We start from the raw sequence: 144,179 nt of genomic DNA on the forward strand, positions 1-144,179 counted from the left end.
TAATCCATCTCTACACTTGCCGGTGCTCTGATACCCAGAGTATTTTGTTGGCAAGTTGTGGAACAGGAGTTATTGCTGAGAAGAGAGGGTCATGCTGATAATTTGGAGATTGCAGAGGGCATGGGAGCAACTGGCTCTCCAAGTCACAGCACCTGTCAGAGTGGTCCTTTAGAAGATCTGTTCACTAGTTCTTGGCCTCTTTCCACCCTATCATCCAGAAGTAAATAAAAGAACAGAAGCTAATTCAAATGGTGCAGCCATAAAGCATAGCAGCTCACCTGATTCTGGCCATTCTTTACTGAGTTGCCTTGTGAAAGCAATCCACGGCACCCCATCCTGCAGAGGTTGTCAAATAGTGGACTCCTGAGGTAGAACTTTAAAAATAAGTATATTTTAAATATTTAATTATGAAAATGTTCAAATATACACAAAGTAGAGAAAATAGTGCAATTAAACCTCATGTATCCATCACCCAGCTTAACAGTTATCAACATGGCCAGTCTGCTCATCTGTTCCCCTACCCACTCTGGAATTATTTTGAACAAAACCCAGACAACACGTCATTTCATCTGAAAATATTTTAGTATGTACCTCCAAAATATAGAGAATCTTAAAACAAAACAAAACAAAACAAAACAAAAACACAATACCATCGTCACCCCCCCAAAAAAAGAGAGCAATTCCTTAATGTCAGACATATTACACAAAGTTCAGATTTCCCCAATTGTCTGAACAAATTTTTCTTTTCATTTTGTTTAGATCAGGATCCAAAAAAGGCCCATCTCTTCCTCTCTCTTCTCTGCAATTTATCATTCAAGGAACCAGGTCATTCGTCCTGTAGAATTTTCCATGTTCTGGATTTCTCTGATCACATCCCTGTGGTTTTGTTCAACATGTTCCTCTGTAACTGCATTTATTTATTAACTACCAATTTATTTCCCGTAAATTACTAGTTAGATCTAGAGACGTGATCAGACTCAAGTTCAATTCTGTGGCAAAAATACTTCCTAGGTGGTGCTGTGTCCTTCCATCAGAGGTGCTGAATATCTGGCTTCTTTTTTCTGTGATGTTAGCAAACTGGAAGAGCATTGCTTAGACCTAATCGTTAATTGATGCTTAATAAATTTTAAAGAACAATTGTGGCTGCATTGGCTGCCTCTGAGTGATACATTCAGAGAAGCACTTCCTGGAAAGTGTGTTTTGTGCTTGTTTGTTGTTTTCCTTCCAGGAAGGCAGCTGCACTCTAGGGAGTCAGCCCAGCCCTGGGCACTGGGTCTCTTCCGTCTCTCCGTGGGTGCAGTGGCTGCACTTGCCCACTAGAGGACACTGTGGCTCCAGTACTTCACAGGGTTCCCAGCCAGGCTTGCTACCCTGGTGCCTCTCAGAATGCAAGACTTTGGAGTATATTTATTACGTGCCAACTGTGTGCTTCCTGGGTCAATGGGAGAGATAAAAGAGGTCAAACCCAAGGTCCTCTGACATTGTTTCTTGGGATTGTTTCTTTGTCTTTTCTAGGGTAAAAAAAAAAGTGGGCTACTTCTGCATCTGCTCACTTTAGCTCACCACAGGGTGGCCGCCTCCTGCTGTAAACTGCAAATGTGGTTACTTAGTTGGATTTTTTTTTAACTGCAATATATGGACTTTTAGAAATGTGAATGTATCTAAAGAATCCAGAGTTTATTCATATCTGAAACAGTTTATCCATTTATTTAACATTTATTGAGTACTCAGGAGAGAGGGAGGGGAACTGACGGTCATTGAGACGCCATGCCAGGCACTTCCCGAGTCTGTAAGTAACACTACATCCTAAAATGATGTATAACATTAAACTCATTTACTATCCAAGGAACCGAGCCTCACTGAGGTTAACTAACTTGCTGCCAGATTCAAATGTAGGCCTGTGTGAATAACTTTGTCCGTTTTCCACTAAAACCCTCAATGCCATGCTAACAGGCGTGGTACTGGGAGGTAGAGAAAGTGAGACTATGACAAAGGCGGAGCCCCTGTCCTAAAGGAGCTCATGATAGAACAGAGAAGTTACAGCAGGAGACGAATGATTCCAGGTCTCCTAAGAAGTGGGCACCCTCACAACTTGTGGCCATCCACAGTGTGCCCTCCTGCTGCTGTAATGCTCCCTCTGCAAACGGGAAGCCGCAGCCACTATTAACAGGACATGGCTTGCAGTGCTGCTTTTGTGTTGACTGCCCTCTTGCCTTCACCCTGTCTCTTCGGCGACCAAGGCTTCAAAGGGACATAAGGGTGATGCAGATTATGACCATCAATCCACTTGGAATAGATAGCAAAGCCAAGGCAGACATAGTTCCTGCTGCTCAAAATCCGCCGGTTTAATGGCAGACATTTGTCATCAGGACAATAGCAATGAGTTCTTGTAAATTCTGTGCTGATGTAGCAAATAATTTAAAATGCCCTCCTAGTTATTTGTATTTTCAAACTCAGTGATCCATTCCTTTGCTTTGTCCCTACTGCCTCTTAATTCAGCTCTGGCAGCACAGCTGAATTCAGAGAATTGATAATCATAGCCCAAGCAGTGGAATTTACTAAATCAGGTCAGTTTACATGAAGGAGAGAGTACGACAGTTGGCTGATGGGAGAAGAGACTGGTTGGCTTAACTGGGAAAGAAGATAACAGGTGGCAAATGTCTAAAGCAGCAAAGCCAGGAGTGTTTGGAGAGAAGTGATCCTGAACACCACTTCAGCTTCAAGCGATCACAGCTTCAAGGTTCTAGGAAGAGAGAGCCAGGGTGGATGTGCTCCAAGCCACCACCCTCCTCCAGATGAGCCCCAGGATAAAGAATGAGCCATCAGCCTGCCCCTTTGCTCTCTGCTGAAAGGACCTCCCTGTGCAGACTCTCCCTCTGCATATACAGTTGTGCTCCTGGAACCATCTGGCAAGCGTGCCAGTTCCTTCAGCTTTTCCGGTATTTTCCTGACCTGCAGCCCCTTTTCCTTGGATATAAATTGCTGTAGCAAGCCAGGCCAGCAGAATGCTTGCCGTCGCTTCACAGGCTTTCCCTGAACCTGGCTAACCCCATGGCTGGCAGCCTAGGGGGCTGCTCACGGCTAATGGGCATCCTGGATGCATGCATTTCCCCCTCTCTGCTATTCTTGTATATTTTGGAGTGTGCAGAGCCAGGCATGGGAGCTGCAGACCAGCTGCAGCAACAGATAGAGGAGCCAGGGGAAAGGCGCATTTTGTTGTAGGACATCCTTCACGGAGAAGGGACAGGTTAACTCCATCTCTCTGCAGAGGACTTGCACAGCTCCCCAAGGAGCTGCAGCAGGCCGCCACAGCTGTAGGACAGATCACATGTTCCGGCCACACACGGGAGGGTGCTTGGCAAACTGAGACTGCACACGCCAGCCGCTGGGCCCCATTTTGCACAAACCACGTTCCTCCTCTGACCTGGCATGATGGCTAGAGAATTGTGGGTCATCTTGGGGTCATTTGAACCAGCCCCGATTCCAGACCCACTTCACTGATTCTGATTCAGAGAATAGATAAAGACAGGAGATGGAAGGGGAGAATTCTGTTTTGCAATTCACTCATCTCCTTGATAGCGTGCTTGGTGGTGGCTGAACCATCAATCATAATCCCCCCTTACCCCCACCCAGAGGGTAGTGGATCATTCTAAAGCAGTGGAAAGGGAGCAGTCAAAGCAAAGAATCCCAGAATGTCACCATCACCCTAACAACGGGGCGGGCAGTTTCTATGCAGATTCACACCTTCCTGCCTTAGTACATGCAGTTCCTTCTGTCTTCAACACATCAAGCCTCATCCACCTGGTGAACTCCTACTTGGTCTTTTAAGATTCAGCCAACATCACCCGCTTGGACTCCCTTTATAAAACTACATGTTTTGCATACATCTCTCTCTATTCAACACCAATCCCATCGTACCTGTGGCTCTTTTCTCACCTGACTTAGAGCTCATGGAGGGCAGGGACTAGGTCTCATTAATCTCTGCCTGGAGACTGGGTCCATAACGATGTTTATTGGCAGTGTTTCAGAAAGGAAAATCAGAGATCATGGAATTTAGAGACAGATTCTGCTTCGGAAATCTCCTAGTCCCACCCACTGGTTTCACAAGAGACAAAACTGAGGTTCTGAAAACGGTGCCTTCCCCAAGGTCACGTGGCTAAGTAGTGACAGAGCTTAGCTAGGAACCCAGAACTGCTGACCCCTGGCCCTGCTCTCAGGGAACTAAGGAATCACTCAGTGGTCTGCATTTCCCCTGCCCAGCCTGGGTGGAAGGGCTGATGAGTCATAAAGAGGCTTCTGGGCCAACTGCAGCAGGTGGGAGAAGGGTTAGGGGGACTCTATTGAATTTTAGAGCTGGGTCATCACAGACCATCTGGTCCCACCCCTGCATTTATAGACAAGAAAATGGAGGCCCACAAGGTTGAGGAGCTTTGCCCAAGGTCACACAGAGAGCTGCTGGTAGGGCTAGGATGAGCACACAGGCCTCCACATTCCTAGGGTTGTGTTCTTGCATGCTTGGGAGAATTGGAAGTTAACCTTCCACCCCAGAAAGACAGATGGCCAAGCCCTCCCCACCAGCTGCTATCCAAGGGGCAAGTCCCTGGAGTCCTTGACTCTTCTAGGCCTTTCTTTCCCTCTCCTGGTGGCACAGCACTTAAATAGGGTGCATTCTGCATAAATAATAAAGAATGCTTCCCTTCCAGGGAGGGAGGCCGCGTCTGGGCAGGCAGTGTGACAGATGGTATTTACCATGTGTGCTGAGAAGTTCTCACACAGCCTCACTTCAGCTGTGTGGCTGAGAGCTGGAGGGAATGGACCTGGGTGCCCACTGTCTCACTCTTCTGTCTGACGATCCCAGGCAACTACTGCTATAATTCCATCCAGGGCTGTTCCCCTAGTGCGAGTTGCCTCTTGCCACACTGAATAGGGAGCTCCAGGATGTTTTGCTCTTGCTGCTGCTTCCTCACCATCAGGGAGCCTGCCTCATCATTCTTTCAAGGCAGCCTCCCTTCAGTGGAGTAGGTGCTCATTGAATTGACATTCTTCCCCAAAGCAGACCAAGGAGGTCTCATGAGGCCAGAACACTAGGCAGACTTCCTGGGGATTCTGACCACTAGCAGGCCTTCCCTAGGCCTGGGAACATATAAGTGGGACAGGTTCATCCGTTTGGTAAATATTTCTTATGAAACCTCAATGTGCCAGGAATCATTCTAAGACTCGCACATACTAGAGTGAACAAACAAAACCAAGTCCTTGCCCTCATGGAGCATACGGTCCAGTGTAAAGGTTTGCCACAGGCCTTGTACCAAATTGTCCAAGGCCTGCCCTGACTCTCTCACCATTTCTTGCACTCTGCAGAGCTTGGTGAACACCACATGCCTGGCCTCATGCAGTGGTGAATGAAAGGAGAACATTCCCTTTCCTTCTGGGGACACTGATTGCACAACTAGCTTAAGAGATAAACAGATAAACAGACCAGTGGGAGCTTCTCACCCAAAGTCAGAGATGAGCCTCCCCCTATGCTAGCCTGCAGCTGGACCAGACCGTTTGGGAGCATGACTTTCCACCTGCCAACTTGCCACGAGAGAACTGTCACTGCAGGCAGTAGCCAGGGTCAAGGGCACTCACCACCATCGAGGCTTTTGTACTTCACATTTAAAATAGAAATTTGGTGAAAGGACTGGAGGATCAATCCTCCTCTGGACCCGGGGACTTTAGGGTCCCCATTTGTAAAATGGAGGTGATTGCAGTTGTACTTCTCTCATAGGCTGGCTTTTTGAAGGCAAAATAAAATAACAAATGTGGAAGTGCTTTGAAATAAGGGCAGCAGGCATACAAGCTTATTATTGTGCAGAAGAATCTTCTCTCTGTGATATAAAATTTGTCTCTTGTTGGGGATTGAAATTAATAACTATATAATTAGACTTTGTGTCATATTAAGAGACATGTCTCTGTTTTTCATTAAACAGATATTTATCCAGCTCCTATGGTGCATAATATTCTGTATTGTGATGGATAAAAAATTGAATAAGCCATGATCTCCTTCAAGGAACTTAAATTCTTGAAAAAGGAAGATAAGACTTATAGAATATAATGTAAGGCCAAAAACAAAACGTGATTTAGAGGCAAGAGTGGACTCCAATTGGTCTGGAGAGTTTAGGGGGCTTTGTGGGAGAGAGCATTCCATCAGAGAGATGTGCAAAATTGAACAGACTATCCACCGAGTGGACAGGACCTAACTATAGCATAACTGGAGGTCATACAGAACTGTTGGGGGCCCAAAAAGAATCTAAAAATGGGACCCTGGGGGCCAAAAAGCCCCATAAAGATGGTAGGGAAGGAAGATGTGACCCTGCAAAGCAGCTGATATTTTCCTGAATGTGTGTGTGACTAAACCCAGGGATTAGGGAAGTTTCCTCTCTGCTTTTCTGAGCTCAACTTTTGGTTGCCCACGCTTCTCTTTGAAAAGGGTTTGGTGTCTGTGAACCTAGACATCTTTTAGTAATGATTTAAGTTACTCAGAAAATTGGAGTCCCTGGAGTGAGAAAGGAAGAGGCCGAAGGAAAGAGGAAAAAAACTCCATTTAGCAGTCTTGTTCTGTTTGATCTTGCAGACAGCAGGTAATAATGGAAGAATGCTGGAGACGGGGATGCAGGGTGGTTGGATTCCAAGTAGCGTCCTCCTCCCAGAGCCCAGTCTGCTGTTCTGACTTGCAAACTTCAAACATGACTGGGGGATTCCTGAATGACAAAAGAATTCAGGGCCAGGGCTTGGATCTTGATCAAAAATAACTCATGTCTTCATCTCAGGCAGGCAAAGGGCAGCAGCTCGGGGGCTGGTTTGACAGTTTCTGAGAAGATGGGAGCCACAGGTGGGGAGACTGCAAGGGTGAGCTTAGGCTTGCTTTAGGGAGAGAAGGGGCCTTGAAGGGTGTGGGCTGGGGAAGGCATCAGAATGGGAAGCTGTGTTGATGAAAGAGAGGCCCAAGTGAGAGAGGTTCTGCAGAAAAAATCATCCCCTCTACCCCCCTTCCTGGCACCCCATTTGCTTTGAGTAGTAATTACAGCCCTTAATGTTTCCTCCCTGGCTTCTCATTAGCTCAAGGTGTCCACGAACTCCTCAGCTCCCCTCATCCCTTCCTTGCCCTCCCCAGCATCTCCTTGCTTTCCCTTTCCCTGAGTTCACTAATGGCAGCCCCATTGTTCTAGCCCCCCAGGTTCAGACATCAGATCTTTAAAAAAATATTCTCTCTTGGGGAGTGCTTCCTAGAGACTCAGTCCTCAAAGGGTTCTTCCTTCTCTCCTCCTCCTTATCCCACTGGGCTGTAATTAAAGGAGTGTCTAATTTTCTCCCAGGGGGCCAGGGCCTGGGTTTTATTCCCTTTTCTATTCTCAGCACCACGGCCAGGGTCTAGCAAATAATGGACGGTCGCAAGGCGTTAGTTGAATTGTACCACTGAGCTGCTGCCAAGTTAATCTCCCTAAAATGCTGCTCTGGGTAGAAGCTGTCTCCACTCCCCCGGTGCCCAATGGGTGAAGTCCAGCCTCTGCAGACTGGCACTCAAGGGCTTCTGCGACACAGGCCTCACCCACCTGGCCAAACTCACTTTGTGCTCAACCACTTAGTAGTTCCCCAACGTGGTCAATGGTTTTCCAATCTGTACCTTTGCTGGCGGGGTTCCCTCCACCCAGAAACCCTTCCACACTCTCTACCCCAAAGTGCCTCATTTTTCAGGGCTCATCTCAGCATGTTCCTCCCTCTCGGAACTGAGTTTGAACCCTTGAAGTTTGAACCACTCTACCCAGCCATTGCATTGACTTAAAGTGCCTTATTAGGAAAAATGGGTGTGAGAGCACTTATAAAATGAGGAGCAGAGTATAAATGTCAATCAGGCCTTGTTTGCTGTCATTTTCTGTCAGATCCTGGGCTCTCTGAGGGCAGGGCCCATCTACAGTACATCCCAAAGCAACTACGAGTGCTTGGACCCAATGAAAGTGAGGAAGCCCCAAGCCAGTTCCCTCCTCTACCCCCAATATTGTGCAGAATATACCAAAGTTCTAAGATGGCTTAGGTTGGAGTGGTAAAAAAAACTATCAGGTAGCCTGGCTAATCCTATCCCACGGAGGTTTCTGGGCCTCACCTTTCAGGCCCTCAGTCCCTCGGCACCATTTCCCACTGCCTGCTGGCGATATGGGTTGTACGTATTGCAGATTCACCTGCGGCTGAGAGGAGTGGACTGGCAAGGCAAGGCAACACAAGACAAAAGATCAGGGTGCAGGTTAGAGGTCCACAGAGGATGCTGGATGCCACAGCTTGTCCTAATAGTCTCTGGGGCCAGGTGGCCATTCTCTTTTCAGCAGGAGACAGAGAGGGAGAAGCAGCCTCTTGAAAGAGGATTTTGGATAGAGGTTGGGAATTCTTTCCTAGGAAACTTTTGAGAACACTGTCTGCCAAGGTGTGGTGAAATGTTTTCAGGGGCAGAAGGAAGAACAAAATGCCCTTCTGGATGCTTCTCAGATTCTCCCTCTCCCTTTTATTCTAACTGCTGTTGTCCTTGCTTCCTTGGACAGCACCTCCCATCTCCCTGTGCTCAGGCCAACTTCCTTCCTGTCCATCCTCCCCACTGCAGCCAGAGGGATCTTTTAAAGTATTACTCCCCTTCTTATAATCCTTCAATGGCTCCCATTGACCCTTAAAGTCCAAACTGCTTTCTCATGAAACTCACAACCCTTCACAACCTTCCTCTCCAGCCTGGGTGCTTTACATTGAGCATCTTGCTCCAACTTCCAGCCATGCCAAATTGTTCATAGTTCCCCTTTGTCCATGCTGTTCCCTCTGCCCAGAATGCCTCCCTTTCACCTTTCCCACTCTGCCTGGCTCAAGTCTTCAAGACTCAGCTCTGTTGGCATGTCTGTGTGTAGCCTTCCTGGACTCACAGATCCCCTCCTTTGTGCTTCTATGCCCCCTGGGCTTCCCTTGAACCCAGAACTTAGCCTTATGTTGAACAGGGCTGTCACCCCCAGTTGAACAATTTCATGAGGGCAGGATCTGGGTTCTGTCCATCTTTGCATTCCCAAAGCTCTATTACTGGCACTTAGTAGGTGCTCAATAAATATTTGCAGAATTGAATTGTGTGCTGAGATTCATTTTGCCTGAGGGGAAGACAGAATTGGATATGCTGAGAAATGTTTCCCCTGTGCTGGGGAAGAGGCAGAAACAAAGGGGCAGCTGGAATAAGGACGCTGCCCAGGACCCCTGAGCATCTAGGCGGAATGTTAACCTCTAAACCGTTCTCCCGCCAGTTCCCCTGGAGCCAGGCTTAAGTGTAAAAGAACCGGCACCCATGTGTGTCATGCAAATGACAGCAGGGGGGTGGGGAGACACAGCGACACTGACCCTAGGGCCCCTAACACCCTCTTGTCCTCTGAGCTTCTTTCTCTAAAGGGGTCAGCCTCTGTTCCGTCCCCTGAAGGCTGTTTTCAAAATCACACCCTATGTAGACAGTTTTATTTACAAGGAAATCTTGGCAGGATCTTGACTTGTTAGTAGAGTAGGGTTGGGGAAGTGGGGTGGTGAGAAACAAAAATAGTCGAAATGATCACACTTTCTGAAACTGAGATGAAAATTGGTGTCTATAGCAAACTCATCTAATTAGAACAGAGTTAATTTTCTTTTCCGTATTTAAGGGGAAGAGTTGTTGCCATGTGAGATGGTCACAGGTTGGATCCTGGGGCTGGGGTTATATGTTGGCTTTCTGAAGATGAGAGCATTAATGGCAACTTTCACTATTGGGAAAAGAGCCTTGGTTTCTGAGAGGGAGGGAGAGAGTGAGTGGGTGGCTGGTGGGAAGAGAAAGGAAAGACGAGTGGTAGGGGTCAGCCTTGACGTGGCTTGGGGACTGCCTGCAGAGATGGCACCAGGCATGAGCAGTGAGCCTTCTGGGGACAGCCGGGCCCCTGTCCCAGCCAGCCATTGGCATGGTTTAGACAAACAGCCTCTGCTTGGGGGAGATGGCCTGCCTCTCCTAGGGATTCTTTCCTACACGGAAAGGCACCAATTTTTTTTCTTCAAAAGAACCCCTACTCCTTTGCTTTAATTCATTCCTGCTTGCTTTGGTTTCTTTACTTCCCCTCTCCCAGCTGGGGCACTTGCCTAGGTTTACCTTTATCAACCTGGCTAAATGAGGCCAAGACACTCTTTTAGCCCTGGGAGGCAGGGCAAGATTAGGGTTTGGGGTTCTGTACCCCCCATCTGACTTCTCCCTTCCCTAAACTACTGGGTCTACCAGGACCTCCTCAAATCTGAGAACTCAGTAAATAGAGATGGGAGGGTAGGTGAGGGTATCCTATTCTCACCAAATCTGCCACCAATTCACTCCCAGTTCACCCCGACGTTGCTAAGTGAAAACCTTGCCCCTGCCTCTTTCTTACACCTGCCGCCTCCAAGGGGTCATTAACCCGGTAAGTCTCCGGAGGTGGGCACTTGCTCCCTCCAGCCCTGGGCGGACAGAGCGCCTGGGCCGGGGGTGGGTGGAGGCTACCGACGGTGATGGGGCGGAGGACAGCGGAGTCCCGGTCCCCGCCCCGGGCCGTGCAGCCACTTCGCCTCCTTCCCCGCTGCAGCCCTCCCCCCTCCCGGGCCCCGCAGCCCTGACCCACGCGGCCCGGGTGGTGGCGCCCGGTGCTGCGGGCGGGGGGCGGCGGTCCCAGCGAGCAGCCCCGCCCCCGCCCGCGCGCCGCTCGGGAGGAGTCCGAGGGGGAGGAGGAGACTCGGGCGCAGAGCGGGGGCCGCGGGAAGCGGGAAGGGAGCGCGGGGGAGCGGCGGGGCCGAGGCCGGCCCAAGGGCGCCCTCGCCTCCGATCGGGGCTCAGAGGCCGGCAGGGTCGGGAGCGCGGAGAAGTTTGGCGGCGGCTGGGCCGGGCGTCCCGGGGTAGCGAGGCGGCGGCGGCGCGGAGCCGGGGCCATGGGGGCGGGCGCGGGCGGCGCGGCAGGCGCGGAGGCGGCGCTGCGCGCCCCGAGTCCCCCGAGCGGCGTGGCCGCCGCGGCGCAAAGTTAGCGCGGCGCCCCGGGACGAGCCCCGCAGCCGCCGGCCGCCCCCGGAGCCCGCCTTGGCCATGGGCGAGCACCCCAGCCCGGGCCCGCAGTGGCCACTTGCGCCGAGGCGGAGCGCATCGAGGAGCTGGAACCCGAGGCTGAGGAGCCGCTGCCCGCCGCGCCGGAGGACGTGAGTGCCCCTCCCCCGCCCGGGCAAACTTTCTTGGGGGGGGTGCTTTAGGGGAAGAGCTGCCCCCGTCTCGCCCCGCCCCCCACGCGGGGCAACTTGGAGGTTTCAAGGTGACGCGGGAGCGCCGGGTATTGGCCGGGTTCCCCGGGGCGGGAGGGGGCGGAGGGATGGGTCTCCCCGAAATGCACGCGCGCGCCACCCCCGCTAGGGCTTCCCTGCGGGACGCAGCTCTGGGACCGGCAGCTCCAGGACTGGCAGCTCCCGCTGCTGCGCCAGGGACCGGTCGCCCGCCGGGGCCCCCTCCCCGCGGCTGGCGCAGTGCCCGGGACGCGGCGTTTTCCCGCAGAGGTGGCCGCGTCACAGCAGTGACTCCCTCTCCCCTCCCACTCGCGACCTGCGGGCTCTCGGAGCCCCGGGAAGGAGCGGGCGCCGCAGAGCCCCCCGCCCCCAGTAGCGCAGGCCGGTCTTTTCACCTGCATCTTGGCTGCAGGGTTAACTGCCGCCCCGGCACCTGCCTTGTCGCGACACTGATTGAAACTCAGACTGACCCCTGTCCCTGAACCCGGCCAAAGGAGGGAGAGAAGGGGGGTTGGGGCGGTTTTGCCCCCAGAGGGTGATCAGGAGTCTGAGACCACGTCGTCGGTGCCAGGGACGGTCCCCTGGGCGAGTAGTCAGGGGCTGCCCCACAGGGCTGCTCTGCCATCTGCCGCCTGGGTCTTCCCCTGATCCTGAGAGCCATCGACTCCCCCAGCACTGGGGAGTCCTGGGAACTGGAGTTTCTTAAGCGTCTCCCTCCCAGGGTTAACCTGCAAATACAGGTGGAAGCCAGAGTGGGAGAAGCCAGGCCCCCCACCCTACAAAATTGCAACCAGAAAGTCTGAATATGGAGGGAAGGGGGACTTAAGGTCTTCTGTCCCCATGCTATCCTATCATTTCCTTCTAGCCCTAACCCCAGGTAGAATCTAACATCCTTACCACTTAGACTCAGCCTTGAAAAAGTCTGGGTGCGTTTCTGGAACCTCCCCCAAACTGCAGGCAAAAATTAGTGTTTATGCAGGAGTGAGTTTTCCTGAGTAGCGGTTACTGCCCCCAGACCTGACGGAATTACACGGGACTTGCATTCCCAGGCCTGGGTGTGTAAATGTGGACATATAAACTGTGGGCAGCAGAAGTTATTATGGGCGCTTAGAGTTGGGTGCCTTGCTCGGCTCATCCCTCCATGTGTCTGTCCCAGAACTGGGGAATGCCCTCCCGCCCCCGCTGTGAGTTCCCTCCTTTGCTCAGTGCAGACTCATTTGGAAAGCTCTTCCCAGGTTTTCTGTGGTCTCTTGTGGCAGCTCCTTGAGTCTGATGATGTCTCCCTGGTAGCAGTTGGGAGGCTATGTCAGAAACATTAGAGGGTTACAGAGGCCTTGCTGTTAAGTGTATGTTTCTTTCTTTTTCTCCTCTTCCTCTTCTCCTGCATGGCCTCCCTCTCTGCCAGCACTGGAAGGTCCTGTTTGATCAGGTATGTGAGCAGTTAAATCCCGCCTTTCTTCCAGCCCTCTCCGCAACCAGTCTCCCTGCTTGCGTGGGCTTCCCTAGCTTTGCACTCCAGAGATGGTGACGTGGGATGGAGGTGTGGCTTACTGCATCTCCGGCTGAACTGAACAACTCTGCTCTCCACTGCTCCTCAGGTATTGGTAGGCAGTGGGCTCCCCTGAGACTGTTCCTCCTTCCCTCCACCTCCCAAGTCTACATGGTTAATACCATGCAGAAACTGGGTAATGTTTATTGAATGCCTGGGAAATTCTCCATATGTCAGGGGATTGCTGTAGGAAGGCTGGTGAATTGGGAGAAGGACTCCAAGAAAGGGGTTAACATCCCCTTTTCACCATTAAAGGTCCATGGCCACCACTGAGACCAAATCTCTGCCATCCTTGGGTGACTCACAAGGCGTGCACTTTTGAAGTCTGTTCCATTTCTTTGTTTCTGCAGTGGGGATGGGGAAATGTCAGGGGCTTGCAGATGGAAAATAGCTTGTAGTTATTTGCAATGCCTAGAACCTGGGTGAAGGGAATGGAGTTGGGAGTGCCAAATCTTGGCTTTTGAATTTGGAGATGGACATTTGACCTTCAGCAAGGGAATGCTTTCTTCTTTGCTTGGTACTCCTGTTGGGTTCCTTTCCTTCTTCCAAGACTTCCCTGCCTGCTTCTTCCTGATTGGCCCACAGTGCAGAAGGAGAGGAGGCAAGAGATGTCACAGTTTGAGGGAACAGTGTGAGCTGTGGTCCTGGGTGAAAATGATTGTGCCATGAAGTTTGTGCAACTTTAAGAGATCAATCTGGTTGGGCCAGAGGGATTGTGATATGAAGGCTGGGTTAGAGAGGGATATAAAGCTGAAAAAGTAGCTTGGACCAAACTGTATCCTGTTGGAGGCAGGGGAAGCCTTTGGAAGCTTTTAGCAAGTTTGTTTTGTTATCCAGGTTATGCTTTGGAAAGAAGTGGGATAGTGGGGTAGAGGCAAGAGGGATTGCAGGGATGTGAGAAACCAGCAGCCAAGAGAGCCTGCTGCAGTGAATGGAGACAAGGGCCTTAACTTAGAAGGTGACAGTGAGTATGGAAAGGAAGAGGAACTTGGGGATGGGAGAATTGGAGGATCTTAATAGATGATATATATCCTTAAGATCCTGAACTTGGAAAGGAAACATGGGGAGGTTGGCAAAAGTGACAGCTTTGGTTTCAGACAAGGTCAGCTTGAAGAGCCAGCTAAATGCAGATGCTCAAGTGGACTTAGAAGACATGGAATTGCAGCTTGTTTGCCATGGCAGGCCTGGCGTGAGGAGTTGGGGGTGTTGTCCAGTTAACCACGAAGGCCTGTCTGGGGTCTGGGGAGCATCCACTGGCTTCTGTCCTGATGGAGTGGAGCCTCCTGCCTTGGCTCCTGAGGGCCGCCCACTCTCCCTCCAGTTTCTAAGAGTACAGCAGCTACTGGCCTGACACCTGAGGCAGGAGGGAGCAGGCACTGCTGCCACCACCACCACTATGCCAGGCTGCCAGCCCTTCACACCTCCTGCTGGATTTAGAATCAGAACCTAGAACAAAGTGTATCATTCTTTTTTTCTCTGTCTGTGGCTTTCTCATTTGACTAATTTCCTCTGCCAGTCCCTGTGTGTGTGTTTACATTTTTAAACGAACCATTTGGGTGAATGGAGGGAAACTTTTAGTAAAGAAAATTTGGAACTTGAAGGAGCTGAGAAAATGTGTAGCACCTAATATTGGCAGGTCGCCTATGAAATCCAGTTTCTCCACCTGGAGGGTGTTCTGGGTATCCCTGAGAACATCCCCCTTCTGCTGAGACTGCCCACGCAGAAGCCATTCTGGATGAACAAAATTAATTCTAGGGAGGAAACTACTAAGACTTACTCTGGGCAAGCAGTTTGTCTTACTGTAAGTTCTGCCTTGTGTCTATCTCTATCCCCTATTCCTCATGCAGTATTAGAAGCCTATTTCTACCTTCTCTCTTCCTATTTGGTGCTTGGTGTTAAGGACAACTGTTCACGACTTCTGGTCAGATGTCCAGCCCCTCTGTGTTCCTTTCCCTACATTGTTAGGCCACACCTGGATTATTCCCTGATAGGGTTAAATGAGCAGTATGTACGGAGCGTCACAAATGGACACGCAATCTCAGAAGGATTCCAAGTTGTTCAGAAAGCTGAAATGTTTTATCCTTTCTGTCTCTCACTCTGGGTCTTCTACGTGAAAGTAGGGTTTGGCAATTGGCGAACTTGGTGTGCTTTGGCTAGGGGTTGCAGGCAGCTTCCTCATTGTTTTAAACAGAAATGAACATCACTGATGAGCCAAACTGTGACAATGGGACTGGGATTCCCATGATACCTGTCAGAGCCCCTTCAAGCAAATGTGGCTGGGGAGTTCGCCTTGCAGAGGGCAGTGGGATGGGAGACTGGCCCGTGGGAGGCATGTCCTCCTCCCCTTCTAGGGAGGGTGAACCCTGGATGTGGAATCAGACAGCCCTGGGTTCAAGTCTTACTTACTTTTTGATTGAGGTCAAGTTACATTAGTTCTCTGAGCCTCAGTTTCCTCATCTGTAAAATGAGGATGATACTCTTTAACTCGAGGAGTGACTGTGGGAATTAAATGGAAGCAGAAACTCCCTCAGCAATGTCTAATACCCAGTGGATGCTCAGTAAATCAGAATTTCCTAGAAAGAAGCACAAGGGCTACTTCTGAGCTTCAGGCCCCTCTTCATGGCTCCTCCAAACCAATTCCTTCCTCATCTGGCCTCCTGGAGAGAGAACAACCTCTGAACCAAGAGGGTTTTTCTGCTTCCTTTCGCCAAGTGTCTCCCCTCCCCATATCCTGGCCTGACCCTGTAGCCCACCTCATTTGCAGTCCTGCTACAAGCTTGCTTAAAGGGTTTCTGAGAGCTGAATAGAGGTTAGCACTGAATGGATTAGAAGAGCCACAGAGAAAACACCTGCCCCGGAGACTGTAGCAGCTCTTGGAACACACGATTAACCAACAGATGATTCCCAGAGAGATGCAATGCCATGGGCTTGATTAGAGTCTCGCTAGGGCTCTGCACCCCCAGACCCCTATCATGTTGCCTCCAGGACCGTGGAGGCCACGGGACTTCCCTCCACCACAAAGCCAAGCTACACGGCCCTACTCCTGCCCATGACCCCATCAGTCATGCTAGATTTAACTGTTTTATCCCTGACCACTCACACACACACACAAAAAATGCATTTGACAGCCATTGAGCAGTAGGGCCAAAGGATTTGCGATTGTATGCTGCCTGTCTGCCTGGCACATAATAGGTACACAAGTGTTTGAGTGAACAAGTTGAACTACAGCCCTGTATCCATTGTCTTGGGTTAAAATAGCCTCTCCAGGAGCAGCCCCTGCTGTGAGACCATTTTGCCCGTCTTGGTCCCTCTGGCTCTGCGGCCAGCCTGAAGGTTGGTGAAGGCGTCTTGTCTGATCTGCTCATTTTGCAAGTAAGGAAACTGAGTCAGGGACCTTCTGCGGTCGCTTGGTGCGTTAGCGTGAAAGCCGGGCTTGAACCCGGTTCTTGTTCCTCTCTGACCCGTACTCCTGGACCAGGCGTTGCAGACTTCCATCTGCTAACCTGGTGCCCCGGAGGCACTAAGACAGGGGGTCCTTCAGTGGGGAGCTCTTCCCTGGGGCTCCCGCTAGCTGTGTGATAAGGGGCAAGCCAGGTGACCTCCCCAGGCCTCAGCTTTCTCACCCGTAAACTGCCTAGGACAATACCTTCCCCCCAGCGTGTTGCAGATCAATGAGATGGTGTGTGTGTAGTACTTGGCATGAGAAGCAGTGAGCTCCTGATAAATATTAATGTTGTTATTAGGTTCCTCGGATTTAAAGAAATAAACACTGTTTTTAAAATAAGCTCTGACATTTAAGAGCCCTAGGTCTTCAGTCAAAGTGTCCAGATCCCCAATCTGGGGTTCCTTCCACCACATCAGGCTGCCTTTCTTGGGGTAGAAGCTGGAAGGCATTTTCCTCTGAACTTTCCAGAGAGAAAAGAGAAAGTTTCTGGACAAAGGCTGCCTGGGAGAGTGTTGAGGGATTCCCACTTTGTCTGCCTGCATGGTAAGGGTGGGGAGCTGGGGAGGTAGGGTGGGCTGAAGGATGGGAATGAGGTATCTAGCTTTTGGGTGGACTGGGGCAGTCCTGTCCCTGCCTGGTGTTCCAATCTGGTAATTCCTGCTGCACCTTTGGCTGGTGGTTGATTGGGAGATGGGGACCAGGGTAGTGTCTTGTGTTATAGAAATGAGCCAATGTATAGCCAACGCACAACCAGGGGTAGCTCCCACTCTCCTTTCCCCAGGTTTTTTGGAGCTGGGTACAGGTTGGAGTTGGTAAACATTTCTTTGAGAGAGCAAACACTGAGGGTCTACTTTGTACACATATGTCTGTCATCTGGTTTTATTTTCTGTGAGGTGAGTGGTACTGTCCCCTCTTTGCAGAGGGGGATACTGAGGCCCTGGGGGGCAGGGCTGGCCCAAAGATACAGAGTGAGGACCTTCTGCAGAGGTGTATGTGTTTGTGTCCCAGGCTTCTGGATGCCTTCTGAAACAGGGCTTCCCCTGCCTCCAAATCCTTTAGGCCAGTGCTGTTGGCAGAAGGGCCATGGAAGGCAAAGGAGCAGTCGAGTGCCCCTTTGTCCTGCCAGCTCTGCTCCCATCAGAAGTCTGCATCCTGCTCTTCTCCCTCCTCTGGTTCTCTGGGCTCGCTCCCTTTCCCAGGGGCTTGGAGGGACCCTTTGGAGGCTTCCAGGAGACGCAGCAAGAAGAAAGGGGTTGGGGCCCAAGGTGGAGAGATGGGACAGGTGTAAGACCCTCTCCCTGCTCACCCCCACCCCCACTTCTGCTCCCCTGAGGCTCCTGGGAGATTCATGGCTGTGACTCGACTTGGCTTTGGTCCCCAGGCGGCTGTGACAGGCTGGGCCTGGATGAGTCAGCACAGCCATTGCCTCTGCTCCTGGGTGCCCCAGGGGCCTGCCTCTGAGTCACAGCCCCTCCCGCTCCCCAGAGTCTGAGGCTGTGGCAAAGGCAGGAGTCGTTCCTGGAATGGAGCTGTCTGTGCACCCTGGAGGCCTCCAAGGCCCTGGAGCAGGGGGAGAAGCAGGGTCTTCCAGGATGGGAAGGGGGAGGGCCTGATGGAAAGCAGTGGCCCCCCAGGCCTTGCTGCCCACCCAACCCCAGCTTCCTGCATTCCGAGGAAGGTCTGAGGCCTCTTTTATCCCCTCACTGCCCAGGTGTGGAGAGAGCTGGGTGCTTTTCTGGAAACGTGCGGATTGTCCAGCAGGTCAGCCTGGATGCCGGCCAGGGCACTGGGTGGGGCGGGGCAGCAGGGATGTGGGTTTCTCTGCCGAGGTAAGGGGGTTCTAGCTCCCTGATCAGCCGGCCAGTCCAGGGCCCTGGGATTCAGCTGACCTAAGGGGATAGGATGCTCGCAAGGCTGGCTCAGGGCCTTTGGGAGAAGTCTCCGTGAGAAGGATGAGCCGCCCCACCCCAGCCACCTGGAGGGGCAGTTGAAGGAATGGAAGAATCCACTTGGGTCTCCTGGACTCACTGCTGCTGCTCCAGCTGTCAGGGGCCTGGCCCAGCCAAATGCCAGGGGCTGGGGGTGCAGGGCCTGCCGCCTCCATCCGGGGTCCCTGGGACAGTCGGGTCAGAACCTAATTTTTAGGAACTGGTCTCTCTCCTTCCCAGGGAGGCCTGAAGTCTTTAAAACTTCACTCCCAGCTCCAGCTTGGAGCAGACTCCTGTTCTTCTCACCTGGAGCACCCCTGGGCAACTGTTACCTCTCTGTACCTCAGTTTCCTTTTCTGTTAAATGGGACTAATGATACTCCAGTGTTGCTGTGAGAATAAAAATAATAAAATATATGTGAAAGTTGGTGTTTTAAAGAGTCAGGGGGAAAGCAGTCAAGGGAAGGGTGTGAGCTGCCTTTCTTTCTGAGGTGAATTAGCATCCTCATTTGCAAGGATGAGGAACTGGCTGGGGCACTCCTACTCCCATAACCTAACCTCTTGACCTCAGCAGCTGCAGGCCTGGACCTAATTTATGGGGCTGTAAATATCCATGAATAGGCCAGAAGCCCCCAGTGGGCTTTGGCTGTTTGGGGGTGGGGGTGGGGCAGCTCTGCTGAGCCATAAACCTCTGGGCAGCCTCGTTAATTCTACTCTGCTCAGAAGCAGGGGGGATGGTGTGTCATGGTAACCCACCCACCCCCAGGCGGGGAGGGGCAGCTGCCTGCACCTCACCCCCTGCCCCAGCGCATGTACCCTGCACTCCTTTCTTAAGGCTCTTTCTGCTTGCTGGGAGGAGGAGCCAGTGAGAGGGGGTTGGGAGCCTTCCCCAGATCCCAGATCCATACCTTCTAGATCCGAGAGATCTCTGGGATGGCAGCTGGTTCATTTGCCCCAGGTGTAGGCTTTGGAGTCATTGAACGTTCCTCCACCCCCCCACCCCTCCACGGATGCCTCTCTAGATTAAGGATAGGGAGAGGGTCCTCGTGGGAGAGGAGACTCAGAAAAGAGAAATGAAGCCCTGGGAACAGGGACTGTCCTGGAAATGTAGCTTGTGCAAATCACACATACATAATAGATAGAAGGTAGATGTGTTTTCTTTTTCCTCTGTACTTTGTAACTGCTGGGTAAAGTCGGAAGCCTTGGCCTGGCCTGCTGGCCTGTGGCGGGGCTGGGGGAGGAAGAGATGCTGCTGTCCTGGGTGCTGAGCAGGCAAATCCCAGCTCTGGCGGGGTTTCTTCCCTGAAAGCTCAGACCGGCGGCCCCATTAGGCCAGTCACCGATTCCTCAGTCTCTCCTAGGTCCTGGAGGCCCCAGTCAACCCCTCCGGCTGGGGCCTGGATCCCACAAACTCCTAGCTTTGCTGGAGGACTCGGGCAAAGTGTCCGCTGCCGTGAGGGCCTGTGGCCACTCATGAGATGGAGGCGAGAAGCTGCTTTGGAGCCACTGACCAAGGCCCTGGATTTCCCAGAGGGAAAAAAGGGCTCTTCTGTGCACTTACGCATTTTCACCAAAGTGAAAAAAACACTGTGATCAAAGATCAAGTAAGATTCGGAAATGCTGGGCTGGGCTGAACAAAATCAGACAGGTTTCTCTACTGCAAGACTTTGTGGGGCCCCTAATATGGTTTAATTTATCATGAAACCATGAAGAGAAGGGTTTCTCAAAACTCTGGGACCCCAGAAACCTTATTTTATACACCATCTTGGGCCTGGTGTTCCACAAAATGTAAATGGGGAAACCCTGAGGTAGGAGCTGTATTTCATGCAACTGAACAGGCTGAAAAATGAGGAAGGGTAAGGCTGGAGCCAGCCAGCCCCAACAGAGGAACCCTGATCTGTTTCTGTCACTAACGCGCTCTCTGATTTTGAGCTGGCTTCTTTTGCTCTCTGCCTGTGTCTTTCCACATCCATAAAATGTGTGATGCCTGGCAAAGTTGATACTTAACAAATATCTGTTAAATGGAAGGCTGAGGGGATTGGATAGGGGTTTCTCCAACTCTTTTTGCTACAGTATCCTCATGATGGGAGAGTGCAGGCTCTGGGGCCCCTGGACTTGAATCCCACTGCACCAATGACCAGCTGTTCAAATTTGGGTGAATCAGCTCTCCATGCCTCAGTTTTCTCCCCTGTAAAATGGGGCTAATAGTAGTATTTATCTCAGGATTGTTGTCAGGTTTAAATAGGGAGACAATATACTTTATCATCTGAACTGAAACACTTTTGAGAGTGAAAGGGGCACTATTACTAGTAAATGTCAGACAATAGGTATAAACTAGGACTGTCCCAGGCAAATCAGGACAAATGGTGACTTCAGGTTTCGCGGAGTTGGTGCCTGAGACATAAACATTCTACATATATTAGTTTATATCGTGTTGCTATTCAAACCAATAGTATGCAGAAGACCAACATATAAAACAGTTCAGAGTGGAGCTGCCCTGGTTGAGGGGAGACAGTGGCTGCTCTGCGGCCCCTCCCCAACCCCACCCTGCAGTCCCTAGAAGAGCAGTGTGAAAACCACTGAGGTTGCTTTCAGCTCTCCTGTGCCCGACCTGTGCTTCTCTGACCCGCTGCCCCTCCAGCCCTTGCCACCAGGTCCCTCTGACGGCACAGACCTGAGCACTCCCAGGCCCCACGTTTTCTCTGTGTGGACTCAACCCCATCCTGATCCTGAATTTCCCACCAGCCTCTTGATGACCCAAGGATTCAGAATAGATCAGCAGCCCCTATGGGCTGTATGGGTGTGAATTCCCCTTTCGCCACCCCCCCATTGTGTATGGGTACAGACTCCCTCACTCCCTGAGAAGGGAGAGTTCCTACACTTGATTGATGGGGAAACTCAGGCAGCGTGGTTAAATGATCTGTCCAGAATGTCACAGCAACTGGGGGTGGGCGCTTCTTCTAGAACTCTCCTCCCGCCCCTTGCCCCAGAGAGGGGGCACAGGTGCCAACATTATGGAAAGAATTTGGTGGGTCATGTCTGCAGCCTAGGTTTTAAGTTCCATCCCAGGAAGGGGTTCAAGTGGAGGATGGGAGATACAGCAGAGTGTGAGGCCCTCGCTGGGGAGGACTGGTGGCCTAGAGGATTAGGAGGCCAGAGGGCTGGGTGCTGGTGGGATTAAAGTCCCCGTGGAGCCTCTCTCAGCTCTTTTCAAGGCTGAGGCAGGTGGGCAGGAGCTGTGGGAGGGAGGGAGCAGCTCCTACTTAGAGCCTCTCCCCTCCCTCTACCCCCAGCATCCTCCATGCGGGCTGAATCTGGACTTGACCACCCCTCCCTCTGCTGCTCCCTGACTTCTCCCCCTGCCCCCCATCATTCACAGACTACAGTCCTCAGACCACCCCGACCACCCTGGCCAGTCTGCCGCCCTTAGACCTGGATGGGACTTCGTCCCTGGAGCGCCCCATTGCCAGCATGGGCAAATCCAAGGCAGGAAGCGTGGTGACGGGGGGACTTCGGGACCCTCGTCACATATTAAGCAGGGCATGGCACTTAAAAGGCCTGTTTATCCAAAAGCTCCAAATGACGGTGTGATATGGTCTCATTCTTGTAGCAGACCATGAAGGAGGCCCAAAGGGCAGGGCAGGATGTGTGCCCAGAGGGGGTCAGCTCGGGCTCTGTGGGAGCTTCACCCCCTTGATTTGAGCAGAGAGTGAAGCTGGTCATGCAGCCCAGCCTGGGACCTGGGAGAGCTGCCCAAGGGGAAGTTAGACCAGCTTTACAGATGAGGCCGTCGGCTCCAAGGGCAGCCATTGACCCTAAATTATACCCTGAGTTAGTGAACGAGACAAGAATATCCTTTTGCCTTGTTTGGTGCTCCCCCTGAGGGAGGGCCGCAGCCTCCAGTAGAAGCTGGCTCAATTTCCTTCTGGGTTGGTGGATCTAGCCCTCTCCTGCCTTTTGCAGCCCTCTGGGTCAGGCTCTTTTTCTCTGTGTTCCTTTCTCCTTTTGTCTACCCTCTCCCTTTCTCTGCCTCCCCCAGCCCAGGCCCCAAGCCCAGGGTCAGCCTCTGCTCTTGCACTCACCTCACCTCTGGCCCTGCCCTTCCTGGGGTTGGGGTTGGTGGTTGGAGGGTCCTGTGTACATTTGTGGGGTGCAGGCAGCCAGTTCCATCCTTGCCCCTCCCTCACCCTCATTACTAGGGCACCAGTGACCCCTCATTGTCTGGCCTGTCTGGCACTAAAGGTAAAGTTTTGGCAGAGGAGGGAGACTCGGCCCGATTCCAGCTTGCTCTCCACAGTCTGGAGCCTTCAGTGTGCTTGGGGCAGGGTGGGCAGGATGTGGTGGGGGCTGGGGTTTCAGGGAACCACGGGGCAGCCCCTGCCACTAGGAAACAGCAGGGAGCCCTGGAGGGGGAGAGAGGAGGGGAGCAGGTGGTTCTTTGTCTGCAGCTGGAATGAGGGAGAGGGGCCATTGTCTGATCCCAGTCCCCACACTCCCACCATCCTCTCAAGCCTCCAAGGCAGCCCCTGGGAGGGGATTGGTGTCCCTGCTCCCAGCACAGGCAGGGCCACTCGGCTTCCTCCCCCCAAGCCGAGGCACTCTAGGCTGTGCGGCAGACCACCGCCTGTCCCACCACTGGGGGGCTTCCCAGGCCTCGGGGCTGCCTGGTCCCACGGTAGTGAGTCTCTGTGATGGAGGAGAGGTTGGCGGAGGGAGCCCGTGCCAGCCTGAGGGGAGCGGTGGCTGGAGAGACTCAGGGATGGGAGGGGTCCCAAGCACCAAGGAAGAAGACCCTCCCTGTCTGCTATTGCCACTTTAGGGTGGGACCAGGAAACCCCTGGAGCCCCTGCCTCTCCCTGGTCACTCACCGCTCCAGTCCCAGAATGTTGCCTCTGAGCAGCCGAGCAGCCCCTGGAGGCTGAAGGTCCGCAGCAGCCAGCGGTGGCTTAGAGGCGGGGCTGAGCTGCTGGGTGGGGAGCCCTGGCTCCGCGGCTGGCTGGGCAAGTTACTGAGCCTCTTTGTGTTCACTTTTCCAGGCCTCCATTTCCTCATCTGTAATAGGGGGACAATAACAGGACCTACTTCATAAGGTTGCCGTGGGGGTTCAAAGAAATTGTATGCACTAAGTGCTTAGAACAGTATCTGGCCCCAAGAAAACACTCAGCAAATATTAGGTGTTATTATTTTTGCGGATCTTTATGGAGCAGGGGAAGGTGAATTTCCTCAAATACTTGATAGTGTGAGCCAAATAGATGTCACCCCTAAAACCTGGTATTTGGGGTTGAGCATGGAAGGGGATGCAGATTTTAAAGCAGACCTCATCAGAGATGTCCTTTCTGGTTGTGTGCTGGGGAGAACTGGAATTGCCTGGGACTTGTGCCTCCTGGCTGTTTCTCTTGGATGGTGGAGATGCCACACACAGAATCAATTTTCCTAAAACAGTATTGTTGACCGGATCTCTAAAGGGGGGAAACGTGGGCTTGGTCTTCCGGACGCTCTGAGGGAAATTTCAGTAGCACTTGAAGCCTTCCCTTGACGTGTGCACAAGATTGTCCCTAATGTCTGGATTACTTTTGTTTTTAATTTTTTAAAATTTTATTGAGGTGAAGTTGACATAGCATAAAATCCCCTATTTTAAAGCCTCTAATTCCATAGCACGTCGAGCATCCTCAGTGTTGTGCAACCGCCACCTCTGTCTAGTTCCAAAACTTTCTCATCAGCCCAAAGGGAAACTGTACCTGTTAAGCAGTCACTCCCATTCCCTTCCTTCCCAAAGTCTGTTTGTCTTTTAAATTCTAAACAACCCACAGACGTGTCTCCAGGATTCATTGAAACCTGGTGTTTGAAAGAGAAAGCTCTTGGTGTCCCTGCTTGCAGTGCGTGCAGGCCGCTGGGCCTCCCCCAGGCTGAGAGGGTCACTGCTGTTTTCTTCCAGGGCATGTGTCAGGGGAGGGGCTCTGGGTGGGCTTGGTGAGGGGCTAGGAAGAGGGCCAGAGAGGACTGGTTTGCTCTTGGAGAGATGAATAAAATCTTGTTGTTCTTAACTGCTGAGACCTTCTGTAGGAAATCAGTACCTGTCTATCCACTATCTGTTCAGCATCCAACAAATCTTTCTTGAGGCTGATTATGCTAAGCACCAGGGATAAGACCTGAGACCAGCCTTCAAGGAATCCACAGAGGACAACTTGGGAACTGGGGACTCAGGGATGGAGGAGCAGAGGTTTGCTGAAAGTGCAGGGTTGCAGCAGGAACAGCATATCTGAAGGGAACCTTCCCCGAGAAAGTGACATCTGAGTGGTCCAGTGGTCCAGAGGATGAGTAGGAGTTTCCCAGGGAGGCAGGAAAGAAAGGGAGTTCCAGGCCCAGGGCCTTGTGTGTGCAAAGCTCCAGCGGATCAAAGAGCACAGTGTCTTCAGGGGGCCCTGTCCAGTCCCTTGTGCGTGGGTGTGAGCTGTGTGTGCAAGGCACAGGGTGGCAGAGGGGCCGGCAGCCAGACGCTGAGGGTCTTTCACAGTCGTGTTTCCTGCCCCCAGGGGCCGTCCAGCGTTCCCATGGGAGTCCCTCTGGCCCAGCCTCCTTCCACCTCACCTGTCACCTCTGGAAGACTTTCTGCTGAAACTTCCTCCTCCTCTTTCTGTCCTCTCCCCCTTTCCCAGGTCCCAGAAATTCCTCATCTTCCTCCACCCACCACCTTTTCATTCCTGCTTTTCCTGGGGTCCAGGACCAGGAAGAAGGGCTGAGGGGAGGGAATTTAATGCTCTGAAAACTCACTTTCCTGCTAGGATTTTCGGTGGTTGTCCAGGGAGGGCTCAGAGATATCCCAGAAACTGCCTGTGCCTCTGTTGGCCAAGGGCTGGGGACGGAGCCGGTGGCGGTGGTGGTAGAGATTGGGCATCTTCATCTGTGCCAGAGGAGGGTGGTGCCCCTGCTGACTCTTCTGCTGTCTGTGCTTCTCCCTCAGTGTGACCCCGGGAACACAGGCTACATCAGCACAGGCAAGTTCCGGAGCCTCCTAGAGAGCCACAGCTCCAAGCTGGACCCGCACAAAAAGGAGGTGCTCCTGGCTCTTGCCGACAGCCATGCAGATGGGCAGATCTGCTACCAGGATTTTGTCAACCTGGTGAGCACTCTGGGACCCTCACCACTGGGAGGGGCCTGTCTGGGTGTCCTAGTTTGCTAATGCTGCAGAATGCAAAACACCAGAGATGGATAGGCTTTTATAAAACGGGGGTTTATTTCACTACACAGTTGCAGTCTTAAGGCCACAAAGCATCCAAGGTAACACCTCAGCAATCGGGTACTTTCACCGGAGGATGGCCAATGGAGTCCGGAAAACCTCTGCTAGCTAGAAAGGCAGCTGGCATCTGCTCCAAAGCTCCGGCCTCAAAACGGCTTTCTCCCAGGACGTTCCTTTCTAGCAAGCTTGCTTCTCTTCAAAACATCACTCCCAGCTGCACTCCATTTCCTCTCTTTGAGTCAGCTCATTTATATAGCTCCACCGATCAAGGCCCACCCCGAATGGGTGGGGCCACGCCTCCATGGGAACATCTCATCAAAATTATCTCCCACAGCTGGGTGGGGCACACTCCAAGCAAATCTAACCAGCACCAAAACTTCTGCCCCACACAAGACCACAAAGATAATGGCATTTGGGGGACACAATACACTCAAACTGGCACACTGGGTTTGTAGCTTAATAAGAGATATCTGTTGGCCTGCAACATTGAAAAAGTCCAGGCTTCAGCAAGTGAAAGGATGCCACCAGTGAGCCGGTTTCTCTCTGTCTCGCAGTCTGCCTTCTGCAATGTCAGCATATCCTTAATGTAGCCCCTGGCAGTTCTAGACCCTCTCCCTTGTGGCAGCAAAATGGCTGCAGCTGTTCCAGCCCTCACACCCTGAGTCTTCTTGCCCATGAGGTCTGGGGTTTCCTCCATCCCATTGGCCTCAGGTGGTATGTGTTGATTGACTCAAACCAATCAGTGCTCACTGCTAGAGCTGAGAGTAGGGTCAATCCCACCAAACTGAAGGGCTGCGAGTAGGGAGGATATTGTTGGCAGGAGTATGGGATGGGGAGTAGATGCTGGGAGGGTTGGACCAGGTGTCCCTGGGAGTGATGGGGCACACGGCTGGAAGCCAGAGCTCATCAGACCTGCTGGCATGTCCTGGCTATCAGAGGGGCTAGAGATGGGAGGCCCATGAATCCTGCCCAGTGCTCTGGTGTCTTGGAGTGGAGACTTTCTCCTCACTGGGGGTTATTACTATGCTGTTACCGTGGCTTCTATGGTAGAATTGGAGTGGGATTCAGTGGAGTTAAGGAAGCAGCATTTTACCCACCACATAGTGGATGGGATATAAGTAGAAGTAACATGAATTAGCAAGATGTATACAAGGCCAGTGGTATTCACTTGGTTTCCCTATTGGCGAAATGGATACAGTTGTCTCTCCTCATATCACAAATGGAGGTGGGGGGTGAAATGACTCATGTGAAGTTCCCTAAGCTCCTAGGATTCAAGGCTTCAGTGATGGGGGAGCTGTACCACTCCTCCTGTATGGTGCCACATGAAATCTTTCATCTCTCTCAGGCTTTGGAGTTGTTACAGTATCCTCTTGGCTGAGGGGCTGCCTTTGCTCAGGGGTTGGCAAGTTGCAGGGAGCAGTTGTGGGGCTTTTAGGGACAGAGTATCTGATGCTGGGAGCAGACTCCTGAGGGTGCGGAGGTGAGCAAACCCGGGCCGATGGGTGGAGCTGAGCTTAGTGTGCAAGCTGAGGGCAACAGGGCTCTGTGGGATGGGCAAGCAGGTGGGCTCTTCGAGTTGGAGCCCAGCAGTGCCACCAAGGACTGGGCTGTGGGATGGAGCCTGCAGAGGCTCCTCAGCAGCCCCAGCTCCAGCATGTTTGCTAAAACTAGATGCCCTTGCTCAGTGTCAGGCAGAGGGAGGGCACAGATGGGCCAGTGAGATGCTTCTCTCCAGCCAGCTCAGTGGGGTTCTCCGTGTACACACCTGACAGCAGGTTACTTATTACTGATGGGTGCTCTGTTGACATTTCTCTCTTAAAGCTGTGAGATGGGGTAGTCAGCCACACTGGAGTTTGTGTGAGCAGGGCTGCCCTGGAGATGGGGACCAAGAAGGTGAGAAGCCCTGTGTACGGTAGAAAGCCCAGGGGCCCTGGTCCTGCTCTGTCTTTGCCATTTGCGGGTCAAGACCCTCTGAACCAAGGTTTTCCCCCTTATAAAATAAGGCCACGGAATACCCTCTTCAGAGTTGTTGTAAGGATTAAATAAGATGAAGTACTGAAAGTTGTTGTTGTCTCTTAGTGTTCTTCTACCAGGTAAACTCCTCTGCATCCTTTGTGTGCCCTTCCCTGCCCCAGTCCAGGGAGACAGATCGCCCTTATCCAGAGCTCCCAAGGTACTTTGCTCAAGGCCCCTCTTTTAGAGACCGCATTGCACTTCAGCTGAGTGGCCAAGGTTGTCATGTGTGGGTGTGCAGGTTGTATACTGTACAAGGGTTCCTGGCTGAGGAATGAGTTGGGGCTGAATCTGACCTGGACTTTGCTCACCCAGGCCTGGCATGGGTACAGCCCTGGAAGAAAAGGCGTAAAGGCTTTGCATGGGCTAGCGTGGACTCTGGAATCAGGCAGATCTGGATTTGAATTCTGACTCTGTGATTTACTTCCTGTGGGTCGTTGGGGGGGAAATTACTCACCCTCTCCAAACTTCATTCCTCACCTTTGTTATGTGGGGATAATACTATCTGCCAAATAAATAAGATGGTACCCCTTTTGCTGTTATTTACACATCTGTCTCCCCTTGTAAGCTCTGTGAGGCCCAGCACCGTGGTTATGATGTCGTTACTATTGTGCCCTGCCCTGTCCTAGGCACATCGAGGACACGGGGTGAAAGGTGAGTCTGTGTGCACGTACCTCTTCCTGTCTCCTGCTGAGCCAGTCCCAACCACGGGTCTTCGAGCTTGCCTTGATAATCCCTACCCAGCTCCCATGCAGCAGCCATCTGGTCAGCACGGTGGGGTGTCTGAGTGGGAAAGCTGTGTCTCCAGGATATCCCTCCATAAGAAGGGTCTAGAGTGTGGCTGTGGAGGGCAGGTAAGAGGTGAGGGAGGCCCCTGGAGTCTGGAAGTCAACGAGGCAGGCTGACTGCTGGGTGAGGTCACTGGAACTCTCCCGAGGAGGTATCTGGGCAGCCTCAGTCTCCACAGATGCCCTGATGATCCAGCCATCCCTGGGCTGGCCGTGGGTTTCATGTCTTGTGAAGGTGCCCAGCGGAGTGGTGACCTTCCGCAGGTGCTGGGGACCTCTCACCTGCAGTGCTGGGCACAGGCCTCCCTGCTCTGGTTCTCTCCACCCTGGGAGCCCCTAAAAAGCCTCTCATTTTTACTCAACTCCCAGAAAGGAGCAGGAGGTTCATAAGGGCCTGCTACAACTCTAGAACCTCTGGGAGATGCTTATTGGGGTGGGGAAGGCAGAGAGAAGGGAAGGGGATAGGAAGCTGTCTTTGAACTCTCACCCAGACACTTCCCAAGTCCCCTTATCTTCTCTTGGGAGGAGGAAGGAGAGTTAGCAGCTTTTATCCCATAAGATGGCCTAAATGTCTAGAAATATAGATAATATCAGTTGATCACATATGCAAGGTACAATAAACCATTTATCATGTACTTGCCTATCTTCCCAGACTTGATGGCCACCCTGTAGAAGCAGACAGCCTGGGCTTATACCCCATTAAAATCTAGGTGTCCCTCAGTCCAGGAATTAGACTCTCCACCATTGGCCGTGACTCTGGAGCTCCAGCCTCTGGGAGGGGCAGGGGATGAGCTGCTGTGGCTCAGTGTGGAGGGGGGAGGGGCCCAGACTCACTGACTGAATTTCCTGGCTCTGGAAAGAGGGGTGTGCATTCCCTCTGGGGGAGTTTCAAGGCTCAGACTAAGGCAGGGGTGAAGGAACCAGGGCTGAAGGCCTGCCAGAGCTCCAAGTGTGTTGGGTCATGGCACTGGTTTGTGGTACAAAGCAGGTGAGAATACTAAGACGTTAGGCTAGAAAAGAGGGTAGAGACTATTCTAGACCAACCTTTTAGAAGATGAGGAAACTGGGGCCCAGGGAGGTAACTTGCCCAAGGTCATCTGCCTGTGGCGGAAGCCCAGGACTGGAGCCCAGGTCTCCTGATTGAAGGCTTGTTTTCTTTTCTCTGCAGTCTTGTCCATCTAACCAAGGATCATGGCTAAGTCAGTGCTCCCTACCTCTTTCCAAGCTAGTGTGTCTCTAATTAGGAGGTCTCTAATTCCTACTCATCCTTAAGTTCTTACTCAGAGATCACCCCCTCCAGGAAGCCCTCCCTGATCACTGAGGGACGGGATTAGTTTCCCTCCTCCGTGCCCCCAGAGCAGCCTTCATTCTAAAGTGGGATTGCTGGTTACTTAACTGTCTTGAGAAGCACTGTGTCCCCTGTGTCTGGCAATGTGCCTGACCCTCAGTAAGTGGTGATGGATGGGTGGATGGAAAGAAAGTATGGCGACTAAGAACCAGGCTCCACAGCCTTACTGGATTAGAGCCTGAAGGGTTTAAAATTCTGTGCCTCAGTTTCCTCATTGGGCAGAATGAGGATATTCATAGCCTTTATTTAACAGGTAGACCGATTGTGTCAAACTAGCCAAAGCATGTGAAGTGCCCAGTGAATGCTCCTCCTTATGATCTATTATAGAAGAAAAAGAAAGGTGGGATTGGGCCTGGCCCAGACTGCTGCTGGCTGGCATCCTGGCTGGGACTCTCTCCCCCACCCTGTTTCCTGCACAGATGAGCAACAAGCGGTCCAACAGCTTCCGCCAGGCCATCCTGCAGGGGAACCGCAGGCTCTGCAGCAAGGCTCTGCTGGAGGAAAAGGGGCTGAACCTCTCGCAGCGACTGATCCGCCATGTGGCCTACGAGACCCTGCCCCGGGAGATTGATCGCAAGTGGTACTACGACAGCTACACCTGCTGCCCCCCACCCTGGTTCATGATCACAGTCACACTGCTGGAGGCAAGGACAGGGCAGGGGAAGGGGCACATGGGGAGAGGAGTGGAGAGGGTATCTGAGCTCGTGATGGGGCAGGGCAGGATTCTTTTCCACCGACAGGAGAAGGTTGAGGATCAAATAGCAGTGGCCATTCCAAGGCAGGCCTGCTACAGCGAGTACAAGTGTTGTCATGTTCCCTGGACCACAAAGAGGTATTCCAGAGATGATTATTACTTCATACAGTATTCACTGCAGCAAAATCTCCAGGTAACCACCCCACCCAAATAGCAGAAACCAAAACAGTGTAGTAAGTTCATTGATTTGCAGGATTTAGCCAGGCTAATGCAATAAAACCAATTTATTTTATTTCCTCCCTGGGTGGGTACCCGTGGACAAGTCACTCGCTCCCCTGGGAGTCCATTTTTCCACCTGTAAAACAGGAATAACAGACCTGCCCTCCCCACCCCTATTTAGAGTGCGAGAATAGCTGTCTGTGCTTTCTGAGCACCAAAGCATCCCGCAAACACCTGTGAGAGGAGGTGTTAAAATGGTTAATGAACAGGTAGTATGAGCTTACGTAGTTTAAAGAACATTCTCCCCTTAGGAAGTCATCTGTACCTATTGTTATATGAAAAGTCTGTTTCTGCAACCAAGCCCAAAGGTAGCCCCTTGTGAACTGGTGCCTGCATGTGATGAACTCGGAATGCTTTTGGCTGTTCCACCCAGGCATCTGTAGCCCCCGACCCCACCCCAGCTCCTGAATGGATGCTTGACTTTCCTTTGGCGGTTTACAATCTCCTGTTTCTCTTCTAGAACCACAGGCCTAATTACCGCTGCTGCATATGTTCTTGTAAAGTTCCTGTCTAATCACGGACGGTTAAGCTCCATGGCACCCTTCTTCTGCTTCTGTTTTTTTATTTATCAGAATATCTGATCTGCAGGCCAGAGCTCCTCTGTTTGTTGTTATGGCTTCATCCAAACACATGTCGAAGCTGCAGTTTTCTGAGATATTCTTGGATTCGTCTTAAAGGGCTTACTGTGTTGGTCTATTTATTAACTTCTATTTGAGGACCAATAATAATGAGATGCCTTGGAAGCTGTATTTGCTGCCAGGCCACCCGCGTGGTGTTGGGTGGACAAAACAGCTCCCCAGAGAGCCCAGGGGGGTAGGCTCCCAGGGAGCCTAAGCCTTTCCCAGGCTTAGCACCGGGAGGTTTTAGGCTGCCACTAATTATAGCTGAGCGTGTGCTGAGCATGGGGCTGGCTCTTTGTGTACTTTTTCACTTTTAAGCCTCAGGACAACTCTGGACGTATTGGTATCCCCATCTCCAGATGAGGAAACCGAGGGCCAGAGAATTCAAATAATCTGCCCCAAGTTATTCAGAGGAGGCAGACATGTCCAGGTGGTCCAGCACCAGCAGGCTTTCAAATTTCCAGAAATCTCAGTGATGTGAATTCAAATCACCCATTGAGAAGAAACAGAAAAATGCTCAAATAGTTGAAATAGCTATTTCACACTCCTGTACTAAAATCCAAAGCTTTTGTCTTGCATACAGTTCTAATAACCTGGTTCTCTGATCCATAACAGAAGATAAAAGGGACATGGGGGGAAGCTACTAGAAGGAGCCCACTACCAGCATGCAACAAGAAGTAACAGCTGACAGTAAGGGGAGGGAAAAAGAAACTTTAAAAGCAGACCTAAGTCTTTGGGGTCATTTCGGGGTAGTAGCAAAAACCCCAAATCCCTCGATTGCTGGAGAGGACTGCACTCTGATAGGCCAGATCAGTACCTGAGACATCTTTAGAATCAGGGCATATTATACAAATGCCCTGATTAAGAATACAAGGGGCATGCATGATACATTTGAGAAAAATGTAAAAAATAGTTAAAATAAACACTCTTAGGCCTTAAACAAATATCTTCAGTCATGTGCAAACCCTACTTATGTGAAAATGCCTCAGCCCCCAAGTGGGTGAGGGAGTTGTGACTGCAGTGAAGCTGTGGGGGGCTGCACCCCACATCAAAGAAGTGTGCTCAGAGACCATGTGACCATCATGTGAACATTTAATAAGCAACCAGAAGTGGGAGGAGGGGTGGTGAAAGCTAGTTGGGCACTGCCATGGGAGTGCCCCTCATTCCCTGGAAAGGAAAGATGATGGCAGCTTCTTATAGTAAGCATGAGGGGAAGTGCCTGGGCAGTGTCACACCTAGTAACAGACCCCCTCTGTTCTGTACTTTCATCCAGGTTGCCTTTTTCCTCTACAATGGGGTGTCACTGGATCAGTTTGTGCTGCAGGTAACCCATCCACGTTACCTGAAGAACTCACTGGTTTACCACCCACAGCTCCGAGCCCAGGCTTGGCGCTACCTGACGTACATCTTCATGCATGCAGGGTGAGTACCTTTTTTTTTTTCATATATTTATTAAGAGTTCCTATAGAAAAATAAGTGTCCAGATAACACAGATTGAAATACATTTTTAAAGTTTGTTCGTATCTACCTAGGCACAGGATTTGATGTGGCATCTTCAAACTCATTGACTACCAAAATATACAAATAAATTATTGAGAGTGTCTGGGAGAAGGGAAAATATAGGGAGGAAAATGCAAGCAGGATTAGCATACATATACACATAATGTGATTCTTGCTAGACATATGTTGCAAATTTGTCCTGAGCTTCCTAGTGGCTAAAGCAAAGGAGGAAATGTTGTCGGTTACTGAAATTTATTTTCCGTAAACTGTGTGAGTGCCCCTGTGAAATAAAGGACCAACTTGTTGAAATGACCTTCCTCCCGAGGTGGTCTCCACGTATGGTGAGGATCTTCTGGAGGAACTCAAGCAATGCTTACAGTTTCTGTTTGCAGAACTCTGTGGGCTCTTTGGGGGCTGGAACACAACCAGTTCTCACTGGTGTCGCCTACCTCATTTCCATGATAAGGACCCACCAGTTGACTGGGTGATCATCCAGGTCCAAGTTTCTAAAAAGCAGCCACCTTGGCTAGAGACTGTTTTTATGTGGTAGAGATGCTGGGCTGGGAAAGAAGAATCTCAGGATACCAGACCTCTCTGTTTGTCTTCTCCAGCATCTCAAGAGAAGTGAAGGAATTCCCTGTTAGCCTGGGAAAGACCCTGGGGGTGACTGACCCTCGGGTTGGAAATAGGAAACAGAACTCCAGTGGCTCCAGCATTCCCATTCCTCAGCAGAAAGGTTCAAGTGGCCAGGAGGGAGCCCTACTGTGAGGCTCCCTTCCTGCTGATACTCTAAAGTGGCCCAAGAGCCAGCCCCTGACTGACTGCTCCTGCTGGAGAAAGTGCTTTGGGATGAGGAGACATCTCAGTGGCTGCTGATGAATGTCTCCCATCTGGGCCCAAGGGGACAGTCAGTAGGTGTTGTTTTCTTTGCTTGGTGTGTACCAGGCTTTGATCTCACGGGGTTAGGGAGCAGGGTGGGAGAAGCATATCACACCCCAGTTTCCTCATGAGCCACGATGCTGGAGGCAGCAGGAGCTGGAGTCTTCCCTGCCCTCAGACCTTCCTTGATCTACAGGCTGGGGAAGGATGATGGCTGCAGCCTCTTTGCTCCATTGTCTGCCTCCTGAGCCGAAAGCTGGAGTGTGGACAGGGCACAGGGGCCCTCAGCTGAGGCCCACAGGGGTGGCCTTGGGCCTTTCTTGCACAGTTGCTCCTGTTGGGGCAGTGCCTGCCGGGGAAGACCTTGGGAGGATTCTCTAGGTCCATGGAGTTTGAGGGAGGGGGCTCTTGGCTGATGCAACAAAGACAGGAGCAGCAGTGGACAGGAGCCGGGGACAGCTGGCCAGCACCTAGGGAGGGCCTAGCAAGGTGACCCGTTACTCAGAGTCACTCTCCAGGCCTGGGAATCCAGAAGTCACTGTGAGAGGGAAGAGCTCAGGATTGGGAGGCAGGAGCCCTGGGTTCTCCTTTCCTGGCCTCCTCTACTCTCAGTTCTGAGGCTGTAAAACAAGCAGATGGGACCAGAAAACCTCTGAGGTCCCTCACAGAGTCTGTTGCTATCACCCAGCTCATTTCCAATGAATTTTTCTGACACTTCTAATATCCATGGACTCATTCAGCTCGCACAGTCAGAGGAGGGTGGAAGATTCCAGGCACGTAGTTTGGCACCCCCAGCAGAGCCTGCAAACCAAGAGCAGGACTGGGTACCCAACCAGCGCTTGGCCCCTTGCTACCTGCTCTGTTGCCCAACAACTTAAACCAGCCCAGGAAGCTGCCCACCATAAGTGTGGTTTAAATGAGACAATGGATGCTAAAGAGTTTTGTAAACTTGATATGTTTCTGTCTTTTCTCATAACATATGCACTTGGCTAGACAGCCCACATATTTAGCAAGAAGATCTGGCCACAGGTCTATAATAATATAAAAAGGAAGGCAGTCACAGGGTAAGAAAACTGGGGTCCCATATCCCAATCCTGAGAGTTTAGGGGGCAGAACATGTTGTTTTCACAGCAGGAAAAAGTTAAGATAACACTGAACTATTACATTACAGGAGATATCTTTAATGCACTTAAAGCATCTCTCTAAATAGCAGTTCTGTGGCCTGGTGAAAGGAGCAGGTCAGGCAGATCGGAGGCCCGGACGGCAGTGCCAGCCTAGCCACCAGCCAACCAGTGACCTGATGCCAGTCGTGCCCCTCTCTGAGCCTCAGCTTCTCATGTGTCAGCTCATGGCATTGCTGGGTCCTGACCGTGGCTGTTTCTGTTCGCTGTGCATTCCTGTCCCAGCTGGTGGGGAGGTGTGGAAGGAATGCTCTGTCCAGGATCTCCGTCTGTGTTGCAGTTGCCTGTATCTGGGTCTGTGCTCCTCTCCCCAGCAGACTGTGAGCTTCTCAAGGGCAGGGCTGGAGTTGTTTTGCCTGCTAGATCCTCAGCATGCTTGGCATACAGGGTCTGTTGAATGAGTGGATGACTGTGAATGAATGAACGTGGTCTCTCTGTCACAGGGTGGAACACCTGGGTCTCAACGTGGTGCTGCAGCTGCTGGTGGGGGTTCCCCTGGAGATGGTGCACGGAGCCACCCGCATCGGGCTTGTCTATGTGGCCGGCGTTGTGGCAGGTGGGCATGTGGGCCCCGTGTCTACAGGGACAAACCTCTGCAGGGTGGGCGGGGAGACCCCGAGAGGTTGGGAAGTCCCAAGCTTCCTGGGGACACAGTGGACACTTGTCATAAAGGCTCCTGCCATGAGGGTTGTCCTCGAGGTGATTTCTCCACCTTTCCAGGAGACTGGAAAGGGGGCTGAAGGGGGCTGCCACCTAGAAAGGGAGGTATGTAATAGCAAAGGGAGGAGAGCCTGGGACTTGAAACAGACTCACTGATTGGGGTTCAGGCTTCACACAGCCCCATTGTAGCCGTGTGGCCTGGGAGAGATTCATTAACCTCTCTTGGCCCCAAGTGAGGTCTGCCTGCAGGGTTGGCGCAAGCAGCCCATGTGAGTGACAGTGCTGAGTGAACCGCAGGTGGCGCAGTGTGAGCCCCCTGGAGGGGCAGCAAAGGATATGTGGAGCCAGGCATGCCTCTGGCTGGGCAGCACCTGTCCCCAAGTGGGCATCTAGCCTCCGCTCGAGCTGGCCACCATCCCGTTGGTTGACAGGGAGAGTCTGGGCCAAGAGGCAGTGAGCACTCACCCCCTCTGGAGGAGTCTGGGGCCTCTGGCTGATGTGGCACACATGTGACTCTGGCAGGGGGTCATGCCCTCACGGATGGTGGCCCCGGTGCCCTGTGTGACCCCCGGTGAGCCCCTTGCCTCCTCCTGCAGTGAGCAGATTTCTGCAGGGGAAGTCAGCACCAAGCTGACTTCTGAACACGGAACACGCGTGTGATGTTTCCAACTTTATTGCCGGCTTTTTTTTTTTTTTTTTTTTAACAAGGTTTGCCGCCTCAGCTCTTCAGCTTGACAGCTGTACCCAAGGGAGCTTTGTGTGTATGTTTAAGTAAGATCTTAATCCTTTTTGAGTGGCATTAAGGTTGTCATCAGCAGAGCAGGGCAGCACCAGCCTTGTAAATAATGGGCAGGCGGGGAGTCACTGAAGTGGCTTCAGCAATTGGAGAGGGGAGGGTCCTACCCCGCGAGCCTGGCCTGCTAGTTCCTGAACCCTTGGCCTGGGAGAGTCACCCGGCACTGCCTCTTGGGCTGCTTTGTGTGCTGAGCTCAAAACACTTGAGCCACCTTGGACAGCGCCTACGGAGCTGCTCTCAGCATCCAGCACCTCCCCTGCCCTTGAACCAAGGCCTAATGAGAATCTCTGTGTGCCAGACTTGCTCAACCATCCCCACACTCTCCCTAGTCCTGACATCTGGGGGATTTATAGCCACATTTTCCATACCTAGATACCCGGAGACCCAGATGTTAAATGGCGAGGAACAGGAAGATGCTTGTAACACTTGCAACTAGTATGCAATTAGACGGGCTTGCCAATAACCTGGAAGACAGAAATAAAATTCACAATGACTCAGGCCTCACCAAAGGAGGTGAAGCTCAGTGGGAAGATGGTGCAGGTAGTGCACTTCCCAGCCATACCTGTGCAGAGTGGGGGAAGGCCTGCACAGGCCCAAACGGAAGTGGGGCCCATAAACCAAGTGTGAGGGTGGGGGGGGGACACGCTGTAATGTGAGTGAGGGGCACTGTTCTGTCTGAATCACTGGTCCAGACCAGAGGGCACCCTGGACACAGCAGGTCATGTCATTGATCTCCAGGATTGAGTTGATTGATCCAGCCATGCCACCCACCCCTTCTCCCTCCTGAGAGAGGGAGGCCCGTTTACAGACAGGGAGATCCTGATTAGATGGCCAGTATTTGTCAAGCACCTACCATGTGCAGGCCGCATGTAATCCTCACAACCAGCCTACGAGGCAGATGCTATTACTCTTACCTGTTACGGGTACAGAACTTGTAAGTGGTGGCACCGGGATTCAAACCCAGGCTGTGCTCTGAACCACTACCCTGGTGTTCAGCGAACCAAGAGGTAGGAGACCTTTTCCTATGTGCAGATAATTTATTGTCGGAAGCTGATAGAGGTCTTAATAGATATCAGGCTGTGCCCAATTAAGGTGTTCCAAATATAAGGCCATCGTGTTATGTAAAAATGATAGCTCATCTCTGCTGAGCATATATGGTGCCCCAGGCATGTGGTAAGGGCTTGACGTACGTTGGCTCCTCTATCCATCACAACAGTGGGTGCTGTCACTCCCATTTTCCAGGATGTTCAGAGAGGTCCAGTGACTTGCTCCCTTTGCCCAGCCAAGAAGTGGTAAAACTAGGGCAGAAACCCTTCCCCTGTCTACTCCCAAGCCCTGTGCTTTTAATCAACGCTGAGGCCAATGTGTAATTCACTCATGGCTAACAATCGTATGGCTAACAATTTAAGTACTTTAAGAGCTGGTATCTTAAGTGCATCGCCAAGAACTTAGATTATAAATCTAGCACAGAGTTGGCCCCATGGAAGCAGTACATATTTTTAGAATAAATTAAAAGATACACAAATAAATAAGGTTACATTGCTTAAAGTTAGATGTTCTGCATATTTTTATATGGATTTTTTTTAATGGCCCAGGGAGATGTTGGAGAACACCTGCTTTAAAATTTTCCAGACTAAAATTATTGCAGTTATGCTACGGCAGAGTCACCAGTTTATCTGCTTGCTGGCATGGACCAAGTATTTTTAGGGGGGAATGGTGGTGGTGGGATTCATAGCCCCAAAGAGAATGCTCTCCTGCTCTGTTCTGTGCAGAGGAGTGTTCTGTCACTCTGGCTTGACCTTCTGACATTCTCTCCCCATCCTCTGCCTTCACTACCTCCATGGGTTCACCCTGGCCCTGTGGAACTATTTGTTAGGTTCCTAACGGCTTGTAAAGAAATCCTTTCTGGCTCACAGTTCTTGTCCTGGGATGGCCTCAGCTGGGTCTTTTTATTACTCTATATTTTTAAACATATATCCCTGTGTTTGTATTTGATCTCAGTTCCTCTAGTCAGGGACTAATCTGTGGTAATTTGAGGCAAGTCTTGGCCCACAAAAGGCAGGCAAATGGGTTCAGAATCACTTTCAAGATTCTAGAACCAGGATCTGAGCCCCGGAACGTGGATCTTAGGCCGAGACCTAATATCCTATCTGGAGGAACCCTTGAGGTGCCCTCCAGTGGGGGGCAAACTTTGCTCCCCACCCCCAGAATGGCTGCCCTGTGCTTTGCTCCATGAGTTAGGGGCTTCCTTTGAAAAGAGTTTTGCTGCTTAAAAGTTGGAAAGCCTAAGACCTCCTCCTTTTACAGATGAGAAGCTGAAGCCCAAAGAATTCAGGGGCTGTGCCCAAGGTCATGTCACTAGCTAGCCACGCCACCATTCAACACTCCTGCCACAATCCCAAAAGTGACCCTGGGCCTTGGGGTCGGGACTCTGAACCTCAGGGAGGGTGAGGGAAAGGTCAGCGAGTGCAGGCTTGACCTCTGGCAGGGGCCCTTCCCTGCCCCGGGCTGCCCGGCCACCGCTGCCTGGGCGCTGGGGGAAGACGAGGGAACGGTATCTGGGCTGCTTTGTAGGGAGCTGTGCCAAGGGAAAAGGCCAGCCCAGGAGGCTGCAGCTTCTTCTTTCCAAATGGTAATTAATGAGGAGCGGCTTGGGCAGCCGGCCCTCCGCTGTGCCGCCCTGCAAGTGCAGCGTTCCCAGCCAGGAGAGCGTGGGAACCCTTTGTCCTGCAGACCCTGGTGCGTGTTTGTTTGCCACCCTGGGATTTTTTTTTTTCTTTTTCCTGTTATATATGGCTGACCCCGTGGCTAGGCAGTAAAAAGAGAGAAAGTTATCTGACAATAGATCAATACCTAATTAAAGCCGGAGGGAAGGCATGAAAGGGGAGAAGAAAGATTTATAGTTGCTCTGGGAGGGGAGGGCTACAGAGGTCTCAGTTCATGACAGTTTTGTTTTTCTCTGAAAGATTACATTCTCCTCTGAGACAAGGGTTCTTGTGGGGTTCTCTTCTTGCAGGGTCTTAGTGAACCCTGAGAGAGGTGGTGGGAGAAGGCTCCTGACGGGGGATGGGGGGGCTCTCCAGGCCCAGGGTGGTCCCGTGCTGCCATTCCTGGGCTGGGCCCCATCTCCTCCCAGGTGGCAAATCCTCCACTCCTGCAGACCCTGCAGAATCTGGCCCTCTTCTGGTCCCTCTTCTCTCCCCGCAAGCAGTGGCTAATTGGCCCATGAGCCTGCGGGCGTTTTCCAGGGTGATTTCTGCACACTCACCCAGGCCAGCCACCTTGCTTCCCCTGAGCTCTGGGCTCTACCTCCAGGTTATTTTTAGTCTCCCGTGTCTTTCCCTGGCAGCCAAACCATTGATCACACTTAAATGAGACCAGAACAATAAATCCCCCATCTCCTCTTCATCCAGCTTCCCTCCCAGGGCAGAAGTTTGCCATCTCCCAGACCCGGAGTTGTCCTCCATTGCTTTCCCCCAGAGGGTGTGACATCATGTCTCTCTTTTCCCGGTGACTTTTCAAGGATATTTTTTCCCCTGCAGAAGCCCCCACTTGGAAGATCCTGTTGGCCTTTTGTGATTTAATTGGGCTGGAAGAAGGTTGGGGGGTGACACTCAGCAGGTCTCTAGGTGCTGTTGAGAAGAGAGATGGAAGAGGACTGAGGCTAACCTCTATGCCAATTTGGGGAACGGTTGCTTCAGCGGCCAGGACTTTGGGTTTTGTGCCAGGCATACCTGGACTCAAACCCTGGTTCGAGCACTTCCAACCAGGAGACTGGCTGTGCTCAGTGTCCTTATCTGCACAACGAGGTGACTAGTACCTGCCTTAAAGCCTTGTTTAATGATTAAAGGGGAGAACTTCAGTAAAATGCTTGGCCCAGTGTCTGACCCTTAAGTGGTAACCATCTCTACAATAACTACACTGCTATTTTCACAATGGCTCCAGAACCCCGAGATAGCACAGCGTCAGGCAGAGGTTGGGTGGAGAAGCAGGTGGTTTGGATCCTAGTCCTAGTTCTCCTTGGCCAAGTCATTTCCCTTTTGGCTTTGTTGAATCTTTATTTCTCAAATGTAAAATGAGAAGTTCAAATTGAATGGTTCCTTCAGCTCTGAATTAATCTTCCATGGGCTGTGAGATGGGATCAAGGGAGGAAGAGATGGAGCCTCTTGCTCTGGAGTCGTACTCCTGGGGCTGCAGAATCCGAGGGCCCCAGGCTGGGAGGGGGAGGCCCCCTCCGGCATTCGTGAGACCTCTCACTCTCTTTCTGTCCCAGGGTCCTTGGCAGTGTCTGTGGCTGACATGACTGCGCCTGTCGTGGGCTCCTCTGGCGGGGTGTATGCGCTCGTCTCTGCCCATCTGGCCAACATCGTGATGGTGAGCACCTCTGGGTCCCAGCACGCTTTCCTGGCGCTCCTTTCACCGTCCCTGGCCCGGGCGATAGTCCTCTGGAACTGGGTTTGGATCCTGGTCCACGCGCTCTCCAGCCCCCATCCATCAAGCGCCCGGCGGGCCTGGCCAGTGGCAAAGTTTGCAGACACCCCTCACCCTCAGTAGACCCGACTCAAATGGGTCCTTTCCACATACAATTCATAGTCCCTCCAATCACGGCACGTCCTATGAATTTCCCCATCTCCCTGTTCCCCCCTTTCCCATTCAGTGACTTAGAGAAGTGTTATAATTCTTGTCCATTGGCGTAGATTATTCGAAGTAAAGGGACTCTAGAGATTGTGTCATCAAAGGTCTCCAATAGAAAAGGAAGCTCTGAGACGTTAAGTGATTTGTCCAAAGTCGCGATCAAATTTGTGGCAAATCAGAACTACGGTCCACATCTCCTGACCACCATTCAAGCATTGTTCCCTTACACCAGCCTCTCCCAGGGGCAGGACCCTGCTGTTCCATTTCTCACGCGCATCTTGACCTTTTCCCAAAATTTGCTATGGAGCTGGGTAGTCTGGATCTGAATCCAGCTCCCTCACTTCCTAAAGGGTGACCTGGAGCAAATTACTTAACTCCTTTGTGCCTCAATTTCTACATCTGTGAAATGGGATGTCATGAGATGAGGGAGATAAATTGAAAAGTAATCACTCGATATGTGTTCACTTTATTCCCTACTCTTCAGAGAAGAGGCCACGCTGGGCTCAGAATAGAGACAGAGTCTTTGGTGTTCCTGAACTCTCCCATGGCTTTCTGCTTCTTTATTATTCTCACTCACCTGCCCTGTGCCTCAACACCTTCCCTTTTCTTTTCACCAAAGTCCTCTTCATACACAGAGAGAGAGCACGAGAGGGAAAGACAGACAGACACTGCTTGACTACACTCCATCCTTGCCTGAATTTTGGCATCTAAAGTGGATGCTTAGAGACACTATGGGTGTCAGGAAGCATGTGTGGACGAGAAAGCCTGAGAGTCTGTGTGTGTGTGTTTGTGCATGTTCACACACCTGCAGCTCAGTCGGCTGGAAACTCGGGAGCCCAGGGCTGCCTCGCGTGGGCCACTTTTAAATGGGTCACTCTGTATCAGTGCCACGGCTTTCCCCAGACACAGATTTTCTCCTGAATTCTGCCTCCTCCACTCTCCCCTCCCCCTGCCCCAATTCCTTTCAGTAGGTGAAGGAAATGCTAATGTCCCACCTCCCATTCCCCCCCAAGATGTGTGTGTGTGTGTGTGTGTGTGTGTGTGTGTGTGTGTGTGTGTGTGTGATGAACAAACAACTAAAAGAGAACACGGGAAAGAAGAAACAGACAGGAGTTCATAAAGATGTTCTGTTCCACCCCCTTCCCCACCTCCATGGGAAGCAGCCCTGATGCCCCGAAGTTCCCATGGTGAGGGCAGACCACCCCAAGGACCGTGAGGAGGGGAGTGAGGGCCATGGGGGGAGGTGTGAAAGCAGTTTTGCTCCAGTTTACTCTTCTTTCTGGCAAGGAGCCCACAGCCCATGGCTGCGGGGAGAGACAGCCCCATCTGAGAGCCCAATACCCTTCCAGAAGGAAAGGGCTTTCCCTAGCTAACTGGAAGATTTTCCATCCACGCAGCCGACCTACTGGTAGCCCTTCTCTACAAAGTTGTCTCGTGCTTATTTGGTGTGGAAAAATGGTCAGTTTCCTTTTGCCAAGAGACCTCCTTTATCTAGCACAGAGCTGAGCAATTCAGAGATGCATCGGGCTGAACCATATGAAATTGCTGTTTCCATGGGCCCAAAACAGCTAAACATTGGCAATTTCATATGGTTCAAATAGATATCTTGTTTTTTGTTCCAAAATGAAGATTTGGTCTGTGTTGTACATACACAGTAAAGCTCTTCATCAGATCAGAAGGCAGAAAAACCATGGGTTTGACAGTTGTGAAATCTGGATTTGAGTACTAGTGTCACCACTTAATAGTTAACACCAGTGAGTTCCTTAACTTACCAGGACCCAGCTCTCTCATCTGTAATCCCTTCTTCACAAGGTAGTTGTGAGGAAAACATGAAAACAATGGACTTGAAAATGCTTTCCATACGGCAAATCACCCTACGGCTGTGAGATCCCATCTGTCTGTATATATGTGAGTCTGTGTGTATATATGTCTCTGTGTATTTTTATGTATATGTAATTTTTTATCTTTATAAGTTCTATTTGTACAGATAACTGCCAGAAGATGTTCTTTGTGCTTCAGAAATATAATACAAAATTGTTTAAGACTTCTGTCCTAAGATCCATTTAAATAAGAGATTCTTTCTACCTTAAGTGAAAGTATGTCGTAATTTTTATAAAAACACTTTGAGTTTCAAAAAGCTTGCAGTTCACATCAAAGGAATTAAATTCAGAAAATATTTCAATGAAAGATCTAGATTATATGAAAGACCTACAATCGAGACTTTCTATTTTAAATACTAGAAGTATAAAGAGGAATGTAATTGAATAATTTATCAATTGCCTCTTCCTGTGGCCCCCAGGCAGACTTCCATTTTTAAATATACGAGATATTTACTTATATATCTGTGTATATACAATTATACTTTGCTCTGTTTGATAGTTGTTTTCCTTAAATTTTTGAGATCTGGGTTTTTGCAAATTGAACTATGTTATCAAAGCACTAAGAAAGACTGTTGTCTAAAAGACACAAAAGGTTCTGTGTTTAAAGGCTCACTTTATTAAGTGAAAAATCCTTTCGTAAGACAGAGAGACATTCCCTAATTTATCTGTGTTGTGCTTTCACGCTTCCTTTATTGGGTTTTCTTGGAGTTACTTAATAAGGGACTGTTTCTAACGGAGATGTAAAGCTGTATTGAAACAATCTCCCTACCTGGGTTGCTGTCTGTGGGCCCTTAACTGGTTGGATGAGCAAGATGCCGGGGACTGGTTAGCGACTTGTTTGCGATGGGTGAGTTACTGGCTGTGGGAGAGAGTGAAATTAAAGGTCCTGCTAGAGGTTTGTATCCCCCAGGGGCCCGAGGGCTTTTGAACATTTATAGCAGCAGCAGAGCTGGCTGTGTGTGAGATTTTATTCTTCTCTCCCGTTGTGGCACTGCACTCATTTTATTGGGGGAATAATGCGTCGGGAAAATGAAGCAGCTGGTGAGAAGGGGTGACTTTCTAGTTTAACCCCTCAGCTACTGGGAGATTGGTCATTTACTGATGTTCACTCAGCTTTGGGGGCAACCGGGTCAGACAGCGGAGGCTGGTGTAGAACGTGCCCCTCTCAGAAGAGTAGGTGGTGTGGCGGACAGAGCCCTGGACTGGAAACCCTTATCCCAGCTCGGCCATAACTCCCTGTGACCTTGGCCTAGCCCTCCTGAATCTTCAATGTTGTCTTCTCTAAAATGGGGGGAGGATTCAGAACCTCATTTGAATGGGGCACACACTCCAATGCTTTCAGGGGCCAAGCAGGTGTTGTAAAGGAATGAAGCTGGCCGCTGACACCGTGGCAAAACTAGAGCTCCCCTGCTCTTCCCAAGGTCATTCAGAATCAGAATGTTTAAAGCCGCTCTGTCGGGTAAACCAGCAGTCTTTGGTCTCTGGCCTGCCCATCCTCATGCAGCCTCAGGTCTAGGCACTAATGTCAGACATTTCGTGGTGCTTACCAGGTGCTGGGGTGTCCTTAGAGCTTTACACACCTTGACTCATTGAATCCTCACAACAACCTAAGTGAGACAGGTGCTACTGTTATCTCAACTTGGTAAATGAGGCAATAGAGAAAAAGGGATTCTGCTCCTAGAGCTGCTTGGGAGAGTAGGGAGCAGTGCCATCTCTAGGAAGGTGACCAGGAGACATGGAGAGCCGAACCGGCAGGGAGCCACCTGCCCATGGTACTGATGGTGCTTTCCTAAGCCGGGTCGCAGACAGGGCCCAGGGCAGGACAGCAAGAAGCCAGGGGCTGCAACTAAAGTAGAGAGCAGCCGATAACATTTTAAACTTTAAATCTTTTTTATCACTCATAACACAGTGAAAGAGATGCTGTCTTCACGTAAGATATTCAGAGGGTTTTGATGAAGAAAAGGGATTAAAAATGTCCTGTATATGTGAATATATTTCAATTAAAAAAAAGTTCTTTAAAAAAAATGTCCTGTATAACTTTTGAAGGAGGATTAAGATCCACGGCTGCTGCTGTGAGTTGAATTGTGCTCCCCCCAAAAAAGATAAGTTATATTGAAGGCCTGACCTCTAGCACCTGCAACTGTGACATTATTTAGAAATTGGGTTTTTCAGATGAGGTCATCCTGGATTAGGGTGGGCCCTTATCCAATATGACCGGTGTCCTTAGGAGAAGAAGGAAATTTGGACACAGACCCAGAGGGAAGACGGAGGCACAGATTGGCGTGATGCAGCCACAAGCCAAGGAATGTCTGGGGCTCCCAGAAACCGGAAGTGGCCAGCAAGGGTCTGAAGGGCCATTTTGTCGGCTTCTCGGCCACGGATGTTCCTCTCGACGATGAGGTGGTCCTATCAGATGACTCCCAAGGACCCTCCCGTGGGGAGCCCAGTGGCTACCCACCAGGGCTAACTGAGCTGGCTCTGATGAGGTTGTCAAATCCAGTGGAGGGCACCAGCCCCCGTTCTGCTCCCTGTCCCCTGGCGCGGCTCCTCTGTGGCAGACACCAGCAGGTGACGGTGTTGTCCTGCCATCTGCTTCTAAGCAAAGAACGTGTCAGTGCAGAGATTAGATCCCTCCCCCACCCCCAAAGAGGGGCCGTGTGGCACCCATCTCGCCTTTTGTGAAAGAAGGGGTTGCTGGTCAGTAGGAATAATGGGGCAGAGGGAGGAGGTAGGCAAGAAGCTGAATGCCTCGAGGATTTCTCCCTCTTTTTGGCAGCTTCCCTGCATCCTGCTTGCTCGACTGACACTTTCATAGACATTATTGTATGTGCTGGGGTTCAGGGCACCTGTAAAGTTTAATGTATGTTGCCCCCCTACCCCGACCTCAAAGAAGTGTGAGATGTGTCCCCCAGCTGGGCCTGGGCCAGGCCGGTGGGAGGCGATGGAAGTCCCCTGACTGTTCCCAGTTGCTCCCGAGGCTGAGGCGGCCCCCAGGCTCCTTTCTGCCCGTGCCCGCCTGTGTCAATGGAACGGCATTCTGAATGCCAGGCAGGAGTGCCCCTCAAAGGAACCCCCATGGCGAAGTCTTTTGTAAAGTGAAAAATTCTTTTGTAAGGGGAAGAATTGTACTTTGTTTATCTACTTTGGAGGGTCAGAGTTTTCAGAGGTTCTCAGGGGAGAAAGGGAGTTGTTTGGGGACCATCTGGAGTACCCCCTTTCCAGTGCCCAACTCTCCTCTAAAGTCTCCCCTCCAAGGGATGTAAAGCCCATCTTTGAACCCCTTGGTGATCAGAAACTCATAATTGCCCAAGATGGATCATTCCTTTTTTTGGAGAGCTCTGCTTATTTGAAAGGGAAACTTCTCCTGAGCTTTAAAAAACAAAAACAAAAACCCACACAAAACAAAACTCAATGTGTCCTTCTCTCATGTCATCTCACTTGAGGTTTGACAGCAATGACCCTGACATCTGAGTCTTCTCTACTCTGTATTAAACAATCCTGGTTTCCTCACTTGTTCCTCATGCAGGATTTTTAATTCTTTTAGCATCCCGATGGTTCTGCTTTGACTGCTTGGTTTGCTGTCTTGTATCCCTTTGTGACTGTAGCACCTAGCAATTCATGCAACTCCCTGAAGTTGTCTGTCCGTGCAGAGGAGAGAGGGACTGTCATGTCCCTAGACCTAGATTCTATTCCTCTATTAGTTCAGTGTGACAGCTTGAGTAGCAAACTTACCATTGGCTAAAATCTCCAAGTCATACTGACATGTTCTGTTCTAAACCACATCTCCTTCATTCAGGACTTAATAGAGTCGTTTCCTTTTTTTTGTTTGTTTAATGTCAGGTTTTCTTAAGTGAGATATGCCTGCGGTCGAGTGATCTGATCTGGAACTAATGGAACTCTCTCCTTTTTCCCTAGAACTGGTCAGGCATGAAGTGCCAGTTCAAGCTGCTGCGGATGGCTGTGGCCTTGATCTGTAGTAAGTACTGACAGGGTAAGCTGGGGAAAGGGAGCTCTGCAGCAGGCCCTGGGATACGAAGATGGCATAGTCACTGCCCTTAAAGGGCTGGTGGTCAAGAAAAAAAAAGTGAGACATATCAAATAAGTATGTGCGACAAAGTGAGGCTTTCAGAGAAGCCTATCTTGTTGTGCAGCTTCTTAACCTTTCTTAAACTTTTTATTGACATATAATATACAAACAGAAAGGTGCACCCAAATCAAGAAAAAGAGCTTCTTAATCTTCTGTGTCATGGAGTCAATTCTTTGAGATCCCCTGTTGGAAGCCTGAGTGAGACCTCTTCCCCAGAAAAATGTACATGTGCACACACACATACACAGACTTGCAATTTTTAGGAGGTTCACAAACTGAACTAATTGAGGAGTCCCTCCCTATGGACAGGGTATGGTGGGGATCCTATTCAGGAGAAAGCAGTTCTACCTGCAGAGCTCATTTTGAGTGTTAAAGACAAGTAGATGTTCACTGGATAAGATGCAGGAGGTGCTGTAAACAAAGACACAATGGGGAGGAGTCCTGACTGGCAAGTCATTTAGCAAAACTGACTTATGAGCTGGCAAGATAATAGATATTGGATCATGAAGGGCTTTAAATGCAAAACAAAAACAAAAACAAAAAAAACCTCACTGGGGGTGCTTTAAGCAAGGGAGTTGCTGATGGATTTGAGTTTTAGGAAATCACTCAGGTGGCAGTGTAGAGAATGGGTTGTATACTGGGAGAATTTGACCAGAGGCCACGAGGCTTGCTCTGAGGTGGAGAGAGATGAGTCTGAAGTCATGTGGGGTAGAGAGAGAGAAGAGGGAACGTGAAATCCCTCACAGAGTCCTCAGAGCTTGCCGGTGAAGAAGGTATTATTAGGCATAATTTACAGGTGGGGAATGCTAGGCTCAGAGAGTTACGTTCCTTGCCCAAGGTCACCCAGCTAAGAGATGATAGAACCAGAATTCAGAGCCAGCCTGGGCCATTTCTGAAGCCCCACCCTTTAGCCAAGCTGGGCAGTGAGAACCTGGACTTTCTCTGCTGGGTCATCCACCTACTAAAAAGATAAGAGGAAGATCCAGCTAGAATAAATTCCAGGCTCGAGTGGCCTGCCCTTTAATCCACTTCCACATCCCTCGCTCCTTACCCCTTGGCCCTCACCTAACAGTTTCTCCTTAGGAAATCGGGTCTGCCCCTGATAGGGCTTCTCTCTGGATCTCATTTTCCTCTGTGTAGTTGGGTGATCTCTAATCCCAGAGAGGGCCTTCAGGCCTTAAAACCCATGGTCTCTTTAAGCCAGAACTATAGGGGGCATTGGGGTGGGGTGAGAGGGAGGGGGAGAAAACCTTCCTGGGGTGGGGGGATGAGCATAGCTGCTCACAGAGTTTGTCTGCTTTTGAGGAAGGGAAGAGAAGCTTCAATTTTGCTATTAAAAAACAATCCAACTCTAAGCATCATGAACACGAAAATACTAAGTTTTGGAGTTTGGGACAAATGTCAGACCTCCTTAACTAAGCAGACGCAGATGATGCCCCATGACCTGGGCTGGGTCTGGGGTGGGAGGCGGTGACCATCCCTGGCTGTTCCTTTTCTGCCATCTATCGGCCGTCCCGGGAGTTGCAGGCCCCAGACAGCAAGGTTGAGCAACAATCCCAAGGGGAGTGAATCTGCCTGGAAGCTCCTGTGCCCTGGGGTGGGTTAGGGTAGAGAGAGGCACACTGGTTAATTAAATGATAAACGAACAGGTACAAAATCTCCTCAGTGGGTTTTCTTGCAAGCTGTCAAATTTGCCTTGGTTCCTTGTCTGTAAACCAGGAATAAGAATAGCTGCTCTTGGTGTTCTTTTGGTGCTGAATAATGAAATGGTACCATTTCCTACCACCTGTCCTTTCAAGACTGCATACCCAGATGGTTGGCAGATCCAAGAAGTTAATGCAAGAAGGATGGATTGGAGAGTGGGATGGTGGCATTTTAGAATCTGTCAGATAAAACCGAGTACTTTGTTGGGGGTACTATGTTTGGAGTTGGGATTATTTATCTGCATTTTTTCTTTACACTTCTCCCCCTGCATCCCTTCCTTCTGACCACAAAAAGCACTGGTTCTTAAGGTTTTCTAAGGGTTTTAAGAGAGTATATGGAAACACTTTATAAGCTGTAAAGTGCTAGGTACCTATTAATATTCCAACAGTGTAGCCCATGACATAGAGGCTTAAATGTATATAGATGGGGACACTGAGCTTCCAGGACTCACGGCATCACCACAGAGGTGTGAGAGCCTCTGGGCTTCTGCATGAGCTGTTCCCTCTGCCTGGAAGGCTCTTCTCATGGCGGGGTCCTTCTTGATATTCAGATCTCCGCCCAAATGTCACCTCTCAAATGTCAGGTCTTTCCTGACTCCCCAAACTAAAGATTTCCCCTCCCCTCCTCCAGCACTGATTCCACAGCACCTAATTTTTTTTTATTGTGGTAATACATATATAACATAAAAATTGCCATTTTAAGTGTACAGTTCATTGGCATTAATTACTTTTACCGTGTTGCACTACCATCACCACCATCCATTACAAAAACTTTTTCATGATCTCAAACAGAAACTCTGTACCCATTAAACAATATCTCCCCATCTTCCCCCACCTCATAATCACCGATCTACTCTCTGTCTCTGCAAATTTGCCTTTTCTAGATATTTCATGTAAGTGGAATCATATTTGTCCTTTTGTGTCTGGCTTGTTTCACTTCGCATGTTTTTAAGGTTCATCTACGTTGTCACACGTACCAGAACTTCATTCCTTTCTATGGCTGAATTACATCACCTATTTTTTTTTCCCTAGATGTATGTCTTACTAAAATTATCTTAAGTTTAAGATCATTTTTGCTGATTTATTGCTGACCCTATAAGCTCTGTGCAAACAGACATTTGTCTGTCTTCTTTACTGCTATATCTGCAACATGCAGATATTGAATGGATTAATGGATTCATGAATGGATGGATGGATAAGTAGATGGATGGATGGAGTGCAAGGCCCCACCCCCAGCCCCACCCAGTCGCCCTCCTGTGACTTCCCTCTGCTTCCTTCCCTTGCAGTGAGCATGGAGTTTGGACGGGCAGTCTGGCTCCGGTTCCACCCGTCAGCCTATCCCCCATGCCCTCACCCGAGCTTCATGGCACATCTGGGTGGCGTGGCCGTGGGCATCACCCTGGGCGTGGTGGTCCTGAGGAACTATGAGCAGAGGCTTCAGGACCAGTCACTGTGGTGGATTTTTGTGGCCATGTACACCGTCTTCGTGCTGTTTGCCATCTTCTGGAACATCTTTGCCTACACCCTGCTGGACTTGAAGCTGCCACCACCCCCCTAAGATGGGCTCAAGGACCACGATGGGGGAGGGGAGGGAGAAGCAACATCAAGAGGGAGCATCTGCATTCTTTTTTTTTTTTTTTCTCATCACCAGCTCATTTAGGCTGGGAGGAGGGGACAAGAGACACTGGCCTGCTGTAATTTTCATGTTTCAGTTTAGACAGTGGAGGCTCTTTTCTGAAAGGTACCTGCCAGAGGAGTTGAATGTGGCCACCGTCATTTTTCTGGACTGTTCTGAATGACATTGGGCCAGGGTGTGGGCCTAGGGTGGGGGGTGAGATTGGACCTATCCTTGGGCTGGGCTCATTCCATGTGTTCAGGGTTTTCCCCTCTCCCTGCCACAGATTGAGCAGTAGCCTTCTCTTCATCCTTCACCCTAAGAGAGTCTAAGAGGTATGAGGAAGGCCTGAAGGTTGTAGTAGCCAGGCAGGCCCCTGTGCAGCCTGGAGACACTTGCAGGCCAGGCAGCATTCCCTCTACAGCTGCTGGGTCTGGAGCTCTGAAGTGAGACGACGACCTGGTGATAGACATGTTGACTTTGGCCCAGGGAGCCCAGGGTGCCCTCCTGTGCCTATCAGTGGGCCCTGGGACATGGCCTCTACTGCCTGGGGTGGGCAGAGGGGGGAGGCGCCGTTAGCTCCAGGCCTCACCCTTGCCTTGGGAGTACCCATTGAGAGGGACCCAGGCAGGAGAATAAACTTCATCCCAGGCTTCACCCTAGGGAAGGTCCAGTACCAACCTCCTGCCCTTTCTCCCAGAATGCTGACATTTCACACAGTGCCCCAGCATCCTCCTGCCTTGTTTTTGGGGCCTTTCTTTCCCTTCCACTGCCCTGACGCTGCGTTGGTTTGGTTGTTTCCTATGGTTATGGAGACAGTTTTTTGATGTGTGTGTGTGTGTATGTGTGTGTGTGAGGTTTGGTGGGTGGAGATGTGTGTGATAGGGAAGACAATGGGAGGCAGGTTGCAGACTGTAGAGAAGGCCCCTGAGGGACCGTGGGTGTGTGTAGGGAAGTCTGTATGTGAGAGGAAAGAAGGTGCTGACGGATGGGAGGCTGGAGGGGGTATGGTGTGGGGTGGGGTGGTTGCTGAATAGCCTTGCTTTTAGCAAAGCTTGCCACCTTCTTTCCCTTCCTCTGTCCCTTCCAGAGTCTCCTTAGAGTCCCAGAGCAGGGGGAGAACTGTTTTCAGTGGTGGACAGAGACTTTAGGCCTTAGGTCTTCCTCACCTTTGCCAAGTATTGCTCTTGTTTCCCTCTGGAATGGCCTTCATATCTGGAAAGGTCTATTCTGTCTCCCTTAGAAAGGAAGGAGCTTTGAGGGTGGAAGAGAGGTGAGGCAGGAATATTGAGGGCACATCCCCCTTTGAATTCATTGCGGGGGGATAAGGGGTTGCAGTAAAAGAGATCCCAATTTAAGCAGAAAATTTTGCTTCTGGAGAAAGAGCTGTGGGATACTGGATGAGTGTTAGAAATGAGGGCATCTCATGGACTCAGATGCTTAGAGCTGGGAGGGAACTTGGAGATTATCAAGCCCTTCCCCACCCCTGTTTCATCAGTGGGAAAGAGAGGCTGAGGGAATAACCCTCTAGCAGGAGCTGGTGCAGGTCCTGAGATGAGGGTGTGAAGAGGGTGAATTTTGACAAATTATACCTTCTCTTTATATTGCTCTGGAGCTCCCAACCACTGACAGCCCAGAAGGACAAAGAACCCCAGCCTGGAGGATAGACACAGGGACTCGGTTCATACAGGAATGAGGACAGGGGTGTGGGAACTGCCCTTCACTGGCCTTCTGTGTACTGAGATCAAGTCAGCCAGGCCAGGCATTTGAGGGTCCCTGTCCTCAGTGATCACATATAAATAGGTCTCCCACCCAGAGACACACCCACTCATCCCCAGGGTACGCCAAGCCCTTTCCTGTCTTTGCCCAACACTAAATAGATTTCCCTGGTTGGCACATATGGCTCCTAAGGCCATGCTGTGCTTGTGCCCATGCAGTGCTGAGAACTCTCAGCCTGGGATGACGTGGGCCGAGATCTTTAGCTGAGCTGCATTAGCCCAGAGTATCTTGTCTGTGCTTTGCTGGCCATTCTCTGTGTCCCAGTGAGAGAAAGGCTTGGATGAAAGAGTCAGCCTCTTAGGAGAGGAGACTTGGAGGCCTCAGGCTGGGGGCTGAGAAGACCCAGGTAAGGATGGAGAAGGGGTCTAGGACTTTTCTGTCTTCACCATGGCTACAGCCACTGCTGAGGCTGAGTGATGCTGTCCCTTCCTGGAGGGACAGAAGCAGCTGGTGCCCTTCCCAAAGGCAGGGCTGATCCTTCCAATTCCCATCCTTGCACCTGGGGATTCTGGGATGTGGGTGGAGGAGACAAAATGCCACCCCTGCCTTTGTCTGCGTGAGAGCTGGAGAGGGGTCTTCCTCTCCCAGGGATGAGGAGGCAGTGAATGAAATGATTCTGAAAAGCCCTCAGAGAAGCATCCAGCTCCCTCCGGGCTTCAGATGGAGACTTGTTACTGAGGAGGGCTGTCTGAGGGGGAAATCCCATTTCCCATCCTGTTAAGTCTGTCCTCTGAGTTCCAGGACATGCTAAGGTGACCTCATATGCACCCCAGGTCACCAGCCCCAGCTGCTTCCTGTCAGCAAAGTGTCCAAAAGCAAAACAAAGGGTCTTTGATCTGCTTAACAAACTCTCCACCCCGCCCCCTACCCCAACCATCATTTCCAAGCAGGGCTACATAGTGGTGATGAAAGAGTTACCTCCCAGGACCTGTGCCTCCATCCCAGGGCCAGGGGACAGCTGTCTGGTAAAAAAGTTTTACTTTTTGGTCTCTGGCTTGGTCCTCAGCAGGTCCCTTTGTTTCTGTGTTCCCACCACTCTCCCAAGCCCCCCCTGCCCCAGCACTTCCCCATTACTGAGGCAGGCGGTGCCTTCCCTTCTCTTTCTCCTTACTCTTCCGATATGGTGGCCCAGCCAGAGTGCTGTGAAGTGGAAGTTGGTGTAAATCTTCCAGCTGGTGGAATTGGGTCGGCCCTTAATCCACAGAATACAGAAACTGAAAGCTGGGGAATCCCTGAACAACAGCTACAGATTCACTCTCTCGTTAAATGGAAGAGGAATCAGAAACCGGGGAAAGGAAAACAAACCTTCACAGGAGAAATTTCATTTTAATGATGCCATTAATCACTCATTTTTTAATTAGGGAAGCTCCCTAATGAGGCTCTTTTGCCAGCTAATTGGACTCTCGGTTTCCATGAGAACACTTCCTGCCCAGAAGATAGGGGAGTCATTGCTCACCAAGCCCAGATCTTCCCCCAGTGTCCAATTTACTTAGCAAATAATGACGAATCCTGGGTGCAGTGACAGCCCTTTCCTGGCATCATTCATGTGCTCCCAGTTCTAGGTGGAAAGCACCGATACTCCTCTGCCTTAAAAATCAGTGCTTCAACAGTGAACTTCCCCTCTGAGGACCTAAGTCAAAAAAGAAACACAAGCTGCAATGTTTGTTTCTAAATATTTTTGTATTGTGTACATTCTGTATATTTTTGTTTGTAACATATTATTTGAGCACAGATTCCATTAAAGATTTTTGTTTTTAAGCTACTAGTTATGCAGGAAGTGAACTGAAGGGTTGGCATTGGAGACTCTTTCATCTGGGTCTGGGTCAGGGCCGTGGGAGAGGGTCAGGAACAGTGGCGGTGGATCTGATTTATAAAATACTGATGGGGCACCAGGGCATAGCACCAGTCTTTCTAGCTTGGTGGTCCTTAACCTTTTTGGAATCATTGGACTCTTTTGAGTGGTTGATGAGCGCTATGAGCTCTCTTCCCATAAAAACGCACATTTATAGATAATGTATAGTTTTGGGGGGTTGTGGATATGGACAATCATCCATGGCGTCAGGTTAAGAACCTTTATGCCAGTTCTCCTGTTGTGCCCCTCCTTTCCCTTCCTCTCTTACACTGTACCCCATGAGATTAATATTGTGACTGTTATTAGTGGAAAGATAGTCTTTGAAGTATCATGGTATTTCCTTCCTCTTCCTTCACCCCAACAGCCTAGCCTTTACGTTTATCTAGGGGCTGTCACCACCCTGACCTTGAGGAAGGGCTAGGAATGTTCTCAGGGCAAAAAGTGGTGTCAGTGGGAAAGAGGAGCATTTTAAAAGTGAAGCCTGATGCTCAGCAAGTTAAACAATCAAGTTGGCTTTGAATGGATGGAGACTGGGAAGGTAAATTGTCTCCACCAGTTTCTCTGAATCAATGGCAGTGTGTAGATTCGCCATTCATAAGTTAAATTTCATTTGCAGATTAAACTACCCCGTTAAATTCGGGAGGGGTGTTGTTTCCCATAATGTTCTTTCCCATTAGTTTTCTATGTATCATTTAAAAATATTTCCAAGTGCTATAGAAGCCATCTCAGAACAGGCTTTAGAGCGCATTTCAGGCTACAGTTCAAATAACCTGCTTCTATTTGGAGCATGGAGAACCAGTTTCCTTAGGAGGAAAAAATGGGGCCTTTTTTGAGCAACCATGTTCCTATGGATTAATTCTAGTTTCAACATCTGAGACTTTTAAAAGCAAGTTCCCTGGAGAGCCAACAGCTGTTTAACTTTGCCTTTGGCTGCCTATCACTTCCCTTTTCACTTTTGTGGTTCCTCCCTTCTGCCAGATTCTTTCTTCCAAGAACTTAATAAGGTGTTTACTGATAATAAGGTAATTAAGAAATGACCATTTACCGAGTACCTACTATGTGCTAGACACTGGAGTATGCATTTTCAATATATTATTTCCATTGAATTGCACAACACCCTGGTATGAAATGGGTTTAGACATCCCCATATTTACACATGAGGGGAAGCCTCAGAATTTAGTAACTGGCTGAAAGCATATGGCATAGCTGAAGTCACATCCAGGACTGCTGGTTCTAGAGTTCACGCTCTCAGGACTTCAAGGCACTAAACATCATATGGAAGCTTTGGGTTGTTTGTTTAAAGAGCCTCTCCTTGCATTAGCCCTAGGGTCATCCAGTCACAGAAGTGATCCCCGGAACATTCACTTGGTGTTTACTTAAGAGGGCCTCCACCTTGTCAGCCCCCCTGGAAGTAGTTTACAAGAAAAACCAAAGCTGTCAATTCACTACTACTCCCTACCACCCCTGATTTCCAGATTATCAGTATTTATGCCACATCAGCAATTTGTCCATATGGTTTAAAATCTGTGAGGCACATTTAGGAAGTTTAGCAGTTATAGAACTGGAGCTGCCTCTTAGACCTCCAGGTGGAAAGATTTTGTTGAAGTCAGTGGGGTTTCCATTAACTGAGACACAGGGTTAGGAAAATGTGGTCCTAGTAACTGAATTTTTATCTGAGAAGCCCTCAGGCTTTCCTGGCATCTGGTATGTAATCCTCTGGTAAAGGAGTGGCATTCTGTCATGGTTAATAATGAATGAGAACAAAAGGAAGTGACTTGGCTTATTGAGTTCTACGGGTGTGACTTTAGTGGACAATGAATAAAACATTGTGAAGGAAATTGCTCTTACACCCTGCCTGATGCCTTCTGCAAGATGCAGAAAGGTATGTCCCAGCAGGTGACTTGATTTTCTTCAGCAAATTCTTCAGCATAACAAGTATAATTTTCCCTATAAGCTTGTTGGAAATTAATAAAAATGTCATGCTGGGGAATTTAGCTCATTAAATGAAAACGACTGTCTTAATGAGAGCTAAGTTATTTATTATTATTATTATTATTACTATTATTGTTATTACAAGTATAATTACAGATAAACTGAGATATATTTTTGATACATAACAAGCAGACATTTCCTCTGTGTCTACAGCACATAAATAATACATAAAAATAAATTTATCCCAGGTCTGAATAAATCCTTTTTTTAAACTGTAGTGATAATCAGTTTGTCACAGACTTTTAAAAAAAGACTGTATTGTGTACAACTGTATCATATAGAAAGCCTAAATTATAAAATATATATAAATACACTCATAAAGAATATATCATTATACCTTGCCTAGATCCTTAAATGATTTGAAGCAGATAATACATTTGCTTTTAAATACCATTTAAAACATGTACTCTTGAATGACATGTTAATTTGAAAATGAAAAATAACATTTTCCAGATTCAAAATTTTGATGTCCTAATGCTGCTTATTAAAAAAATTTTCAAGTGGCAACCAAGTATAAAAGAAAGATTCAAGGGGAGTATAAAAATGCTGATTTTCCATAGTCATTCTGAATTTAATGTTATTTTAAAAAGTGCTACTTAGATTTTTTCTACATTGCCTACAATCTAAGGTATTAAAATTTAAAGTAAACAAAAGCTTTTATGAAAAGCCTGAATTGTATTTCCCATTAAAAGAATAGAAATGGTTCAGTAAGTCTTGTCTCTAGAGCAAAAGGCCATTGTCAGTCATTTTGAAAGGGTGGGTCATAGTTAAAACTCAGCATGTTAATTTAGATCCGTTTAAGAGAAGATTCCTCAGATTTGGGGGCTTGTGTTCCCTCTGAGCATCCTGAGGGTAGTGAGAACACAAGACTTCTGACCTTCTAAACAAAAATCATTATCAGATGGATTTATTAAGGAGCTATGCAGAACAAATTGCAGTCATATGCAAGTAGCTGCAGTTGGCTTCCCTGTGAATTATAAATGGCTGGCTGAGGGTACTTCAATTGATTCACAGTAAAACAATGTGAGGCTTGTAACAAATGTACAAAAAACTAAAATCAATGAATAACTCTGATAGGAAGAATCTCTATTTGCATTCCTTACTGTACAGTTTGCTTGTAAAATTTATGTACTTTGTTTCTTTTCTTAACACTGTTTATAACTCTAGCATTTTCACCTGGAAGAAAAAAGAAAATACAGGCTCTTGGCAAAGATCTGTGAACAACATGAATGAAGAAAAGTGGTGATGGGGGCCCCTTCTCCAGTAGCTCTCCATCAGAGATAATGTTTTATCTTGAAGCTAGTGCCTCTATTTTTAAAACTCATTTAATTACTTACACACTCATGATTTATTTGCATATTGACTTAAAAGCTGGCTTCATCATCACTGCCATTATCAATAAGACAAAAAATGTGTTGAGCACCCACAGGGCGCATGTATCTGTCTTTAAAATGGTTCAGTGGTGCTGATCTGTCTTAAGTCTAAGATTTTATATATCTTAAAGTGCTATAATCCATAGAGAAAAAAGTATTATGATTATTCTGAAAGGCAAAGTTGCTAAATACTGCAGCAAACTCCTGAGAGAAGCCACAAAATCACCTCTTAAGCACCAACCCTCTGAAGTCTACAATTTATGGGACCAGAGATACACTAAAATTCTACAACTCTAACACTTATATCTATCTAGGACTCAGTGAAGACATTCCTCAGATTTCTATGTTTAATTAAATTTTAAAAGTGAAAAAAAAAAAAAATCTGGAATGAGTTTCAAATAATCTTACATAGCAATCCTATGAATTACTGTTATAACAACTGCAATTTTAAACACCAAGGATTGAATATACAACTTCATGATACAATTATCTCAAAACACATGATCAAAAACTTTAGGCAAGAGTTTCTTTCATGAATTCTTCAAGGACAGCTACCACATTTTTGGCTTCAGGCATTTCTTCGTGTTCCACTTTAACTATTTTCAGAAGGATATCTCCGCTACCACAGTTCTTTAGGAACATGTAACATTTAAACAAAGCATAATGATTCATTTCTGCATGTCGGATAAACCGCTTCAAATTATTTGTGTCCTGTATGGCCTAGAAAAAGATTATCCAGTTAAATGTGTTTACTGAGAAAATTATGATGCTTGAAAAATATCTCCTATCCATCTGAGAACTCAAAATATGTTCCTGAGATGTTTGCTTTTTATTTTAAATATTTCCATCATTTTTATTGCTAAAATTCTTTGCCCTCGGTAGAACTAAAGCTCTTATATATGATATAAAAAAAATTTTTTTTAATCTCCTAAATAAGGTGACCCCCCCCACCACCACCAGTATTTTGAACCCTTAGCTGTGAACCACTTGTTTGGGCTTTGCAACTAAGACACTTCACAAATTATAAGACCAATGTCCCTTAAACATAAGCATTCAAACCAATTAATTAGAAATGAATTTATATATACGGAGCAGCCACTAAAAAACAAATTAAAAAATGCCTTCTGAAGATTCCAGTTTTCAGAATGTCCTATTTAATAGACATGGCAGCTGCAAAACAGATTTGTTGCTGTCACTGGTACTAATTAAAATTCAGATAAAAAGTGCCTGTGGCACTTGACACATAGTCAATTAATTACCTTTAATTTAAAATTCTCTAGTACTTGTCGAAAAAGAAAAGGGTTGCCCCCTTCAGCACCATTTAAAAATGCCTGCATCCAATCCTCACAAAACCGGTTGCTTCCTGCAAAATCATTTTGGAAAAATAAATAAATAAAAATGCAACTCTACAAAGCACAAGACATTTTTCTTTCTTTATAAAAACATTTACAATGAATTATTTAAGATTTCTACAATGGTCAAAAATAAAAAATAAAAAAACACTACCCACATAGTTGAAACTCCCTGGGTACCCTTCCCCAATCTCATCTTCCTCCTTTCCTTTCAGAAAGGATTATCATTCCCATACATTTTTCTAAACTTTTACCATGTATTTTTATATCTCTAAACCCTATGTAGTAGTATTCTGCATATGTTAAAATTTTATATATATATTTTTTAATGGCTTGTTTCATCAAATAGTATCTTTGTGAACTATAGTGATACATGTAGCTCTAGTTCATACATTTTCACTGCTGTATAGTAGCCCATTGATAGCAGTTTATCACTTTTCCTGTTGATGGACATTTAGAGGTTGCATCCAATTCTTTGCTGTTTCAAACAATGCCTTTATAGATATTTCTTTATGTCTCCTTGAGTACATATCCAAGAGTTTATATACCTAGGAGTGGAATTGCTGAGTTTGAAGCTATTTCCATATTTCTAGAACTGCTATTGTTTTCAGCAAGTTTGGGACAAACGTAAAAATGCACAAGGTAGGAAGAATAATTTTGTATCATTTGTTCTCAATGCAAAATGGAGACTCACAAGTGGACCAAGAATTCCACTTCAGAGGTTGCAGCTCACCTGCATTGTAGAACTGAGGCTGGGAGCTACTGCAATCGATGACCACAGACTTATGCTGCTCCTCTGTCATGGCCATGCACAAAGATGTCATGGTGCCTTCGTGAATAAGTCCTTGAAGGCTAGCCACACTCAGAAACCTGCCGCACAAATGAGTTCATTTCCACAAACAATATTACAGGATAGAAGGGTGAAATTAGAAGGGGAGTTTTAGTAAAAATTAGGTTCTCTATGTAAAAGGTTCTTTCTTTTCAGAAATCATGTTCTTTACCTGTTAATGTCTCTCTTTGTTTTTTCATCTGAGTCTTTAACCTCAACAGGAGTATAACTCAGAGCCTAAGAGATAAAAATAACACCTGATTGATACATGTTTCTGGGTTTTCCTTATTGAGCAGCTATTTGGGACTAAACATCTCCTTCCCAAATAACCACCACACCAGACAACACTCGGTGAGCACTGCCCATGAGCTCTCCAGAGCCCGTTCAGCCACCCCTCACTAACAGTCTGAGACAGCTTTACCACTTTGGTCTCACGGGGCCATCTAGCCTCAGCTGCATCTACCTACCACATATTTGGATTAAAGAATTTGTCATTTACTCAAGCCTTTCCCATTATCTGGCTGTTTTAGTGAATTTTCAGTTTTTTTTAATCTAGGCTTTTTTTGTACAGTTAAAGTTACTTTGAATTTTTGTTTTCCTTCTCAAACTGTTTTGAAAAATACACTTCTCCCAGATCATTTCAAAAAGGAATTATTTTTAAATGTTTTATCCCATTAGGAAGGCTACCAGCATTTGAAATTCTGCCTTAGCAAGATAACTTTCTAGATCTGAGTAACTAAGGTGCCATCTATCTTGACAGCAAGCATAGTTAGAATGAATATTCAGGGGAGAAAATAAATATTCAGAGAAAAATGGATGTCTCTAAATGATCCAACTCTGCTAAAATGATTCTTGGTCAGTTAAGGAAATACTTTTGTTCAAGCCATACTTACAGCATGCAGCAGAAAGTTAAGCTTCTCCTGAAAGAGAAGAACAACCCTTTGAATTGGGCATACAACTTCCTCAAACCAGTTGCTCAGGTAGGATTTGATTTGGTTCTCCAGGCCTTTTTCCTAAATCAGGATAGAATGTCATTTGCTTTAACATAATCCTTCACTTTAGTTGATACTAAAAAGAACCAGGGGAGAGGGACACCTCCTTTTCTTAAGCTAACACCATCAATACAAAAAAAGGAATTGTGATATTATAGCTTTCCTGGGGTTGCTGGACAAAGTGGAGATGAATTCTGTACTGAATTTCTTAAAAACACATTAAGAAATGCATCATATACAATGAAGACATTGAATTAATAAGGTTCCATTCTATTTCTTCACTGAGAAAACCTGGGCATTTATGTCTGTCTCCCCCACCATACTGTGCACTCACTGGAGATACTGTCTCAATAACCCTTGTCTCCCCTGTATAACACATCCACAGTATAAGCTTATTGGGAGTCTGTTGGATGACTGAAGGAATATAGACAGAGTTTATTCAGACTCAAAATGCACACAGGAAAAGGTACAAGTTAACTCGCCAAAGCACTCAAGCCCACTCCAGTTGTTAGTCATGCTGTCCCATGAGCACATCTGGCTTTCTAGGCCATACTGCTCTCCGGGGACTCGTGTCACACAGGAACAGCTCCAATCTGGGAAAGCAGCACCCCCAGACTTTAGCTCATTCCTAGGCTATCCCTTCCTCCCCTCCTGCAGGATCTTGGAAGTACATGACAAATAAAGGAACTATTACTCCATGTAATGGGTAGCAAATTTATGAGAGTCATGACTTTACAATTGCCACAAGCTGAACGTACAGTTTTTAAAAGGTTTAGATAAATTAATCGATATGAACATATCTAATTCATAAAAGACCAATCAATGAAATGTTTCTAAAAATCTTTAATGTTGAGTTCAAGGATGGCTATACCATCGCGTAGCATGTCTCTGGTGTCAGAGGCTGCACGGACCACAAATTCTGACCAAAACATAAATCTTACGTGCTTAGGAACCAAGAGAAGGTCTTCTTCCTTATCTGGCATGCTACCACATGCCATCGAATTTAATGGATTGAATTTTTCATGGATACAAAACATCAGAAGCAGTCCTGTGAAACTTTCAGCACATATAAGACCATGCTCCCTACTTCCCTTTCTACTTGCCCACAAAGCAGCAAGTTTTTAGAATTTAGGTGTCTTTGTACAATTTGACAAGCATAGTAGTCACAGTATGTTAATATCTCAGTCTCAAAAAGTTATTAAATCAGTCATCTTACCTCACAGTTCATGCTATTTTTCAGCCCTTGAATGTATTTGTCCAATTCAAGCCTGAAAGTATGTTCTTAAGGAAGTAATAAAGGATGAATCAAGACAGTGTTCTCTCTCTCAATAAGAAATACACAATCTCTCAAGAAACACAAACTGCAAAATAAAACAAGTCAAGACAAATGACTGTGTGAAGGTATGAAATTCAAGTAAATACCAAAGGGGGTGGAAAAGCTTTTTGCAAGTTGGTAGTAATATTCCTCCACTTGCCTTCCCATGTTTTCCTTCCTGATCCTCAAAGACTAATGAAAGGATATAGCTCAAGTCCTTTTTCAGACCCTCCTAAAAAACAGACCACATACTCTGAAGGGTTATGTTCAGAATCCATTGTTGCCATTTGAGGAAGTGGTTTTTCTTGTTGGAAAAGGCAGTAATAACAACCGACTCGGTAACCTGGAAGACTAGAAATGAAAGAAAAAGGTAAATGTCTTATTTTGGTTATTCATGCATTAATTCTGTGGACTCCTCTGAACCCTGGTCATCTTGATCTGGCAACACTTAGATTAACTACTCAGTCAGAGCTTCCCAGACTTCTCCTTCAGTTTGCCCATAACAGCAGAGGAGACTAAATTAGCCAAAGCAGCCCCTCACAAACATGAAATTTCTTTGAATTCCGAATTACGTAAAAAAAATTCATGCAAATTTCACTCTTGTTCATAGACTATCCATCCATGTTTACATTAAAATAAGCATGTTCTTCCTTTCCCTACCATCTTCACAAATCATTGAAGCTCTCGGCAGATGTGACATGCTAATCCTGGGGCCTTATCATTGGGCTGTGGCCTAATACTCTTGGAGGACTTACATGCCAACTTCATGGTCTGAAGTGAAATACAACCAAGAGGTATAACAGAAAGATGGCTGGAAATGCCTATGTTCAAGCCTGAGCTCTCTTAACTTCTCTGAGTTTATTTCCTCATCTGGAAATGGAAATGAGTATTTGCTCTGTCTTTATTTAGTTTGGGTAGGAATTCTTTTCTTCCAAGTACAAAAACTAAAGTAAACTTAGGAGGTGGAGTCTCTACCATTCAATTCATTTCATTTCACAAATGTGTGGGGCCCAGTGCTCAGACAACTAGAGGACAAAGATGAATTTTGTGGGTCTAGCAGGAACTGGCCTTTTGGAGTTTCTCATCACTTCTCATATTTAGCTCAGTAATAAAAACTCAGGACACAGCACATTTTACACTTACCTCAGCTCCAAAGATGCAACATTACCCAGCCCTTCAAAGACTGCTCCCTTAGAAAGACGCTTAGCAATGAAACCGCGCAGCTCTGGCTCCACTTCAGATGGCAGATTAGTATCCACCAAGGAGAGGCTTGACACATGAAAGACACACATTCCTTATCAGTGGGCCATTGCACTCAGACCCCATAAGTCAGACAATGTTACTGAAAGCCAGGGTCTCTACTTAAGAAAGCTGTCTACCTGACCCCAGTTGGTGAGGCTTCTAGAGATGTATGTCACCATTATGATTCACATCAACAAAAAGTTTAAAATGTTCCTATATTTCCAGCTATTCTCTCTAGTATTCTGACTCCACTGGAATTCCTATCTATTGATCCTAACTCTTTTTCATAGACCCCGAAGCTTCTCATCTTCTCAATTCCCATCCTCCTTACAGAGCTTAGATTTCATAGTCAGTCATTATAATCATACCCTTGCATGCAGTCTCCTTCAACTTTGTTGTTTTCACCTCACTGAACTTGTTTAGCAAAACTTCGACCCCGGTTAATGCAGTTCTTCACCTACTCTGTACCTGCACCTAGTTGAATATGGTTGGACAAAAACATACATCCATGGTGTTCAGTCTCATTTTAAGTTAGTGATCACAATGGTCCCTTAGGGCTGCTCAGCTATCATTACATTTCCTCATTCATTCATTCATTCATTCTTTTTCTCTCCTAGATCACTATTTCATTCCTTCTCCTCTTTCCTCGATCCTCTACCTACTATACCCATGGATGAACATATCAGCTTAGCTTTCACTTATGAACTAAAAATCAAAATCACAGTTGATATAGATTAGAATATAACAAAGACTATAACTTCAATATTCAGGAAGAAAAGGTCTTCTGTCACCGAACTTTTACAATAGAGAATATGAACTCAATATTTTCAAGGTCTTTGTTTTCATTTTTATGATAGAAAATTTCAAACACATATAAAAGTAGAGAGAATAGTATAATGAGCCTGCATGTACCCTTCACTCAGAATTGAACAATGCCCCCAGATACCCACCATCCTGCTTCAACAATTATTGGCTCATGGACAATCCTGTTTCATCTATACCTCCATGCTGCCTACCTCCCATTCCCAGTCCACTTACAGATTATTTGGAAGCAAGTTCTTGACATTATATAATTTTATCCATAAATTTTTCAGTACATATCTCTAAAAGATGAAAACTATATATAAATATATAAAACTAAATATATCTATATAAAAAACCACAATACTACTGTAACCTCTGAAAATCCCTAAATTCATCCATTATCCAGTCAATGAATACAGTCTTTTTGAATGCACCTTACCTTGTACTGTGTTAGATTCATTCACTCGTTTAATAAATATGTATTAAATGCCTACTCTGTGCCAGGCATCACTCAAGGTACTAAGTAGGGAGATATCAACGAACAAAAGAGACAACAATCCTTGCTGTCCTGGAGGTTACAATCTAGTGTGTAGCACAGGGGCCACCAAAGAGTATTTAAAGGAAAAAGAAGAGGGTTTTAAGTTTTAAATTTTAAATGTCTTGATAGTAAATATCACATTGAATATTTTACTGGAGTTCCAAGCAAGAAATTCAGAATAATTCTCTCTGGCTTGAATCACCAGGGACACTCCCAGTGTTTGGATCTCTCCCAGCCTTGAATGAATGAGTCAATGAGGAAATTAGGATGAGGTTCCTAGGGGATGGTGAGCAAATGGGGTACCCACTGACATCTACAGCCCAAAGGTGCATAGAAGTTAAAAAGCAAGTGGGTACTGGTTTTACCTGAAATCGTCACAGCATTTGTGTGAAATCGTTTCTGCATTTGTCCCACTTGGACTTCCGTCCTCACTGGCGTCTCGCTGCTGTGCCAATCTGCAAGCCACAAGAGCAAGTAGGCAATCAACCATGGGCACTCTCTGGGAGTATGGGAGGGAGGCAACCAAAGGAAGAGAAAGATGAGGAGTCAACTAAAATGTTGCAAGGTGGAAGTTTAGGTCCTTCACTGCCTACCTTCACGGCAAGGAAAACAAACCAGAAAACAGGGCTGACAAGAAGAGCCCCTTCTCTGTAGGCCAACTAAGAGGTGGAGGAAAGGCTAAACATCGGAAAGGAAACTTCCTCTAAGACCTCAGACTTTAGGGAGCCAGGAGAGCCCCAGGAAAGTCAGTGGGGAGAAGAGAAAAAAGGCAGCAAGGAGAGAGTATAATCAGCGGGTGGTAGTGGTGGAGGGTGTAGGGGGAGAATATGAGGGAAAAAGGAGAGAGAATGACAGGAAGGACAGGGGGTGGGAACTGACATTATTGAGCGTGCTAGGCACGGTGCTGAACAAAGGGCAGAGCGAGAGGAAGGGGCTAAAAAGATGAGGGACAGATGGAGCGTAGAGGCTTGGGAGAGCCAGACATAAAGGTCCAGAAAGGGGTTCGGGAAGGACGGCGTGAGGCGAGGAGGGCCCTTAGGGCCAGAGACCTTAACTGGGTAAGAAGACGACGTTTGGGAGCGACCTGGCCGCTGGGCCGGGTGTGGGATGCAAGGCCGGGCGGTGGGGTCAGGACGGAGACGCAGGGGCGGCCGGGTAGGCCGGGCGGGGCGTCTCCACCTGCTTCCGCGGTAGCTGTAGAGACAGTAGTGGCTGCTGGGCGGCGGCTCTAGTCTCCGCTCCTCGGTGGATCCACCTTCCTCGCTGCTCTCTAGTTCCTTTTCATCCCCATCCAGCGATTCTTGAAAGGAGGGGAGCATCCCGGCGGCTCCGAGCGGCCTTGTGTCCCCACCAAACAGCTCCCTCCTGTCGTACAGTCCTCGGCGGCGGGGCTCGTCCGGCTTCTGGTCCTCACACACCTGCGTTCCGCTGATTTCTCCAGGTTCTTAGGGAAGAGAACGGGCTTGGAAGGGTTTTCCTCTGTGCAGAGTCTAGCGGTCATACTAAGTGCACCCTTACTCAAAAACTTTTGTCATTTCTCTTTTAACTCTTTTTTCTCCTGTCTACAGGGTAAGATGTCTAGAAGATCTGGTATGTGATAAAGGTGGTGCAACTAGTAATGAAAAAGAATAAAGCCTTCCTTATGCACACACATCTGCAAACAAACACACAGTTTGATTAAAGATTTAAAAATGTAAAATGAAGGAAAAAACCAAAAAACCAAAGTGAAAATATGGGAGAATTAAAGAAAAAATTCTTGAAGTGACATCCTTTCTAAACATAAAACACTCAGAAGCCATACAGGAAAAGACTGATAAATCTGACTACATAAAGACTAAATGCTTCTGTGTGGTGCCCAGTCAAAACATAAATTACCAACTGGGAAAAACAGTTGCAACATAAATGATAGCTGAACAGTTCTCATCAATTAAAAAAAAAAAAGAAAATGGGCAGTTCATGGAAGAAATAAAAATGAGGACTACATAAATAAAGTGCTTAAATGTAAATAAAAATGATGATATATTGTACTACATTTTATCTAGTAGATTAGCAAAGATTTAAACGTTTAGAAATATCCCATGTTGGGGTCTATAGAGGAACAGAAACTCTAATAAACAGTTGATAGGGATGAAATTAATGAACATGCTTTGGAAAGAAATTTGAAAGTAACTTTCAATATTTAAATACATATATCTTTTGATTATCAATGTCACGCCTAGGGCATCATCAAATAGAAACAATCATATAAGTATGAAAATACATGAATCCAAAGATCTTCCTTGCAGCCTGGCTTGTAATAGTGAAAAGCCTGAGACCACTTAAATAAATAATGTTACATGTAGTGGGAGGCAGAATAATGGCCTCCCAGAGATGTCTATATCCTAATCCCTGAAACCTGTGAATATGTAACCTAACAAGGCAAAAGGGACTTTGCAGATGTAATTAAGGATTTTGAGATGGAAAGATCATCTTGGATTATCCAAACGGGCCTAATATAGTCACAAGAGAGGCAGGAATGTCAGAGTCAGAGACGGCTCTGCAATGATGGAAGCATTGGTTGGAGTGATGTGGGACCATGAGCCAAGGAATGTGGGCATCCTCTAGAAGTTAGAAAAAACAAGAGCCTTCAGAAGAAACACAGCCCTGCTTACCAACTTTATACTTCTGACCTCCAGAACTGTAAGATAAAATTGTGTTGTTTTAAGCCACTAAATTTGTGGTAATTTGTTACAGCAGCAATAGGAAACAAATATACATGCACATTGAGAAGGCTATGCAGCCATTAAAAAGAATGAAAATGCACAGATATAGAAAGACATTCAATGTTTGTCCTTTCCTAAAGTAGCTGACAACATAACTGAGGAGACAAAGGACACACATGGGAAAGGGCAGAATATGATTAGTGCCAAGGGAGTGATGTAGACAATTAGTGCTCTCAGGAATATCATTACTGGCCTCTGACCATTTATGAGTATAATCTGAGGGCATTGGTCTCTGCAAGTTGGCCTATAAATTGCCAGCAGCAACAATAATATTGAGATAACATTTATAGTTTAATATCTTACATTTATTTCACAGTAACTGTGGGTCAGGATCTCTACCTATTTTATTTATCCTTGGACCACTCTTGTAACAGAGGAGTTTATCCTCATTTTACAGTTGAAGAAACTGAGGTTTAGCAAATATATGATAAGCTATGTCTATCTGACTCCAAACACCATGCTCTTAACTGCTATTTTATATTGTATTCCCATTCTTGAATTTTAAAAACAACCTTCAGGAGAATAAGACATTCAGGGGCCTGCACAATCTAGTCCCTACCTCCCTCTCTGACTCCATCTCCTACCACCCTCTCCTTTGCTCATTCTGTTCTAGTCACATTTCTGGCTGTTCTCAAACACTCCAATTTTGTTCCAATCTGACAGCTTTTTCATTTGTTGTTCTCCACCTGGAATGCCCCCAGATATTTGTATGGCTTTTTCTCTCACTTCATTCAAGGCTCTGCACAAATGTCACCTCCTCAGAGAGGTCTTTTCTGACTGCCCTATATAAAACACACCCTGCACACACCTCCACTGCTGTCCCCATCAGTCTGAATCCTCTCACACTGTTTAATTCTCCTTCATAGTACTTGTCACTTCTGACACTAAGTGTTTGTCTGTCTCCTCCCCTGGAATGTCACCTTGTTCATCATATATCCTCTGTGCCCAGAGCATTGCCTAGAGTGCTCAAAACTGGTTGCTGAATTAATTTTAAGACTTTGTAACCCTCAGAACTATCTTTTTCTTGAATGTTTCACCCTATATATACATAAAAAAATTAGTGTACCAATACCCCACATTAAATCTACATCTAACTATAATAGCTAACATTTTTGAACACTTATTGTATGAGTACTCTTTCAAGTGCTTTACAAATATTAACTCATTTAATTCTCACAGCTCCATGAGGTAGATGTCTCACTTTACAGGTGAGTAAAGTGTCTGACATAAATGTAAACACTTGACACTATTATCATCACAAGGATATGATGGGATTTTAGAGCCATGTTCCAGTTGGGTGAGATGAGACTTCTTCCAGGCATTCGAAGGTACCACTTGAGCAAAGCCATGGAGATGGAACAACACTTGGCATATTGGCAGAACACTGAATGAGTCTGTGAATGACAACTTTGTGTGTAGTGTATAGTTTGTGAAAGGAATTGTATGTGGAGAAAACTGGAAAAATTGGTTGGTACCATGTATGGAAGGCAGTGTATTAAACTGAGGAGTTATGAAGCCACACAGTAGAGACCATATTGACCACACAGGACCTAGCCAAAACAATATTATCTGAATGGTTTATTACTTCAAATTTTTCAAAAATTGAGTCCTTAGGATTTTGTATATATAAGAACATATCATCTGTGAATAGCGCTATTTTACTTCTTCCTTTTCAATCTGAATGCCTTTTCTTTTTCTTGCCTAATTGCCCTGCCTAGAACCTTCAGTATAATGCTGAACAGAAGTGGTGAAAGTGAACATTCTTGTCTTGCTCTATCATTTTCGGTTTTTGTTTCTGTTGTCATTTGGTACAATCTAACATCATCTTGCCTGTTTCCTTGTTTATTGTTTATTTTTGGAAGGATGAATAAATGACTTCCTGCTACCACTACCCTAGTTCAGGCTTTCTTCTCTCACCCAAATTACTACTTCATTCTCTACGACTGTTCTCCCTCTACTCCTCTAATCCACTGTTCACACTGCAGTCCAAGGGACTTTTCTGAAACTCAAACCTAACTCAGCTCCACACTTAATAACTGTCACCTTGGGTAAATTAACTCTTTTAAGTCCCTCTTACCTCATCTCTATGAATAGGCTGAGTATAATGGCACCGACCTCACAAGATTGTTGAGACAAGTAAAAATAAAACTTAGCACAATGAATGGCACATATTAACTGCTCCCTGGGTTTGCAACTAATTTTCACCTTTAGTAGTAACTTATAATTTACATTATTAGCTATAACCATATGCCAAACTCTGTTCCTCTAAGTGCCGCCGAGCCAAGTTTGAAACAACTTGCCTCAAGTCATGCAGCTCAGAGAGTGATGGAATCTGAACCCAAACACCCCGGACGCTTCGCCACTTGTGTAATTCACTAACTGTCCTCACACTCCTCAGTGGCGTTCTAGACATCTCGGCTTGACGGTCAACTCGGAATGCGTCTCTGATCTCTACACCTCGTCTTTGCCAGCCTCCCCAGGATTATCTAGTCCTACTACTAATACTCGTTTTTTCAAGAGCCTAGCCTCAAACTCACTTTTTGCTCCCTTTAGTGAGATAACCTCGCTTCCTTCACTTCGTTAACGTCTAGGGACCCTTCAGAAACTTTCCGTGACACCCCAACGCCCTCCGAGGCTGTGTTAGGATTCCCCTCCTCTAAGGTCTCGGAACACCTCGTTATTTTCCCCATCACCACGCCGACCACACTGCATTTTGTTTACTCGTCCGTCACTAGTCTGTGAGTTACAAGGCAGGGCAGTGACTTTTTTGACTTCGTACGTCATGGGCACCTGACCAACGCTTACTGCAGAAAGGATTGATCCCAGCAAGTGAAAAAACCTAAAGTAAAAATTGCGCGCTCAATTATCTCTCAGTTTATCGTTTGCCTTCAATGAGGCTGGCAGCCGTTTCGATTGTTTTATTTTCAATTAACGTGCCTCTCCAAGTACATAGGCCACCGGCTCCCTTAGAAAGAAATCCAGCAGGAACCAGCAAGCACAGAAACCCCGAGCAGGAGTTTAAACTGATAAGATGGCGACCGCGACCCTCCGCCCGGAGTGGGCGGAGGTCTGCGTCACGTGACCCACCCCAGCTGGCACCGCCTCTGGCCGCAGTGCCTGTCGGGAGGTGGAGCAACGAACCAGGCTGTCGGCCATTTTGTGTCTGTTTCCTGTGAGACGCGGTCGTAGCCGTTGGGCCGGAAAAGTGTGCGATTTTCGCCTCGTTTTTGTGCTGGTTTTCTCCCCTCTTTTAGCTTATCGGTAGAACGCAATTATGGGGCGCAAGAAGAAGAAGCAGCTGAAGCCGTGGTGCTGATATCCTTTGTCGGTTTAAGGTCGAGGCCGAGCGTGGGCGCCGGTTGTTGGTGACTGGAACTAGAGGCCTGGATTTTGGCCTGTGGCGGGGAGTGTTTGGTATCTAGGCCTGGAGGTGGGTGGCGGGATCGAGTATGCGAAGACTTCTTGGAAAATGGGGTCTCTAAGGCGAGAGGCACTGGAGTTGTGGTTCGTGGGACTCCGTGACTCAGGAAGATCTATATTTGAGATGAATGTTGGCCCACTGGGGGGCGGCTTGGGCCCCTCCACCGAAGCAAGTATCTTTTAAGGACTATACTGCCCCAATCCGTTGTTTCGGTGACGATTCAACAAAGAGTCTCTTGCGTAAAATAAGCTGTCTCCATGGAGTGTTGGGAAAGAGCTTTTCGGAGCGTCTGTCTCCTGTCCCCCTCCCCCCTTTTTTTTGAGTTGGTTTAGTAAAGGCTCAAGTTAGTCAACCCTGCTTTGAGACCCCCTCTTTTTTTTTTTCTCTCTTGCTGGGGTGGGGAAGAGACAGCTTCCGTGTCTCACCCGGAGACTCCTTCAAGAAGCGTTTTCTTAAAGGGTGGAGTTCCGTGTATCTTATTATTCAGCTTTTGAGACTAAAAAATTGATTATCTAATTGGAAAGGAAAAATCTGTATAAAATGTGGCATTCTTTAATACTTTTTCCGGAAGCGTTAATATACTTCATGTTAAAATTAATTTTATTTACTCTCTCGTGCCCTGAAACGAATCGTTATAGAACCGCATTTTTACATGTTTATAAATACGGTTATGAATTCTTTAATGTGCTTTAAAAAACTCTGAGGAAGAATTCTTAGTTTTATCGATAGGTTTAACTCAATCTGTAAGTTTAAATGCATTCTTTGACAACATAAATTCTTACGGAATTGGAAACAAGTTTATGGATTGTTCGGATGTAATTGTTATTATTAGTCATTGTGAACTTAGTCTTAGATTGTAAATATTGATAAATTCTTAATATTTCGATTATTTTTCTCATCGTACCCAATGAACCAGTTCTGCAGTGACAAAAACGTAGGATTTCTAAACATTGCAACTTTTCTCTCCACAATTTGTCAATATTGGCATATGGAAGAAAAGAAGGGTTAAACACACGGGATTTGACAACAACAGTGTTGCTTATTACTGAGATGTGTTCTTTGGGAGAGGCAAGGGAGAGCATGGGCTTCCGGGAAATGAGAATTGAAATCACGTGGCAAAGTGTAATCCCTAATTGTATAATAAAGAGAATTTTTATGAAGTTTTAGCTGTTTCCACACTTTAATGTTACCTCTGTTCTCTCATGATTGTTTTTATTACAGGGAGTGCCAGTATTGTGCTATTTTTATACCTTAACAGTGTTGATTAGGTATTGTAATAGAGATTTTGATGATGAGAAGATCCTTATACAGCACCAAAAGGCAAAGCATTTTAAATGCCATATATGTCACAAGAAATTGTACACAGGACCTGGCTTAGCTATTCACTGCATGCAGGTAAAGGTTTTTCTTCTGTATTAAGATTTTTGTCCTTTTGTAATTTGGCAACAATATGAAAGACTAATCTTGAATTTCTCATTGACAGCTGTAATTTTTGTTTATTGCAAAAGACCAGATAAGGTGGCTAGTCAGCTTTAAAATAAAACTGTTCCATAGCCATCAAGAAGATAAATGTTTTAAATTCAAGGAGAATTTATATCGGTATTTATTTTTAAACTATTGATAATATCTTCATCCTAGGTTAGATTGTTGAGAATTAGGTTAAGATCACAAAGTATCTCCTGAGTGTGAGGTTCAGTGATTTTAAATTTTGTGGAAAATCTGCCCAGTTCTAATCATATAAGAATTAATACATAATTACCTGCCATTACTCACTGCCATTGAAGAATTTATTTGGTATAATTTGTAGCCTGGAGCTAGACTTACTTCAGTTTATTCCATGAACTTCTTTTGGAGTGGCAATGTTATGTTTCATTTAATAGTTTCTAGGTTCTTGGAGAGAGAGAATTTTGTAATTTTATCATTTTAAAGTCTAATAAATACCTGTGGGTCTCCTTCAGCATTATTCTAGTTTTGCCAGTCCCAAAGCTTCCTGTGTTTTTTTTTTTTTTTCAGTTGGACCCTAGAGAGGTGTGAGATGAGCCAATCTGTGTTCATTGGAAACTATTATTGGTGGGAGAAAGGGAGGTAAATTAAACAAGCCTTGCATCCCCATGTTAAAAAAAACAAGCTTGTAGAGCCTTTTCACTCCTAATTATTTTACGTTAACAAGCTTGTAGAGCCTTTTCACTCCTAATTATTTTACGTTAACAGCAATTTAATAACCATTCAAAAATATTTGAAAGCCTACTACGTTCTAGACCCACACTGCCAGTTTGGCAGCCACTAGTCACATGTGGTTACTTAAAATAAAATTTGAAATTCAGTTCCTCAGTGATATTAGCCACATTTTAAGTGCTCAGCCACATGTGGCTAGTGGCTAGTTACTATAGTGGATAGCACAGATCTCCACTTGTGGCGGAATGTCCCTTTTTGATAGCACTGCTGGACACTGTTTTAAGCACTTGGTATAGCAGTGAGTAAAACAAAAATCTCTGCTGTTGTGGAGCTTAGGTTTATGTCGTGGAGGAATATAACTTGTAAATAGTTTGTGTCATGGCTATAAGTGATAAAAGAGAACTAGAACTAGGTAGGGATGAGGAGGACCACAGGATAGTTTTATAATGCCTGGTTGAGAAGCTGACATTTGAGCAGAATTCTGAATGAAATGGAGAGTTTGAACAGAGGTGTAAGATGCTTTAGCACACTTTTTTTAAAAGGATCATTCTGAATGCAGAGTTGAGAATAGACTGCAGGGTGCATTGAAACCAGTTAGGAGATTTGGCAAGAGGCGATAGTGGCTGAGTTTGCTGGGATATGAGAAAGTGAGATTTTAAGGATGACCCCAAGGTTTTTGACCTGAAGAGTATGAGATGTGGAAAGAATAGGTGGAGAGATTAGAATATCAGGATAGTTTATGCTAATTTTTAGTTGTTGGTATGTTAATTTTGAGAAGATCTGTTGGATATACAGATGGAAAGGTCAAGTAAATGGTTGAATGTATAAGTCTGGAGTTAGGAGATGTTGGAGCTAGAGATAAAGTATAAGGATGATTATTAAAGTCATGATGTCCTTAACCTAGGGAGTAGAGGGTAGATAGAAAAGAGGTACAAGGATTCAGCCCTTGAGGCACTTCTAACATGCAGAGGTCAGAAGATAAAAAGGAACCATCCAAGGATACTGAAGAAAACCAAGAGAGGAATACCCTTGAAGCCAAATGAAGTTGTGTTTCAATGTGAGAGTTATTTAACAATCAAATGCTGGTGATAGGTCAAGTAGGAAGAGGATGGAGATTGGATTAGTCGAAGTGGAGGTCTTTGGTCACTTGTCAAGATTGATTTCTTAGAGTCTGAGGCTGATGAGACTGTTTTCAAGAGAAAATGGAAGAGGAGGTAGAGGCATTCTTTCAAGGAGTTGTGCTATAGAGAAGAGAAAAGGATTGGGGCTGGAAGAAGGTTAGTTGAGAAACTGTTAGTAACATCTTTAATTGACTAAGTACTTTTTATTTATGTGGTCTTTTTTTTCCTCAACTGTGAGGTGTAGGCTTGGTAGTTCTATCAGATACATCTTTCGATTTTATAGATGATAAACCTAGGACCAGTAGTAAGTTAGATGGTTCACAGGAGATCTCATCAATGCTTGCCTGAGAAATCTGATGCTGGCTGTACCATAAAGTTGGGGGGATTTTAAGTGAATCATGTTAATTTTCTCCTCTTCCCAGCTCCTTTAAATTCATATATTTATCCCTGTCCTTAATTGGGAATATAGTGAAGACTAATATGTATGTGAATGTTACTGTATTTTTTCATAAAACATGTATGCTGAATTATTTCATCCACATTTATCAAAAATAGCAAAATAGTCCCCCATAATTTAGGAAACAGGATGCCACGTTAATTTTTGAGTAGCTTTGTCCATGGGTCTCTTACTAAAAACAAAAGGAACAGCTGTTCAGGATTAATGAGAACTTAAAATATTTTTAAAATTTGATTTGCGTATCAGTTTTTTAAATGTGTTTAAGTGAGATAGATTTCTTAGAAAACACTTAGCTTTCTTTAATTGCCTTTCTGTTTTTCCATAAAAGTAGCTTGGGTGTTCAAGTAATTAGCCTAAGATAGTGATTCTCAAACGTGAACATGTAACAGAATCACAGTTTGCTGATTCAGTAGGTCATGGGTGGGTCCTGAGAATTTGCATTTCTGGCAGGTTTCCAGGTGATGCTGATGGTCTGGGCATAATACATAGACTAGCCAGGAGGGAATTACTTTAGCTGAAGAGACTCAAGACTGACAAGAATTTTACATAATGGCAAAGATGATCCAGGTTTTGCTTTTTTTTTTTGATATAGTTTTGTTGAGGTATATTCACACACCCTACAGTCATCCACAGTGTCCAGTCAGCTGTTCACAGTACCATGATACAGTTGTGCATTCATCACCAGAATCAACTTTTAAACATTCTTCTTGCACCAAAAAAAAACACCAAAATTCAATAAAAATAAAAAAGAACACCCCAGACATACCATCCCCACATCCCACCCTCTTTTTCATTTAGTTTTTGTCCCCATTTTTCTACTCATCTGTCCATACACTGAACAAAGAGAGTGTGAGCCCTGAGGTATTTACAATCACACAGTCACACTTTGTTTGCGGGAACACCAGTAACAACCCAGTTGGGGAAGTCCAACATTTCCGCATTCTTCCCACCTCATACTCTGCCCAGATTACTTTGGGATATATCAGAATTTCACACTAACCTGTACAAACTTACCAGCTCTCACTTCCTCTTCAAAGCTCCATGTAATTATGGAGGACAGTGTGGTGGTTCCACAAGAAGCTAAGTATGTGGGTGCCATAAGGTCCTGCAACCGCATTATGGGGTATATACTTGGAAGATCTTAGAGCTGGGACATGAATGGATGGTTGCACAATGGTGTTTATGGCAGCAGTATTCACGATTTGCAATGGATAGAGATGGCCTAGGGGTACGCTGATCAGTGAGTGGAATGGTGAACTGTGATGTGGACATACACTAAAATTATTGAGTGGCTGCAAGAAGGAATGGAGCTGTGAGACATGCAACTGGGTGAATGGATCTGGACAGCATTTTGAGTGAAGGACAACAGAAATGAAGAGACAAACAATGCCTCACTAATATGGACTAATTGTAATGTGTAAACTCTGAGAGTTGAATCTTAGAGCACAGCTTATTACAGGAATGCTTATTGTAATGGTCCTTAGATTGTAAGCTCTTAGAGCACCCACATGTATTCCTAAGTTGTAATGGTTATCTCTAAAGTTCTGAGATGCTGAGCCCTTTATGTATAACCTGGTTGGTCTCTAGAACTTTGGGTATCTGTGTGACACTTGAAACTCAGAGCTAGAGCTTGGCAGCTATGAATGTCAGTTATTACCTCATACGGCAACTGCTAAAAAGGCTGAAAAAGAATTAATACCTCAATTAGTGATATGAATGAAGCAGATCTGGTTAGGACTAAGGCAAATCAGACCAAAGGGTAAAGGATGATATTGAGCATGTTTTAAAACTTCAACTTCTGTGTGAGACCAAGGGAAGAGGTGTTTATTTGATGCAGGATCTGTGTTTTCTGTAGCACACTAAAGTTGTACAGTCAGTTTATTCAAACACCGTAATTACATGGAACTTTGAATAGGAAGTGAAATCCAGGTTTAATTAGTAATGTTTGATGTAGTGAAATCATACAGTGAGAAAATTTCCCTCATTCCCAGTGTTTTACAATAAACCTCTTAAGAACCTCTTTCCTCTGTGATCTACCAAATACAGAGAGACTGGCAAGAACACTCTTGCGGAAATATTAAGTGCCTCAAGTAATTCAGACTTGAAACGTCTCTGCTTTGTATGGGGCTACTAGTTTGTTGCTAATAATTTGAATAGGCAAGGTTTTATGGTAAACTTGAAATAATATGTATTGAGCCCATACTCTGTTGTTAGGTATCCTGACAGGTGCTTTTTATATACACCATTTTATTTCCCTAAAAATAAACCAAAAAGATAGGTACCTACATAGGTGGAGTATACTGAGGCTTAGAGAGGTCAGATGACTCATCCAATGTCACATAGCTACTGAGTGTCAAAACTGGGGGATGAATCACTTTTTTAAAAGAATCAGTCATTTAAAAATTCTTAACACCAAATGTCCTCTAAGTAATTTGAAATTAGTTTTTGAAGAGACTTTTTATGAAATTGTGGTTCTTCTTTAATGTGTAGGTGCATAAGGAGACAATAGATGCTGTACCAAATGCAATACCTGGGAGAACAGACATAGAGTTGGAAATATATGGTATGGAAGGTATTCCAGAAAAGGACATGGACGAAAGACGACGACTTCTTGAACAGAAAACACAAGGTATAGACTATGATATATGCTCTTTGACTTCAGAGAGAAATTAACCACTACTTTCAAGTGTAAATTTAATAGATAGAAAATTTATTCAGAATTCAATTTTGAGTGTTTCTTAATGTCCAAGTTATATAGATGCAATACTGTTTGGGTCACACATTCCACATGGAATTAGCAAATGTTGAGGCTTTCAGAAATGAAGTTAGCTTTTTGCTTTGATTATGTAGTCACTGATAGTTGTAGAATTTTTAGAACTCATGTTTGCTTGGAATTTGAAACCATATGCTGTGTCCAGATGATAAAGAGCTGTTATTATTCACTTATGAAATTTTTTGTTTTGAAAGGCTTTGTAAAGTTTACCTTTTAAATAAAACTGACTTAGGATAATTATTTTACCTCTTATAAGTAAAATATAGCTTACAATAGATTGAAAGCATATTTTAAAAATAGGAAAGGTTGTTAACTGAAGTTTTGGAAGGAAAATCTTAGGAGTTAATTGCACTGAAATGGTTTTAAGGTGTTGAATGTTAAAAACTTCCTAGGTTTGTTTCTTTTTGTTTTACTCTGTGGAAAAAAATAAAACTCTTTTAGCAGAGAGTCAGAAAAAGAAGCAACAAGATGATTCTGATGAATATGATGATGACGATTCTGCAGCTTCAACTTCATTTCAACCACAGCCTGTTCAGCCTCAACAAGGTTATATTCCCCCAATGGCGCAGCCAGGACTGCCACCAGTTCCAGGAGCACCAGGAATGCCTCCAGGTAACACAAGGTTTCTTAAAATTTAACATTCTTAGGATTTTTTTGCTACAATGTAGAAGTAGCATTTCTTCAAATCCTTTGATAATAATTTGTGATTTTTTTGTTGTTTGATTTCTGCTTTATAGGCATACCTCCATTAATGCCAGGTGTTCCTCCTCTGATGCCAGGAATGCCACCAGTTATGCCAGGCATGCCACCTGGGTAAGAACTTTTAATTGGCTTGTAGGCTTGTGCCTAGTAATGGTCTTTTTCAACCTGTGTATTATGTAAATTAAATATTACTTCGTGATTTTTGCTTATGAAAGGTATGGGCTCTGTAAGTCTTAAACTTGCCAAATGAAGGGGTCTACCAATAAATTTAAGGAATATAAATTTGCCTCTGAAGAGAATGGATTTCTAAAATTTTAGGATTTATGTAGGCAACCATCTACTTCGATTGCGTTTGTTGTAATTAAAGTAGTTGGTTGTAGATTTGAATTTCTGAGATTCAGAACTATCCATGACATTTTTGTGTTTATGACAAGAAGCAGACTCTGTAAATGTTTTGTCAAAGCGTCAGGAATTAAAATGAATATGAGGGGCCTGTGACCATCACTTTTACTTAAATATTGTTGGATATGAGAGGTATACAATACACTTTCCCACTGTATTTTGAAAATCACAGTTAGATTTTGATTTTGTCATACATTTTCACAGATTGCATCATCAGCGAAAATACACCCAGTCATTTTGCGGTGAAAACATGTAAGCATCTCATTCATAACGTAATCCAGGAGGTATAATCATAATGTCATTTTTTTGTGTGTTTAATGGTATCTATTCACTTGACTTCAGAAATTTTCTAACCTTCCTTACTAAAACTTCTAAAATTTGCAAGCTGAATAACACAGGTCTCTTAAAGAAGGGAAATAAAACATCTCTGAGGAAATAGTAATAGACCCGAATAAAAAACATTTTCTAAATGCACAACTGTTTTTCCTCCATCTACTAAAAATAATGGAACTTGGTAATAAGGATTGGAATTTAAGGGGAAAAAAAAACGTTTTTGCCAATTTATATCCTTTACTATTACAGAATGTAATTGAATTTTCTTAGGATAAGATCGATATATAGAAGTTAATCTTCTGATTATCTAAATCAAGAATTGACATATGTAATTTTTTTAAGTGCATTGGACACTGATTTGAAGAACTCTTTTAGGGGAAGGAAATAAGTATGGGTTGTATATTTAAATCACAATTTAGTGCTAGGTAGCTATTCTAAATAATTATTAGACAACATGAGTTTCCTATGAAATACTTTTAATTTTGGTGGTAGTAGTTTTTCCTTGCCCCTCAAGGAAGTACATTCAGTATTTTCCTTTTGAAAAATCTGACAATTCTGAAATAGAGGTTTCTTTTGAAAAATCTGACAATTCTAAAATAGAGGTTTCTTTTCTCTTTATTTGTATTCTCTGGATTTTTTCCAAGTGAAACAAAAAGTGATTTGCCTGTGGTTAGTTGTTTTTCAGTTACATGTATTTTAGATGAGTTCTCTTATACACATTAAGGAGTATATATTTATTCCCAGTGACTTTAAATGTATTAAAATGTGTTGTCAGCAAAGACATTTTTTCCTTCTACTGGTTTGCTGGGTTTGCTGGGTTTTGGAGGGTTATTTTGATAGGATTGTTGTATTCTGTGGTGTGTTCTTTCAGGTTGATTGATTTTAATATTAGAAATCAAATTCCTTATCCATTGTTGTTTCAGGCTTTAGTCAAAATATTTTATGATGGTCTGTATCATTAACTTACTTACTTTGTTTCTTGAAATTTGCTTTTTAATAGAATGATGCCAATGGGTGGAATGATGCCACCTGGACCAGGAATACCACCTCTCATGCCTGGCATGCCTCCAGGTAGGAAATGTTAGCCAATTTTCTTTTTGCCATGATTGGCAGGTTTTAATCTTAAGTTGTTTAGACAGCAGATGTTGGAATGTAATTCATCATTGTTGGAAGTAATTCAAAATTTTCTCTAGGTTAGTGACTTCATTTAAAACCATGAGAAGTATTGTGATGGACCTCTTTTTTTTTTTTTTTTTTTTTTTTTTTTTTTTTTTTTAATTGATTTTTTTTTTTTTAATCATCATTTTATTGAGATATATTCACATACCACGCAGTCATACAAAACAAATTGTACTTTCGATTGTTTACAGTACCATTACATAGTTGTACATTCATCACCTAAATCAATCCCTGACACCTTCATTAGCACACACACAAAAATAACAAGAATAATAATTAGAGTGAAAAAGAGCAATTGAAGTAAAAAAGAACACTGGGTACCTTTGTCTGTTTGTTTCCTTCCCCTACTTTTCTACACATCCATCCATAAACTAGACAAAGTGGTGTTTGGTCCTTATGGCTTTCCCAATCCCATTGTCACCCCTCATAAGCTACATTTTTATACAACTGTCTTCGAGATTCATGGGTTCTGGGTTGTAGTTTGATAGTTTCAGGTATCCACCACCAGCTACCCCAATTCTTTAGAACCTAAAAAGGGTTGTCTAAAGTGTGCATAAGAGTGCCCACCAGAGTGACCTCTCGGCTCCTTTTGGAATCTCTCTGCCACTGAAGCTTATTTCATTTCCTTTCACATCCCCCTTTTGGTCAAGAAGATGTTCTCCGTCCCACGGTGCCAGGTCTACATTCCTCCCTGGGAGTCATATTCCACGTTGCCAGGGAGATTCACTTCCCTGGGTGTCTGATCCCACGTAGGGGGGAGGGCAGTGATTTCACCTTTCAAGTTGGCTTAGCCAGAGAGAGAGGGCCACATCTGAGCAACAAAGAGGCATTCAGGAGGAGACTCTTAGGCACAAATACAGGGAGGCCTAGCCTCTCCTTTGCAGCAACCGGATGGACCTCTTTTTAAAGTTTGAGATAGCAAGTAAAAATAATAGGCTTCAAAGAAACCAAAATGAGTTTACAGAGCCTATGTATTGAAGCTCCTACACCTAAGAGTGGTGTACTTCTTAGGAATATTTGAGACTGCAGGTAATAGAGAAATCAGCAAACTGTTAAACAGTGTAAGCATTTATTAACTCTATTGACCAAAAATGGGGTGGTTCAGTAGCTCAGTGATGTCAAAGAGCCATGCTTTTTTAACTTCCACTTTGTTATTGTTAGCTTTTCTCCTCTAGTAACTAAATGGTTACAAGATGACTCAGGAAAGAAAGGGGAAAGGGCCAACAGCAGGCTGCTGTTCTTTTATTAGGGGGCAAAGTAACTTCCCCAGAAAGTCCTTAATGCCTAACATGTCATTGGCCAGAAATAGGTCTTATGGGTTCCCTAGCTGCAAGAGACCCTGAATAATGAAGTACTTTTAACTTTTTAGGCCATCTAGGGGTAGGTACATTGTGGTGAAAGGGATTTGGCTAGCCAAATAAGTGTGCTACAGAGTCCTTCAAAGTATGATTTAACAAGTAGACAGTAAATTTCAAAGAATATCATGGGTCACAGTTCTACAACTTTAGCTGTTTCCCTTGTAAAATATTAACATGCATACAGAAAGGTGTTAACCTTCAATGTACAGCTCAAAAAGCAGTTATATAGGTAATTTGAAAAATTGTTAGGGGTTACAGTTCCATAGTTTCAGTTCTTTCCTTATTATACAGTATATAGGGTATATACAGAAAGGTGAAGATTTTGAAAGCACAGTTCAATGAAGAGCTGTAGAGCAGATTTCAAAGGAGGTTATAGGTTACAGTTTCACCATGTCATTTACCTCCTTCCAGCTATTCCAGTACCCTAGCATCTAAAAATATGTGTATATATTTATATAAAGTTTCAGTATTCATAGACTTTTGTTAAATCTTAATCTTGTTTGTTGCTACCCCTTCCTCTCACGTAATCTCTTTCTCCGTCTTCAAGGGTGTCTAGACAGTGAGCACCCTAACTTGTTTATATTAAAAGGGGGTGTTGACAGTATGGGGAAAGGGGCTGCATCTGATTGTTGTTCTTAAAGAGGCTGTTGCCCTTCATGAGGCTTTATTAATCCTATTGCTTTGCATTTTATACTATTTATACTTTCTAGAGTTTTAACTTTTTATATGGAATAGTACATTCTAAAACGGTTGGTTTGTAACCCATATCAGATTTAGAAGTACTCAAAGGATAGGTGATGTGAAAGAACACAGGAAAAATAAACAACAAAATTCAAAACATTGCCAGTACAGCCATTAATGTATAGGCAAACATTGCTCCACATACATTATGCTCTGAGGTAGTTGTAGGCACTTATTAAAGGAATACTGAATAATAATTGGTAGTCATTTGATAATCTGAAGTCAGTATGTTTTAAATTATGTTGAGAAACTTTAAAGAATACATTAGTGTTGCATTTTAGGAAACTGTGTAAAGTGCTTAAAGGAATAACTTTCTGAAACAAATTTTTGGGTCATGATATTATTAAAGGTTTTACTGTAATTTGCATTTGAGTTAGGGAACATTTAAATAGCTCTGGTAGATGATTGGAATAATTTTCATAAATTTCAAAAGGTTTGCTTAATCGATAGTTAAGTTTAATTGCTGCTTGGACCAGTGGTATCTTGCATTTCCTAAAATTCTGAAGAGAAAGGAAATGGTGTGATGGAAAATTTGAGGCAAAATTGTTGTAAGGGACAACGATCAGTGAGTTGTTCAGCAGTTAGCTAACTTTGCAGTATAGAAGCAATTTTAATATGGGATTTTTTAACATTAAATTTTTTTGAGAATAATTTTTATGTAAGCATTTCAATAACCCAGTCCCTTGCCATTCCATATTTCTCCTTTACAGGCATGCCCCCACCTGTTCCACGTCCTGGGATTCCTCCAATGACTCAAGCACAGGCTGTTTCAGCGCCAGGTATTCTTAATAGACCACCTGCACCAACAGCAGCAGTTCCTGCTCCACAGCCTCCGGTTACTAAGCCTCTTTTCCCCAGTGCTGGACAGGTAAGGTAAAATTTTGAAACAGGAGTGCACTTATACATAAAAGTAAAGTGCAGTTGTTGACAGGAATCTTTGAAATTGTTGTAGGTCAGTTTTTTTTTTTTTTTTAATTCATTTTTATTGAGATACGTTCACATACCATGCAGTCATACAAAGCATATATTCAGTTGTTCGCAGTACCATTATATGGTACCATTATATAGTTGTGCGTTCATCACCAAAATTAATTTTTGAACATTTTCATTACTACACACACAAAAATAATAATAATAAAAATTAAAGTGAAAAAACAATTGAAGTAAAAAAATGCTGGGTGCCTTTTTTTTTTTTTTTTGCCCCCATTTTTCTACTCATTCATCCATACAGTGGACAAAGGGGAGTGTGATCCATATGGCTTTCCCAATCACATTGTCACCCCTCATAAGCTATATTTTTATACAATCGTCTTCAAGATTCATGGGTTCTGGCATGGGTCAGTTTTATACTAAGAAGTAGCCTATCTTCCACGGATTTGTTTCCTCTACTCAAAAAAATTGAATGGAGCCAGAGATAGCATGTTACTTTTTCACAGTTGTGAACTCTGGTTACAGTTGTGAACTCTGGTTACTCTTAGTTTTAGAAATGAAAGTTTAATTTCTGGGGACTTAAATACATGATGGTGTTTGGAGGTCCTCCGTTATCTGTTGAACTATGAGTGGCATAAGACCAAAGCCAAGGAGAAAATACTTAAAACCTTAGCAAATCATTTGGTGGGCTCTTACTTGAGTTTAAAACAGTGAAAAACTACAGTGTTTCACTTCTTGCTGCAAAGGGCATAATTGAATGGCTTTTGATGTAGTCACAGTTATAATTGCCTACTGGTCTGGTCTTTTTTTCAAGACTCAGAAAACAAAATGGTTCCATTAAATATAGTTTGCATGTAATTGTTGAAACCTTTGCTTTTTTATTCCCCCTCCAGTTTCATTCACAATTAAGCAGGTGTTTTTACAGCCTTTGGAAGATCAGATTGTATTTTATTTTTATTTTCTTATTTGGATTATTCCTTAGGTATTTACTTTTTTCAATATCTTTTTTCTGGTTTTGGCTGCTAAATTATAAATATTACCATTAAGTGCCCTTTAAGCTGAAGTTTTTGAGATGGGGAGGGATTTTTTATTTATTGAGAGATTTTAAACTGAGAGCAAAAATCTTTTGTAGAGTCATTGATACAGAATTGGATTGAAGTGTCAACAATAAAGCATCCTTATTCTCAATTTAAGGTATTTGTGAAATAACTCAGAGCACATTTTTAAAAATGAAACTGGTTAACTAGGCTTACTGGCATATGATTTTTAATTTTTGAGGCCCATGAGTATCACTTTGTTTATTATAAATGCATTAATTGCCTGCCTCTTTAAATAACCAGATATGGTTGCATTAAATCTTGCATTTACAAAAATGCAATCTTTAGTTATAAAAAAGTCTACCACATGGCTTATTTTTACCCATTTGTTTGGAGACTTTTCATTGTTTCCTTTCTTTTATGCTACAGATGGGGACACCTGTAACAAGCTCAAGTACAGCTTCATCCAATTCAGAAAGTCTGTCTGCATCTTCTAAAGCTCTGTTTCCTAGCACAGCACAAGTACGCAGGAAGTTGCAGTTTAAATTTGTTAAAATGGCTTTATAATTTAACCCTTTGGACCTTGCTTAAAAACAAAATTTTTCCCAAAAATATATTGTTTAAAAATTTTAAAGTAAAATGAGTGGTCTGTAAATCAAATAGTATTTGAAATTTTGAATTCATAGTAACAGAAAAAAAAAGTAACCCAAATTTTTATAGTTCTAAAGGGTTAAAAGCATGTAAGCAGTAAATGCGTTGGAGTGGCCAATGGTTAGTCTGATGCATGATTAAGCTATTTTTGATTTATGCTATTTAATGCATCACATTTAACGTAAGGAAATTTAGTACTCTTCATTTGGTTCTAAAGGTAGCCTTGTCTACATGTTTCAGATGTTTGGTATAAAGAAAAGTAACATTTATTACTGGTAACTTTACTTAAAAGCTCCTGCTAAATTAACTCTCGTCTGCAGTAATCATCTAGCTTTGTTAATTTGAGGGCATTGCTTTACTATGTAAAGAATTGCTCTAAAGGACATATCTTTAGTATATTACCACTGCTACTAACTGTTAATGCCATTCTTGGTAACTGGAGTTAATCCAAACATCCCATATTCTGTAGTTTTTAACATTTTTTAGAGCTGCTTGGTGGATTAATTACTTCAAACAACTAATTTAGAATGGTAAAAATAGAATACATGCTATTCTGTTCTATATTTCATCAATTTGGAATAAATACAAAGCTTTGTATACTAAATTTTTGGTGAGGAGGTGGAGAATACATCTGACAAGTTACAGATGCAGTTTTACTTGTTTCCATTGCTATGTTTTAGATGTGACTTGAACCTGGCGTCTTTTGATATTCTCATGGGTTATCTTGAATTTTATGGAATGTTTATCGTGTGTTAACTTTGTTCTGATTTCATTTAAAGTTTGAGTCCTTTATTTAATGTTGATGTCTTATTTTTAAGTTAACCTGCTAGTAGATATACTCAGCAGTTTTGGGATTTGAAGTTTTGTTGATGAAGGATTGTGTTTTACAGGCTCAGGCAGCTGTTCAAGGACCTGTTGGTACAGATTTCAAGCCCTTAAATAGTACCCCTGCAACAACTACAGAACCCCCAAAGCCTACATTCCCTGCTTATACACAGTCTACAGCTTCAACCACTAGTACAACAAATAGCACTGCAGCTAAACCAGTGACTTCAATAACAAGTAAGCCTGCTACACTTACAACAACCAGTGCAACCAGTAAGTTGATCCATCCAGATGAGGATATATCACTGGTAAGTTGTTTTCAGTTTTACTAGCAGGGTTTGTTTGAAAACCGTTGTAGCAACTTGTCTGGTTGAGAATTGTTAATTTGTACTCAGGATGGTCTTATGATCTGATTTAATCCTTACTAATAAGCATTTTGATTTTGGGAGGAAAAAAACTAATTATAGACGGCATGGGTCTTAGATTAGTAAGTTGGATTCTTCCCCTTTTAAAAATCATTTTTATTAGACATGGATTAACATGTATTAACTGAAGAAGTAATGAGAAGGAAATGAATATAAGCAGATCCCTTGATGTCCATATAATTAATACAATTAATATTTATGATTTTGATAATAGTAATAACTTCTTCACTAGATGGTTTCTTTTTTTTTTTATTAAATTCAGTTTTATTGAAATACATTCACACACCATACAATCATCCATGATATACAATCCACTGTCCACAGTATGATAACATAGTTATGCATTCATCGCCACAATCTATCTCTGAACATTTTCCTTACATCAGAAAGAACCAGAACAAGAATAAAAAATAAAAGTGAAAAAAGAACACCCAAATCATCCCCCCATCCCACCCCATTTGTCCTTTAGTTTTTATCCCCATTCCTCTACTCATCCATACACTAGATAAAGGGGGTGTGATCCACAAGGTCTTCACAATCACACTGTCACCCCGTGTAATCTACATTATTATATAATTGTCTTCAGGAGTCCAGACTGCTGGGTTGGAGTTTGGTAGTTTCAGGTATTTACTTCTAGCTATTCCAATACATTAAAGCCTAAGAGGTGTTATCTATATAGTGCATAAGAATGTCCACCAGAGTGACCTCTCGACTCCATTTGGAATCTCTCAGCCACTGAAACTATTTGGTCTCATTTTGCATCCCCCTTTTGGTCAGGAAGATACTCTCAGTCCCACGATGCCGGGTCCACATTCATCCCTGGGAGTAATGCTCTGCGTTGCCAGGGAAATTTACACCCCTGGGAGTCGGGTCCCACGTAGGGGGGAGGGCAGCGAGTTCACCTGTCGAGATGGCTCAGTTAGAGAGAGAGAGGGCCACATCTGAGCAACAAAGAGGTACTCAGGGGGAGACTCTTAGGCACCATTACATACAAGTTTAGACTCTCCTTTGTGGTAATGAGCTTCATAAGGGCAAGTCCCATGCTCGAGGGCTCAGCACATCAAACCGCCAGTCCCAATGTTTGTGACAACATCAACACCAGTCCAGGTGAGGATGTCCAACACATCCACACCTTCCCCCAGATCCTCGAGGCTGGGGAGGGGGAGGCTGTAAATATATTTTTTATATCTGCCCAAATTACTCTAGGATGTGTCACTATTTCACTCCAGCCTATGCTAACCTACCGTATGTCACTTCACTAGATGGTTTCTTGCTGAAGTAATTTAAAATTCCTAGAAGGTTGTTGTATATAAATAGGTGCTTGCCTTTGTACCAGTGAAGTTCTTTGCAATTAGGTTTTTAATGTGGTGCTTATTTTTATTCCGTAGGAAGAGAGAAGGGCACAGTTACCTAAGTATCAGCGTAATCTCCCTCGACCAGGACAGGCCCCCATCGGTAATCCGCCAGTTGGACCAATTGGAGGTATGATGCCACCACAGCCAGGCATCCCACAGCAACAAGGAATGAGACCCCCGATGCCGCCTCATGGTATTATTCTTTTTATGTTTATCGCATTTAGTGAATTTTCCGAGTGTATACATAAAATGTTAGATTTATTTGCAAAATACTTGGCATTTAAAGGTACAAAACATTGACCAGCTCAATCTGTGTTTCTTGTGTTTCAAATGTGTTTTTTAGGTCAGTATGGTGGTCATCATCAAGGCATGCCAGGTTACCTTCCTGGTGCTATGCCACCGTATGGGCAGGGACCACCAATGGTGCCCCCTTACCAAGGTGGGCCTCCTCGACCTCCGATGGGAATGAGACCTCCTGTAATGTCGCAAGGTGGCCGTTACTGATCTTACTTCATCCAGTCTAATAGGTTTGGAGATTAAACCTTTTCTCAACTTGTGCTGTTTATATAGCCAAGCTTCCGTCAATTAAGGCTTCATTGTGACTTTAACAAACATAATCTTCCCACATACCAGGAACTATTGGACATTTATTTTACATGGGAAAAATTATTTGGAATAATAAAGCAGGAACTTTTCCTGAAGTTGCAATTTATACTGTATGGCTTCTTTTTCATGTTTCATCTAGGTTTTTAGAAGTGAAGTATAGTAAATATGGTTCGTTAAATTGTGAAGGCGCTGGAATTACATGAACATACCACCTTAATAAAGGCAAGTTCTGTAAGCTTACATTGCTATGTGTAAAGTTATGCCTTCACAGCATTTCAGATGCTGTTGGACTTCATGTCCCCAACTTAGTTTGGTGAGGGCTGTAACTGTTTCCAAGTACCTGTACATTGGAAGTCTGAATGTGTAACAATATTTAATGTATTTAGAGTTCCTCATGTTGCAGGGTTTAAGAAATCTGACCCACCAAGGTCATGTGACTTTTCTGTACTGTTAAAACTTCATTGTAATAAAATGAGAGAAAAATTCATGCCTTTTTATTCTTAATCCAGCTGTGGACCACTGCCTGAAAGGTTTGTACAGATGCATGCCACAGTAGATGTCCACATAATAATAAAATTCATAGTTATCAATTCAGATTTGATATATCGTTGGATTCTGTCTTTGAATTGTAGGTTGCTCCTTAGCTGCATGTTATAAACTGGATAGTATATATAGAATTATGTCAGTGCTTCAGTTGACAGAGAAACTTAGATACATGAGTCATTACATAATGGGTATGAACTCTTTATATTATGTATGCTCTCCACACCCCCTCCCTCCCATGGTGTCAATACATGTCAAATGTTATAGATATCTAAAATGTAAGCTTTAATACTTCTTCCCGGCTGATGATGTTTAGAGCCTAGTGCCAGACCCATTCATTTCCTTCTATTTTTGAGATTCCTTCTGATTATTTTTGAGACTGCAATACTGCGTGGACCTCAGAAGCTTTTCAGGTGCATAGTTCTAGAAGCTTAGGTGCATGCAGTAATAGACTGTTGTGCTATTAATGGGTTGGTATAGTTTCTCAGTGTAATGTTGAGAATCTAAATATGTCTCTATTAGGATGGTTAACAGATAAGCAGTTTTTAACTTCATTATATTCCTGGAAGGTTACATTTACCTTATTTCATTATGTAACTACCTTCTGTTATTATTAAGCTTAAAGTTGCTTTAGTGTTAATTCTTTTCATCTATACAAATTTGAATGTTACTGTGTTCCTATAAAGAACTCTTCTGTAGAGATGGCTGCTGTTACTCAGTATTTTATGTTGCAAGTCTTTTACGATATAGTTCTTGCTGACCTTTTTGGCATCCATTTTTCTGATCTTTTTCAGGGTAGTTTTATGATTATATAAATCTCAAATTACATATAAAAGTATGAGTATTAATATAACAAAGTCGAATTGAGTTTTTCTTGATAAAAGGTGAAGGATTTTAAGAAAATGGTATCGTTCCTTTATTACCTTTGTGTGAAGGTATATTTATAAGACATGAAATCTGAAGATTTGTTTTTTTAAAAACTTGAACCTTGTAAGAAAATATAATTGAAATATGTCTTAGTCACAAAAAAGAGTCCATATGTAAGTGATGAGTAAAAATCATACATTTAAATAAAGCATTGCAAGTATTATGAAGCTGAATGCTATTTTAAATGATGTTATGCTCCAGTGGTTTTATAGCTCCTGTTTTGGTACCATTGAGGTGCAAAAGGTTCCATTGTAAAGGAAGCTCCAGTATCACCAAGAATGCATTCCTTCTGTTAACAGTCAAATTCCACATTTCTTCCCCCATGGAATGCCTGGGTACTCAAATAGTTTTGGAACTAATTTAAATGTTTTAGTTTTGGCGGTACATTTATCATCCTGCTAAAGTGCTAAAGAAAAACCTGTGTTAAAAATCCTCTAAGGTAAAAAATGGCATGATGAAATTTAGCATGATTAGTAGGAAATGCTTTCCCAAATGAAATGTTTCTCAAGCATTTCATGTACAGGCTTGTCAACAAATTGCAAATTATACCTGAATTATACAAAGCTGTATTTGCATTTTATGTGAATATTACCAAAATTTTAGAACAAGTTTGTTGCTTTTGGAGACCGTAAGGGAGAAATACTGTTTTTTTTTTTTTAAAAAAAAAAGTAAGTGTTGGAATTCTGATTATTAAAAGTTAGCTCAATACCCCATTATCTGTATATTGTAGGTGTATAGCTCAGGGGTAGTGCCCATTTGGTATAGCTAAAGTGTAATTTGTGCATGCATCAGAGCATAATTAAGCTTCTAGAAAATATTTTTTACCTAACTGCTTCTGGGGTCCATAATGTAGTTAAATTGTAAGTGGAATAAATTACATTGAAATAATTAAATCTTACTTTGACTTACGCTTCCTTAAGTAACAGATGAAGTTAGGTTGAAGTAAACTGCAACTGCCTTCACAGAAGACAACTTTGGGACTTGGTATATTGAGGCAGATATTGTAATTGCCATGATTAAGGAAGTTGTAAGATTGATAGGGCTTTCATCTTTGGCTCTACCTTCCATCCAAGCCTTTTTTAGGAAAAAAAAACTTTTTGTCTGGCACTAGCTTCTATTGTGTGGATTTCATTGCCTTATGACCAGCAGGTGACGATCAACTTTTGAGTGGCTTCTGGCATTATCACTGGACTTGGAATACTTAAATATTTTAGTAATCTTTCACACATTTGCTGTTAGATATGGGAAAAATACTCTTAGGTGTACTCCTATTCCACTGATCGAGTTACAAATTGAATTTAGCTTAATTAAACTTAGTTGTTGGGGAGGATTTCCCAACAAAAAAAAGTAGAATAGGGGCTCAGAATGGGATTATTGTGGATAAAAGTAAAAAAAAAAAGTGCTCATTTTCCTTTGCTTGCTTGATCATTGGGATTTTTTTTTTTTTTTTAATTTTAATGCATGTCTTTTAAATTAATTGGGTAACGTTTTTCTAAAATTAAAATTTTCTTCTTCCTATAGCCCTGCCATAGGACAGGCTGAGGCTGAGTCTCAGTGTTGCCCTGTTCAGTCTGAGGCAAGTGGGATTTATTTTATTCCTTATAGGGGCTTTCACAGCTTTATGGCTGTTGGATATTTATGTCCCCAAACTTGCAGCAAGTTTGGTGAAGGCCCCTAAATTTAATTAAACTTAGGATTTTTATAATCTTTCTCAGAGGAGGCTCTATATTAATATTCATGTTTGACTGTGGTGTTAATAAACATAACAAGAATTTGATATATGCAGTTTTATGTAATTTACTCTTAAATAGTATTTATATTTAACAGCCTCATTAAAGCTTGTACTATATTGAGCTTGAGCAAATTGACAAAATTCGACATTCTTGATTTGAAGGCATGAAATGATTCCTTCAAATTTTTCACCTTCACTTCCAGGAAAATCCTAGTAGTTATTTTCTCCTCAAACTTCTAAATTTAACCTCAAGGACAAGTTTAAATTCTGCATTCTGGATCCCAAACTTATGCATCGAACATTAAGGTTGAAAGGCCATCTGGAAATGCTTGTGATTTTTAATCTTTATTTTATATTTTTATTATTTTCATACCTCACCACATTAGAGCAAATGTTAATGTAGAGCCCTGTGAAGAGTGGGAAGGTGGGGTATGTGTGTGTGGTGTGTATGGATACAGACTACACATTTGATTTAAAAAAAAGATAATAAAAATGTGAGTGTTACAAACCTGTCAGTAAGGATAGGTAACTAATTTTCAAGAGGCCAAACTGAAGTTTGGGTAGTGGGGTAGAATTATGAGTATGTTAATTTATTGTTTCAGTATGATTATTTTGAGGTTATTTTCAGCTTTACTGAACAGTATTTTATGGAATTCGCACACATGAAAAGTGTCCACTTCTGTTCCAACTAAAGTTTGCTTTTATTTGGTGAGAAAAGTTGCATGTAAGTGTGTGTGATAGAGGGAGTAAAGAAAGAGAAAATTGAAAGAGAGGCCAAAACGTGTTTGAAACCACCATTTTATTCAGATGGTATTTCTCTCTGAACTATAGCAATTAACAAGTAGCACATCCTTGAGCAAACTTGGGGTTGTATTTCTATGGTTTTAGTTTTTGGAAGCATAAAGAAAAAATATGCGATGAAGTCCAGATTTTGACCTGTTGAATTAGAACATTTGCTTTTCACTGTAGCTGAATAATTATCATTAAAAGACGGATTTTAGTATTTAAAAAATTTTGTTGCTTCCATAACAAAATATTTCATTGGAATATTTTACAACCTACTCAGTAATTACTCATTTCAAGCCTCCTTAATATTGATCTGTGTTTTATTGCACCTACCATCCCCTAATACACAGAAGTCTCTTGAAGCTACTTGTACTGATTCCAGTTGTGATAATTGAAATAATTATAATTTAAATAGTCTTTTATCTGCTTGAGTACTGGGTTTGGGGAGGATTTTCTAAGAGTGGCATAATTTGTTTAAGGTAGTATAGCTGTCTAATTTAAGATGTACTTCCTTTGATACTTTCTAGTTCTATGATTCAGACAAATAAGATTTTGAGAATTACTTGATCTTCAGGTGTCCATATGCCCACTGGTAAAACTACATAAATGAAAGGACACATTGAAGTCACTTTTTTACTGAGATAAAATTTTGTTTGGGTAACTGATAAAAGTAGACATTTCAACTAAGCATAACACTTGTCTTAACTAGGGGCATAGAGAAATATTAAACATGTACCCTAAAATTCTGTATAAATTTGGTATGTCTTTTTAAAAGGGTGGCATTTACCTGCCTAATATAGGATAACCTTTGTAGTTTATACGAAAATGAAACTGGTTTTCTCTTACTGTAACTTCTATAGAAAAGTCTTCTAAAAGGAAGGATTCTGTTAAAAGAAGGCATGCATTTTTGTCCTTGGTTTTACAATTACTAAAGATAAATGACTTGAAGGCAGGTTTTTGTTTAGAAACACTCCCCCAGTTATATACAGCTGGCTATTGTATGACTTTCCCAATCACTTTAATAATAGCCTTTTGTTTTTATAGCATAGAAATCATGTGACTTGATGTTTCTTGGCAAAATAAGTATTTCTTTTACAAAATAGGATGTTGTACATAGTGTCATGCACATAATAGATACTCACAATTTTATTATTAATGAATTCTCAAAACTACTAATATCTTAAGCCCTTAGCTATCTCCTAACATGGATCTAATTCAAAGTAATGCATAGGTAGTGGGGAAAGCAGGACTTCAACTCGAGCTCCCTAATACTTTCCATGTTACCAACTTTTTCAGGTGTTTAAGCCCTAAAATAACCATCTTTTAATATGTTCTTTGCATTTTTTTGTTGGGAAATGGATTGTTTGAAAGTAACATTTTAAAAAACTAGATTTCTTTAGTACTCTCTTTCCTGCTTTGGGCTCTATACTTTTTTCATAATTTTTGGCCTTAAAAGGAGGAGCTTTTTGTATTCTTCCCGCTTATGGAAAAATAATAGTTTGATGCAAAATGATTTTGAAAATCTCTCCAAATCTGTTCAGTTAATCTGATGTATTCTCGGGGGAAAATATCTTGATTTTACTAAGCAGAATGTAAGTCATTTTAAGGCATAAATTAGAGACTGAAAAGAGAAATCTTTACCGAAACTAAACTATTTGGAGCAAATGTATCATAAATCAAGACTGGCTCATTAGTGGAACCTTTCATGCTTAGGTTCTTTAGGACCCATAATTACTGGCTATATTATGAGGATATATGTGTATGTTTTGATTTGACAACATTAACTTCTTGAAGACCCCCGCCTGTAAATTCTAAATGTTGTAATGATGTGTAAGATTGTGATATGGCACAGCTTCACACATGTGCTAAGTGTTTAGTCAGCGGTTTGTATGATGCTGTGTTTGTAAAAAGGTGAAGTCCTTCATTGGCATTCTCCAAGCCCTCTGGTGTGGTTACAAATGTCTGGGGTTTTACCATTGTTATGGTAAAACAATCCTGAGTTACTTGTTTCTGTATGTATGCCTTCACAAGCATTGGTTAATGGAAGGAGAATTTTGAAGAACTGGCAATGAAGTTCACTGGTGCCCAACTTAGATAAAAATGAAGAATGATGTTTCCCCCAGTTTACACAAAGATCCTGAGTATTCAAATTGGTTTTTAAAACAAATTTATAGTGGTTATTTGAAGGAGAGGCATTTTTAGACTTGAGAAATGTAACCAAAGATAACAGTTCCTGCTGCTGGATTGCATCTGTAATTGAGGTTTTGCCAGATCATTCTTTTTAGTGTAGCGTATTCTTTCCATTTTATTCATAAATAGTTAAGCAGTCTTAATTAATCAGAGAACAACCAAAGATTTTCAGAATCATTTCCCAGTCTCTACTAATAATAAAACATGGCTGCCTAAGTGGACCAAAGGAAGAGTTATTAAAAAGTTCCTATAAGTTTGAGTTAGAGAAATAATATGGCATCTAGTAATTGAGCACAGTTTCCTTTTTAGCTATTAGCTGGTTAGTGTAGTTTCAGGAGAAGCAATAGATTTTTCCTTTAAACCCATGCTTTTCTGAATTGAAAATCTCTACTGTAAGAAAATCAATTTTTGAAAATTAGATTAAAAGTTATTAAAAATTGCTTGCTTCCATGGGGTGTGTGTGTATCTTAAGAGATTATGATGTGTAATAGGTGCATCCCCTCCCACCCCTTTTGAGAGTAAACCAAAATTTGCATCATGATTCATATATTGAAATATATAGTAATTAAAATTGAGACACCTCCAAGAAATATTCAGTGTTATTAATTCATTCTCATAAGGTCACTCTAAATTTAATAGCCAATGTAAGGTAACTTTGTTAGACTTAGGAAAAAATTTTAAATGTATTAATATCAGGCTCTGAGGAAATTGAATGCAAATTGATTTTTAAACTATGGATTGAACTCCTCAGTTTAATACAATTTGTGTTTTTGTTAACTAGCAGCAGAATTTCAGCATTTGCTACTTACTGGTAGAGAAGAAAAATCCCACAGCCCTGCCAGTACAGGTTAGTTTAATCTGTAAGTACCTGATGTTCCTATTTTTTTTTTTTCAAACATATCCATATAACCACCAAAGGAAGAGAGCTGTGCAGTTAACTTAAATGTAAGTATAAACAGTAACAGACCCATTGGACACGTCCAAACACACAATACTTGGGCCAAAGCAGCTCTAGGCTTGCTATCTTCAGTTATAAAGGTTTAATACTGCTCCTTTATTGCCTGGTAGTGGTTGAACCAAAATAGCCATGTTATACTTAAAAGGAAAAGAGAATGAAAGTTTGGATTGGCTGCCCATGTTGATATATAATATGCAGTCCAGGGCTTTGGGTCCATCTTTTACTTAAGCCATTCCATGGTGGTTCTACTAGTCACCTTTTAATTTTTTTTACAGTTTGAATTAACCTAAGAAAAAGGGCAAGTTTCCTCACCTCTAGCAATGATGAAATTATGTAGTCAAGTTAGAAAATGTTTTTATACTGCTTTTTCTTAAATGATTTTAGTAACTCTTGCTGTAAATAAGCACTAATTTTTTTCACCTTTTTTTTGTAAACTTAGTTTGTTGGTGTACCACTATGGGTTCATTTTAATAAATAATAACAAACCTTATTTTTAAATATTCAAATGAATGGAGATTACACATCAAGAAATCTAGACAAATTCTTCATATAATCTTTTGGAGGTGCAGTGGGAACTTAATAGGGGTTGTAGAAGATGTATTAAAAATTCTATTGTAATTTCTCATTCTACCAAAATTCAGTGTTATTTTGACCCATCCTTGAGAGATTTCCTTTGACCTTAAATATTGTATTTCTATGTTGATAAAACTTAAAACAATGAGTCAACCATATAACTTAATTTCTTCAAGCCTGAACCATTCTTCCAAACTGTAGCATTTGCTATGATGCCTAGCTACCTCCTTTTCACCTTGAGTATTATTGATTTGCGATGATCTGGTCCTAGAACTAGCTGATCTTGTACTCCTGTTAAACTGAGATGGTGATTAACCACCAAGAACAGACTATCTTAACATTATTTCATACAGAAGTCATGTGTTCCGTTAAAAATCTAGATTTATCAACTAATAAAATACATCTTACAAGATATCTAGTTTTTTTAAACTAGGGCTTAAGTTTCATTGCCTTTCACAGTTTAATCTGTATAAGAAATGGCGTAGATACAGCGGAAATGGTTTTCCTTAAAACCATCTCTAAAGCTGCCTTTCTGGTGAGTACTACTTTATACTTTTATATATTGTAATTTTACCTTTAAAAATTAACTTGAAATGAGACACTTATCAAAGTGAAAAATCTGAATTTCTGCATCTCTGGATTTTACTTGAACCAGGAATATTAGGAGGGTGATTAGTTTATTGCCTGACATTTCTTCGCTAATCCTGGTTTGCTTTTTTCTAACTTAAAAAACTTTGAACACTTAAGTTATGTCGTTTTGGTGAAATGGGGAAAATGTTCTTTTACTCAAAACTGTCTAGCATTCAGATTTTTTTTTTAAGCTTAAGATTTTCTTTTTAGTTGACAGCCATAAATTTTTCTCAATGCTTTTGGTGCCCACATTGTAGAAATAAAATGCCAGAATTTATTTCTGTTGTTCTTGTTGAAGCTCTTTCAGTGATCCATGAGCAGTTAGCTGAGGATTAAGTTAGGGCTTACCTAAATTGGTCATGCATACCATTTGCTTACAGGTTCTCTTGTAGCTTGAAATTTTCAAGTGGATTTATTAAATCACTCTCAACCTGCATGAAATATTTAGGTTAGAAATACTGATTCCAGGGAGTATGTACATCAGTATAAATTAGCTTCTGAGTTTATTTGTAATGGGTTTTTTTTTTTTTAAACCTTCCCTCAGTATAATACATGGATTTCTTAGTCATATCTTAGCCTCTTATGTGTGCAGAGTGTTTTCACATTGTATTTTCTCCTTTGATCTTTGTGAACCAGTAATGAACAACTGATGCTTTTTAGTATATACTGAGCCATGGGAGTCTTCTATAATCTGAAAAGTGATATCTGAGTATGTGACATGGTAATGTATTCTTCTAGATAAGCACTAAACAAAGTATGGACCCTCGATTTATGTCTCAGTTTAAAATGAAGTAAATTTCTAAGGAACTGTGTCCTTTCCTAGCAGAGATAAACAGTGAAAAATTGGTAAGTATGTAATTTTCAATGCATGTAATGGTGATGAGAGTAAAGAACCAGATTGCCATAGTTTAAGGTATTACTTAGAATTGAGCGGTAATTCTTGAATCTCCTTTGCAACTTGGTGTATGTGTGTCTAGTATTTTTACAGATTTGTGTGCACAATGATTAAATTGAAACATACTTTACTCTTTGTCTGGTTTGTTTTCTTTTTAGTGCTCAAAGTACTAATTTTATATTTCAAGCTTTTTTCAGGGTAGAAATAAGTGGCTGTTAAAGAAAATATCTTCAAGAAGAACTATTTAAATGTCCCCTTTTAAAAGCCAGTGATGACTTTCAGTTTATTTGAGCCTTCTGTTTTTCAGCTTCAGTTGAAACTGATAATAGGCAGCTGATCAAAAATAGAAAAAGAGATCCTTGTGCCCTTTCTGTAATAGTGTAGAAATCCGTGTATAATAATAAATGGCATAAAGCCAACACTTGATTTACATGGTAACAGTGCTTTTTAAATTAAGGGAGGGGAGAAAGGGTAATGAAATTTGGAGTCAAGCCCCTCCTCCCTTTCTCTGGGACATTGTGTGAACAGTAAATATTGACTAGAAAGATAATAAATGTAGTTAAAAAGTGAAGAGAGTTTAATTGCTGCATCAGGGACGATAATTTATTTCTAAGGAATATGTCCATTTCTTTTCCATATAGCCTAACCTTATTTTGTGAAGCACAGTACAAGATCTCAAAGGGTTGTAGGAAAGAGGGGCCTTGTCCCTCAAGTATGGTTTGCAGGCTTCATTTTAGCACTGTATTTGCAGGGGTGGGTGGGTGGTTTAGTGGTTTAAAGTAATTAAATACCAACTTTAAAAATTTACCAACATTAAAACTGGTAATTATTACTTGGGTTTTTGTGGGGTTTTATTTTAAAATAAAGTTTTCTTACAGAAGTAATACATATTAATGCATCTTGTCATTTTGATGTATCACATCGCATGATTAAATAGCTCAAAGCTAGTGTAAAAGAAAAACAGAACCAAGAACCATGTTTATAGTGTATATTCCTAGTTTTAGTCTGGTGGTGTTTGGGGGGAGGATGAATGTTCCTTAGTATATATAGTCATGTAATTGATGATAGCTCTGAAAAGGCACAGGGTTTTTTTGTTTCTTTTTGAAGGAGTTGGTCTAGCTTTTAAGAAAGCCAAAACTGCTATTTTTTAAATGGTATTATATCTGAAGCAATTTTCAGAAGATTTATTTTGTTTCTGCATTATTGCAAGAAAGCTTTTTTGTTCCAAGGTGATGGTTGACCGTTCATTAATGAAACGTTGAGTGCCTGTTACCTACAGAGATGAATAAAATTTTTCATTCATTATTTATAATACTTGTCTGAGCCCATTTTATTCATTGTATTGAGAGCATTTTATGTTGAAAGTGAGTTCTGATATGCATCAGCTATAAGAATTTAAACTGTGACCCAGCATTTTCTGAGTGTTCACTGAGTGTTTTCTGTATGTGTAACTAAAGGAAATAGAATAGTGCACCTTTGGACTAACCTTACCAGACCAGTGGAAATGGGGGGAGAGGGGAGCGGTTATTGAAAACCTAAAAATTTTATTTAGTAAATACACATGAATGCCTACTGTGTGCTTGGATACCTTCCTATGTACGTAGGAAATGCATCCAAAAAAGACTTTGGATCTGAGGAGTTGAGAAACCAGCACTTGGAAAAATTTAAACAATACCAACAGTTAACAGTATTCTGGGAAGAAGGAATTGGTAGGTGTAGAAGCCCTTAGATGGGAAAGCATAGCATCTTGGAAGAGCAAAAAATTAGGTGTGAGGGGTGGTTGGGAAGGTGAGAGAGTGTGTGTGTGTGAGAGAGAGAGAAAGATATCGGATATGAGTGAAATCATATAGGCCATGGTTTAAATTAATTTAATGGAAGTCAAAGAACTTGGGGAGTAATACATGACTTAAGATCTTTTAAAGCTTGGTAGGGAAGTGGTATAGGGACTACACGGCAAGAAGTCATAGTCATTTTAACGTGTCTTGAACAGAACTCTAGAGTAAGCAGTGTAATAAATTCTAACTGGATGATTACTGGAGAAGTTAGGTAACACTGACCCTCTAAAAAAGTGAAAAGCACAGAAGGCCAAAAGGAAAAGATGGGAAGTTTAAAACATTCTATGCATGGTTTATTCACCACACCTGATCTGTAACACTTTGATTTAGCAAATGTTTACTGAGGATCTAGTAAGTGGAGGAAAAAAAAATGGATCTTTTTTTTAGACTCAAGGAGTCCAAGAGTACTAAATACATCAGTGCTGATACAAAGAAGATGCAAATCCCCCCTCCCAAAAAAAAAGTGAAATTTGAAGAACATTCCATCATCTTTGTGTCAGGGGGTAAGGTGACACTTGAACTAGGGGAAGAGGATAGTTTGGATGAGTTGAAGAAAAGGGTAGAAAAAAACTGTTGGGGCATGCGAAGGAAAGTTGAGATGAAAGTGTGAAAGTCCTTGAAGACTAAGGAGGCATACACATTTCCTCTAGGAATTGCAGTACCTTTGATTTTGAGCTAAAAAAAAAAACACACACGCACTGGATCTGTGGCTTTGGGCTCCAAATCTCTTCACAGGCACCAAAGATTTGTGCTCGTAATTCACCAGACTGTCAGTATTTCCAACTCATAAGTCCTAGGAACTTGGGCATCACTGTTGTCCTGGTGATGTGGAATAGGAGGATTCACCCTGGAAGCATAATTGGTCCTTACTGCTATTGTCTTGGCAAAGTTAAAACTAGAAAAACTTGGGTTCACCAGGGCTAGGGTAAAATGGTTTGGAAATCCTCTGTGTATCAAATCTCCAGGGTCATCTTCCAAATTAAATGCCTCGGTTTTTCTGCATTTTCTCCCAATTCTAGGACATAGCTTCCCTCAAAAGCCTTTATACTATGCCCATAATAGATTGTTTAATATTAACTGAACCCCCTATCTGAACTCCACTGTAATTTCTTGGGACCTGATTCTCCATAATGGTTACAGTTCTACAGCTGTTCAGTGAGTGTGCTAGTCGACCAGGCTATTTTTATCTGGTGTTTGGGAGATAGAATCAGTGGACTTAGTATCTAAAACAAATCGACATTTTTGAAAGATCCTACTCCATTTGGCCTCATGATACCTTTTCCTCCTTATTGCTTTTATTCACTTACTCTTGGAAGATTCCCTTTATTGAAGTCTTCTACATTATGTAAATGGTGCTCAGTAATTTTTTTGTTTTGAGTATATCATTGTAAAAATTGGTAATAATGCTGTACTAAAGACAATTATACAGCCTTGCAAATCAGCTTACACTATAGATGCATGATATATAACCATTCAATATATAATGGAGATGTGCTTTGTATAATGCATACATTTCAACCTTTGCTGGGCCCATCATGCTGCCAAGTCATTACTCATTTGTGCCACTGGCCTCTTCCATCACCACCCTCTGCCATCACACACACATGCAGCTGATTTTGCTATCTTACTTAAAAAGGTATTAATAATTAAGCCAACATCCTGCACCTATAGATAGCGTATCGTAAAATAACCTAAATTTGCACCTTTTTGTTGCATTTGGACTAGTTAGCCATTCTTTATGACTGCTTTTTACTGTGCTTTAGAGTCTTATCAACTGCCTTCATAGTGTTCTCTTGTTTATTCCATTTCATATTTCTTTAGCTTCCTTTTTTTGGTTGTTTTATTGTTTTTGTTTTCATTCTTTAATACTTTTCCCTCAGGATAAAATTTGAGTGAGTGGATATGGCATGACAGATAGTCAAGGATGACATCCAGGTTATCTGGCCCCTGTTTATCTTTCCAACATGTTTTGCCATTCCACCTTGGTAATCGGCTTAAGCTCTAACTTTTCTCTTGGATGCCATTCCTATCTTCTCCCCTACCTCTTTGATTTGGGTAAATTTTGCTTCCCTGACCCTACCAAATTTCAGTTTAGAGGTAATTTCCTCCTATAATTCCTGAATCCCTGTGGGAACCTTCAAATGTGCTTCCATTGCACTAAACACAACTGTCAATCTTGCCTTTTTACTTGTACTGGAATGTAACCACCTTGAAGGCAGGACTGTCTTGTTCATTGCATTCCTAAATCCTAACTGCATGCTGCATGACACTCGATGCACTTAGTAATTGCTGAATTCCCAGTTGTGGGAATAGAGTTCATCAAAAATCAATTAATTTCATCAAAACAGACTCCAGGTCCAGATGTGTCTTTATTTGGACATAAGTCAGTTTACACCTAACTTAATCATGCTTCTTTTTTTTTTTTTTAAGTAGGATCTTTAGAACAGGTACTTAGTGATTGGCTAAAAAATAACCTTCCAACAGCAAAGGTCTCTTAGTACTCTTACGAAAATGTTATTTGTGTTTATTAAAGATTTTTGAAAAGTAACTTTTCCTATGGTATTTTTGCCAAAATAAAAATGTTCTTGTTTCCTAAAATGGTGAAAGATTAGCTCTAGTTTGGAATAGAGGTAGTCTAGACCAGGCACTGCAAACTAAAATGCCTACAAGAACTGCACAGTTAATAGGAATGAGTGAAACAAGCCAAGTGAAGAGTGATGAACTCATGACCCTTATAAATGAGGCTCATGTCGTGTGTAATCCTTGGCCAGGGTTATCAGGTTTCATTTTTCTAGAGATGTTAGGAATCTTCAAATTTGGCAACAAGGTTATTCAGTTAAAGGGAAAAAAAAATAAACACTGCATGGGCCAATCGATTTGCAGGTCAGTTCTATTTTGTGAATCACCTGTGGGGTTTCTTGGATTGAAGTGGAAGTTTGGTAATATCTAGCAGATGTCAGTCAGAAACCCATGCAGTCTCAGGAAGTTTTGATAATGGACCAAGTTGCTGAATGGACTGGTACAGTTAAACTTGTAATTGGTCACTGATCTAGCTGCAGACTGTACGTGCGAACAAATGCAGGGATTAGTATTCAGCATCAGGATTTCATTTTCTGTAAGGACTTTTGGGACAATGCAATACCTCGAGGATTGCGATGACGAGTAAAATTTCAGAACAATCAGTGATTTGATGGTGGGGGAGGAAGGTACTTAATTAAACTCATAATACGTGACTGTTTATCATGGGGTCATGAAAAGATGATTCAACTTCACTAGTAGCCAGGAAAACAAAAGTTAAAACAATGAAATACCACTTCAAAAGCCTGTCAATTTGGCAGAAATTAGTCTGATTATAAACGTTGGCAAACATGGAGCAACATACTAGTGTACACTTCCAATGGGAATATGTTTAATTAGGAGACATTCTGGCTTTTGTGACAAAGACCCAACTATATTATGGTTTGATAGTGGAAATATATTTTTCTCTTGTAGAAGTCCATGTTTAGGCAACATAGAGGTGATATAGTATTTGGGACACATTACTTTTAATAATAGGCATCTTCGTCTTCTGGTTTCATGATAGCTACTCCAGCTACTGCCATCACATCCATACATCAGTCAGCAAGAATGGGAATGCACTTGTGGATACATTTTCCTTGGGGTATTTAGCCTGAGTTGTCAAACCTGAGGGTAAAGGATATAGCCCCCACTGGATTCTTACCCTACCTGTTCATGCAAGAATTGAAAATGTGTAAAATAAGTGTAGGTGATCCGTGTAACTAGCGATATCAGCCTGGCTTGTAGCTGTTGCTTCTGATTATGGGTTTCCTGGTTAGAACACCAGTAGACAGCCTGAGAGCTTAACCTAAATAATACATTGTATATTATGTAAATATATGTTGTATAGTAACACCATGCATGAATTTTATGTGAAGTATTTTAGAGTAAGTTACACTTCTTTATTGATGTCATCAATGCATCTTCAATTTTTTAAAGTATAGAGTACCAAAAACACCAGTTATGAGGTATTCTTAGGTTTATTTCAATACTCTTTATGGAGGATTTCATTCTAATGGTAGTGAATGAATAGAGTATTGGTGTTTGTTCCCTTATTCTCAGATTTTATTTTCTCATAATCATTAAAGTTTATCTGAGTTTTTTGCTAAAAAGCATTCTTTCTCATGTAGAAATGAGACAGCCTAACTTTGGGGTTGATGTTCAGAATTACTTATAACTGGTGATGTGCAATTAGTGAAGCTTTGTGTTGGCACTTAAGATATTTTTGAAATTGAGAATTTAATTTTCAGCATACATACCTATTACCAGAAGCACTTCATAGTTGGATAATAAAATATATATTTAAGATTTTAGCAGTGTAATATGGCTCATCAAATTGGTGATATGGAAAGATACTTTCCATGTAATGGGTGCTGTTTATAATTTTATTCGTGTAAATTTCATCAAACTAATTATGCTTTTGGATAAAAGTCAGTAAAAAATCTAGACCAATATCTTCTTGGCCAGTTGTCTTTGGTCCTCTTGTATTACTGAAGTTTTTTTTGCTTTTTGCTTTTTTTTTTTTTTTTTTTTTTTTTTTAAGATGTGTGAATGGTTTTTAGGGCTATAGATAAAATTCAGGATTTCATTCAAGGATATTTATGACCCCCTTTACACAATTAAAAACTAAATTTGAGGTGTTGTGTTCACACCTAAAGAAACTTAGAAAAGGTGGGCAGGAAGTAGTTAAAAGGGATAAGAGCATTAGGAGACTTCATATCTAGAAAATGAAATAAATCTATGTTAGGGAATTTACTTAGGTATTTATCCAGATTGCTTCTGTTTTGCTCTTGTCCTCCCTAGTCCTCTTTGCATATGACCTTTCTGGTTTGCTTTTCTGACTCAACCTTGTTATTTTCTCTCTGGAATGAAGCACTGGTAAGAAACACTTCTGTTCATTACCCTTGTGGTAGGAAAAGCCTAGTCCTGGGAGATCTGTCACTTGAATTATTTCTTTCCAAAGCCTCGCCGGGAGAGGGAGACAAATTTAGTTGATATTTTGGTTTAACCTTGTAAAGTTAAAAGTTACATTTAGCCTCACAACTATTTTTTTTATCCTATTTAAAATCATTGGTTTTGTAGAACCATAACATATTAGAACTAGAAGGTGCTTTAAAGAGCATCTAGTCTAACCTCATTTTACAGAGATGCAGAGAAATGAGCTGCTTGAAGCAGCTGTTTGAAACAGCTGTGGGATGGGGCAAATTAGAATCCAGAATAGCAACAAATTGTTAGTTTTTTGTAAATATTACATCCTAGGCTACCATTTCTTTAACAATCTGACAACAAAAACCAGTATTCTTTTCCTTGATTTGTAAACATATATATTTCTGTCTTCTTGATCTTGTTTACTTGAAAATCTTTTAGAAGTGAAGGGAATGGGATTCACCTCATCTTTATATTGGGAATTTGTAATTCATATTTCTAAAATTTTAGTCATCACAATCAATTAAAGAATTAATAAATCCCCATTTCATCTTAGATATTTTCCTTAAATTATTTGAACTTTATCAAGAATTTCCTACCTTCCTGAAAGTGAACTCTAATTTTGTCCTTTATCCTTGTCACCCTCTTTTGCTAATAAGTGATGTACAACCAAATGTTGTGCTAATGATTTCCTTTCTTCTCTCCAGCTCATTTAGTGCTCTACTTTTTATGTGTTTTCTTGAAGGTAATGAAGATTTGTAAAGGGTACCCAGTACAATTTTTAAAATCTATATGAGCACAGCCAATGCCTTTGCCTTAATTTTATTGCTGACAGAATACATCTAAATGCAAAAGATAAAAAGGTAATGCATATCACCACAGTTTGAATCACATTGAAAATTGTGATCCTGTAAGTATAATTGTCCTAATTTGCTCATATCCAAGACATTGTTAGAATCCCTGACTCTCCCAAGCTGAGGTAGGCGCTTTCTCCTTTGTATTCTCATAGAACTTTGCAGTACTTCCATGACAGGATAAATAATCATTAAATTGTTGTGAAGATCCAATGAGACACTTCATGTGAGGTTTTTAACACAGTTCCTAGCTCATCAAAATTTAGCTGCTTGTACTCATAGTGATTCAATCATTATCACTTGTCCATCGTTCATTGAGCAAATACAAATTTATTCTGGACCTACTATGCTAGGTAATACAGTTGTGAGTGAATACAGTTGTGAGTGAAGTAATTAAGGTTAGCTTTTAGTCAGAAGCCTAAACTCAAAGAAGTTTTTATTTTCAGAACTAATGGTTTAAAAAAAACCAGTTATTTCTAAAACAAGTGTCTTAAAAGTGTACTATTCACATTTGAATGACAGATATGATTAATTTCAAAGTGAGGGCCAATTATTTTCTTTCCTTTTTCTAATGCATTTTTTTTATCATGAACCTTTAACATATATACATAACAGTGATTACCTTCAAGGTATGATTCAACAAGTAGAGAACAAACTTCAAATAATGTCATGGGTCACAGTTCCACAACTTCAGCCATCTCCATTATTGTAAAATATACATACAGAAAGGTGTTAACTTCCGATGTACAGCTCAACAAGCTTTTATATAGGTAATTTCAAATTTATATAGGTAATTTCAAAAATTGCTGTGGGTTACAGTTCCACAGTTTCAGTTCCTTCCTTTATATGCAATATAGGGTTATATGCAGACAGGTGAAGACTTTCAAAGCGCAATTCAACTAGTAGCTATAGAGCAGATTTCAAAGGATGCTATAGGGTACATGTCATCTACCTCCTTCCAGCTGTTCCAACACCCAGCATCTAAAAATATACACACACACACACATATAGAATATATAGTATTCCATTGTCTGAGTATGCCTGAATTTATTTATCCATTCTCTTTATGATGGATATTTGGGTTTCCAGTGTTTTGCTTTTACAAACAGTGATGCTGTGAACATTATAGCATGTCCCTTGGTGCACATGTGAAAGCTTTCTCTAGGAGTGGAATTGCTGGGTAATAGGATACACAAATGGTAAACTTCATAAGAGAATGTCAAATTGTTTTCCAAAGTAGTTAAATCAATTTATACCCCACCAGCAATGTATAAGAATTCGCATTGAGCCATATCCTCTCCAATATTTAGGGTTTCACATTTGAAAATCTTTGCCAATTAAGTGGGTATAAATAATATCTTCTTATCATCTCATGTTCACTTTTTTGAGCAAGTTATTCTCTGCTTTTATGTCTTTTCCCAAACAAAAATTGTTTCATTTTTTTTGGTTCCAATTAAAAGATTAATACATGCATATTCATTGTTTCAACAGATATTTGTTATGTGCCAAGTAATTCTTCAAGATGCTAGGGGAATAAGTAATGAAACAAAACAGACAAGGTCCTTTCACTCATGGACTTCCCATTCTAGTGTAGGAGACTGACAATAAACAAGTAAAGAAATAAGATAATTTTTGATTTCACATACTGATAAAGTGCCTTGAAGACAATAAAACAGTAAAATAATAGTGGTTGTTAGAGGTGGGACTGCTGTAGACTGGATTATCAGGGAAGGTCCTTATGGGGAAATGAATTACACGTAGGCTACATCTAAGTTATTAGAAGAAGCCAGCCCTGCAGAGAAGGAGCAAGCCATGTGAAGATAGGGGAAAAATGTTTCAGGCAATGGGAGCAGCAAGTGCAGAGGCCATGAGGCGGAGAACAAACTCTTGTGAGAATTAAAGAAAAGGAGGAAACAGAGCTTACCCTTAATCCAACCATCCAGAGATTACCATGTTAACATTTGTTGCACATTCTATCAGACATCACTTTATGTACCTTTGATGTTTTCCTCTGCCTTCTGGCATGTTAAATGGTAGACTTTTTTTTGTTAGTGGTCATTTTTTTTTTTATCTTTAAATAATATTCCCAAATATATTTCTTGATTCATCAAGAATGAAATAAATTGGTTCACTTTACTAAATATGAGGAAACTATCATATTTATTTTTCATCCCATTTTCTTATCCTCTCAGAGTTTTTCTTTTTTGAAATTTAAATTTTAGTTAAAAATTATTATGGCCTTATTTCATGAATTCTAATATTCTCATTCTGTTTTGTAGCCATAATAACAATGCTTATTTAGCTTTAAAATTTTAAATATTAACTGCTAGTCCTTTCACATAAATTCCAAGCCAAAAGTGTATTTTCTTTTTTCATTTCTTGGATGGCTGGGTGATATTTTCAGGTACAGTTTTATGAAAGGGTATAGAGTTGGTGTATTCTTGTATCTGCATATTTGAGAACATTTTTCTGTTGCCTTCAAACATGATCAACAGGCTGGATCAAGAATTCCCATCAATATTATGTAAGTTGTGTACCTGCTGACATTCCGTGTTGCTGAGGAGACCAAAGTCGAACCCCCTCTCCCGCCACAATAGATAAATTGACATGTCTGTATTCTTATACTTTTTTTTTTTTTTAATCCTGGAAGTTCACTACCTTAACCAGGAGCTGTATTCGTGTTTGTCAATGTTTTCTTGGTATAAGAACCAAACACACAAAAGGAAGTTAGAACTCTGAGTCCTTGGAGATGTTTTAGCTAGACTGAAGAGATTGGTCCTGGTTCTAAGGCTTAAAAGCAGGCAGGGAGGTGGCAAAGCTCTGATCAATTAGAATGGCCTAGTGGCTTCCTAGAAGTCTATGTTAAGAGGTATTGAGGCCACAACGCTCATTGGGAGAGTCTGTGATTTATTAGTGATGTCTCCCCCAGGATAGGATAGTTGAGTGGCATTTTATATGCTGGGTAAGTGATATCCCTCTATCCCATCAGAAGATTAGGGGAATGATCCAAGATCAATGAGGGCCCTTCCCTTTAAACCTAGTGATACCAACCAAAGCAGCAGAAGCCCTAAGGTTTCTAAGATTGTGAGGTCCAGAGAACTGGTCTTGCACCCTGTTACTTACTTAGCAGCTATAGATAGCCCCTATGGCCTGCAGCATTATGTCCAAACTCTTCTTAGCCTATTATGGTCTTGATAGTCTCCTTGATATACACTATGCTGCAACTACCCTGAACTAATTGCTGTTCTCTGTAATTTTCTGTAATCTTTTCCTTGGCTTGTGTTAACATTGCCATTGTATGTGGAATGCACTTAGAGAACTAGACTGTCAAAATTGAAAGAAACCTTAGGTATCCTGTCAGGGGTTCCCAATCCTGGGTACACATCAGAGTCACTTGGTAATCTTTTAAAAATAAAGATTTTTATTTCTCACTCCTTGAAATTTTAAGTCAAAAAGTCTAGAGAACAGCTTGAGCATGTTTTTTAAAATTTTATTTTAAAAATTTATCTCTGCTTCTTCAGTGTGTGTGCTCATATGTATATTTGTTTCGTTACAGTTTGATAATGGTATACATAGTTTTATAATCTATTTGTTATATTACTCTGTGTTGCTACCGTCTCCACAAAAACTGTCAGAAAGGCTGCATAGTAATCATTTGAGGTATTTATCAACTTCTTGGTTTTTGATCATTTACATTGTTTCCTATATTTACTCTTATAAATGACCTTGCTATGTATTTCTTCATGCTTATAGAATCTATATTTTTTTAAATGGACCAAACTGGACATTTTACAGAAAAATAAACTGAAGCCTAGGAAGGTACATGACTTGCTTCTTGTCACAGTTAAAGAATGGAGGAATAAAGCCTGAGCCTGATCTTCTGATACCAAGTACACTACTCTTTCCAGCACCCATGCTTCTTATGCTTTCTCCTTCATTTCCTTCAGATTCTGTCCATCCTTCAAAAATCAGTGTAAATATCACTTGCTTCACAAAGCCATTCCTCATTCATACACTTGGAAGAAATGTCTGTCGTCTTGGATATCCTTGGTGTTTTATCAAAAGCTTTTTTTATCCCTTTTTTCACTTTTGACCTTATAAGATAATTATGCATACATGTCTTTTATCTCCCTTACTAGAGGCAATATGCATAGTGGTTAGGATTTGGGACCTTGGAATAGTTTGGAGGTCTAATGCCACCATCACATACTAGTTATGTGAAGTTGAACAAGTTACTCAACCTCTAAGTCTGAGCTTTCTCATCTTTAAAGTGGGATTAATTGAGATACTAAATGAAAAACACCTAGAAAAATATCTGGCACACTGTATGCAATTCATTTAATTATTTTTTGTTAATACAATTGATTTTATTAATAATTCACAGCAAGCTTCTTGACAGTCATATCTAGTGCTTAGTACAGTGTTTGGGTACTTAGTATAGGCTTCATAATTATTTGGCAAATAAACAATAAATGTTTCAGGTTTCTAATTTTACAGATACTTAAATGGGTGGCTCATAACAGACCGTGGATAAATTGATGTCCTTCCGAGCAATAATTCAAATTCACCTTGCTGGCAACTATCCTATAGTTAACACCTTGCCCGTAGTGTTACCACTCAGAACACATCACCTTGGGGTTCTGTATATCCTAATGGGACAATTCTGGTCCAGAGGTGACCTTTGTTAAGCCAATCTATGAAAGTTTTTAATTTTTTTTTTTTTTTTTTTGGAGATTGAAGAAATTTTTATGATTGACATTATTATACATGGATTTGTTTTTATAATTGAGTGACCAATCTCTTAGTTTTAACTTGATCAAGAAATTTGGATTTGAAGTAGATTTATTTTGCTGTTCTCTAAAAAGCTTAATAGGTTGTACCATGGAATCCAGGGTACAGTGTTTTAGTTTTTAATATTTTAGGGAAGTCAACAACTAGGAGAAAAAGGAATGGGGAACTTTAATAACACCTCAGTTGTACAATTGATTCTTAACAAGTCAGGCAGGTATCTATATTAGCTGTTTGTGAATTAATTTCTGCTTCTAATCATAAAAAATGTAATTAGAGCATAGCATTAAAATATCTGAAGTGGTGGTGGTAGAGTCTAATGCTCTGAATCTATGGACTGACTTGTTTGACTCCCTGTCTAACTTGGTGTCTCTAATTTCCACAGCTGGGGCCACTTAGGCTCAACCACAGACTCAGCTAAACCTCAGGCTCTGGATTTACCTGGCGCCCTTCCTGTCCTCAGCTATTGAGCACATTCTGACATTAATGTAGTTTTAGTATCAGAGCCCATGACTTACTCCCACCTTCTATGCCATACCCAGCTTTTACAGCTGACCCTTTTTCTCGGCTTGCCTGATACCAAGTTTATTAGGGACTACTTTGCTCTCATCAGCCCAGCTGATGCTTCACCAATTGCTCCTAGATCTCTTTTATGATGATTCTTATTGAACTACTAAACTGCCTCAGTTTCCCTGTATGACAAAGAACAGAACAGACTAAAGAGACAGAGTGAAGCAAACTAGAGTTGATTTTTGTGCACCCTTCCTCCCTCAGGACTGCCCCCAAAGCATCACTGCAAAACAGCTGCCATTTCTACTGTCATGATGCCCTTCTACCAAATACTGCAGCACCAGTCTTTTCTCTCAAGCTTTTTAGATGTAACTGAATGTTTGTTTCCTTTCACTTCTTCCCTTCTGGTTCCAGACTTAGCCTCTTTCTCCTCTTGGCTTCCATAACTCCACTATTTGCCTTTGTCATAGTAAATATATAGTAAAAAGAGTAAATACTAAAATTAAAAAGTTTAATTTCTATTTCCAAAATGCACTGTCAGTTTAAAAATGCAGAAATAATCTATGGCTTCTGATTGAGATGTTAAAGTAAGTTTATGCTTCAACACAATTCCTCTGTCTCAAATACCTAGCAATAATAGATAAATAACAGAGGAAAAAACAAACAAACAAAAAGAAATGTTTGTGTGACTAAAAATGGAAGAGAAAGCCCTAGTGGCAAGTTGGGCTAGTACCACGGGGCTCTCCAACTTCAGGTGTTCAATCAGTGATGGCAAGGAGTATGACCATTGTTGGTGGAAAGGACCTCCATGAGATCACCATGAGAGAGGCAGACTGGAGCTAGGCATGTTATTTGAAACCAGGGTTTGGGATGGGTTTCAGCCTTTGAAAGAAGGCTGACAAAACTGTTGACACTTTCCCTGGGACTATTGCTTTGTAAGAAATTGGGCCTAGAGAAGGTGAATGACAAAAACACAGCCTTTTGACCAAAAATGCCAGGTAGCTTCTTGGCTCAGTGACTGGCTCTGTAATACAGTATCAGAACTGTAGGCCCTAAACACCACTTAAGACCTAGTTCTTTATTGGAGGAACAGTTGGAAACAACAGAACTTCTAGATAGGATGGGGTGGGAAAAAGTAAAAGAGGAGATTTATTTTTTTATTTTTATTTTTTTTTAGGAAGGAGCAATTCTTTATTTTTAGCGAACAGAGGTTTTAGGTAAACAATCTTTCCAGTGGAGAACAGAGAACTTGAAAATCAGCCTTCAGCCATCAGCAGCTGCTCTGCTCAGGGCCTGGGTTCTTCCTTGCCCAAGTGGTGAGGTGGAGGTGTGTACTTCCTTTCCTTTATCAACTTCTCCCTTTGCCTCTTGATGGCGCTAACGCGTCTCATCGTTTTCTGCCGAAGCAGACATTCTACCAAATCATCAAACTCTATCTTGCACTCTTTCTCTGCCCGGATACCACCAATTCCATGGGCACATTCTATCCATTACTTTTCAAATGCATGGCAACGACTTGGAAGCTTGTAAGGCTGCTCAGCACTTTGGATTGTCATCCAACGATCTATGTTAAGACCCAGCTTTTTCTGCACATCAAAAAAAGGCATGGCATCCCGTTGGAAGTCCTTTTCTCCTAGCTGACGGTGGCTTCTCAAAAGAGGAGATTTAAAAAGCAAGCAAAAAACCCTTCCCCTTGAGTACAACTTTCATAAGTAAGAAACTTAGTGCTAACAAAGATAGCCCCCCAAAATTCAGAGCATGATTTACACCAAATGAAAATAGATTTATAGGACAATATGACCTATGCTCAAGGAGATAAAGAATAACATTCATTTTAAAAGAACAAAAATTATCATGCAAAGCAGACAGCAATAAAGTAAATCATGGTTTTTAAAAAGAGCCAAATACAAATCTTGGATATAGAAAATATAATTATTGAAATAAAACATAGAAACTCTAAAATGGACATATTGTAAAGAGAATCAGTGAATTGGGAGATACTGAAGAATCTATACAGTCTGTAGCAGAATGGATAGATAAGAATTATGAAGTGTTAGACCTCCAATATGAATCTAATAGGAGTAGTAGAGCAAGGTTTCTGAACCTTTTTGGGCTGGATAATTCCTTGTGGTGGGGACCTTTTTGTGCATTGTAGGATGTTTAGCAGCAACCATGACCTCTTCCCGCTAAATGCCAGTAACACCCTCTGGTAACACCCAATTGTGACAACCAAAAATGTCTCCAGACATTGCCAAATCATCCCTGCTTGAGAACCATTATTCTAGATAATAGAATGGAGGGAATGGCAGACAAATAATATTTGAGAAGATAATCATTGAAAATTTTCTAGAATTAAAAAAGACATGAATTTTCAGATGAGGTGTGCACCCTGAGCACCAGGCAGAATAAGAGATAAATCCATGACCAGACACAACCGTGAAACAACAGAACTTCAAGGATAAAGATAACAAGAGAAAAGATCATCTACAAAAGACCACCAATTAAAACTTTCAGGGGACTTCTTATCAGCAACAGTAGAGGCCAGAACACAAGGAAGTAATGTGTCTAAAATGGTAGGGGAAAATATGTCAACTTAGAACTTTATATACACCTAAAAAATGAAGAAAAATTTAAACATTTTTAGACATGAGAGAGCTTAATGAAGACTCTTGCTTAAAAATTATTAAATGATATACCTCTGCAAGAAGATAAGTGAATCCAGAGGAAGTCAAGAGCAAAGGTAATTTCTATAATGGGGGTGGAGGATGAGAGGGAGGCTAAAAGAAAAATCTGAATATAGAAATTGGTAAGTTTCTGTAATTGATAAATCAGCAAATTTACATGTAAAATAAATGCATCTTTTTTTGTTTTGAAAGCCTGAAAATAAAAATACAGTTCTCAAAGGTGTTGGTCTTAGGATCTCTTTATACTCTTAAAAATTACTGGGGCCTTTTGTTTATGTGGGTTATAGCTGTCAATATTTATCATATTAGAAATAAAAACTGATTTTAAAAATAGTATTTCATTAAAAATAATAAACCTGGTATATGTTAACATAAATAACATTTTTAATGAAAAACAAGTAGTTTCCAAAACAAAAATTTAATAAGAAAACTGGCATTATATGCACGATTTTGCAAATCTCTATATAATGTTTGGCTTAATAGAAGGCTGCTGGATTCTCACATAAGCTTCTGTGTTCAATAGGTTGTTTGGGTTGAAATACATGAAGAAAATCCAGCCTCACACAGATATGTAGTTGGAAAATGGAGTATTTTAATAGCATTCTTCACTTGAAAACTCTTTTTTTGTTGTTGTAACAAATACTGAGTTTTTTCCCCTTGAGCTAATAGGCTCACTTCATTCGTTTTCAAGAAAATATTTCCCAAATACCCATCTATTGAATCACTGTTTGTCTATTTGTTCTTTCAAATAAAAATGGCATTCCATGAAAAAAAAAGTGGCTAGTTCAGTTCAAATCAGTCACAAAAGTGCTTTTCCATGAGACAACCACTGCATTTCTGTGTGCAGCTGAAGTGCTTTATGCATGCTTCTCATTTTGTCACTCAGAATTTTAAAAAAGACATGTTTCATGGGTCAAGATTAAATAAAATTAACAATTTTATTTCTTCATCAAGGGCCTTCTTAAGTGAAATTTGCTTTTCTTTTTCCTTTTCTGTGAGTGAATGGCAATGAAGAGTACAATGACTACTGAGACAGTTGTTGCCACTTCTTGGATTCATGCGAAGGCACCAGAGGTTTCATCCATCATTGCTTTTGCACCATCAGTGCAAATGTCAACAGAGTGAAAAAGACAAGTAACATCTTAGTATTACTATAAAAAATAGCTTTAATATTGCAGACTCTTGATAGGATCTCAAGGAACCCACTTTGAGAACTGCTCTACATAGTGGTAACAAGAGGGAGGACCGGTTCAATGGTATGCTAAGAAATTTTTCATGTTCAGGAGGATCAGAGTAAGTACTAAAAAAAGAGACATATGTAGTTTCCAAACAAGCAGAGCTAACAGGGAATACAGAAATATTTATCAATTCAACAGAAGGCAGGAAAGGAGAAAGAATCAGAGAAGAGGGGATAACAATATACAGAAAGCACTAAATACTGGGGGAAATAACTCCAGCTGTATTAGTAATCACTGTAAATGTGAACTGATTTAACTCCTCTGTAATAGACTAGTTTATCATGTTGGATTAAAAAAAAAATCCATTTTAAATCCATCTTTATACTGTTCAAAAGAAACCCAGCTAAAACCTAATGTTTTTTTAAAAAAAAGCTAAAGGAGAAAACAATTCAGGCAAGTCCTAACCAAAATAAAGCTGTCCTTTTGCAGATGAGGTCTATGCTGAATATTCAATGGAATCTACAAAAAACAAACAAACAAAAAGCAGCTATTAGAAAGTTCAGCAACGTGACTATTATATAAAGATCAGCATTCTTACAAGTGATAATTAGAACATGTAATAAGAAAAATCCAATTTATAAGATCAACCTAGTTATAAGCAACTTTGGAATTAATCTAATAAAAGATGTACAAGTTCTTTATGGAGAAAATTACAATTACTATCGGGACAAAAAAGACCTGATGAAATGGAGATATATTCATAGATGGGAAGAAATATCAGTAGAATCAATTATCTCCAAATTAATCTATAAATTAAATGGTATGCTAAACGATTTTCCCTATAACTTAACAACTTTAACCCAAGATTCAGATGAAAAAAACAAAGCCCAGAATAGCTAAGACAACTTCTAAAGAAGAAGAACAATGTGGGAGACTTACTTTCATAGATATTAAGACTAATTATAAAGCCATAGTTCCCTGGTGTCTAGTATAGTTTCTGACACAAGCAATGAGTGTGTGCTTGGGGAACACATAGATGTGCAGGGTAACTCTGTGTCTTACCTGACCTTATATTTCTGTCTAGGGTCAGGATTAAGTTTGGAGCTGTTGGTGTAGGGGGAGGCTGAACCTGAAGATGAGGGTGACTCAGAACTCTGAGGACCAAGGAGACCGAAGGACAGAACACAACTGACTAATTTATGTGTCTAAAGATACTTTGATACACTTAAGCAAATTTCACCTTGTACAATTTGAGTATGAGGATTGTATTTGCTTAAAGTTTAACAAGTCATTAACAGAAATATACTATGTATTAAGTGTCATTTCTGTTTGGCTCAAATGCGTGAAAACTTTACCATACTTGGTGGGAAAGAAGTCCTTGGTTTTTCTTGTGTTATCTATTATGAAATTATATTGGGAAGGTTGCTGTTGTACACCTATATGCCAAAGAGAATATGAAAATGTTCTGTGTTGTTAATCATTATAACATTTTTTGGAGTTGTATTTTATTGTTACAAATTGCTTGTGTAAAGAATATTTTTGCAAAAATACATATGTGACCGCATTTATGATTAGGAAAGATTGGCAAATTTTTACCTCACTTTGTAATTAATTGAATTTTGTTTTAGGTTTAATTATTTTTATTTCATGATTGAAACAATAGTATTTTAAATTGGAAATATTCCATTGTTTGGGAAAGGGGGTGTTTAGAAATGCCAGGTGAAGGGATAAAAATTATCTGAGTCAAGTTTGGACATAAGTGATATGTGAATTAATGATGCTCTGACTTATATGTGATAGTAACATGCCTTACAGAGCTGTCAGCCAGTAGTAAATTGCTCTTCTCTGCTAGCATTCTGGTAATAGCACTTGTATGGCATTTTGTAGACTTCAAAAATACTTTATTTCAATTTAGGTTTATTTCAATTTAGTGATCATTTGTAGAGCAGATTTTGTACCAGATCATGGGGAACCAAAGATAAGACAAGGACCCTGACCTCAAGTAGCTTAGAAAGATTAACATTGGGATATACAACCAGGAGAGTAAGTATGAAAACTTAAAGGAGGATTAAGGAGGGAATCACAGATAATTGGGATGTGGTAATGATAGGTAGTATCTGTTGTACTTTTTTGTTGTTGTTATACTTTTGATCGTAAGGAAGAATTGTTTTTTTATATCATCTTGAAATTATGTTTCACAATTTACATAATTGATGTATGTCTGAAAATTACATTTGTTGCAGTTATAATTTTTTTTCCTCTGAAAAATCTGGGAGGTGTGTTAGAACTTTCCGCTTAGGCCATCCTCCCTGATATTATGTGGGTGGTTAATCTATGTGCATAATTTGGTCCCTTTCATCCAAAATGCCATTTTGTTTATTAGAAATAGTTTAGATAATTGATGTTTGTAGGTTTTTGTTACTTTTTTTTAGATCTGGAAAAAGATGAAGAGAAATAAAACATGTGACAGAAGTCTAGAGGATGGTACTGCCTGAAGTATGTGAAACAAATTAAACACTAGCAAAAGCAGAAGCCCCTGAGTTGAAGAATAGAAAATCTGTGATTATTATCATTATTAGCCCCACAAGGTTGTTGAAGCGATCAGGGTATCAGTAACATAATTAAGTGAAGATGTATGTTTTTTAACATGAGAAATAGAGAAACCGTTGCTCTAGAGTATGTCTCATATTCTCAGAAAAGTTTCCTTTCAGCTAAGTATCGACAATGAATATTAATTACACTGGATGAAATTACGTATACCAAAGAAAAGTTTCCGAGTTTAGTACCTATTCTTTTGTAGGTTGTGTAAAATTACTTCCTTTGTATGAAAAGTGACCCTGTAGGTGAAGTGTGATTGTGAAAGCCTTGTGGATCAGACTCCCTTTATCCAGTTTATGGATGAATGAGTAGAAAAATGGGGACAAAAACTAAATGAAAAATAGGGTGGGGGGGATGATTTGGGTGCTCTTCTTTACTTTTATTTTCTATTCTTATTTTTACTTTTTCTGGATAAGGAAAATGTTCAAAAAATAGATTGGGGTGATGAATGCACAACTATGTGATGGTACTGTGAACAACTGATTGTACACCACGGATGATTATATGATATGTGAATATATCTCAATAAAACTGAATTTCAAAAAAAAAGTGACCCTGTAGATGCTCTAACAAAAGCATTGTTGGGGGTCAGTTTTCTTTTAGAATGGGGTCCCATTATTGTGATAATTGATTCTAACAGAAGACCTCTACCCAACGTAATAATAGAATTGAGTGATGGTACTATCTAACTAGAGAAAGCTAGGCTTCAGTGTGATCCTGAGGCTTTGCTGTCCCCTTACCAAAATAAGTCAAGATTTTCCACCAAGATTGGCCTTTGGTTGACAGATTGGCTCTATAACAATATTTGGAATGAGGCATGTGTTAAAATTGCCTAGTAATCTTTGATTACTTTGGTGGAATTCAGATGTAGATTATATCAGAGACTAACTGTGATTACACATGTGGGGACATTGTGAGGTAATTGAAAATTTTTGGAAAATATCATATTGACTTGATAATTCGACCTCCCCTTTATGCATGATTTGGGAATAAAAGTGGCATTCTATAGTGGAAAGAAGAGTTTGAGTTCAAATCCTGACTCTTTCTGACTAGCAGTGTAACTCTGGGCAAGTTTCTTAACTTCTCTGAATCTCAATCATCTCATCTGTAAAAAGGAACTAATATTACTGTATAGGGTCTTGTGATATTTAAATAAAGTTGTGCAGTATTGACCATATATTAAGTACAATTATTCTATTATTACCAATACAAACATCTAGTAAAGGATTTGTCACAGATACATCAATAAAGACGAGTACCCTTCTAACACTAATTTCCCATCTGTTAAAATAGACAAATTTCAGCAAAAATATTACTGTACAAGTTATTGAAATTGTTAGTTGTTAACATTTGGTCAGTAAAGGAAATGTAAATATTATGCTTCCTGTTTCTCAGTTTTTGTGCCTCATTAGACTTTTAAAATTCAATTATGCTATATTAAGGTTAAATTCATGTATCCTTGCTTCTATTGCTTTTAGCTTTTTGTTTGGAAATTGTTACTGAGCAGGAATAGAGACTACACCATTTTTAAAGGAGTTGTGAAAGAAATCTTATAAAATATAAATTAAGATTTGACCATATTAAATAGATACAAATGAAGCAGAATACATAGGATGAGTGGAAAGCAAAGTGCTGTTGAAAAACATTATGCCTAAGAGCTAATTGGCTATTTTTAAATGATATTTTTAGGTGTCCTGAAAAAGATTTATAAAGAAAAGTCTGGTTTTCGATAAGGCTCAGTAAATACTTATAGATGGGATGGGAAGAATTCTGAAGATAAGCAGGGCTCCCAAATACCAAAGAATTTTCAGGATGAGGTGTAAGAGTATAAAGGATAGTCCCTGTGAATCTGCATGGGGAATTTACTTGATGGCTGTATTTTCAGAACATGTTGATATTTTCTTCATCCTTAAAGGCTTCTTTCAGTTACCACTTCCTCCCAGAGTCTTCCCTAGTCTTTCCACTAGATAATAAGAATCCTTTCCTCTTTATACTAGCCAAGAAGAACTGTGGGCTTTGGGCAGCATTTTATTTATACTTCTCTTATGAGAAGTTATGTTACAGTTGTTTGTACTGTTGTGTTACATGATGTGTCTGTCTTTTAAATCATGGTGTAGGAGGAAGAGCATGAGTTCTTTTTTTTATTTTTTAATTTATATAATTTATATAATTTATTTTTTTATTTTTATTTTTTTAATTTTAAAAATTTTCTTATCTGTTTTTGATTTTTTTACTTTTTACTTTTTTATTTATTTTATTTATTTTTAATTTTTTAACTTTTTTTTTACTTTTTAACTTTTTACTTTTTAATTTCTTTTTACTTTTTTATTTTTTTTTATTTTCTTTTTACAGGCAAACATGAATTCTTAAGTTGGAAATATCCAACTTTGAATACTAGTTCTGATCTTTCCCAGCAATGTATCTTTTAGTCATGTAATGTCTATTTACATAGGGTTGTTGGGAAGATTAAATGGAATAATATTTGTAAAGTGTCTTTTGCCATATGCTGATCTACAGGCCATAACCTAATGACATAGAATTTCTGTTCTGTGCTGTCTGATATTCTAAGGAGATGGTTTGGAATGGCAAATTTATAAACATCAGATGGAATCCAAAACCCAGATGTACAAGGAGTCATACGTAAGATCTCTGTCTTTTAATTAGACTGTGTGTATGAATGAAGAGAAACTGTGATATTTAGAAAAGCTGTTAGTAATCACTCAGATTAACAATACATTTACATTATGCCCTGTATAATGGAAAATGTAACCACTATTGGTACCAGAAACAATTTCTACTAGGAAAATGCCTTCTGATAACATGAAATTCTTCTCCAAAATTTGGGTGAATATCTGTATTATTGAAATAGTGAAGTGAAAAGAGAAAAATTCCAAAAATGTAGTTTGTCATTTATCTGATTTAATGCAAACTGCATGTTTAGTAACCATGCAGTTCTATCAAGATTCTGCATGTAACATGTCAGAATCATCTATGTAAGATGCAGCGTGGACTAATGTAAAGTAAACCTAGGCTAGAAGTCAGAACTGGATGCAAGTACTGATGTTATCTGAGAACAGGCCTCTGTTATATAGTTTTTGTTACTGTGGCAAAGTCTATGACAACACAGACTGATCAGAAGCACTGTGCATAATGAAACCTTGCAACTCGGTGTATGTCAGTGTGGGGGGAAATACAAGTTATCAAAGATGGCCAAAACAGACCAAAGCAGTAATCTCTAATCTATTAAAAAAAACAACAGACTCCCTATAATTCCTAAAAATAATTATAGATCTAAGAACCCTGTGAGATATACAAGATCCTGACCAGCTCAAAAGATTTGCTGGTGACTTTGTGTTGACATATCTTTAAGAAATGTTTGTCAGATGCTTGAGAAGTAAAGGTAGGGAAGAGAGCCCTTCAATTTACTAACTTTCATCAAACCCTCAGGTAAAGATAGGTGAAAATTATTTGGATGAGAAAATTCTTCATAAAGAGACAATGAAATCCTCTTGAGATGAATCCAGGTAATGGAAAGATCAGGAAAAACTGACTTTGGAAAAAATGAACCAAGAAGAAATGATGACTTCTGGAGATGATAAAGCTCCCAAACACCTGTGTATGGAGGTGGTTGCCCAAACATACAGACATTGAATGGTGACATTTGAGTAAGTGGATTTGTTTGCTGGAGTTGCAAATTATTATATTGTTCTCAGGTGAGTTAAATTTATACATTCTCACTGTCCTTGATGTGGATAAAATTTCCTGTGCTTTACACTGACTCCACTACTTCATAATTGTTTTTTGCCAGATTCCTTTGTTTCTGTAAGCCAGGCTCATTGTCCTTATCTGTGAAAGCTATTGACAATACCTACTATTAAAGATTGTTTTATGAATCGAGCGAAGTAATATATGTGAAAGTTCCTCTATCAGTTACTTGATAAGTGGTAAGAAGCCCCTAGGATTGATTAAGTGAAGCATAATGATATTCTACTGCTAGTCTGTAGCTACACCAAACTAGCACTTTGAGTTCAGCTCTTACTTGTGATCCTTACTAGTAATAGTTTGAATTCCAGCTAGCCCAGGAAGAACAAATGGAGCAAATGGGGCTATGCTGGAGCTTTACAGATGGCTGTAATGCTGATGCCCCAGTTCTCACACAGTATGGGCTTCCAAACAAGTCTCTCTAGTATGGAGTATGATTTCTGAGATCCAGGGAAAAACCTGAATATTCACCAGTAAGAGACAGATATGTAAATAATCATCTGTCTTTAAAAAAAAAAAAATCCTTTTTTTAAAAAAAAACACATATAATTCGCATACCATACATTTTACCCATTTAAAGTGTACAACTAGGTGGTTTTTAGTGTATTCACAGAGCTGTGCAACTGTCACACAATTTTAGAACATTTTCATTATCCCCAAAAGAAACCCCATACTTTTTAGCATTCACTTCCCATTTCCTTCCAACTGCCCAGCCCTAAGAAACCACTAATCTATTTTCTGTCCCTATTTTGTTTTCGTATTCTGGATATTTCCGTATTCTGGACATTTTATAAATGGAATCATACAATATATGATCTTATGTGACTTGCTTCTTTGATTTAGCATAATATTTTCATGGTTCATCCATGTTGTAGCATGTATCAGTACTTCATTCTTTTTTTATGGTGGAATAGTACTCTATTGTATGAATATACCACATTTTATTTATACATTCATCATTTGATGGACATTTGGATCAGTTCCTTCTCTCTTTAGCATTTGGTCTTCACAGAGAAGGGACTTTTAGAAGAGTGACTTGATTGCACTTATAACTCAGGTGTGAAAGCCTTGATCAGGTTTTCTTATCTGTACATAATTTAATCTATGTTAGTATTACCGAAGCCAAAATATGAAGAATTGAATTATTATTCTTTGAAAAGAGCACTATTGAGCTATTTTCTGGTTTTTGTGGCTCCCAGTTCTAATTAGTTAGCTTTCAAAGTTTTTCTTAAAATTATATGTAAAATACAGGTACACTGATGACTTTGGGAAATATAGCTAGGCAAAATGAAAAATTGCTTGTAATTTCAACAAAGACAATTAACCTTAACATGTTCCTAAGAATGAGTTTATTGATTTGTAAAAATGATAAATGCTCATTATAAATTCAGAAAATGTAGAAAAGTGCAAGTAAGAAAGTAAATCACCCTAAATCCCACAATCCCGTAGATAACTATTTTAATATTAAGTTAACAACATTCTAGACAGCTCTCTCTTTTTGTGTATATATACAGAGAGGACAGATGTATAGATGGATGGGTAGATGGACAGATAAAAAAATATATAAGAATCATTTTATATATGCTGATTTTTAACAAAAATAATATTTTACTTGAATCTACAGAACAGTTTCTGTTCTAAGATGGTGAACTGAGCAACATCCTGCAGTTTCCCTCCTATTTCTCCCAATTCGAGAAATGATAGAAAAATGTATATTTACTGTCTACATAGATGTACTCTAAAACAAGAAGTATTCTCAGAGATTGTGTGAAATTTCCAACTAAAATAGGATGGGATTGAACTGAAGAAGGTAATGGCAGTCTAATGTGCATGCAGGAGCACAATATCTTGGCACAAAAAGTGGGAGCTCCATTCTAAGATCGGAGACAGTGGAAGCTGGGAGCACAAAGAAGCCAAGCAGCGGGAACTGGGGTGTTTCAGTAGTAAGATCCCAGCTCCCTGCATCCCGCTCCTTCCTCCCTTCTGCAGATCATGCAACTGCAACAGCTGTCTCCAGATAGGAGCAGCATCTCAGAGTTAGGACAGTGTCTCAAGTGGCTGTCAATGCAAGGAAGAAATGAGGAGCTCTTAAGCCTAGAAAAATAGCTGCTTAGGCATCTTTCCTTGTAGCATATTCTATCCATCTTCCAAGCCAATTGAAAACCACATAGAACATAACTCCAATGTTCAAATTTGAACCTCCCTGAAATTTGATCCCCTAACTCCAAGGTCAGTTGCTCAAGTAGAGTTTTAATCTAACAGGAGTGGAAAAAGTGAATTTATGGTAAAGAATCCCCAGATATTTGAGTAGCACTTTGAAACAGAGTAAAAAAACAGAGGACCCTATCAAAATTCCAGCATCCCTTTTTTCTTAAAATGGAAAAGCTGATATAAAATTTATATGAAATTGCAAGGGGCCCCAGATAGCCAAAACAATTTTGAAAAAGAACAAAGTGGGAGGACTCACACTTCCTGATTTCAAAACTTATTATAAAGCTACAGTAGTTAAAACAGTGTGGTACTGGCATCAGGATAGACATAGAGACCAATGAAATAGAACTGAGAGTTAGAGTTAAATCCACACATCTATGGCCAGTTGATTTTGACAAGGATGCCAGGTCCATTCAATGGGAAAGAATAGGCTTTGCAACAGATCGCTCTGGGACAACTGAGAATCCACATGGAAAGAATTCATGTGGATCTCTACCTCTCACCATATACAAAAATTAATTCAAAATATATCAAAGACCTAATTATAAGAGCTAATCTATAAAACTAATTCTGTAAAAAATATTTCAGGACTGGAGGCACTGGATTCTTAGATTTTAACTCAAAAGCATGCTCAACAAAAGAAAAAAAAATAGATAAATGGGACTTCATGAAAATTAAAAACTTTTTTTGCCTCAAAGGACATTAGCAAGAAAGTGAAATGACAACCTACACAATGGGAGAAAATATTTGGAAACCACATATCTCAGAAGGATTTAATAGCAGAATATATAAAGAACCTCCTAAAAGTCAGCAACAAAAAGACAAACAACACAATTTAATAAATGGGCCAAGGGTTTGAATGGATATTTCTCCAAAGATGATATTCAGATGGCCAGTAAGTATATGAAAAGATGCTCAACATTGTTAGCCATTAGAGAAATGCAAATTGAAGCTACAATGAAATTGAGTTCACAAACCTCATACCTACTAGGATAGCTGTTATTTTAAAAACTGAAAATAACAGGTATTGGCGAGATGTTGAGAAATAGGATAAATAAAATGTGGTATATCCATAAAATGGATTATTATTCAGCTGTAAATGCTGGTATGCATACCACATGAATGAATCTTGAAGACATCAGCTTAAGTAAAATAAGACACACAAAAGGGCAAACATTGTGTGATTTCGTCTATATGAAATACTTAAAGAGAATGCAAATACATATAGACATAAAGCAGAATAGTGATTACCAAGGGTGGTGGGAAGGAGGAATAAGAAGTTATTGCTAAATGGGTGTGAGTTTTGGTTTAGGATGATGAAAACTGTGGAAATAGTTTTGAAAGTTACACAGTATTGTCAATGTACTTAATGTCAAAGAATTGTCCACTTAACATGGTTAAAATGATTTTATGTTATGTATATTTTACCACAATTAAAAATAAGAAAAACAGAATGTCACTTAAGGAACTATAGCTAATAGAATTGGAAGAAACCTTTAGCATAATTAGTAACATCAGAGAGATGCAAGGATATTGCATCCATGAAGTGAAAACAAGCATTATGCAAATGAACCAAATTGGAGATCTTGGCAATAAAAAACATAATTTTAAAAATAAATCATTCATGTAAGGAAAATGTTCAGAGATAGATTGTGGTGATGAACGCATAACTATGTTATCATACTGTGGACAGCGGATTGTATACCATGGATGATTGTATGGTGTGTGAATGTATTTCAATAAAACTGAATTTAATAAAAAAAAAAAATCATTCAATAGGTAAGTTGAGTGCTTGCTTCAGCAGCACATATACTAAAAATGTTATGATAATTGTTTAAAGTTGAGAGTAATGATTATACAACTAAGTGAAGATAATATAAGAAACTGACCATTTATCTTGGGATAGAACATATATTAAGTCAAGTTAGGAACCCACTACTTAATACATCAAGCCCTTGACTTGAGACTTGTGAAATGTAGGGTTGTAAATAGGAGGCTGAGCCCTCCTATAATTATGCTTAAGAAGTGCCTCCAGGCAACCTCTTTGTTGCTCAGATGTGGCCTGTCTCTCTCTAAGCTGAACTTGGCAAATAAATTCATTAACCTCCCCCCAACGAGGGACATGACTCCCAGGGAAATGAATCTCCCTGGCGATGTGGGACATGAGTCCCAGGAATGAACCTGGCCCTGGCAGTGCAGAATTGAAAATGCCTACTTGACCAAAAGGGGGAATAAAAAGAAAGGTTAACAAGCTGAGGTCACAGTCGCTAAGAGATTTCAAATAGAGTTGAGGCTATCCTGGAGGTTTTTTCTTACGCAAGCTCCAGCTAGACATCCCAGTTGGCCGCAGCATGCCATGCCCTTACCAAAAGTAGTCCCCAAATGCCTAGGTCCCTACCCGATATTCTATAAAAGATGCACTCACTAAGTTTTATCTTTCAGAAACTTAAACCACTAGAGTGTTCCTATACCAGACAAGTCCTAAAACCCAGACAACAGCCTCTTTAAGATCAACTATCGGATGCAGCCCCCTTCCCCATGCTGTTGACATCCCCCTTTTAATATGAACAAGTTAGAGTGCTCACTGCCTAGACACCCCTGAAGATGGAGAAAGAGTGAGAGGAAGGAGTAGCAACAAGTCTGTGAATACTGAAACTTTATATTATATATGTACATATTTGGAAGCTGGGGTGTTGGAATGGCTGGAAAGAGGTAAATGACATGGTGGAACTGTAGTCTGTAGCATCCCTTGGGATTTGCTCTATAGCTGCTTGTTGAATTGTGCCTTGAAGGTCTTCATGTGTATACTTTGTATTGCATAATAAGGAAAGAACTGAAATTGCAGAACTGTAACCCATAACAATTTTTGAAATTACCTATATGACTGCTTGTTGAGCTGTACATCAAGAGATGACACCTTTCTGTATGTATGTTATATTTTAAAATAATGGAAATGGCTGAAGTTGTGGAACTGTGACCCATGACATTCTTTGAGATTTGCTCTCTATATGTGAAATTGTACATTGAAAGTTATCACTGTTATGTATATATGTTAAAGTTCACAATAATAAAAATGGAAAAAATAGGTTGAGTGGCAGAATTAGTGAGCTGGAAGACTGGGCTGAGATATTCTCCCACAATGCAGTAGGAGAGGAAAATTAGAAGTCTGAAAGAAGATTTAGGAGAGGTGGAAGGTAGATCCAGAAGTGCCATCTGTCTAATAGTGCCAGCAGAAAATGGAGGGAGATAAGACAAATTTTTATTACTTTTCCAATTGCCATTCTCTAACCTCTCTTCCTTGCTGGCCAGTCTGTCTCCAATTATAGGGTCTGAAAATGCCCCCCAAATTGCTTTTCCAGCAACCTTACAGCTGGGGCATGGATATGTGACCTAGTCTTGATCAATGAGACCTCCTGGAATTCACTAGGAGACTTCCGTGAAACATATTTATCCATAATAGAAAGAATTGCACAAGGAAAAACCACTTTCCTGTGTTTGGATGCAGTTGTGTAAGGATAAATTATTTGGGGCGGCAATGGCAATCTTGCAACCATATGGGGTGTTTCAGTTTGCTAAAGCTGCAGAAATGCAATATACCTGAAATGGATTGGCTTTTACAATGGAGGCTTATTAGTTCACAAATTTACAGTTGTAAGACCATGAAAATGTCCCAATTAAGGCATCAACAGGACAATACCTTCTCTGAAGAAAGGCCAATGGCATCTGGGGTTACTCTGTCACATGGAAAGGCACATGGCTGGAGTCTGCTTGTCCTCTCCCAGGTTTAGCTTCTGATTTCTGTGGCTTTCTCCAAAGTGTCTCTGGGCTTCTGTCTTAGCTTCTCTCTTAGCTTCTCTCGGGAGCAGACTCTGGACTAAATATCTTAGCTTCTCTGAGCTCTCTCTGAAATGTCTCTGCCTTTTACCTTCTCATAGAGGACTCCAACAAAGCTGTTAAGATCCACCTTGAATTGGCAGGGTCACATCTCCATGGAAACAACCTAATCAAAAGGTCCCACCCATAATACGTCCCCACAGATTGGATGAAAAGAATATGGCAATAGAAAGTGAGATATGGTAGGTTTGTATAGGTTAGAGTGAAATAGTGACACATCGCAAACTAATTTGGGCAGAGAATACAAATATATTTACAGGGGCTCCTGAGGAGCTGGGGGAAAGTGTGGAAGTGTTGGGCTTCCTCACCTGGACTGATGCTGATGTTGTCACAAACATTAGGACTGGTGGTTTGATGTGCTGAGCTCTCTATCATGGGACTTGCCCTTAGGAAGCTCATTACTGCTAAGGAGAGGCTAAACTTGCATATAATTTTGCCCAAGAGTCCCCCCTGAGTACCTCTTTGTTGCTCAGATGTGGCCCTCTCTCTCTAGCTAAGCCAACTTGGCAGGTGAACTCACTACCCTCCTCCCTGCATGGGACCCGACTCCCAGGGGTGTAAATCTCCCTAGCAATGCAGGACATGATTCCAGGGGATGAATCTGGACCCGGCATTGTGGAATTGAGAATATCTTCTTGACCAAAAGGGGGTTGCAAAATGAAACAAAATAAAGTTTCAGTGGCTGAGAGATTTCAAATGGAGTTGAGAGATCACTCTGGTGGACATTCTTATGCACTATATAGATAACACCTCTTAGGTTTTAATGTATTGGAATAGCTAGAAGTAAATACCTGAAACAATCAAACTCTGACCCAGTAGTCTGGACTCCTGAAGACAACTGTACAACAATGGAGATTACAAGGGGTGATAATGTGATTGTGAAAACCTTGTGGATCACACTCCCTTTATCTAGTGTATTGATGGATGCATAGAAAAATGGGGACAAAAACTAAATTAAAAATAGGGTGGGATGAGGGGGATGATTTGGGTGTTCTTTTTTTACTTGTACTTTTTAATTCTTGTTCTGGTTCTTTCTGATGTAGGGAAAATGTTCAGGGATGGACTGGGGTGATGAATGCGTAACTGTGTGATGGTGCTGTGAACATTTGCTTGTGTGCCGTGGTGATTGTGTGGTGTGTGAATATATTTCAATAAAATTGAATTTAAAAAAAAAATGACTTTTCTGGGGTACATAATAGATTCAAACCAGCACATGGGGACAAAAGCAATGCTGAGAATGGCAGAGCAGAATATATATGTATATTTTAGATATGAACCCTGTGTTTATTTTAGCTACTGCAAATACCTATCTGTCACCTGCCTATTAACTTTGTTTATGTGGTGTCCTTTGTGGATAGAAATAATTTTGGTGTAATCAAGTCTTAGACTTTTTTTTTCCCTGTATGGTTTGCACTTTTGAAGTTTTGTTTTAAGAAGTTCTTTTTTGCCTCTAGATCACAAAGTTCATCCTACATTTTATTCATTTAACTTTACTATTTTCCTTTCACATTTAGCTCTTTAATTTTTCTGTAGTTCATCCTTATAAGACAATGTTAAATAGTGGTCCAGTTTTTTTTTTCTTCATATGTCAGTCAGTTTTTCTAACTTCATCTAATAAATGATCTCTTCTTGCCTCATTGATTTGTGATGACTTCTTTATTGTATATCAAGTTTCCATATATAAATGGATCTTTCTCAGTATTCTCTACTTTATTCCACCGGTCTATTGCAGTGATATCTTATCATTATGGCCTTCCAATATATCTTACTACCTGGTAGAGCAATCTTCCTTTTCCCCATTTACTCTTATTTTTTTTAGGTTAAATTATTCATGGACCTTTCTCCTTTATAAAAATTTTAGAGTATGTTTATTGATTTTATTTAAAAAAAACAACTTGAATTTTGTTTGGGATTTTTAGATTAATTTGGAGAGAAGTGCTGAATAGGATAAATAGGAAAAAAGCCCACACGATCTCATACTAGTGACATTTCAGGGTATCAAAAATAAAAAGAATGTTCTAAAAGTTAGAGAGAAAAAGCAGATCACTGAGAAAAGGCTAGGAATCAGATTGGAATCTGACTTCTCATCAGTAACCTCAGGCATGAGAAGACAATGGAGCATCTGGAAGAAACAGCTTCGTAGTGTGTTCGTTTTTCAGAAAACTCTGAGAGGCACCCAAGTGTTATAGTAGCAGCTGCAGGGAGTGAAGAATGAACTGCTCTCTCTGCCCAGAAGTTTTACAATGTATCTTTATACATCGAGGGAAAAATGAAAGGAAATGCATAAATAAAATAATTGGAACCATTTATAATTTAAGTAAATAATAATAGGCATATTTTCTTGAAAAATATTTCTAACAATTGATACGTTTCAATTTCATGCAAGTCTTTAAAACATGCTTTATGAGCCTTGGATTAGCTCAGGCATTGGGGTGAAGGGGTTTTGTTTCACATATTAAAGAATAAAGGTTTCCACATAAAACAATTTGGTATCTCAAAGAGATATTTTCTCTGCCAAGAAGCACAACAGGGAGGACTATAGTATGATAGAAAACAAAGCATGTAAAATTTAACTTGGGACCTTTACTTTGCTTGATCAAGGCTCTTTAAGTTGCTGGGTTGTAAATATTTCGTCTCTTTCCATTACTTACCAGCATATAGAATGACAAGTCACGTTACATCCCCTGGATAAACAAAGTAGTTTAGGTCCGCAAGATTGCTTCCTTTGACAAGAGACACGTTTTTTGTGTGTCACAGTTCTCTTCTCCAAGGCAGAATTAGACTTTGCGATTTCAAGAACATGATTTTCAAAGTGCTAAAGGGAAAAGAAAATCTTATAACTAGGAATGCTATTCCAGTCAAGCCACCACTCAAATTTGAGGACATAGTGTAAATATTTAGAGACAGGGAAGCTTACAAAATTTGCCACCTCGGAACTTTGAAAGAACTTGCTAGAAGATGTGGTCTGTAAAACTAAAAATGAAAATAGGAGAAAACAATGAGATACAATAAGAAATAGTAAGCAAAGAAGTTAGTGGAACTTAATTGTCTAAATAAATATTAAATAGATTTAAAAAGTTTTAAAGTAATTATGAACTAAAATTCCGGTCATATCAACATGGGGTAGGTTATGCTGTGGCGGTGGAGCAGTAAGCAAAAGGAAGTGAAAACATGCTAAGGATCCAGGTAGCATGTCTTGTTCAAGGGGAAGATACGGGTATTGATTAACTCTAGATATTATTAGAAAACAAGTTTAATTATGTGTGTGACAATAAAAAAATAGCCACTAGAAGACTAAAAGTTGAGTAAAAAGAAATTGAAGATGCTGATGTATTCATAGACATTTGGGACTGGTGGTTTGATGGGCTGAGCCCTCAACCATGGGACTTGCCCTAGGCAAGACTGTTGCTGCAAAGGAGAGGCTAGGCCTCCCTATAATTGTGCCTAAGTGTCTCCTCCCGAATGCCTCTTTGTTGCTCAGATGTGGCCCTCTGTCTCTAGCTAAGCCAACTTGGCAGATGAAATCACCGCCCTCCCCGCTACGCGGGATCTGACACTCAGGGGAGTAAATCTCCCTGGCAACGTGGCATATGACTCCCAGGGAAGGAATCTAGACCCAGCATCGTGGGATGGAGAACATCTTCTTGACCAAAAGGGGGATGTGAAATGAAATGAAATAAGTTTCAGTGGCTGAGAGATTCCAAAAGGAGCTGAGAGGTCACTCTGGTGGGCAGTCTTATGCACAATATAGATAACTCTTTTTAGGTTCTAATGACTTGGAATAGCTAGCAGTAAATACCTGAAACTATCAAATTACAACCGAGAACCCTTGAATCTTCAAGATGATTGTATAAAAATGTAGCTTATGAGGAGTGACAATGTGATTGGGAAACCCATGTGGATCACTCTCTCCTTTGTCCAGTGTATGGATAGCTGAGTAGAAAAATGGGGGCAAAAAAAAAAAAAGGTACCCAGTGTTCTTTTTTACTTTAATTGTTCTTTTTCACTTTAATTTTTATTCTTATTATTTTTGTGTGTGTGGTAATGAAAATGTTCAAAAATTAATTTTGGTGATGAATGCACAACTATATAATGGTACTATGAACAACTGAATGTCCACTTTGTATGGCTGCATGGTATGTGAATATATCTCAATAAAATTGAATTACTAAAAAAAAAGAAATTGAGGAAATTTGATCAGTCTAGTGAAAAGCAGGGAAGTGACAGTGGGGAAGATGAGAAGGAGAAAATACATTAAATAGAAAACTCAAAATAAAATGGTCAAAATAAATCCAAGTATTTCAGAATTACCATAAAAGTAAATGGGTCAAATACACTAATTAATTAAAGATTGGGTTAAAATCACACACATATACCAAAATCCAGCTTTATGATGTTTATGAGACATATGTAAAACAACTTAGCCTAAATATTAAGAAATAAAAAAAAGACTTACCAGGCATATAGTAACCAAAAGACTTCTAGAGTAGCAATTTAATACCAGCCAAAATGGGATGTGAAAAAAAAAAAGGAAAATTTCATAAAAGGAAGAATCCACCTAAAAGATTTAACAGTCATATAAATAGTCCCAACAGTATTAGTATGAGGGAAACATAAAACAAGAGGATACTATTTCACCTATCTGATTCCAAAAACATGATGTACTGGGAAGGGTATGGAGAAGATGGAACTCTCTCACACTTCTTGAGAGAAGGATGGGGTAAATTGATTGATACGGGGTCATTTGGAAGATCAATTTGGCAGTATCAAATAAAATTAAAAATGAGCCTATTTTTATAATCCGGTGATTGTAATTCTGGGGATACTGAAAAACTTTCACACATGTAGAAGTGGATCATGGTAACGTTATAAGAACAAAAACCAAAACCGTAAGTAATCATTTAAATCTCTGTTAATAGTGGAATGGACAAATAGATGTGGTATAGTCATACAGTGGAATATATACAGTTAATAAAAATGAACTAATTTTTTATGCAGTTCATTTAACAATGTGGAATGAAAAAAGCAAGATGCAGAACAGTATGTTTGGTATGATGCTATTATGTAAATAAAAGTGATTTTTCACAGAAAGCAATACCATATAAGTTACTGGTATACATGTGTATATTAATATTAAAAAATGAATAGAAAGGGTTTTGCCCTGCCTTGGAGAGAAGGGACTGGAAATGGTGGTTTAAAGGGAGACATTAGCTTTCTTTGTAATGTTTTCTTTTTTAAAACAGTGAATCAAATTTGACAAACATTTAATGAGTATCAAGTCTGACTGGTAGGAGAGTAGGTGTCAGTTTTATAATTCCTACTGCTTTTCTCCATTTAATTTTTTTTCTCAGAGAGTAACAACAAAAAAGGAAATTAAAGTGAAATTGAAGAAATGGTTGAACTTCAGTATTTCTTCCTCAGAATGGCTATTATTGCACAGGATATCTCTCAGAGTTAAGAAATATGAAAAACATTAAGTAATTGGAATCATTATGTATTTTAACTACATGTTTTAATTTTAGATATTTTTGCTTAACAAAACAGATTGAAATTAACACTCAAACTGCCTATCTCCTCTCCTCATCTCATTGTTTTCAGTAGTTATTATTTGTTGAGGTTTATAGCATTTACCAAATTATATTTCATCTAATTTTTTTTTCCAGAAATGCTCTTTGTCTTGTTTTCCCTGATTTTTTTTTAATGTTGAGACTATCTGTTTCCTTTAAACCTGAACAGTATCTTGACTGGGTATAATGTTCTTGTGCCATGTTTTCTTTCTCTGAAATTTTTGGCATTATTTCATTGTCTTTTGGCATCGAACCGTTAGACAAGCCTGATTGCCACATCCACTTCACCTCTCTTAGGAGATTGTCCAAGGAATTCTTTCTTTGACTTTGATATACATCAGCATCTACCATTCTGTTTCAGTGTCTTTTTCCTGAAATATAGGAAAAATACCTGTCACTAATTTCTGCATTTGTAAAAAATTTTAAAAATATTTCCTGTTTTATTTGTTAGGTTCTCTACTTTAGGGACATCAGTTATCATTATGGTAGATGCTTTGTTCTTGTTTTTTTATTAGATTAAGTTGTAGGTTTATAGAAAAATCATGTATAAAATGCAGAGTTCCCATAAACCAGCTATTATTAACACCTTGCATTAGTGTGGTACATCTGTTGCAATTGATGAAAGAACATTTTTAGAATTGTACTATTAATTATAGCCCACGATTTACTCTAGGGTTCACTATGTTGTACAGTCCTATGGATTTTTTTTAAAGAATTTTATTCTAGTAACACATATACAACCTAAATTTTCTCCTTTTAACCACATCCAAATATATATTTTGGTGCTGGTAATTACATTCACAATATTGTACTACCATCACCACCATCCATTACCAAAACTATTACGTCATCCCAAATAGAAACTGTACAATTTAAGCATTAACTCCCCATTCCCTACCATTACCCCGGCCCCTGGTAACCTATATTCTAGTTGCTGACTTTATGAATTTGCTTATTCTAAGTATTTCATATCAGTACGATCATACAGTATTTATCCTTTTGTGTCTTATTTCACTCAACATGATGTCTTCAAGGTTCATCCCATGTTGTTGCATGTATCAGGGCTTCATTCCTTTTTTACAGCTGAATAATATTCCATTGTATGTATATACTACATTTTATTTATTCATTCACCAGTTGATGGACACTTGGGATGCTTCCATCTTTTGGCAATTTTGAATAATGTCACTATGAACATTGGTGTACAAATATCTGTTCAAGCTCCTGCTTTCAATTCTTTTGGGTATATACCTAGAAATGGGATTGCTGAGTCATATGGTAATTGTATATTTAACTTTATGACGAACCCCCAAGCTATGTTCCACAGTGACTGTACCATTTTACATTCCTACTGACAATGAATGAGTGTTCCTATTCCTCCACATTCTCTCCAACACTAAAGAGGTTCTCTGTGGGTGACTCTTAGGCACAACTGTAAGTAGGCTTAGCCTCTTCTTTGCAGTAACAAGCTTCATAAGGGCAAGCCCCAAGATTGAGGGATTGGCCTACTTACAATGGTAGTTCCCAATGCTTGCAAGAATATCAGGAATTCCCCAGATGAGGAAGTTTAATATTTCCAATTTTAACCCAGTCCCTCAAGGGGGCTTTGCAAATACTTTTTTTTTTCCTCTGCCCAAATTACTCTGGGATTTATCAGGATTTTATGCTAACCTGTGCAAACCAACCAGATCTAACCCCTTATTCAAGGTTCCATGTAAATATGGTGTTTGAGTAAACTCAACATACAAGTTACATTATATGGCATGCTACAGAAAAAATGTATTTTCCACCAAATAAACATCTCTTCCCTTGGTCTCACACAGAAATCAAAGTTTTAAAACACAGTCGATATCATCCTATTCCCTTTAGTCTGGTTTACCTTAGTCCTAATCAAGTCCATTTTGTTCATTATCTCTAATTAAAGTCTGATTTCTTTGTCAGCTTCTTTAACATTTTCAGTATGGGGTAATGCTGACATTCATAGCTGCCAAAATCTGGCTCTGAGTCTCAGGTGTACACAGATACCCAAAGTTACAGGGTCTGACCAGCTTATACACAAACAGCTCAGCATCTCAGAATTTAGAGATAACTGTTACAACTCATGAATAGCTGTGACTGCTGTAAGTGCTTACAATCTAGGAACTTTTACCATAAACCTTCCCCTAATAACCTATGCTCTCAGATTCTATTCTCAGAGTTTGCACATTATAGTTAGTCCATATTGGTGAGGCGTTAATAATGTTTGCCTTTTCGATTCTGGCTTATTTCACTCTACATATTGTCCTCAAGGTCCATTCACCTAGTTGCATACCTCACAACTTCATTTCTTCTTGCCTCCGCTCAATATTCCATTGTACATATACACCACAGTTCACCATTCCGTTTACCAGTCGATATACCTTCTATCACCTCCATCCATTGTGAATCATGGATACTGCCACCATAAACACCATAAAGCAATGTCCATTCATGTCCCTGCTCTCAGTCCTTCCAAGTATATACCCAATAACAGGGTTGCAGGACCATATGGCAACCCCACAGCTTCCTGTGGAACCACCCCACTGCCCTCCAGATGGGCTGCCCCATACTACTTCCCTGCCAACAGTGAAAAGGTACATCCTTCTCTCCACATTTTCTCCAGCACTTGTATCCCTCTGTTTTTTTTTTAAACTTTATTTATTGAAAAATTAAAAAACAAAAAAAAAAAATTCAAACAAAAAAAAAACAAAGGGATAAGAAAAACAAATAACCACATTGCTTCCAACATGTTCCTCCCATACTCCAAGAAAATTAACAAACCATAACCAACCTCTGTTTATTTTTTAAACAGTTTTAGTCACACACTGTAAAATCTATTCTAAGTAAAAAATGATTCCTGATATAATCACATAATTATTATATGAGGACATTTCCTTTTCTTCCACAAAGAAAGAGGAAAGGGAGGGAAAAAAATGAAGAAGAAAAATATAAAAGAAGAAAAATAAAAATAAATAAAATACAATGAAAAGGCCAGACAACACCACCACCAAGAATCCCATTTCATTCCCTTACATCCTCATTACAGACATTTAGCTTTGGCATATTGCCTTTGTTACAATTAATGGAAGTATCTTACAATGTTACTGTTAACTGCAGACTCTAGTTTGCATTGATTATATTTTTCTCCTATGCCATCCAACTTTCAACACATTGCAATGTTGCCATTCATTTGTTTTCCCTCTTTAAAAAAATATTCTTATATTTGTACATTTAATCACCATCACTGACCACTGTAGATTTTGCTAACTTATATAATCCCAGTCTTTATCTTCTGTCTTTCCTTCTGGTATCATATATGCCCCTAGCCTTCCACTTACAACCATACTCATACTCATCTTTGTTCAGAGTACTTACTGGGTGCTACCATCACCCAGTAGTATGCTATCCATTTCTGGATCTATACAATCAATCCTCTTGAGCCTTATGTACTCCTTCAGCATCAAATGCCCATTTTCTAACTTCTTTCTATCTCCTGACAACCTGTGTTCTCAACTTTAACTCTCAAATTTCACTCATCAGTGTTAGTTCATATTAGTGAGTCCACAGAGTATCTGTCCTTTTGTTTCTGGCTAATTGTACTCAATGTAATGTCTACTGTCTACCATTTTGTCTTCTGGATTTCATATGTCATATCTTTATCTTTTTTTCTCTTTCTCTCTTTTTACTCTTACTGATAGTCTTCATTTCTACACTCTTCTCCAAACCCCTTTCTTCTGTCTTTTCCTATCTGCCTGTTGTGCTCCCCTTAGTATTTCTTGTAGAGCAGGTATCTTGCTCAAAAACTCTCTCAATGTCTATTTGTCTTAAAATATTTTAAACTCTCCCTCATTTTTAAAGACAGTTTTGCCAGATATAGAATTTTTGGTTAGCAGTTTTTCTCTTTCAGTATCTTAAATGTATTATACCATGGCCTTCTCACCTCCATGGTTTCTGCTGAGAAATCTGCACATAGTCTTATCAAGCTTCCTTTGTATATGATGGATCGCTTTTCTCTTGCTGCTTTCAGAATTCTCTATTCTTTCTGTCCCCTTTTCCCTTCTCTTCTACTTCTGCACTTCATGTTGTCATTCAATTCCGAGACATTCGCACATTTTTCCATTCTTTTCCCTATCTGTTCTTTTTTTTTTTTTTTTAAACAATAATGACATTTATTTTGTTCAGAAATCTAAATTTTGGACAGGACCTGGGGTGGGGGGCAGTTTGTCTCTGTTTCACTTGATATCAGCTAGAATGGCTCAAAGGCTTGGGACTCAAAGGCTCATTTATTCACATGTCTGGTGACTGAGTCAGGTGTGGGTTAGAATCTTAGCTGAGGATGCTGCTCAGAACACCTTCATCTGGCCCCTTCCTATGGCCTGTGCTTCCTCCAGCATAGTGGCTTGGCTCTAAGGGTGTGCACCCCAAAAGAGAGAGCCAAAGCAAAAACCGTATTGCCTTTTATGACCTAGCTTCAGAAATCATGCAGTGTCATTCCCACTACATTCTATTCTTCAAGGAGTCACAAAATCCTGCTTAAATTCAAAGGGAGGGAAAATAGACTCTACTTAATTAAGGAGTGGAAAAGTTCTAGAAGAGCATGGGACCAGAAATACCTATCTGTTCTTTTGTATGTAGGATTTCAGCTGTCCTATCCTCCAGCTCATGAATCCTTTCTTCTGCCTCTTCAAATCTGCTGTTGTGTGTCTTCATTATGTTTTTTGTCTCTTGTATTTTGCCTTTCATTCCCATAAGTTCTGCCAATTGTGTTTTCAAACTTTCGAGTTCTTCATTATGTTCACCAATGTCTTTTTATGTCCTTCATCCTCTTTTTCCTTTTATCTTCCCCCTCAACTCATTATTTTTGATATTTTGAATTGATTTAGGCATATTTGTTTGAAGGTCTTTAATTAGTTGTTTCAATTCCATGATATCTCAGTAAGAAGGGTAAGGTTGTTTTTCCTTGACTGGGGCCATATCTTCATTTTTTCCTAAGGTGACTCAAATATTTTTGTTGTCTAGGCATCCGGTTTCCTTGATTACCCCCAATCAGATTTCCGCAGACCATATGGGCCTAGGTCATCAGGAAGGAGGGTGTAATCTGTATCAGATTTCCCTGAGGATTGAGACCCCCCAAAATTGGCATACTTATCAGTTATGTGGTTTCTAAACTTCCCATTGTGTAGGTTTGTCCTTTGGCTTTCACTGATAAAGTTCCTTTGAAGCTCAGAAGTTTTTTTTTGATGAGGGTCCCATTTATCTATTTTCTCTTTGTTGCCTGTGCTTTGGTGTAAAGGTCCTAGAAACCTAGATGCTTCATAAGTTTTAAGACTGGGAAGTGTGAATCCTCCAATTTTTCATTTTTCTTTTTTATGATGGCTTTGGCTATTTGGGACCCCTTGCTCTTCCATATAAATTTGATGATTGGCTTTTCCTTTTCTGCAAAGAAGGTATTGGAAATTTGATTGGAATTGCATTCAATCTGTAAATTGCTTTGGGTAGAATTGACATCCTAACAATATTTAACCTCTGTTCTAGTTTGCTAATGCTGCCGGAATGCAAAACACCAGAGATGGATTGGCTTTTATAAAAGGGGGTTTATTTGGTTAGACAGTTACAGTCTTAAGGCCATAAAGTGTCCAAGGTAAGTCATCAACAATTGGGTGCCTTCACTGGAGGATGGCCAATGGTGTCCAGAAAACTTCTGTTAGCTGGGAAGGCACGTGGCCAGCGTCTGCTCCAAAGTTCTGGTTTCAAAATGGCTTTCTCCCATGACATTCTCTCTAGGCTGCAGTTCCTCAAAAATGTCACTTAGTTGCACTTGGGGTATTTATCCTCTCTTAGCTTCTCTGGAGCAAGAGTCTGCTTTCAACAGCCATCTTCAAACCGTCTTGCATCTGCAGCTCCTCTCTTGGCTTCTGTGCATTTTTCAAAGTGTCCGTCTTGGCTGTAGCTCCTCTTCAAATTGTCACTCACAGCTGCACTGAGTTTCCCTCTGCCTATCAGCTCATTTATATGGCTTAACTGATCAAGGTCCACCCTGAATGGGTGGGGCCATGCCTCCATGGAAATATCTCATCAGTATTATCACCTACATTTGGGTGGGGTGCATTTCCATGCAAATCTAATCAGCACCAAAATGTCTGCCCACATGCCTGCATCAAAGGATATGGTTCTTCTGGAGGACATAATACATTCAAACCAGCACATTCCACCCCCTGGACCCAGAAAAACATATTCTTTCCAAATACAAAATACATTCATCCCATCACAATATCATAAAAACTATTTCTCATTTCAGTAACAATAGGTAAGTACGAGATCCCATCAAAATCAGTTATAGGTGTGGTCAGTCCTAAGGCATACTTTTCCTTTAGCTATGGATCTGTGAACTTAAAACAAGTTATGTGTTTCAATATACAAAGGAGGGACATTCATAGGACAAACATTCCCATTGCCATAAGGAGAAACTGAAAGGAAAACAGGGTTCACAGGACCAAAACAGTTCCTACAACCTGCAGGACAAACTCCATTAGATTTCAAAGTCTGAGAGTCATTTACAGAACGATGTTGCATCCCTGGGGCTTGAGAGAGTGGGAGTCTAACCCTTCCTAAGGACCTTTTTGGCAGCCCTTTCCTCTCCAAAAGCTTAGGTGAGTGCTCCAACATATCCACACATTGGGGAGACCACCTTCTTGGCCCCACCCTCCTCAAACATCAGGGCAGCTCCTGGATTCCCTTCCATCTCTGGGGCACACGCTCAACCCCTTCAGAACAGTGTAGTGGCAGCCAGGCTCTCCCCAATTCCCCGGGAATGTGCTCCACCCTCTTTGGGCCTTGGGGTGGCAGAATATTTCCTGAGCATTGAGTTGGAAGGCCCTCACTCGACCTCCAGCACCCTTTCCATGCATGTGGGCTGCTCTGCTCTCCCAGCCCGAGACCTCTTGACTCCAGACCTCAACCTCCATGGCTCTGTCTTTGAAGAAATTTTTCCTTCAATTTCTTCCTTGTCTGTCTCTTCCAGTCCAGACCAGCAACGGCTCTGTCTATAAAGATCTCGCAAAAATTCTGTTGGCTTCGCATGAAGCACACAGGGGTCAAAGCCATCAGACAATAGGACTTTTCACAAATCCTTTCTGCTTAACTCCTTTTCCAATCTTGGCTTGTACTGAAATGGCAGCTGGGTTCCATGTTTGGTTACATCCTCACATTGGGCTGTAGCTTCTGGGATTCTACCCCCGGGAAGTCTGTAATTGTCCGAGCCATCAGCTTCTGGTTTCTTTGAACCCAAGAGTTCAGTTCTAAGTTTCTCTCTCTCTTCTTGCATTGTACTATAAGCTGCAAGGAGAAGCCAGGGTACATCCTCCACACATAGTCTGGAGATCTCCTCAGCTAAGTATTCCAGGTTGTAGCTTTCAAATTCTTCTTTCCATCTGACACCAGGACTCAATTTTGCCAAATTCTCTGCCACTTTAAAACAAGGATCACCTTTCTTCCAGTTCGCAACAACACATTCATCATTTCTGTCCAGGGCCTTGTCAGAAGTATCTTTAGAGTCCATATTTCCCCAAATAGTCTCTTCAAAGCAGTTTAGGCCTTTTCTATCAAGTTCCTCACAATTCTTCCAGAATCTTCCCCTTATCCATTTAAAAAGCTGTTCCAACATGTCTGGTATTTGCAAACTCAGCAGCAAAAGCAACCCACTCCTGGTACCAAAATCTGTTCTAGTTTGCTAATGCTGCAGAATGCAAAACACCAGAGATGGATTGGCTTTTATAAAAGGGGGTTTATTTGGTTACACAGTTACAGTCTTAAGGCCATAAAGTGTCCAAGGTAAGTCATCAACAATTGGGTACCTTCACTGGGGAATGGCCAATGGTGTCCGGAAAACCTCTGTTAGCTGGGAAGTCATGTGGCCGGCGTCTGCTCCAAAGTTCTGGTTTTAAAACGGCTTTCTCCCAGGACATTCCTCTCTAGGCTGCAGTTCCTCAAAAATGTCACTCTTAGTTGCACTTGGGGTATTTATCCTCTCTTAGCTTCTCTGGAGCAAGAGTCTGCTTTCAACGGCCATCTTCAAACTGTCTTACATCTGTAGCTCCTCTCTCGGCTTCTGTTCATTCTTCAAAGTGTCCGTCTTGGCTGTGGCTCCTCTTCAAATTGTCACTCACAGCTGCACTGAGTCCCTCTGCCCGTCAGCTCATTTATATGGCTCCACTGATTAAGGCCCACCCTGAATGGGTGGGACCACACCTCCATGGAAATATCTCATCAGAGTTATCACCTACAGTTGTGTGGGGTGCATTTCTATGCAAATCTAATCAGCACCAAAACATCTACTCTACAAGACTGCATCAAAGAATATGGCTTTTTCTGGGGAACATAATACATTCAAACCAGCACAACCTCCAATACATGAACGCAGAATATCCTCCAATTTATTTTGGTCTTTGATTTCTTTTAGCAATGTTTTGTAGTTTTCTGTATACATCCTTGGTTAGATTTATTCCTAAATACTTGATTATTTTAGTTTCTACTATAAATGGAGTATTTTTCTTGGCTTCTTCTGATTGTTCATTGCCAGTGTATAGAAACACTACTGACTTTTGGGTGTTGCTCTTGTGCCCTTTCAATTTGCTGAATTCATTTATTAGTTCTAGTAGATTTGTTGTGCATTTTTCAGGATTTTTGTACATAAGATCATATCATCTGCAGTTTTTTTTTCCAATTTGGATGCCTTTTATTTCTTTATCTTGCCTAATTATTCTGGCTAGAACTTCCCCTACAATGTTGAATGACTGTGGTGACAGTGGCATCCTTGTCTTGTTCCTGATCTTGGAGTGAAAGTTTTCAGTCTTTCACCATTAAATATGATGTTAGCTGTGGCTTTTTCATACATGCCCTTTATCATGTTGAGGAAATTTTTATTTCAGTTTTCCAAGTGTTTTTATCAAGAACACATACTGAAATTTGTCAAGCACGTTTTCTGCATCAAGATGATCATGTGGTTTTTTCCCTTTGTTCTTTTAATGTAATATATTACATTTAATGGTTTTCTTATGTTGAAACACCCTTGCATATCTGGGATAATCCCACTTGGTCTTGGTGTGTAATTCTTTTAATGTGCTGTTGGATTCAGTTTTCCTAGTATTTTGTTGAGGACTTTTGCCCTATGTTCTTGAGAGATATTGGTCTATAATTTTCCTTTCTTGTGGTATCTTTATCTGGCTTTGCTATGAGGGTGATGTTGGCATCATAGAATGAGTTAGAGAGTGTTCCCTTCTCTTCAAATTTTTGGAAGAGTTTGAGCAGGATTGGTGTTAATTCTTCTTGGAATGTTTGGTAAAATTTCCCCATGAAGCCTTGTGTTCCTGGGTTTTTTTTTTTTGTTGGGAAATTTGTGGTTCCTGATTCAATCTCTTTATTAGTTATTGGTTTGTTGAGATCTTCTATTTCTTCTTGGGTTAGTGTAAGTAGTTTGTGTGATTCTAGGAATCTGTGTCCTCTCACAGTCCTTTTTATTTCTGTGGGCCATGATAAGGAGGATGCTAACCAGATCCTCATAAGGCCTAGAACATTAGATACATGCTGGTGTGAAGAGGCTCAAAGTGGAGAAGAAAGACAACTGCAAGAGGGTAAGTGGGAACCTTTGGTGATACTGAAAATGTTACAAGTCTTAGAATTACTACTACTTAAATTTGGGGACATTGGTTACCTATCAATGCAATCAATGCCAGGTGATTGCTAAGCAGTAGCTGGTGATTCACTACTGATATAAGTTTCCTGTCAGTTAGTGTTACGTAATGAAGATGCAGTAGAGAAAGAAAATAATACTTATTTGACATGTCTCCATATTATCTCCTATCCTTAAATATACCTTGTGAGCTAAGTTTTATTATCCCAGTTTTCTACATGAGAAAACTGAGGGTCAGAGAAATCAAGGGTCATGTTAAAGTCAACAGCTACTAAGTGACTGGTCTGAAATTTGAAGGCATATCTGTATTCCAAAGTCTGTGGCTTTTTATTGCATTTTCTGCTTAATAATACAGATTGAAAGATTAAAGAAAACGTACAAATTACATTTAGGGATCACTCTCTTGGACTTGATGCAAAAGCATTCAACAAAAGTGACTAGAATAGGACTTGTGGGCCCATGGCAGAGAGAGACTGTGGGGAATCTGAGCTGAAGGGTTGAACTCATGCAACAGCTTTAAGACTCTGGGAACGGCTGGGAGATCTGAGTCTTAAAGCCATCTTCCCTGCCTAACTGCACAGGGCACACCTCCCACCCTCAGGGCTCATGGCCCCAACTGCACATGGAAATTTGGCGCACTGATTGAACACCCACAAGGTTTGGCCCCCCCACTCACCAGATAGACAAAGTTGGAGAGAACTTGTTTGAGGGTAATAGGTGGCTTGGGGGTGCCATCTGCTAGAAAGTCAGGAACAGTGCACCCCACCAAGCTGTAGCTCTGAAAAATTATACATAATTGTTCACATAAACCTGCATATACTAAAAGAACCCTATCAAGATAAGCAAATGCCAAGAGGCCAAAAACAACAGAAAAATTTAAAGCATATGAAGAAACCAGAAGATATGGATAACCCAAACCCAAATACCCAAATCAAAAAACCAGAGGAGACACAGTACTTGGAGCAATTAATAAAAGAAGTAATCGCAAACAACAAGATCATGGCACAGGATATAAAGGACATGAAGAGGACCGCAGAAGAGCCTAAAGAAGAATTTTCAAGTGTAAATAAAAAAATAGACACTCTTATGGAAATAAAAGAAACTGCTGATCAAATTAAAAAGATTCTGGATAGACACAGTACTAGATTAGAGGAAGCTGAGGAAAGAATAAGCAGATGGGAAGAGTGCAGGCTTAAAAGTGAAAGTACAAAAGAAAGAATGGAGAAAAAATAGAAAAATTCAAAACGGATCTCAGGGATATAATGGACAACATGAAGTGCGCAATTACAAGAATCATTGGTGTTCCAGAAGGGGAAGAGAAGGGGAAAGGTCTAGGAAGAGTATTCAAAGAAATTTTGGGGGAAAACTTCCCAGCCCTACTAAACATAAATACACAAATCACAGACACCCAATGATTCCAAACAGAATAAATCCAAATAAACCCACTCCAGGACATATTCTGATCAGATTGTCAAATGCTGAAGAGAAGGAGCAAGTTCTGAAAGCAGTAAGAAAGAAGCAATTCATCACATACAAAGGAAACTGCATAAGACTAAGTAGTGACTACCCAGTGGCCACCATGGAGGCGAGAAGGCAGTGGCATGACATATTTAAAATTCTGAAAGAGAAAAATTGCCAACCAAAAATTCTTTATCCAGAAAGCTCTCCTTCAAATTTGAGGGAGAGTTTAAAATCCTCACAGACAAGCAAATGCTGAGAGAATTTGCTAACAAGAAACCTGCCCTACAAGAAATACTAAAGGGAACCATAGAGACTGAGAAAAAAAGAAAGGAGAGGTATAGCGAAGGATTCAGAATGAAAGAGATCTAGTAAGAGTACATTAAAGGAAATAAAGAGAGAGTGGGAAAAAATATATCTGACAAACAAAAACCAAAGTATAGGATGGCTGATTCAAGAAATGCCTTCACAGTAATAACATTGAATGTGAATGGATTTAAATCCCCAATTAAAAGATATAGATTGGCAGAATAGATTTAAAAATATGAACCATCAGTATGTTGCTTACAAGAGACTCATCTTAGACCCAGAGACACAAAGAAATTGAAAGTGAAAGGATGGAAAAAAAATATTCCATGCAAGCTACAGCCAAAAGAAAGCAGGAGTAGCAATAATAATCTCAGATAAAATAGACTTTAAATATAAGGATGTTATAAGAGACAAAAAAAGTCACTATATACTAATATAAGGGACAATTCAACAAGAAGAAATAACAATCATAAATGTCTATGCACCCAATCAAGTTCCCCAAAGTTCATGAGACAAACATAGGCAAAACTGAAGGAAGCAATAGATATTTCCACAATAATTGTGGGAGACTTCAATATATCACTCTTTCCTATAGATAGATCAACCAGACAGAGGACCAATAAAGAAATTAAAAACCTAAACAATCTGATAAATGAATTTGACTTAGACATATATAGAACATTACATCCAAAATCACCAGGATACATGTTCTTCTCTTGTGCTCACAGAACTTTCTCCAGAATAGATCATATGCTGGGCCACAAAAGAAGCCCCAATAAATTTAAAAAGATTGCAATTATTCAAAGCACATTCTCTGATCACAATGGAATACAATTAGAAGTCAATAACTATCAGAGATTTAGAACATTCACAAATATCTGGAGGTTAAAACAACACACTCCTAAACAATTAGTGGGTTAAAGAAGAAATAGCAAGAGAAATTGCTAAATATATACAGATGAATGAAAATGAAAACACAACATATTAAAACTTATGGGATGTAGCAAAGGTGGTACTGAGGAGGAAATTTATAGCTCTAAATGCATACATTAGAAAGGAAGAAAGAGCTAAAATCAAAGAACTAATGGAACAACTGAAGAAGCTAGAAAATGAACACCAAACTTATCCTAAACCAAGTAGAAGAAAAGAA

General features: G+C 41.8%; 3 protein-coding genes and 1 pseudogene across 18 annotated transcripts; 2 read left to right on the forward strand and 2 right to left on the reverse strand.

Annotated features, from left to right (window-relative positions):
• The first annotated feature begins 11,063 nt into the window (after nt 1-11,063).
• On the forward strand, nt 11,064-50,162 carry RHBDL3 (rhomboid like 3). Of its 2 annotated transcripts, XM_037810076.1 has the most exons (9): nt 11,064-11,223; nt 12,707-12,730; nt 25,184-25,342; nt 30,028-30,252; nt 32,475-32,623; nt 35,205-35,317; nt 40,491-40,591; nt 46,648-46,708; nt 49,809-50,162. In XM_037810076.1, the coding sequence occupies exons 4-9, from the start codon at nt 30,028-30,030 to the stop codon at nt 50,078-50,080; spliced, it is 921 nt and encodes a 306-aa protein (XP_037666004.1). In that variant the 5' UTR covers nt 11,064-11,223; nt 12,707-12,730; nt 25,184-25,342; the 3' UTR covers nt 50,081-50,162. The 2 variants fall into 2 exon arrangements, with proteins under 2 accessions (XP_037666004.1, XP_037666003.1); XM_037810075.1 differs by lacking the exon at nt 11,064-11,223 and having other exon boundaries at nt 12,601-12,730.
• Nucleotides 50,163-55,797: 5,635 nt separating this feature from the next.
• C18H17orf75 (chromosome 18 C17orf75 homolog) lies at nt 55,798-65,565 on the reverse strand. 2 transcript variants are annotated; one of them, XM_037809890.1, is made up of 10 exons: nt 65,385-65,565; nt 64,571-64,660; nt 62,765-62,890; nt 61,829-61,972; nt 61,523-61,580; nt 60,208-60,234; nt 59,487-59,551; nt 59,219-59,355; nt 58,393-58,496; nt 55,798-57,853 (listed from the first exon to the last, which is right to left on the reverse strand). In XM_037809890.1, the coding sequence occupies exons 1-10, from the start codon at nt 65,522-65,524 to the stop codon at nt 57,647-57,649; spliced, it is 1,098 nt and encodes a 365-aa protein (XP_037665818.1). In that variant the 5' UTR covers nt 65,525-65,565; the 3' UTR covers nt 55,798-57,646. The 2 variants fall into 2 exon arrangements, with proteins under 2 accessions (XP_037665818.1, XP_037665817.1); XM_037809889.1 differs by having other exon boundaries at nt 60,208-60,327.
• Nucleotides 65,566-70,101: 4,536 nt separating this feature from the next.
• Nucleotides 70,102-98,004, forward strand: ZNF207 (zinc finger protein 207). 14 transcript variants are annotated; one of them, XR_005212760.1, is made up of 15 exons: nt 70,104-70,282; nt 71,657-71,783; nt 76,632-76,770; nt 77,356-77,526; nt 77,652-77,727; nt 78,223-78,270; nt 79,352-79,422; nt 82,340-82,497; nt 84,026-84,118; nt 85,138-85,380; nt 86,886-87,045; nt 87,196-87,379; nt 90,450-90,504; nt 94,418-94,496; nt 95,627-98,004. XR_005212760.1 is itself a non-coding variant. In XM_037809828.1 (13 exons), exons 1-12 carry the CDS (start codon nt 70,242-70,244, stop codon nt 87,354-87,356), a joined length of 1,488 nt encoding a protein of 495 aa, XP_037665756.1. In that variant the 5' UTR covers nt 70,104-70,241; the 3' UTR covers nt 87,357-87,379; nt 87,598-88,052. The 14 variants fall into 14 exon arrangements, 9 of the variants coding, with proteins under 9 accessions (XP_037665764.1, XP_037665762.1, XP_037665760.1 ...); XR_005212761.1 differs by having other exon boundaries at nt 94,418-94,483; XR_005212757.1 differs by having other exon boundaries at nt 94,418-98,004.
• A 12,827-nt stretch (nt 98,005-110,831) lies between these two features.
• On the reverse strand, nt 110,832-111,300 carry LOC119514192 (annotated as a pseudogene).
• Between the last annotated feature and the right edge of the window lie 32,879 nt (nt 111,301-144,179).

This window comes from Choloepus didactylus, chromosome 18, assembly GCF_015220235.1.
Source record: "Choloepus didactylus isolate mChoDid1 chromosome 18, mChoDid1.pri, whole genome shotgun sequence".
Classification (NCBI taxonomy): Eukaryota; Metazoa; Chordata; class Mammalia; order Pilosa; family Megalonychidae; genus Choloepus; species Choloepus didactylus.

Excerpts from the sequence above, each read along its gene's own strand:
- RHBDL3 (XM_037810075.1), top strand. The coding sequence starts at position 12,605 with ATGTCAGAAACATTAGAGGGTTACAGAGGCCTTGCTGTTAAGTGTATG. Across the intron at positions 12,731-25,183 it reads GGAAGGTCCTGTTTGATCAG|TGTGACCCCGGGAACACAGG; the intron begins GTATGTGAGCAG and ends CTTCTCCCTCAG. Across the intron at positions 40,592-46,647 it reads ATCTGGCCAACATCGTGATG|AACTGGTCAGGCATGAAGTG; the intron begins GTGAGCACCTCT and ends CTTTTTCCCTAG.
- ZNF207 (XM_037809828.1), top strand. The coding sequence starts at position 70,242 with ATGGGGCGCAAGAAGAAGAAGCAGCTGAAGCCGTGGTGCTG. Across the intron at positions 70,283-71,656 it reads CAGCTGAAGCCGTGGTGCTG|GTATTGTAATAGAGATTTTG; the intron begins ATATCCTTTGTC and ends AGTGTTGATTAG. Across the intron at positions 77,527-77,651 it reads AGCACCAGGAATGCCTCCAG|GCATACCTCCATTAATGCCA; the intron begins GTAACACAAGGT and ends TCTGCTTTATAG.
- C18H17orf75 (XM_037809889.1), bottom strand. The coding sequence starts at position 65,524 with ATGCTCCCCTCCTTTCAAGAATCGCTGGATGGGGATGAAAAGGAACTA. Across the intron at positions 61,973-62,764 it reads GTTGCATCTTTGGAGCTGAG|TCTTCCAGGTTACCGAGTCG; the intron begins GTAAGTGTAAAA and ends TTTCATTTCTAG. Across the intron at positions 59,356-59,486 it reads ACAAAGAGAGACATTAACAG|GTTTCTGAGTGTGGCTAGCC; the intron begins GTAAAGAACATG and ends TTTGTGCGGCAG.